This window comes from Oncorhynchus keta, chromosome 2, assembly GCF_023373465.1.
Source record: "Oncorhynchus keta strain PuntledgeMale-10-30-2019 chromosome 2, Oket_V2, whole genome shotgun sequence".
Lineage (NCBI taxonomy): Eukaryota > Metazoa > Chordata > Actinopteri > Salmoniformes > Salmonidae > Oncorhynchus > Oncorhynchus keta.
The window spans coordinates 26,772,856-26,881,945 of record NC_068422.1 but is presented as its reverse complement, the minus strand read 5'-3'; the positions used below and the strand labels follow the sequence as shown (position 1 = coordinate 26,881,945).

Sequence of the window (109,090 nt, the reverse complement as noted above, 5' to 3'; positions counted from 1 at the left end):
AATTGTGCGGTCTGTTTTGTTAATATGTTTTTATCGGAAATCACTAGGTGATTTGTTTTTTCTATTTCCGTTGTATGTAAGATGCTACTTGTTTAGATAAACGTCAACCTCAACTGACAACGTGTTTGTTTGGTTCTTTTCAAATATAACACTGCGTGCTCACAGAACAGGGCTGTCGGGCAGCTGTGCGGAAATGGAGGAAACCAACATTTCTATCTGGAGACCTTCTCCCATTCATCACTTCCCTCATCAACTCATCCTTAACTACTGGCTGACCAGTATCTTTTCTTTCTTTTCTTTCTAAAACATTTGAGCGTGCTGTCTATGAGCAACTCTCTCATTATCTCTCTCAGACCCTAACCAGTCAGGTTTCAAGCAGCTCACTCATCTGAGACCGCTCTCCTCTGTGTCAGAGGCTTTTAGCTCTGCCAAAGTTGACTCTCTCCTCTGTTCCTCCTAGAACGATCTGCTGCCTTCGACACCATGAATCATCAGCTCCTCCTCTCTACCCTCTCAGGGCTTGGTGTCTCAGGCTCTGCACACTTCTGGATTACATCCCACCTGACAGATCACTCCTGCCAGGTGGTACGGAGAGGATGTGTGTCTGCACCAGATGTTTGGAGTTAATTTCAATTTTTAAGAATTGGCCCAAAATAAAAAATGATTGTGAATCAAATATTTTAAGGAAAAGTGAAGTAATGCATGTAAAGAAAAAAATGTAATGTAAACTAAAAATATTGAATTGTATGAACAATTCAAACATAATGAAAATGATTTTCAACGTATTCAGTTGATGTTTGCATCCAATCTTAGTTCCGTTGGTCAAATAACTCATTTTCACTCTTGGTTCTTGTCCTTGACAATGTCTTTCCACCTTTTTCACGTCATCTTTTCTCTCCACCAAGTTTTGGTACTCTATTGACGTGGAGGCGGGGTTAGGGGGATAGGTGTGTCCAACAATCCACGAAGAACAGCAAAACCAACAGGTTACTTACAAGCGTCATAAAACAACTAACTGGTAATAAATGTTATGGCAATCTGCTTCCAGCAAACTACTTCCTGTTTTAACCATTTGAACCATTTAACCATTTTAGCCTGTACTAGCTTGCAATTTTTCTCTGGTCCTTCTCATATGGGTATAGTGTGTATAAACTGTATACACTGAGTGTACAAAACATGCTCTTTCCATGACATAGACTGACCAGGTGAGTCCAGGTGTAAGCTATGATCCCTTATTGATGTCACCTGTTACATCCATTTCAATCAGTGGAGATGAAGGGGAGGAGACAGGTTAAAGAAAGACTTTTAAGGCTTGAGACAATTGACACATGGATTGTGCATGTGTGCCATTCAGGGGGTGAATGGGCAAACAAAATATTTAAGTATCTTTGAACAGGGCATGGTAGTAAGTGCCAGGCATACTGGTTTGTGTCAAGAACTGCAACGCTGCTGGGTTTTTCACACTCAACAGTTTACCATGTGTATTAAGAATGGCCCACCACCCAAAGGACATTGAGCCAGCTTGACATAATTGTGGGAAGCATTGGAGTCAACATGGGCCAGCATCCCTGTGGAAAGCTTTTGACACCTTGCAGAGTCCTTGCCCAATGACAAATTGAGACTGTTCTGAGGGCAAAGGGGGGGGTTGTTGCTTTTGTTTACAGAGACAGGCGTTGCAGCCAGAGGATGAGATATTCCTTTTCCTTACATATCTACCTCTGGGGTTGAAGGACATAGGATCCTCATCACGTGGGCCAACTTCCTGTACACACTGCTCAGAGAAGGGACCATCTTGATGTTACAAGAGAAAGTAAAGGCCAACTTGCTGGAGGAATTTAAAAGCTTTCCCCCAACATGCAGGTCATTGTTGACTGCACCAAGTTTATGTGTCAGACACCATCCTCACTTCTGCTGCAGAATAAGATGTTCTCCAACTACAAATCTCACTGCACGATGAAGGAATTAGTGGGAATAGCTCCTCATGGACTGATCACCTTTGTGTTCTCGCTGTACACAGGCTCCATCAGTGATAAAGACATTTCAGTCAGGCATCCAACAGCTTCTCACAGAGGACATGGCAGTAATGCCCAACAAGGGGTTCCTCGTTGATGACCTTGTACCAAAAAAGATTTAACATCCCCCATTTCACTCAAAACAGAGCCAAATGCTAACAGAAGAAATTCATCAGACACAAGAGACCATGTGGAGGGTGTGATTCAGAGGGTGAAGGAGAACAAGTTGTTTGACACCAATATTCCCCTAGCTACTGAAGGAAGCGTCCACCAGCTCTTCACTGTGGCATGCCTGCACTTGTCAAGAAATGGGCCAAGGAGGTGTGAAGATACCGTTTTCTTCAGCGTAGAGGGAAATGGAGCGAAATCTGACTTCTCATAATTTATATTGATTCATTTATAATGAGCCAAGGAGGTGTGAAGATACCGTTTTCTTCAGCGTAGAGGGAAATGGAGCAAAATCTGACTTCTCATAATTTATATTGATTCATATATATGTGATATTAATATTTACATCCCAATTTGATACTTGAATTATTTGTGATACTGGCATTGACATGCTATTTTAAACCTTGATTATCAGTTGATTATCATTTACCAGTTGTGATCAAATATGCCGCCTTAAGTTTTTCTATTTTAAAAGTTTGCTTCCAGTCTCATTAATCATCCTAGAGCAAACCAATCCCGATTAAGAGTATCCTAGCCCAGTATTTTAGTAATTTTACATTTTGTGTTCTCTACACATTGAAGTGACATTTCTATTCTAAACACACACATGCACACACACACGCACACGCACACGCACACACACACACACACACACACACACACACACACACACACACACACACACACACACACACACACACACACACACACACACACACACACACACACACACACACACACACACACACACACACACACACACACAGTCAAAAGACTGTATGGGCTCTAGCCAGCCATTCCCATTAGGCCTCTGCACTCCATGACTGTTATACATGGTGGTAACCAGCGGTTTGTCTAGCATTTGGAAATCCCTGTAAGTCTCTTCCACCTTCAGCACAGAGAGATCCAGCAACAGTCCAACCATTCCTTTGTAGAGTGTACTTCAGAGAGAGATCCAGCAACAGTCCAACCATTCCTTTGTAGAGTGTACTTCAGAGAGAGATCCAGCAACAGTCAAACCATTCCTTTGTAGAGTGTACTTCAGAGAGAGATCCAGCAACAGTCGAACCATTCCTTTGTAGAGTGTACTTCAGAGAGAGATCCAGCAACAGTCGAACCATTCCTTTGTAGAGTGTACTTCAGAGAGATATCCAGCAACAGTCGAACCATTCCTTTGTAGAGTGTACTTCAGAGAGAGATCCAGCAACAGTCCAACCATTCCTTTGTAGAGTGTACTTCAGAGAGAGATCCAGCAACAGTCCAACCATTCCTTTGTAGAGTGTACTTCCATATAAATTATGAGATCTTAAACAATAAAATACAGTAACTTTATAGCTTACCTCACTTTTCCTTCTGCCATGTGGTTTGGTGTAGGCTTGGATATAAACATCTTGCTAATGGGCCCAGGTTTCACGCCATATAAGATAGTGGTTCCCAACTCACGGTCCTCGAGTACTCGCAACAGTACACATTTTTATTGTAGCCCCGGACAAGCACACCTGATTCAACTTGTCAACGATTCATCAGGCCCTCAATGAGTTGAATCAGGAATGGTTGTCCTGGGCTACCACAAAAATGCGTGCTTTTGGGTGTACTCGAGGACTGGAGTCGGGAACCACTGCTGTAAGACAAATACAGAACTATGTTTGCAACCTCTGAGAAAGAGAACCAATCATAGATTAGGAAAGTACTGTTTTTGTAAACACTGAATGTGGACCACTAACAGTAAACACTAATCAATGAATGTGAGTGTTAAGCTCCTGTGTGTAAATCTAGACATTGTAAATGCACCTAAAATGTATCGTTAAAACACTTAGTTGATTTGTGCCATTGTTGTTTTGCCTCTGTACAGCTATGAACAGGAGGCACAACTGGGAAACTGAGCTGGCCTTCTGGAAGAGCAGTAAAACTGCATGGTTGCAGAAAGCAGTGCCTGCAACCATGCAATTGTGATGTGTGACGATGATAGGATCAGAATCCCAAAGGACAATCTATTCTAAACAGATCCAAGAACAAAAAAGTATGGGTAGCACTTTGTAATAACTTCATGCAATAAAGCATTTATAATGGATAAGTAAATCATTTATTCACTATTTATTTATCATTACTCTAACAACTAGTAACCTAGTTTTTCACACATGTATTAACAACATGTAAAGTGTTTAGCATTCATGAGAGCACCAACTGTTCCGGACGACTGTGTGATCACGCTCTCCATAGCCGACGTGAGCAAGACCTTTAAACAGGTCATCATTCACAAGGCCGTATTACCAGGATGTGTACTCAGAGCATACGCGGACCAACTGGCAAATGTCTTCACTGACATTTTCAACCTCTCCCTGACCGAGTCTGTAATACCTACATGTTTCAATCATACCACCATAGTCCCTGTACCCAAGAAAGTGAAGGTAACCTGTCTAAAGAACTACCGCCCCGAAGCACTCATCTCGGTAGCCATGAAGTGCTTTGAAAGGCTGGTCATGGCTAACATCAACACCATCATCCGGGAAACAATAGACCCACTCCAATTAGCATACCATCCCAACAGATATATTTGTAGTGACTGGGTGTAATTAATAACTTCACCATGGTCAAAGGTATAGTCAATGTCTGCTTTTTTAAAAATGATCTACCAATCGGTGCCCTTCATTGCAATGCACTGAAAAACCTCCCTGGTCTTTGTGGTTGAATCTGCGTTTGAAATTCACTGCTCGACTGAGGGACCGTACAGATAATTGTCTGTGTGGGGTACAGAGATGAGGTAGTCATTCCAAAATCATGTTAAACACTAGTGATCCACACAAATAAGATGCCGTACTGCAAACCACTGTGGTACTGATCCGTTATTTGCCTGTTTGTAGCCCACCTGTTAGCTTGCATGATTCATCTCCTTCAACCTCTCAGCAAGTAGCTGTTTTCACTGACTGGATGTTTTTTGTTTGTCTCACCATTCTCGGTAAAATGCATATACTGTGCGTGAATGGCCCAGGAGGCTGATCATTTCCTATATACTGGCACCAGCATGCTTGTCACTGTCAGTCATACCGCGCTCAAAGTGTAAATGAACTTCTGGGCCACATCCTGACTGATGGTAGTCCATTATTGCATAATCAATGCTTGGAGTTTGTCTGAATTTGTGGGGTTTTGTTTGTCCACCCGCCTCTTGAGAATTGACCACAAGTTCTCAATGGGATGAAGGTCTGGGGAGTTTTCTGGTCATGGACACAAAATATTAATGTTTTGTTCCCCGAGCCACTTAGTTATAACGTTTGCCTTATGGCAAGGTGCTCCATCATGCTGGAAAAGGTATTGTTCGTCACCAAACTGTTCCTGGATGGTTGGGAGTTGCTCTCGGAGGATGTGTTGGTACCATTCTTTATTCATGGCCGTGTTCTTAGGCAAAATTGTGAGTGAGCCCACTCCCTTGGCTGAGAAGCAACACCACACATGAATGGTCTCGGTATGCTTTACTGTTGGCATGACACAGGACTGATGGTAGCGCTCACTGTGTCTTCTTCAAGCAAGTTTTTTTTTCGGTTGCTCCAAACAATCGGAAAGGGGATTCATCAGAGAAAATGACTTTACCCCAGTCCTCAGCAGTCCAATCGCTGTACCTTTTGCAGAATATCAGTCCGTCCCTGATGTTTTTCCTGGAGAGAAGTGGCTTCTTTGCTGCCCTTCTTGACACCAGGCCATCCTCCAAAAGTTTTCGCCTCACTGTGCATGCAGGTGCACTCACACCTGCCTGCTGCCATTCCTGAGCAAGCTCTGTACTGGTGGTGCCCCAATCTCACAGCTGAATCAACTTGCTGGACTTTCTTGGGTGCCTGAAGCCTTGAAGTTCTTAATAATCCGATAAATAGTTGGTTCAGATGCAATCTTATTGGCAGCAATATTCTTGCCTGTGAAGCCCTTTTTGAGCAAAGCAATGATGACGTCACGTGTTTCTTTGCAGGTAACCATGAATTACAGAGGAAGAACAATCATTCCAAGCACCACCCTCCCTTTGAAGCTTCCAGTCTGTTATTCAAAATCAATCAGCATGACAGAGTGATCTCCAGCCTTGTCCTCGTCAACACTCACACCTGTGTTAACGAAAGAATCACTGACATGATGTCAGCTGGTCCTTTTGTGGCAGGGCTGAAATGCAGTGGAAATTATTTTGGGGGATTCAGCTCATTTGCATGGCAAAGAGGGACTTTGCAATTCATTGTAATTCATCTGATCACTCTTCATAACATTCGGAAGTATATGCAAATTGCCATCATACAAACTGAGGCAGCAGACTTTGTGAAAATTCATATTTGTGCCAATCTGAAAACGTTTGGCCACGACTGTATTTCCTGTAACATACTTTGTTGTTTCCTTATTCTTTTACCATTGATATGTTCTAGGTCAGGGATCATCAACTAGATTCAGCCATGTGATGATTTTTTTGTGAGTGAATGGTCTTGGTTCCGGAACATAATTACAAATAATTTATAACACTGCAATTTGACTGCAAGATCTAAAACCACCGGCACTCTAGACCTTAAGGAGAATTAGGTACTGCTGAAATGTCTACCAATGGCATGTCTATCATTTTGTGAGAAATTTCGCTGGTCATTGAAAAAATGTATTAAGTATTTATAAAGTATAAATAGCTCACACTTTAGATGAGGCCGTGAAAAAAACGGAACTAATGATTAGTAAATGGTTCATAAGGACCTATATTAAACATATTATCTATGGAGTATAAATGATGAATAAACTATTTACTGATCCATTATAAATGCTTTACTACGTGGAGTTATTGTAAAGTGCTACCAAAGTATGTGATTAGAGATATTAGTAAAAACATTGATGACAGTATGAAATAACTATATCCTACTAAACCAAATGACAAATATACTTAGGCCTGTGTGTTAGTTAGTATAAGAAAATTAAGAGCACAGCATACCAAACATTTTAGGCAGTGGATACACAGATTTTGTAACCCTATGCCAAACACTTCCAGCATTTAATCTTGACACTTGAACTTAAACATCTGAACTCAAAGGAAAACTCCACAAAAAACGATATTTTGGTATTTGTTTCATTAGTCCCATTGTTAACATAGTCCCAAATTGTTTTTCTTGTCATCACTCAAGTTTTCACGATATTTATCTTTCAAAATATAGAAATGATCCCCCTATGATGCATTTTGCAGCATCATACAGGGATGATTTCTGTATTTTGAAGTTACATATCTTCTCCTATTTGTATCTTGCATACAGTATGCAGTATATACATCTCATTCCAAAATCATGGGCATTAATATGGAGTTTGCTGCTTTAACAGCCTCCACTCTGCTGGGAAGGCTTTCCACTAGATGTTGGAACATTGCTGCAGGGACTTGCTCCATTCAGCCACAAGAGCATTAGTGAAGTTGGGCACTGATGTTGGGAGATTAGGCCTGGCTCGCAGTCAGAATTCCAATTTATCCCAAAGGTGTCCGATGGGGTTGAGGTCAGGGCTCTGTGCAGGCTAGTCTTTTTCTTCCACAACAAAATCGACAAATCATTTGTGTATGGATCTCTTTTTGTCCACGGGGATCATGCTGAAACAGGAAAGGGTCTTCCCCAAACGGTGGCCAAGAAGTTGGAAGCACAAAATTGTCCAGAATGTCATTGTATGATGTAGTATTAAGATTTCCCTTCATTGGAGCTAAGGGGCCTAACCTGAACAAAGAAAAACAGCCCCAGAACATAATTCCTCCTCCACCAAACGTTACAGTTTGCACAATGCATTTGGGCAGGTAGTGTTCTCCTGGCATTCGTCAAACCCAGAATAATCCGTCAGACTACCAGTGAAGCGTGATTCATCACTTTGTCTCATAGCAAAGGACCTGAACGCTTATGTAAATAAGGTATTTTATGTTAATAATAATAATATAATAATATATGCCATTTAGCAGACGCTTTTATCCAAAGCGACTTACAGTCATGTGTGCATACATTCTACGTATGGGTGGTCCCGGGGATCGAACCCACTACCCTGGCGTTACAAGCGCCATGCTCTACCAACTGAGCTACAGAAGGACCACATTTGTAATACATTTGCAGAAATTTCAAAAAACATGTTTTCGAATGGTTATTATGGGATATTCTGTGTAGATTGGGGAGGATTTTATATTTATTTAATCCATTTTAGAATAAGGCTGTAACGTAACTAAATGTGAAAAAAGTTAAGGCGTCTAAATACTTTCCGAATGCACTGTATGTTTGCTGCTTTTCATTAACTATGCACTATGCAGAAATCACTCCGCCATTTCCTGCTTCCTAAAATTGGTTCGGGTCACCCAAAAAGTTACATATTACAGATTTAAATCATGTATGGCTATTTTTGGGCCAAAATTACATTTGCTCATATGGGCAGTATATTGTATGTGTAGCCTACAGAAGTTGTATCAGTTATACAGTTCATACGAACATATTTGGATCTGGTAAAAGGCTGACATCGGTAAAAAGAATAGGCTATTTTTATAGAAATGGAAAGGGCATCTGCTAAATGACGAATGTAAATGTAAATGTGATCGTGATCTTAGAGACACCAAGTAACAATAGCCTATAATTAAAGGGATTGCATGTCAATCTATTACTGGGCTCTCACCATCAAGTCACATGCACAATTATGAGCTTTCTTATCGTTTTGATTACCATTTATTAATTGACATCATAGTGCTGTGCGACATAACTCCTTTCGAGTTGTTCAGGCTGTTGATTGTGGTCTGTGGAATGTTGTCCCACTTCTCTTCAATGGCTGTGAGAGGTTGCTGGATATTGGTGTGAACTGGAACACGGGTTTCCTACACGTCGATCCAGAGCATCCCAAACAAGCTCAATGGGTGACATATCTGGTGAGCATGTACGCCATGGAAGAACTTGGACATTTTCAGCTTCCAGGTAGACATCTGTGGCATTGTGTTGTGTGACAAAAATGCACATTTTAGAGTGCCGTTTTATTGTCCCCGGCACAACTTGCACCTGTGTAATGATCATGCTGTTTAATCAGTTTCTTTTTATTCCACACCTGTCAGTTGGATGGATTATCTTGGCAATGGAGAAATGCTCGCTAACAGGGATGTAAACAAACTTGTGCCAAAAATTGGAGAAATAAGCATTTTGTGCGTATGGACAATGTTTGGGATTTTTTATTTTAACTCATGAAACATGGGACCAACACTTTAAATGTTGCATTTATATTTTTGTTCCGTATAATATGAACCCACTGTGGAAAGGGGAGACTCTCATGAAGACAAAGGTATTATCCATTTTTCCCCTACAAGTGTCACGGGACTCGTCTAAAGGTAGCCCGTACAAATAACGGAAGTATGGAGATAGTTTTGTGCCAACAAAAAGTTGTTAAAGAGTTAAATGTGTATGTCCCCCCAACAACAACAAAAAAATCCTGAACTTTCTTATATCTCCTATATGTAGGATAGACACTTCATAACCTGATTCCTTATGATTTATTTTTTTACCATTTTTTTTACCAACTATGAGTGTGTTTTCAATTTGTATTTGTATTAATTAAGGAAACCCATTAATTGCTGCCAATGCAGCAGCTACTCTTCCTGGGGTCCAGCAAAATTAAGGCAATTTAAAATATTATATGACATTACATTTCATAACACTTTTCACAACACAATTGTTGTATGCTTCTACTCTACTACCACATATCTACAATTCAAAATCCATGTGTACGTGTGTGTAGAGTGCGAGTCTATCATTTGTATTTGTTAGTGTGTGTCTGTGCCTGTATGTGTGTCTCTTCACAGTCCCCGCTGTTATAAGGTGTATTTCTATCTGGTTTTTAAATCTGATTTTACTGCTTGCATCAGTTACCTGGTGTGGAATAGAGTGCCATGTTGCCATGGCTCTGTGTAGTACTGTGCTCCTCCCAGTCTGTTCTGGACTTCGAGATTCTATGGGCTGCAGTAGTAGCAAAATGATCCATGGTGTGACCACCTTAAAACAATTCCATATGTTTCCCAGTTCCATTGAATGTTTAAAATCATAGTGTAAGAACACTTTTAAAGCCTCAAATGATAAGATGATCCAACTTTCAAAACAAGTCATTTTTAGCTAGCCAAGGCAGTCAACTAGCTGTTTAGCTTTCTAGCACATTCACTAATTTGTTTGTAAATAACTAACAAACAAGTTAATTAGCTACTACATATTCTGTCAACAGAGTAGTTAGCAAGCAACAAGACATGTATTTATTTGATTTAACTAGGCAAGTCTGTTAAGAACACATTCCTACTTACAATGATGGCCTGATCCCAGCTCAGGGATTTGATCTAGCAACCTTTCAGTTACATGCCCAACACTATAGGCTACCTGCCGCCAACTTGGAAACTAAGATATAACTAACATATGGAATTGTTTTAAGGTGGTGGATCATTTAGCTATTTGATAAGGAATTTAATGACATCTTTAGGTGTAAAAAAAAATATTTAAAAAATATTTGATAAAATATGGAATTTCGCCTTTACTACTATTGTCACGTTCTGACCCTAGTTATTGTGTTAATTGTTTGTTTTAGTTGGTCAGGACGTGAGTTGGGTGGGCATTCTATGTTTTGTGTGTCTAGGTTGTTTTTCTGTGTTCGGTCTAGTATGGTTCTCAATCAGAGGCAGGTGTCGTTAGTTGTCTCTGATTGAGAATCATACTTAGGTAGCCTGGGTTTCACTGTTTGTTTGTGGGTGATTGTTTCCGTGTTTTACACCACACGGTACTGTTTTCGGTTTCGGTTATTCAGGTTAAGTTTATTGTTTTTTTTATGGAGTGTTCAGTTTATGTGTTTAAATAAATACCATGGACACTTACCACACCGCATATTGGTCCTCCGATCGTTTTCGCCCCTCCTCTTCAGACGAAGAGGAGGAAAACCATTACAACTGTAGCCCATAGAAACGCATTGATAGTGAGGTCTCAGAACAGACTCGATATGCCAAATAACAGTCTAAAAACCACTTGAGGGCAAACAAATAAGATTTAAAGATTCAGACACATGGCCAGGAATCCAATTTGTATCTGACTACAAACCATTTAAAGTGGTTTGAAATGTGGCTTTAAAAATCTGATTCCATGTACTTCTTGACTGTTCAGACTGCAGGAAAAATATGAGATTCGAATTGTATATGCAAAAAAAATGGATTTGACTCACTTCAAACTGCCAATGTGTACACGGCTCAATTGATCCAGTGATGGCCCATCAGGTGTTGATTAGGACTCTTAAATTATTCAGATGATTGATTAGAAATCAATCTTTCAGAACATTCACACCAAGCCTGCCAGTCAATCAGCACACAGTTATCTGGACACTTTCCTACCTGTGCAGGTCAGTTACATTCTGTCTTTTTTTAATATCGAAAAAATTCCCATGGTAGCCTATCTACAGTCAGACTGCACATATTGGTGCCAATCACATGTGGGTGGTTTTATTTCCCCATTTTTCTGATCCAAAATCTGTTAACACTTATTTTTTTAATGTTTTTATGTTCATTGTTGGACATCAAAGACTGTAAAAACACCATTTATTTTAATTTTGGAAATCTATTCCCAAGTATTCCCAGGCATAATAGAGAGAAATGCGCTTCTACACCTGCACTGCTTGCTACTTGGGTTTTAGGCTGGGTTTCTGTACAGCACTTTGATATATCAGCTAATGTAAGAAGGGCTATGTAAATAAATTGGATTTGATTTGATTGTACACAAATGTAAGCAAGGTTTGAAATGATCATGTTTTTGTCAAATATTATATTATAGTAAAAATCGGCCCGTGGCTGAATCTAGTTGATGATTGCTGCTCTAGTGGAGCGGCTAGAACAAGCCGCTGTGCAGAATCTCTAATAAAGGCAGTTCCTATCCAACATGTTTGATTTCCTTTTCAATGAAATATTGTATGCCGAGTTGTCCCCCACGATGAAATTGGGGCGGGGACTGCAGGGGAGGGGACTGCAGGATCTGTCTCCATCCGTCCGTCCATTCGTATGTTAGTCACATGTGATATCTCAGAAAGCACTGGCCCAATTTTGACGGAACTTGGGGGAATGATTCATCTTGCCGTAAAGATCCTGCATTTATAAAATTACACTGATAGGCCCAAGGTGGGAGCTATAGTTATTAACTGAAATGTGTGAGTCACACCAGAGATGAAGACGTAAAGCAAGAGGGATAACCCCCGGGCCTAAAATCTGTCTTCTCCAGCAGGTGGTGTATTTCTTTGGCACATGACATGGAGTAGGCCTACAGGGGGTGGATTATCTATAAAGACTGGTACTCAGGCTAACTGCCTACCATTTTTAAGACATTTATTTTCATTGTTCGAGTGGCCACTTGAGTATGTCAACAATATAATGGATAATCTGTGGTCAAACACGATAACTGAAATTTGTATGTCATACGATATCTCAATTGGCCCAAGGGGGCGCAACATAATTTGTGGGGGACGACATGTTTACCGTTGCCTTGTTTTATTATTAATAAATTGAAAGAAAATTAATTATAACCAGGTTAAAATCACTTTTATTTCCGTTTCTTTGTTTTTTCTAAGCTATTGAATAGGCCTATGTGTTTTGACAATATATTAATACATGAATTTGTAGGGTTGCGGATTAGGCTAGTACATTTTTAAGTAGGAGGCACAAAAGGAGAGCATGCTTCATGTGACTTGTTCAATCGCATGCATCTCAGATGATTTGTTTTATAGACAAAGATATATTATAGTCTGTTTTCAGACAGGTTTAAACAGCCAGCTGTGTGTGCGGGCGGACGTAAGAGTCGCCTATGAAGGAGTTCACGTTTTCTGCAGCATTCGCTGTAAAATATAATGCTCTGCTGCGGTGCTTCGATCATGTGCATATTTATATTACGGTATATAAGGAATGGTACATTGCAGTCATTCAGCAGACAGTCTCATGAAAAGCCTTTTACAGTCAACAAATGTGGCCTTGGCTGAACCAGCATTACAGTAAATCACCTGAAATGACGAGTCCAGATTCAAACCCATTACCTCTGTATTTCTGTACCCTTGCCTGGCAGACAGTATAGAAATCCCCACAGTATCTGAGCAGTGTTAGCTTATTGTATCTCAGCCCTAGCATGGCAGGTGTATGTAGTATAGAAAAACCCACAGTATCTGAGCAGTGTTAGCCTAGTGTATCTCAGCCCTAGCATGGCAGGTGTATGTAGTATAGATAAGCCCACAGTAACTGAGTGTTACTAGACCGTTGTATCTCTCAGACCTAGCCGACCCCCGGCTGATGATATTGACAGCTAATGTTAACGCTCCTCGCCTGATAGAGTGGCGGAGACTAGCGTGAGATTGCCAAGATCCGTCAACGTCTGCGAAACACACACCTCCCTGCATCCCCACCTCAACCCCCCCAGCCCATCCCCCCTCAGCATCCCCCTCAGCCTCCGGCCTCCATCCTCGCCATCTTCCTGCCGTAGTCTTAACATCCGGATTGTGTCACCGTTTGATCTGACCCCCGTCCACCACACCTCCCTTCACCGGAGATGGACACATCCCTCCATTTTCTTCTCGTTTCCCATTCTCTCGTATTCAGGATCGATCGACTGTTAATGTGGTAGCGCCACAGAGGGAGAGTGGGAGGGTGGAGGATGGAGGGTGGCAGGGGGAGAGGTAGCTACAGCAGCGACAGTAGGGTGACAGCCTGCTCTGTCTTAGGGAAATGGGGATGGGAAGTTCTGTTTATTTTAGCCAGGGGCGTGAGCATTCTTTGAGAGACATGACGAGTAATTGTCCTGATTTATTGTGTGTTCCCCTCCCTACTTTTAGGTGTGTTTGTGTGTGTGGTGTGTGGTGTGTGTGTATGTGTGTGCATTTGTGTGCATGTGTGTATGTGTGTGCATCTGCTTGTGAGTGTCTGTGTAAGTGTGTAGATATGTGTGTGTAGAATGAAGTCGCCCCTAGACTGATCTAAGGTCAGTTATGCACTTTCCCCCAAATGATTACAAATTGAATAGGGAGAATAAACTGATCCTACAGCTGTACCTAAGGCCACTTCTAAGTGCTGTGTGGAAAGGAGCAGTGAAATATGAAATGTTGGCCTTGTGCCTTACACACAAGGGCAATTTTAAATCATTGTTACATAAGCTAATGAAATTAATATTCCCTCTTTTATCTATTGCGGATAATTTCAGGTCAACGCATTAACTAAAGACTATCACTTGTAGTTCTCAGGGTTTCCTTATTTCATTTATTTAACATGACACACCACAGTACGTCTCAAAGAAAGCTCTCTTAACTTTTCTCTTCTCTAACTAACTGACTGTCTTGACAGTTCATTTGTCACAATTCTTCTGAAAAGCACAGACACTGAGAAATAACAATGGGTAGATTTTCTCATTGATTTGACAAATTCACCGGGAATAGAAATAACTCAGAGAATAAGAATCTGAGCGATCAGAATTGTACTTGATTTAGGCCTTGGGTTGGAGACTGTGTGTGTGCGTGTGTGCGTGTGTGTGTGCGTGCGTGTGTGTGTGTGTGTGTGTGTGTGTGTGTGTGTGTGTGTGTGTGTGTGTGTGTGTGTGTGTGTGTGTGTGTGTGTGTGTGTGTGTGTGTGTGTGTGTGTGTGTGTGTGTGTGTGTGTGTGTGTGTGTGTTGTGTTTGTGTGTGTGTGTGTGTGTGTGCATGCCTATGGGTGCACATTAGACACGTTGTGTCCTTAAGCATACAATAATACACTGGGCTGTCAATCAAATGTTAAAATGAAATGTTCTTCAAACGCAAAACTATATAGGAGCAGATCAGGCCAAAAATGTAGGTCAGTCCAGTCCTCATAGCACTGGCAGAAAATTCTACATACCATCTCCGGCTATTGTGCCCTTGAGCAAGACACTTAACATACACAAACTGCTCTATGGGTGCTGAGCCATGGCTCACCCTGGCTTCACACCCATGGAGCTGTTGCTCATGTCTTGTCCTATAGCAGTGTGCATCAGCAAAGCACTCAATCACTGAACAGACTACATCCTCCATACAAGACTCTCTCCCTCTCCCACTCCCTGCCTTGTTCCAGATCCCCCCCTCTCTGTCTCCCTCCCTCCCTCCATACTACTGATCATCATTGTGAGTGAGCTCAATCTGAACTATTTATTTGCTTTATTTGCCGGGATCAGCGATAAACAACAAACACTATTAAGACGGTCAATCAATACAGGAACATCAGCGCTCTCCACACAATAGATTTATACTATCTGCCCCAGCTACATAAATCACATATTCATACATTAAATTAAAAACCTGATTGATAGAGGTGCAAGAGAGATTGTGTACAAAACCGCATGATGTAAAAAATATTAAATATTATTTTGAGGGGACATTTTGTTCAGAGAGACAGAATGCCAAACAAATATTTTTCTTCAATAAGATATATGTCCTGGTTCTTGTACTTTTCCTTGTTGGTCAGATGTTTAGAAGTTGTTGTCTATATACACTGAGCGTACAAAACGTTAGGAACACCTGCTCTTTCCATGACATAGACTGACCAGGTGAATAGAAATGAAAGCTATGATCCCTTATTGATGTCACTTGTTAAATCCACATCCCTCAGTGTAGATGGAGGAAACAGATTAAAGAATGATTTTTAAGGCGTAAGACAATGGAGACATGGATTGTGTATGTGTGCCATTCAATGGGGAAGACAACATTTTTAAGTGCTGTTGAATGCGGCATGGTATAATGCAGGCCTGGGCAATTATTTTCCATGGAGAGCCACATTAGAATATTTTTTTGCCATAGCAGGCCAGAATCATATTACAGGATTATACATCATGTGTATGACTGTGTTGACAGATATATCTACTGCAAATCACGTCCAGATATGCTACTTATTTTACATGCACATAAATAAACCACATCCATGTTCTTCTTTTGGTAGGTATTTTCATTATTAAACATGCAATGAACTACACAGAGGGAAAAGTACACTGTGATTTCAGCACCACGGACAGAACTCTTGTTAATGGGTATGCACAAAGACACAAGAGAGTGAGCACAACATTACATGTAAACTACTCAATTATACATTCTTTAATGAATTCATCCTCAACGAATGGCTTGCTATGTTAAGCAATTTTGTGGGACAGTACACAGCTAGGTCTCGCAATTCCGTTGTTTGATGAATGCAGTTTTGTGAAAAGTCCTTGCTGCTTTTGCAACTGAGAAAGCAACTCTTTCGATGAACTTGCCCTCTGCTCACAAGACATATTCCTATATTTCTCTGCATGCTTTGTCTGGAAGAGTCGGGACAAGTTGCAGTCTTTCAAGACAGCGATGCTCTCTTTGCACACTAAGCACACAGCTTTCCCTGATACCTCAAAAAAGAAATATTTTGATTTCCACTCTTGCTGGAACACCCGACATTCATTGTCTACTTTCATTTTCTTTGAAAATCTTTGAAAAACATTTTTTTGCGCAATTTCTAGCTAACTATTATTTGTAACTGTGACGTGTGTGTCAGTTTGTCAGTCAATGTCTGTCCTCGTGCAGTTGTTATTTATACGAGCCTTCAAAATAAATGTCCCACAAGCAGTGGGAGTTAAATCATTACACAAAGGCGAGAATTCATTGGGCTTTAAAATTTGAATAACAAATACGTTTTTCAGAACTTTACTGTCACAAATTCTTTATGTGATTTGAGCTTAATTCTGCAGGCAGTATTGAATCAGGTCGCGGGCCGCATTGCCCAGGCCTGGGATAATGTGACATTGCACCGGTTTGAGTGTGCCAAGAACGTTTCAAATCAAATCAAATTGTATTTGTCACCTGCGCCGAATAAAACAGGTGTAGACCTTACAGTGAAATGCTTACTTACAAGTCCTTAACCAACAATGCAGGTTGAAGAAAATACAGAAAAAAGCATGAGATAAGAATAACAAATCATTAAAGAGCAGCAGTAAATAACAATAGCGGGGCTATATACAGGGGGTACCGGTACAACTCCAGCTCTGTTGTGTTTTTCATGCTCAACTGTCACAACCTGACCAACCAAACATAGAGAATAAAAAGATCTCTACGGTCAGGGTGGGAATCGGGTGGGAAACTCTATGTTCTGTGTTTCTATGTTTTGGCCGGGTATGGTTCTCAATCAGGGATAGCTGTCTATCGTTGTCTCTGATTGGGAATCATACTTAGGCAGCCTTTGCTTCCTTTTGTATTTTGTGGGTAGTTGTCTTTGTTAGTGGCCTGTATAGCCCTAGTAAGCTTCACGTTCATTTTTGTTGTTTCTTGTTTTGTTGGCAACATTTATAATAAAGAAAGATGTACGCTCACCACGCTGCACCTTGGTCCGGTCATTTCCACGACGACGGCGATCATGACATCAACAGCTTCCCTTGTGTATCACGAATGGTCCACCAACCAAAGGACATCCAGCCAACATGGCACAACTGTGGGAAGCACTGACGTCAACATGGGCCAGCATCCCTGAGGAATGCTTTCGACACCTTGTAGATGCCCCTACAAATTGAGGCTGCTCTGAGGGCAAAGGGGGTGCAACTCAATGTTAGGAAGGTGCATCTACACCTACAGTATTCCAAATTGTTGTGTTACTTTCCTGATAAGAATATAGGCATTGCACAGAAGGAATTTCAAGGATAAAGAGCGAGAGAGAGAGAGAGAGAGAGAGAGAGAGAGAGAGAGAGAGAGAGAGAGAGAGAGATAAAGGGGTGAAGAGAGAGGGCAAAAAAAGTGGGAGAGAGAAAGAGAGAAATATGGCAGCATCCAGGCTGGGCCGGATGGAGGGAAGAAAGGATGGAGGGAGGGAAGAGGTGAATGGAGGGAGAGAGGATGAGGGGGGGGTCTGCCAAGGACATTTAAGAGAGCTGTCAGAGAAAGGTGATCTACTGAGCTCCCTGTCGGTGGCTAAACCTACACACCAAGCAAGCAGCATGTCTCTGTTCCAAACGGCAGCCAAATACCCTACAGTACGTAGCCTCATGGGTCTTGCACAAAATTAATAAACTATAAAGGGAATATGCATGGTGCTATTTGGGAGGCAGCCCATGTGTATGAAGCGTGATCTCAGCACTCAGCCCAGGGCTCTGGAACCCTGGTTCACAAATGTGCGAGCATGTAAACACACACACACACACGCACATGCACACATGCATTCCATACAAACACACACACTCACACACTCACGTACAGTACCAGTCAAAAGTTTGGACACACCTACTCATTCAACTCATTTAATCTATTTTTACTATTTTCTACATTGTAGAATAATAGTGAATACATCAATACTATGAAATTACACATATGGAACCATGTAGTAACCAAAAAAGTGTTAAACAAATCAAAATATATTTGAGATTTGAGATTCTTCAAAGTAGCCACCATTTGCCTTGATGACAGCTTTACAAGGTCTTGGCATTTTCTCAACCAGCTTCACCTGGATTGCTTTTCCAACAGTCCCACATAAGGACTTTCCACATATGCTGAGCACTTGTTGGCTGCTTTTCCTTCACCCCGTGGTCCAACTCATCCCAATCTATATCAATTGGGTTGAGGTCGGGTGATTGTGGAGGCCAGGTCATCTGATGCAGCACTGCATCACTCTCCTTCTAGGTCAAATAGCCCTGATACAGCCTGGAGGTATGTTGGGTCATTTTCCTGTTGAATACCAAATGATAGTCCCAATAAGCGCAAACCAGATGGGTTGGCGTATCGCTGCAGAATGCTGTGGTAGCCATGACGGTTAAGTGTGCCTTGAATTCTAAATAAATCACTGACAGTGTCACCAGCAAAGCACCTCCACACCATAACACCTCTTCCTCCATGCTTCATGGTGGGAACAACTCATGCGGAGATCATCCGTTCACCTCCTCTGTGTCTCACAAAGACACTGCAGTTGGAACCAGAAATCTCAAATTTGAACAGATTTACACTGGTCTAATGTCCATTGCTCTGGTTTCTTGGCCCAAACAAGTCTCTTATTATTATTGGCATCCTTTAGTAGTGGTTTCTTTGCAGCAATTCGACCATGAAGGCCTGATTCATTCAGTTTCGTCTGAACTGTTGATGTTGAGATGTGTCTGTCACTTGAACTCTGTAAAACATATATTTGGGTTGCAATTTCTGAGAATGGTAACTCTAATGAACTTATCCTCTGCAGCAGAGGTAACTCTGGGTCTTCCAGTGGCGGTCCTCACGAGAGCCAGTTTCATCATAGCGCTTGATGGTTTTTGTGACTGCACTTGAAGAAACTATCAACGTTCTTGAAATTTTCAGAACTGACTGACCTTCATGTCGTAAAGTAATGATGGACTGTCGTTTCTCTTTGCTTATTTGAGCTGTTCTTGCCATAACATGGACTTGGTCTCTTACCAAATAGGGCTATCTTCTGTATACCACCCCGACCTTGTCACAACACAACTGCGATGAGAAGGAAATAAATTCCACAAATTAACTTTTAACAAGGCACACCTGTCAATTGAAATGCATTCCAGGTGACTACCTCATGAAGCTTGTTGAGAGAATGCCAAGAGTGTGCAAAGCTGTCATCTAAGTAAATGGTGGCTACATAAAAATATAAAATACAGTATATTTAGATTTGTTTAACAGTTTTTTGCCTTCTAGTAGATACCATATGTGTTATTTCAATGTAGAAAATAGCAAAAATAATGAAAAACCCTTGAATGAGTAGGTGTTTCCAAACTTTTGACCAGTACTGTATGCACATACTGATCTAAAAATACATACACACGGGGTGACAATTTAGTTGTCTTGTGGTGCAACAGCGTGGGACTATATATTAATGTATGCACTCATCCAGAGCAGTTTGCAGGGCAAGAACGTATTAGAATTCAGCCTGGTGAACTGCACTGTGCTTCCAGTAAATAGGGTGTGCAGTTAATAGTGAATTGTATGGCCATTTATGTCCCTTCCGACCTGGCCATCTAGTGCCTGCACTCTCCATCCCTCCCCAGTCCATAGCAGGCTAGTTAGCCAGCAGAGTGAGAATCACCGTGCCAGAGGGTTCACTGCATGGGGACCATTACTAAAGCTTAATGATATGAGAAGTGTTCTCCCTTTCACCACCCTGCACAGAGGAGATTCATCACAGCATGAGCACAGTGTGTGTGTCTAGATGGGGGTTGTGTGTGTGTGTGTGTGTGTGTGTGTGTGTGTGTGTGTGTGTGTGTGTGTGTGTGTGTGTGTGTGTGTGTGTGTGTGTGTGTGTGTGTGTGTGTGTGTGTGTGTGTGTGTGTGTGTGTGTGTGTGTGTGTGTGTTTGCAGTCATACAGTCGTTGATAACGGAGCTCAGAAGAGATTCATCAAAATGTTGTAGCACTAGACAGCCTACCACTATGAGAGGGACATTTCTTCTAACTGTAGTAAAACTCCTGAAAAGGGACTTCCGCTATTTTAAGATCAGGATCATTTCCACAGGGGAAGGGGCATGCAAGGTCTTAGAACGGTGTCTATGAGTGTGGGTGATAGATTCAGGGGTTTATTAGCTGAGTAAGGGGATGATTGGGAATTGATGGAGGGGAAGTGGAATTTCCGACACACACACACACACACACACGTTTCCCATGACTCAACTCACGCAGGACCCTGATTCCGCGACCGAGTCAGGAAGTCCTACTATCATTGAGCGATAGATTTAGAATGGTGTGTGTGTGCGTTATACATTGTTTCCAGGGTTTTTCCCAGTCTGACGTTTGTCACTATGTCTCCCTGAGGAAAAGTCACTCTCTAACTGAAAGATGCCTCAATCACTCAACCATAGATATACAGTACCTACAGAAAGTATTCATACCCCTTGACTTATTCCACCTTTGTTAAAATAATAATAATAACAACAACAATTATCACACATATACACACACACAATACCCCATAATGACAAAGTGAAAACATGTTTTTAGAATTTCAAATATATTTAAAATTAAATACATAAATATATATTTACATAAGTATTCACACCCCTTTGCTACGACACTCCAAATTGAGCTCAGGTGTATCTAATTTCCTTTGATCATCCTTGAGATGTCACGACAACATGAATGGAGTCCACCTGTGGACATGAATGGAGTCCACCTGTAAATAGTTTTTTCATCATTTAGAAAGAACCCCACCTGTCTATATAAGTCCCACAGTTGACAGTGCATGTCCGAGCAGAAACTATACCATGAAGTCCAAGGAACTGTCCATAGATCGCTGAGATAGAATTGTGTCATATCTGGGGTAGGGTAAAAACTTTTTCTAGAGTGTTGAACGTTTCCAAGAGCACAGTGGTCTCCATCATTAGGAAATGGGAAAAATATGGAACTTCCCAGACTCTGCCTAGAGATGGCCGCCCGACCAAACTGACCAACCGGGCAAGAAGGACCTTGGTCAGGGAGGTGACCATGAACCCAATGACCACTCTGACAGAACTACAGAGTTCCTTGGCTGAGATGGGAGAACCTGACAGAATGACAACAGTCTCTACAGCACTTCACCAATCTGGGCTTTATGGTGAGTGGCCAGAGAGAAGCCACTCCAGAGAAAAAGGCCATTGACACTCCTGGTGTTTGCAAAAAGGCATGTGAAAGACTTTGAGATCATACGGCAAAAGATTTTGTGGTTTGATGAGACAAATTTAACTCTTTGGCTTGAATGCAAAGTGCTATGTCTGGAGAAAACCAGGCAGAGCTCATCACCAATCTAATACCATCCCTATTGTGAAGCATGGTGGTGGCAGCATCATGCTTTGGGGATGCTTTTCAGCAGCAGGGACTGGGTGACTGGTAAGGATAGAAGGAACAATGAATGGAGTCAAATGCAGGCAAATCCTTGAAGAGAACCTGCTTCAAAGTACAAACAATCCTAGACTGGGGGGTGAAGATTTACATTCCAACAGTACAATGACCCCAAGCATACACCTAAAGCAACACCGGAATGGCTTCAGAACAAGAATGTGAAATCCTTGAATGGCCCAGCCAAAGCCCAGACTTGAATCCCATTGAAAATCTGTGGAAACACTTGAAGATTGTTGGTCACTGCCGTCCCCCATTTATCGAAATGTGGAATAAGTCAACGTGTATGAGCACTTTCTGAAAGCACTGTATCCCAGTGTCCCACATAAATAATATTGTAACCAGCCACATGGGAAAAGCACACAGAGTAAACCTGAACTGCAGGTAAGTTCCAACACATTTTGCTTACATTCTTTAATGTTGGCTTGTATATCGACCCTACAAGGTATTTTGAACTTTGCTGCGCAGATAAAAACAATATGAATGAACTTCCATCTGGAGATTTTATATTTTTTGCTGACATAATTTTACAGAAATGTCCTGTTTTCAAATGATAAATTAAACTACTTTTACAAGTCTGTAAGAATAGTGTGGAACGATCAAAATGCTCTATATATTATTTATGTTCCAAATCATTTTCTTTATTTGATAGTAAATTGACAAGACATAAGGATTTACACGGTATGTAAAAGACAATAACAGTACACACACACACACACGTACACAGACACACACACACAGTGTATAACAATACATTACAGAGGTACACTACATGACCAGAAGTATGTGGACACCTGTTCATCGAACATCTCATTCCAAAATCATGGGAATTAATATGGAGTTGGTCCCCCATTTGCTGCTATAACATCCTCCACTCTTCTGGGAAAGATTTCCACTAGATGTTGGAACATTGCTGGAGGGACTTGCTTCCATTCAGCCAATAGAGCGTCAGTGAGGTGGGGTACTGATGTTGGGCGATTAAGCCTGGCTCACAGTCAGCATTCCAATTCATCCCCAAGGTGTTCAATGGAGTTGGGGTCAGGGCTCTGTGCAGGCCAGTCAAGTTCTTCCACACCAATCTCGACAAACCATTTCTGTATGGACCTCGCTTTGGGCACAGGGGCATTGTCATACTGAAACAGGAAAGGGCCTTCGCCAAACTGTTGCCACAAAGTTGGAAGCACATAATTGTCTAGAATGTAATTGTATGCTGAAGTGTTAAGATTTCCCTTCACTGGAACTAAAGGGCCCGAACCATGAAAAACAGCCCCATACCATTATTCCTCCTCCACCAAACTTTACAGTTGTCACTATGCATTGGGGCAGGTAGCGTTCTCCTGGCATCCGCCAAACCCAGATTCTTCCGTTGGACTGCCAGATGGTGAAGCGTGGTTCATCACTCCGGAGAACATGTTTCGACTACTCCAGAGTCCAATGGCAGCGAGCTTTACACCACTCCAGCCGACGGTTGGCATTACATGTGGTGATCTTACACTTGTGTGCGGCTGCTCAACCATGGAAACCAATTTCATGAAGCTCCCAACGAACAGTTCTTGTGCTGACGTTGCTTCCAGAGGCAGTTTGGATCTAGGTAGTGAGTGTTGCAACTGAGGACAGACGATATTTACGCTTCAGCACTCGGTGGTCCCGTTCTGTGAGATTGTGTGGCCTACCGCTTCACGGCTGAACCGTTGATGCTCCTAGACGTTTCGTCTTCAAAATAACAGCACTTACAGTTGACCGGGGCAGCATTAGGTGGGTAGACATTTGACAAACTGACTTGTTGGAAAGGTCCCATCCTATGAAAGTGTCACGTTGAAAGTCACTGCGCTCTTCAGTAAGGCCATTCTACTGCCAATGTTTGTCTATGGAGAATGCATGGCTGGGTGCCCGATTTTATACACCAGTTAGCAATGGGTTTGGCTGAAATAGCCAAATCCACTAATTTGAATGGGTGTCCACATACCTTTGGATACAGTATACAGTGTATATAGGTTTACTAAGTTTATGACCTCGGTAGTTTGTGTGTTTTAAGCGTCCCAACCTCACAGGCTTTAAATTATGGTGGGAGACGTCCTTGAAGAAGTGAACGTCTCATTTCAGTGGGGAGTGCATACAAACACAAGCGTGCGAACACACACACACACACACACACACACACACACACACACACACACACACACACACACACACACACACACACACACACACACACACACACACACACACACACACACACACACACACACACACACACACACACACACACACACACACAAATGCATGATGCATGAGCGAATACAGACACACACACACATAGAGAGAGAGAGACACAGACACCACACATCTCATTTCGCTAGGGGGTCTCAGGGAGGCTAGGTCATCGGAGCATGACCAGGGAATTATACAACTGCAGACCAGCAGCAATAAACCTGCAAAGGCACACACACATGTGCGTGTGTGTGTATGCGTGTTAGTCTGATCAGTGTCTGAGCAGCACCGACTCAATTCCAATCTCCTCACTTAGCTCTCTGTAGATAAATTGTGACTGCAGAGAGAGCAGGATCACTCAGTGTTATAACACTGTTTGATGTAACATTGCTTAGTTCACTGGAGGGTACTGCCATTCTGAAGTACAAGCCTATGCCTTGTGCAAATGTTGTGTTTCTATTATTCTACCCACAGTCTGTGATATGTTCCTTGCAAATTGAGAGCAGAGAGATTCTCTTATCTATAAAAATTACCCTGAGGTGGGATTGCTACTGCAGGTAACATTTCATAAAATGCTACCCTAATTGAAATAGTGGCAAACTAGACAGACCAATAGCACCTGAGCTGCAAAAAGTTTTGAAGCCTATATTCGAGTGGAATTCATTTTCATATGGATGTGTTTTTTTCTGCGTTTGGATTATTGCCATTACATATGAGGGGCAGACAAAATGCTTTGATTGGTGAATACGGTTAACCTATAGCCTATATTTGGGCATATAAGATGTAAAGAGTAGAAAAGTTTCACAGATTCTGTACGCACGTATGAATCATGATGAGGATGAAATGTAAAGCCATTGAAGCATCCTCTTAGCATTCCCGAATAACCATCGCATCTCCCAGTCCCCGGTCCCCGCTGCAACTCATTTAATATTTTAATGAGCACCTGAGAAAATCTACACTCCACGCCCACGTCTCCCTTTCCGCAGTATCCATTGGCTGCCTCCGAAAACTTCACGCACATGTCTGCCGATTGGTTTAAATCTGACACAAGTGATTTCATAAAGCTTTTCTTTTCTAACTAGTGTAAATGGATGAAGAAGTCTGGTACCCAAGAGACACTTGAAGTGGCTTGTCTCTACAGAATTCGCTGACTCGTCCCCTCTTACTCTTTCTGGCGCTGGAGGAATAGTTGCGTCGGTGTGTCCATGTGATTGCGAGTGAGTACTCTGGGTCTTTTGACAGTTCTGCGGCGGTAGGCTACTGTACTTAACTGGACGGCGCGCAGATAGGATGCTCTGAGCGCGTCTGTGGAAGTTTAGCTCGTCATCATTCAACACAGTGATATTATGTTATATTCTATCATACGAGCGCATGGCCAATGATGTGTTGATATGGGTTCTATTCTAAGCTTGTACAATATGTTCGTGGTAGGTAGTTAGTTAGTTAGGTAGGCTACTAGACTACAGTATAAAGTTGATACCCAAGTCAAAGGTTTGCGGGATTGGGTAGCCTATATGCAATATGCTGTAATGTTCAGTGATGCTGAAAAGTCGCTGCAAAACTTTTAATTTGTGTGTTATAAGAATAACAGTTGTTCCAAAGCTATTTGCAAGATAATATATTATGGATTTGAAAGTAATGTCTGTGCAGACTATATCATTTGTATCTAGGCTAGAATGGATTTATTTACTGTAATGATTACATTCATTCATTAATGAATTAATGGTTGATGGTTGATGAAAAATAACATCTTATAACCCCTATCCTAACCCTCAAGTTAACCCTTACCCTTATCCTAGCCCTAACCTTAACCTTTACCATAACCCTCATTTTAAACCTAACCCTAACATTAGCATATCAACAGATGGTAAGTAGAGCATCTACAATGGACTATCCAAATAAAGTGTGACTCATTATTATTATTTTTATTTTTTTATCGAGATACTCAGTTATTAATTATTTTTCAGAGCTAATCAGATGTGATTGAATTGCAGTGAAATATTTAAATACATTCGTAGTTTGTGCTGAGTGTCAAGTTGGACCTATTTGAGAGCAGTAAGTGTTGTAATTGGCCATTAGTATGATTGTATAAGTGCCTTGGCTCTGATTTGAAGATGGTGTGTGTTTGTGTGTGTGATGAGGGCTCTTGCTGCTTTTCACTTTTTCAGAAAATCTCCTGATGAAGTAGCATTCCTCTAAACTGTTGATTGGTCAGAATGATTATGACTAAGCTCAACTCAGTGTGTCTGGAACAGTTTTAATTCACTGATGGCGGCACTCTCGCTCTCCCTCTCTTGTGTGTGTGTGTGTGTGTGTGTGTGTGTGTGTGTGTGTGTGTGTGTGTGTGTGTGTGTGTGTGTGTGTGTGTGTGTGTGTGTGTGTGTGTGTGTGTGTGTGTGTGTGGTGCAGTAATGGTGTCCTTCACAGAGAGGAGCCTCCATACAGCGTTTTGTGTAAGTGAAGATGCTGGTGCTGCATGGGGCTCTTTGTCGCAGTCTTATCAAGATTTGAGCATGGCGTGAACACTTGCTGATGTTTGCATACTGTACTGTAATGGCCTCTTTATGGCTCCATAAATAAAGTCCAAAACATCTCACCATTTCAAACGACAGTGTTCCAATCTGTCAAATCATCTTATTTCGTTATTGAGAGTGATATTCTATTGCATTGAAGGAGAGAATTTGGTTATTTTCCATAAAGAAAGCAGGTTTTGGACTACATTTCTGTATTGTTCACTGATGTCCGAGTTGTTGGTTGTGTGAGAGTGGGTTTTGATTTAGTCAGCATATCAGCAACTGAGGTTACTCACAGCTCAAATACAACCATGATATATCATATATGACAAACATATTTCATATGAGTCATAGCTAAGTACTTTAGAACTTCCTAAACTCTTGTAGGGAGGGGTGTGGAGAGCAATGTGATAAGGGACGTCCCAGAGAGTGTAATGTGTTTTACTGCAGTGCGAGGTAGTTGAGAAACAGGCAGGAGCCGCTCAGATCTGTCCTTGAGGTACAGTAGTACCATAGAAGCCTAATGTACTAGCAGGGTCCCGTTCTGTCCTCTCTGCTCCTCTCCTGTTGTGAAAGAGCTCGACTGGTGAAAGCAAAAATACTTGGTAGACGTTTTGTTGTTCGTGCAGGGGAAGGAGAAATGAGAAGAAAGATACTTTTTAGACTGTTGAGATTAACACAGTTCCAACTCTTGGATAAGTGCAAATTAAGAAAGGAGGGGAAGAGAGGATGCCACGTTAGACCATTGAGATGCAGCTGCTGTCTCATTGCAGCAGTAGAGCTTGTGTAAGACCTCTGTCTTGGTTTGGCACCAAGCTAGCTTAACAAAGGATTTAATAATAAATCAAATCAAATTTTATTGTCACATATATATGGTTAGCGGATGTTATTGCGAGTGTAGCAAAATGCTTGTGCTTCTAGTTCTGACAGTGCAGCAATATCTAACAAGTAATATCTAACAGTTCCACAACAAATACCTAATACACACAAATCTAAGCAAAGGAATGGAATAAGAATATATAAATATATGGATGAGCAATGACAGAGCGGCATAAACTAAGCTGCAATAGATAGTATAAAATACAGTATATACATATGAGATGAGTAATGCAAGATATGTAAACATTATTAAAGTGGCATTATTAAAGTGACTGCTGTTACATTTATTAAAGTGGCCAATGATTTCAAGTCTGTATGTAGGCAGCAGCCTCTCTGTGCTAGTGATGGCTGTTTAACAGTCTGATGTCCTTGAGATAGAAGCTGTTTTTCAGTCTCTTGGTCCCAGCTTTGATGCACCTGTACTGACCTCGCCTTCTGGATGGTAGCGGGGTGAATAGGTAGTGGCTCGGGTTGTTTTGTCCTTGATTATCTTTTTGGTCTTCCTGTGACATTGTGTGCTGTAGGTGTCCTGGAGGGCAGGTAGTTTGCCCCCGGTGATGCGTTGTGCAGACCGCACCACCATCTGGAGAGCCTTGTGATTGTGTGAGGTTCAGTTGCCATACCAGGCGGTGATACAGCTCACAGGATGCTCCTAATTGTACATCTGTAAACGTTTGTGAGTGTTTTAGGTGACAAGCCAAATTTCTTCAGCCTCCTGAGGTTGAAGAGGTGCTGTTGCACCTTCTTCACCACACTGTCTGTGTGAGTGGACCATTTCAGTTTGTCCCTCACCTCCTCCCTGTAGGCTGTCTCGTCATTGTTGGTAATCAAGCCTGCTACTGCTGTGTCGTCTGCAATCTTGATGATTGAATTGGAGGCGTGCATGGCCACGCAGTCATGGGTGAACAGGTATCCGCATGATCAAAACAATCTTGAAGCATGGATTCTGATTTGTCAGACCAGCATTGAATAGTCCTTTGCACGGGTACTTCCTGTTTGAGTTTCTGCCTATAGGAAGGGAGGAGCAAAATGGAGTCATGGTCAGATTTGCCCGAAAGGAGGGCGCGGGAAGGAATTGTATGAGTCATGGAAGTTACAATAACAGTGGTCCTGTGTTTTTCCAGCGTGATTGTTGCAATCAATATATTGATAGAATTTAGGTAGCCTTGTTCTCAAATATGCTTTGTTAAAATCCCCAGCTACAATAAATGCAGCCTCAGTATATATAGTTTCCAGTTTGCATAAAGTCCAGTGAGGTTCCTTGAGGGCCGTCGTGGTATCGTCTTGAGGGGGGATATACATGGCTGTGACAATAATCGATGAGAATTCTCTTGGAGATAATATGGTCACATTTGATTGTGAGGAATTCTAGGTCAGGTGAAAAAGAAATAAAAAGGACTTGAGTTCTTGTATGTTGTTACAATTACACCATGAGTCATTAATCATGAAACATACACCCCACGCCTTCTTCTTCCTGGATATGTTTATTCCTGTCGGCGCAACGCACTGAGAATCCAGGTGGCTGTACTGACTCAGACAGCATATCCCGAGAGAGCCATGTTTCTGTGAAACAGAGTATGGTACAATCCCTGATGTCTCTCTAGAAAGCAACCCTTGCCCTGATTTCATTGACCCTGTTATCTAGGGACTGGACATTAGCGAGTAATATACTTGGAAGCGGTGGGTGGTGTGCGCGCCTCTGCCTCTCCCTCTCCCTCTTCTCCGGCGGCGTTGTTTTGGGAAGGCCTCTGGAATCAGTTAAAATTCCCTGGGTGGGAAAGTCGTATTCCTAGTCATTGTGCTGGTAAGTAGACGTCACTCTGATATCCAGTAATTCTTCCCGGCTGTATATAATAACACTTTTTCTGGGCAAGATTTTCTGGGCTAACAATGTAAAAAAAAATACTGCAAAGTTTCTTAAGGACTAGAAGCGAGACAGCCCTCTCTGTTGGTGCCATCTTGCCACGGATCCCCCCGGTACTGCTGCTCATTCCGTTCACCAGCTCCGGAGGTCTACGTCACTGGTCTTCTACGCGTCACTGAATTGGATTCATTACCACCAACCCCGGACTGTCTTGTCTCATTACGCACACCTGGTTCCCTGCCTCCTATCATTATACAACGTGACACATCTTTAATCTTTGTAGTAGGGTAGGAGTGTGCAGCATCGGGTAATTATTAATTGATCAATACATGTACTTTGTTAGTTTGTTTCTATTTAAGTGGTATACCCTTAAACTTTCTCACCAACCACTGGCCAACATTGCACCTATAAAACATAACACATTTTCCTTCATATTTTATGTAGTTATAGTTTTTCGGTCAAAGTTCCATTACTCATCTATCCCTTCCTGTCCTCCCCTTTTATAATATATGTTCTGCCCTCTTATCTATTACAGAGCATTAGCAGGCCTGTAAAATGGCCTGTATTTCTCAGACTCATCAGTCATTATGCTCGCTTCTAATGGGTAGAAACGGCCACATCTCTTCCCTTCTCTACCATTCATTAACCCAGAGGTGATGAACGCAAGACTGTCTTTGCTGAACGCTACCCTCTTATCACTGTGCTGCCCACACACACGGCCAAGGAGGCTGGTGGGAGGAGCTATAGGAGGACGGGCACATTGTAATGGCTGGAATGGAATGAATGGAACTGTATCAAACATATGGAAACCTCATGTTTGACTCCATCCCATGTATTTAATTCCAGCCATTACAATAAGCCCATCCACTTATAGCCCCTCCCACCAGCCCCCTCTGACACGCGGATGTACACATGAATGTGCACACACACACACACACACACACACACACACACACACACACACACACACACACACACACACACACACACACACACACACACACACACACACACACACACACACACACATAGATGCAAGCCCAAACTTACACATGCATGCTGCATGCACACACAAACACACACACAAACACAGCTTGCTATTACCCTACCCCGATTACTGGGACAATGATGCCGTTTTATCTCAAATTGAATTGTTGAGGAGGATATTAAAGAGTCATATATCACCCAGACAGAGGCAAAGCAGAACGGTGTGTGTAAGCACTAAGCAGTGAGTGAATCCACAGCACCAGGCAGCTGAGATGAGAATGGTTCTGTTGTATTACATTAGAACTGAGGGACTGTGATGATGGCTTTTGGTGTTTATACAGTCAGTTGGTAAATCAAGTTGTCAGCTTTTATAAGGCCATCAGGTTCAGTGTGTGTATGTGTGTGTGTGTGTGTGCTTGACATTTACAATGGGAATGACCTTCCCCAGCGGTCAAAACTGGTTGCCATTGCCTCGTTATGGTTGTAGAAGACTGTTTTGTTATTGTCTTTTTAATGGTCAGAATTATTTTTTATGAAGACAAGACGAGAGCTTTGCAACCAACGGGCATAATGTAGTGCTGTGCTACGCATTACAACCCACAAAAATAAACTAGCCGATCTGTGTCAAGTGATTATGATACCAGACAGCTGCTTCTAGGTTCTCTACTCCCACCCGCAATGAAATATCGAGCATCAGGAGCATCAAAAACCATATGCCATTTGAAATAACTTTATTAGCCTAAATTATATTTTGATAAAAAATGTAAAAAATGAATCACAAAATTTAGTTCCACATTTCAAATATGGACAGTCCAGGAATATTTTATTCCAGATCTTGATAAGAAATGGCCATACCAGACAATTGTTTTAAAGACAGTGGTATTTAATGGACTGCATAGATTGGAAACTGATCAAATAGAATAGGGTACACCAACATAAGTTTTCCATGCATACAAAAATTGCCACAGTAGAGATTATTTCAGTTGTACGTAATGATTGTTAAATTGTCTGGTCAAAATGTAGGACTAAGTTTTTCCAATGATAATACCCACCAGAGGGCGAAAATACAGTACCAGTCATAAGTTTGGACACACCTACTCATTCAAGGGTTTTTCTTTATTTTTACTATTTTCTACATTGTAGAATAATAGTGAAGACATCAAAACTATGAAATAACACCTAAACAAATTAAAATATATTTTAGATTTTAGATTCTAGCCACCCTTTGCCTTGATGACAGCTTTGCACACTTTTGGCATTCCATCATGAGGTAGTTACCTGGAATGCATTTCAATTAATAGGTGTGCCATGTAAAACATACATTTTTTAAATTGATTTCCTTCTTAATGCGTTTGAGCCAATCAGTTGTGTTGTGGCAAGGTAGGGTAGGTAGGGTAGGTATACATAAGTCCTATTTGGTAAAAGACCAAGTCCATATTATGGCAAGAACAGCTCAAATAAGTAAAGATAAATGACAGTCAAGCATTACTTTAAGGCATGAAGGTCAAGAATTTTGAAAATTCCTTCAAGTGCAGTTACATAAACCATAAAGTGCTATGATGAAACTGGCTCTCATGAGGAACGCCACAGGAAAAAGATGCAGAGTTACCTCTGTTGCAGAGGATAAGTTCATTAGAGTTACCAGCCTCAGAAATTGCAGCCCAAATAAATGCTTCACAGAGTTCAAGAAACAGACACATCTCAACATCCACTGTTCAGAGGAGACTGCGTGAATCAGGCCTTCATGGTCGAATTGCTGCAAAGAAACCACTACTAAAAGTCACCAATAATAATAAGAGACTTGCTTGGGCCAAAAAACACGAGCAATGGACATTAGACTAGTGGAAATCTGTCCTTTGGTCTGATGAGTCCAAATGTGAGTTTTTTAGTGAGACGTGAAGTAGGTGAACGGAGGATCTCCACGTGTGTGGTTCCCACCGTGAAGCATGGAGGAGGAGGTGTGATGGTGTGGGGGTGCTTTGCTGGTGACACTGTCTGTGATTTATTTAGAATTCAATGCACACTTAATCAGCATATTTACCACAGCATTCTGCAGCGATACGCCATCCCGTCTTTCAACAGGACAATGACCCAAAACACACCTCCAGGCTGTGTAAGGGCTATTTGACCAAGAAGGAGAGTGATGTTGTGTTGCATCAGATGACCTGGCCTCCACAGTCACCCGATCTCAACCCAATTGAGATAGTTTGGGATGAGTTGGACCACAGAGTGAAGGAAATGCAGCCAGCAAGTGCTCAGACTGTTGGAAAAGGCCCACCTGTTAATTGAAATGCATTTCCTCATGAAGCTGGTTGTGTTATTTCAGATTTTTGATGCCTTACCTATTATTCTACAAACATAGAAAATAGTAAAAACAAAGAAAAACCCTTGAATGAGTAGGTGTGTCCAAACTTTTAACTGGTATTGTATATTCAAAGACCTTGGTAGCAAGCAGGACAGAAGGTGTTATCGACATCAGCTTTTAGGGTGCAGTTATGAGGTGACCAATAATGGTTGCAAATGAGATCAGCTGTGTTGGTGAATTTAGCACTTATTGATGGTTTAATGCGAGATCAACTGGTGATAATCTGGTGGCCATCGATGGTTACAATATGCCTGACACCTTTTCCATTACATTTTGTTATAAAAAAAACAAGTATTTACCTGGTTGTAATAGTGACTATTTGGTTTGGTTCTGGTTATAATCTTCTCAACCAGAAAGACAGTTTTCATCCAGAATGTGATGTCAATGTGATGTCATATTTTCACCTCCAATGCCCAGCTGTTCTGGGGGTGTGGAGGGTTGCAAAATTATGCTAACTTGACCAAAATATAAAGGTTATCCAGAAGTCCTGCTTAGAAGATTTCCGGAATCGGAAGGGAATATGCAGAAAATGTAGAATTTTCAAACCAGGATTTCCAGAAAAGGAACGATGCTACAATTTTGCATCCCTAAGGTTGTGATTCTGTCTGCAGGTGATGATGTCCCTGTGGGTGTGTATATTCCTCCCTGTCCTCTCTGCGGCCCAACGGTCAGAGCCCATGTTCTCAGCGGTCACAGAGACCATGCTTCCTCCGGACTATGACAACAATCCCACCCAGCTCAACTACGGAGTGGCTGTCACCGACGTAGACAACGATGGAGACCTTGAGATGTTTGTAGCCGGGTGAGTGAGTGACATGGTCAATAGAACTAATCAGAACTAGTCAGAATTGGTCAGAACCAGTCAGAATGTGTCAGATCCAGAATATGTTAGACATAGGAAGCAGTGGATAATCTTGAGATGTTCATAGCCAGGTGAGTAAGTTAGAAGGTCTCAGAACCAATCAAAAGAACTTAGAAGAACTTATTTACCTTCAGAGGTGAATGTAGCAAGCCAGTTGCCGTGATAAAAGTTTTTTTGTTGTTGTACACTCTCCTCAAACAATAGCATGGCATTTTTCACTGTAATAGCTACTGTACATTTACATTTACATTTAAGTCATTTAGCAGACGCTCTTATCCAGAGCGACTTACAAATTGGTGCATTCACCTTATATGCATTCACCTTATGTAGATTGTAAATTGGACAGTGCAGTTAGATTAACATAAATGTAAGATTTCTGCCCATATAAGACATGTCTATGTCCAGGAAAGTTTGCTGTTACTTACAACGTCATGCTAATCACATTAGGGCACTTTAGCTCAACAGTCCTGGTATAGGGACACCGATCCCGTAGAGGTTTGTGTTTCCAAGTCTATACTGTTGTTGTGTAAACAAATTGCATATATGCTTTCACTGGACATCGTCATTGGTTTTGAAAACTATTATAAATAAACAGCACAATGCAGAAGCGTCAATTATTGAGAAAGTGGCACACATTTTTACCCATTTATAAAAATAAAAAACGGAAATATCACATTTACGTAAGGATTCAGACCCTTTACTCAGTACTTCGTTAAAGCACCTTTGGCAGCGATTACAGCCTCGAGGCTTCTTGGGTATGACACTACAAGCTTGGCACACCTGTATTTGGGGAGTTTCTCCCATTCTTTTCTGCAGATCCTCTCAAGCTCTGTCAGGTTGGAAAGGGACCGTTGCTGCACAGCTATATTCAGGTCTCCCCAGAGATGTTTGATCCGGTTCAAGTCAGAGCCTTGTCCCGAAGTCCCCCTTGCATTGTCTTGGCTGTGTGCTTAGGGTTGTTGTCCTGTTGGAAGGTGAACCTTCAACCCAGTCTGAGGTCCTGAGCACTCTGGAGCAGGATGTCAAGGATGTCTCTGTACTTTGCTTCGTTCATCTTTGCCTTGGTCCTGGCTAGTCTCCCAGTCTCTGCCATTGAAAAACATCCCCACAACATTATGCGGCCACCACCATGCTTCACCGTAGGGATGGTACCAGGTTTCCTCCAGACGTCATGAGAGTGCCCTTAGTTCAATCTTGGTTTCCTCATACCAGAAAATCGTGTTTCTTGAGGTCTGAGAGTCTTTAGGTGCCTTTTGACAAACTCCAAGCAGGCTGTCATATGTCTTTTACTGAGGAGTGGCTTCCTTTTGGCCACTCTAACATAAAGGCCTGATGGGTAAAGTGCTGCAGAGATGGTTGTCCTTCTGGAAGGTTCTCCCATCTCCACAGATGAACTCTAGAGCTCTGTCAGAGTGACCATTGGCTTCTTGGTCACCTCCCTGACCAAGGCCCTTCTCCTCCGATTGCTCAGTTAGGCCGGGCGGCCAGCTCTAGGAAGAGTCTTGGTGGTTTCAAACTCCTTCCATTTAAGAATGCCACTGTACTCGTGGAGATCTTCAATGATGCAGAAATGTTTTGGTACCCTTCCCTTGATCTGTGCTTCGACACAATCCTATCTCGGAGCTCTACGGACAATTCCTTTGACCTCATGGCTTGGTTTGTGCTCTAACATGCACTGTCAACTGTGGGTTCTTATATAGACAGGTGTGTGCCTTTCCAAGTCATGTCCAATCAATTGAATTTACCACAGGTCGACTCCAATCAAGTTGTAAGAACATCTCAAGGATGATCAATGGAAACAGGTGCACCTGAGCTCAATTTTGAGTCTCATAGCAAAGATTCTGAATACGTAGTAAATAAGGCATTTTTTTTAAAATCAATTTGCAACATTTTCTAAAAACCTGTATTTGCTTTGTCTTTATGGGGTATTGTGTGTAGATTGCTAAGAATGAGTTTTTATTTAATCCGTTTTAGAATGAGGCTGTAACAAAATGTGGAAAAAGTCAAGGGGTCTGAATACTTTCTGAAGGCACTGTATATGACTCTGGTCAAAACTGTTATAAAACAGCCTATTTAATATACTCTCAATTATGTTTGACCTTGTTACATTTATTCCTGCTTCAAGAAAATCCACAAGGGCATGTTTTATAGAAAATTCACAGGGTGGCCAAAATGACATCAACCTTTATGTAACATTACAGAAACAAACCTAAAACAACCTCTATTCTGTTTAAATTCACTCCTGCCTCAAGAAAATCCACCATGACATGCTTCAACACTAAGTGAAATACAAGGTAGTACTATCACAAATTATGTCTATTACAGATAATTACATAACAAAATGTCTTCTCTGTTATAAAATGTGAAATCCCATTCTGTTTCAAGAGGAAAATTGATTCGTTCTCACAGTAACAGGAGAATCAGGGAGTTTATAGCAGTAAAACGCTTTCTTCCATTTATGGACCTAAGAGACAATTACAGCGATTCCAAGACAAGATAGTGATCTCTCCAATAACCCCAACAAGGTGGGAAAAATGGAAAGTGATCTATCGTTTGCTTAACTAAAGTTTAAATAGGTCCGTAGCTCTTGCTCTTATGTTAAGGTATCTTTACTTCACTGAACTAAACATAGGGGGAAAGGGATCTATCATTTCTGACCAAAGGTAGGAAGTGTTCTGTCACTCACTTAGCTAAATGTACAAGAAAAGGGGGGAAGAGATCTGTCATTTTCTGAGCTAATGGAAGAGAGAGAAGGGCTGAACAAGGATGAAAAATAAAGTGTTTTACAGGACGAAAGTGTATAAGGGTGACCTGAGTCTTCGACAAGTGGTACTCATGAGAATGGATAATGCTGGATGGCGCTACACTGATAGAGGTTTGGCGAGACTGCAGTATACAGGAGAGTGGAGGGAGGGGCAGAGACAGGGATGGTGAAATTAAGCACTGTCATCCCATGACTATGATATAGTTTAGTGAAGTGTGGCATCTAGTTGAAGTTAAGTGATTGGAAGTTCAATAAGAAGTGGTCCTTTATTCTTAAAAACAAGATGTTTTGGCATCAAACCTTTCATCAGAGCAGGCTGGTAACCTTCACATTGTCTGAAGATCCCCTTCTCTTCTCCTTTATTCATTATTCATGACAAATGGCCAGATTTGAACCAGGTGCATATATTTTCTAAAGGGAACATTGAGGACACAGATTAAATAATGGTGAGATATATAAAAAAGTCAATTGTAAATTAACATAGTTTAATGTTTTAGATTTAATTTTTTGGTGTTTTAACCTCGCTGAAAAAGCCTGGCACTTTGGAAGTAAACCTGTCCCTCAGACATAAAATACTGGGACATAGCCTACTGTATACATGTATATCTTTGAGCAGCATTATTATTCCATAGACACATATTTTGACATAGTTCAGTCTCAACCTCTCTCCCCAGAACCAGATCTCACGCGATATTTGGTTCTGGGTTTCCGAGATGAGACACAGTTTAATGTATGTCTATGCTCCATAGAACACATCTATAGTCAAAGTATGAGACGGGTTGTCAGTGAATTACTGAGGTCAGATAAGGGTATGTGCTATCCGGGAACCCGGGACGTCCCTACCCAATTGAGGTTGACATTTTAAAATGGTTAAAGTAAGAGTCATGGTTATGGTTAAGGGTAAGGGGAGGGGTTAAATTTAAGGTTTAAGTTTTAGGGTTGGGACGTCCCAAGGATGATGGATAGCACTGATCGTCAGATAAGTGTCCATAAGTGAGAGGTTTACTCTGTTTGACCTCCCATCATCTCTCTGCTCCATCTATGGCCTATAGCATCCAGCCTTTAACATCGACAGCCTATAACATCCAGCCTTTAACATCGACAGCCTATAACAAACAGCCTATAACAAACAGCCTATAACATCTACTGCCTATAACATCCAGCCTTTAACATCGACAGCCTATAACAAACAGCCTATAACAAACAGCCTATAACAAACAGCCTATAACATCCAGCCTTTAACATCGACAGCCTATAACAAACAGCCTATAACAAACAGCCTATAACATCCAGCCTTTAACATCGACAGCCTATAACAAACAGCCTATAACAAACAGCCTATAACATCTACTGCCTATAACATCCAGCCTTTAACATCGACAGCCTATAACAAACAGCCTATAACAAACAGCCTATAACATCCAGCCTTTAACATCGACAGCCTATAACAAACAGCCTATAACATCTACTGCCTAAAACATCCAGCCTATGTGTACCGGTGTGTGTATAGCACTTTGTGACATCTGATGTAAAAAGGGCTTTATAAATACATTTGATTGAATCTAAGTAACATAAAGAATCCATCGGTTTAAGCTTGAGGTCTGTGTTTTTGCATGGGCTGTGTCTCAATTCTCCGCATCTGCCGATGTTTCACTGCTGCATCTGCCATGGAAAGTGTCAGAGCTACAGCACTGTTTCAGACCAACAGACATCCGGAAATCCGTCTTCTCACAAAAACAACTGTAGCATTTGAACGGTTTAGCCTACAAAACTAATACCATTCTATAGAAAGGGGAGACTCTCACAAATATGATGGTGTTTTCTGTTTTGCTCTACGACCCCCACAAGCCTCACGGGACTTGTCTGAAATCAGTAACGCTAATTTGCCAACTTTTGTCTGTAGTGTCCGAACCGTTTGGGCTACAAACAAATATGACCCCAGGGTAGACTTTCACGAACATGATGGTGTCATGGGCCTATAAAAATAAGGGGTTAAATGTGTCAAAAAACTACAAATATTTCCAAAGCTTTCTTCTATTTCCTAGATATAAGAAAGACACGTCAATAACGTAATATTATAAATAATTGTTTTAATATTTCTGGGGGATACCTAAAGGGGTCCTAAAATTGAAAATCAAATAGTTAAATGATCCATGGTGTGACCTTCCTAAAACAATTCCATATGTCAGCTTAGAACCCCCCAAATCTGCATAGACTTTTAAGAAATAATATCGACAACCTATAACATCCAGCCTATAACTACTGTAGTAACTACACACAGTTTTAGAAACTGATTTTTCTAAGGGTACTCTTATGAACCTTAGATGGGCCTTGAACATTTTTACATTATTCTAAATACCTGAAGGTACAAGACATAAACTGGTGTTTACTAATGACTCAACTTTAGCTCAGAGGGTTAACACGATCTTGAGGCCAGTAAATACAAGAAGGCAATTACTCCCTGTTGTTCCACCATTATTGATTGATGATTGTAGGTGCAGCCCTATGGGCGACAATGAACTCTTCTTAAAACAGGTACTATTTGCCCTAACATTGCCTCACAAATCTTCAAGTATGATCTCTCAAAACTTCCGTTAGAATTATGTCCATGAAAAGGTAACGATTATTTATGCAAATATTAAAGTTAACACTGGAACTCTGTGCCCTGTAACTCTGATGTTGCTATTGCCTAGGTCAAAGGGTTTAGATGATGTGCAGCCTTTAACTCTGTTGTTGGTCTCTTACAGGTACAATGGTCCCAATCTGGTTCTGAAGTACGACAAGCAGAGGAAGAGACTGGTCAACATTGCTGTTGACAACCGTAGCTCCCCTTTCTATGCTCTGAGAGATCGCCAAGGCAATGCCATCGGAGTGACAGCCTGCGACATTGATGGAGACGGAAGAGAGGAGATCTATGTGCTCAATACCAACAACGCCTTCTCAGGTAGACATGCATACACACACACAGAGAGATGCATGCATACGTTTAAGAATATATACTATACATACACCCGCACATGCACTAATACACACACACGAGTACACACACACATCCACACGGATCATGTCCTCTCATCTCTCTTCAGACACAAACACGGAAGGGAGGATCAATATAGCAGAGATAAACATTTCTAATCACAGACTTCATCAGGTAACAGATAAGGACTTTGTGTCGCTATTAATCTTCAGAGAGTTTATAGGACTGACTGCCAAAACTACAATATCACAGCTTTATCATTTTCTCTTTACTTTATTTACCCCCAAAATGGTTGTATAGGATTCTAGATGTTTTATCTTCATTTAAATCTAAAATATTCTCTGTTCTTTTCTTTTCTCTTTTCTTCTCCCCTCCCCTCTTCTTTCCTCTCCTCCTCCTCCTCCACCTCCTCTCCTCTTCTATCCTCCTCCTCTCCTGAAGGTCGTGCCACCTACTCTGATAAGCTCTTTAAGTTCCGTAATGGCCGGTTTGAAGATCTGTTAAACGATGATATTAACGAACACCGCGATGTAGCCAACCGCTTGGCTGGACGATCTGTAGCCTGCGTAGACCGAAAGGTACAAGAGCCACACACACACACACACACACACACACACACACACACACACACACACACACACACACACACACACACACACACACACACACACACACACACACACACACACACACACACACACACACACACACACACACACACACACACACACACACACACACACACACGTGCTCAGACTGAGAAACACACTCACACTGCAGAACTCACTATACACAGCTCTCTCTAAACAGATCTGTCTTTCTATGTCAGTTTCTGTCCTTTACACCCCATTACTAACCTCTTATCTCATTTGAGCATATCAACAATAACTCAGGCTTTCTGTTTAGTGTCTCTTCTCCCAGCCCATATTATGATGTGGGTTTTATATTTGTGTGTGTGTCTGTGTGTGTGTTTGTGTGACTGTAGGTGCGTAGTCATAATTCATGCTTGCTGTGTGTCCCGCCCTCCTCAGTGTGTGTTATGACAGTTCATTAGAAGAGAGATGTGGTGTTCTGTCTCCTCTTTTGCTCAGTGCACCGCTGTAATTACAAAACAATGGGCTCGTTCATTCTACAGACTGACATACAAGGGGAGAAATTATGTCTACACACAGACACGCATACACACAAAATACAATGACACAGACAAACACATACATTTAAACAAACACTTGCATGCACACACACACACATGCACACACACACACACACACACACACACACACACACACACACACACACACACACACACACACACACACACACACACACACACACACACACACACACACACACACACACACACACACACACACACACACACACACACACACACACACAGTAAAATAATGTGGCAATGGATGGCCAGTGTATGGGCCAAATGGAGATAGGCAGAACAGCATATTTCTGTAATCATGACTACAGTCCTCTCTACCCCACCCCAGGTTGAGGGATAAAGCTGTTACCCAGTGAGGTACAGTACGGACGGTATTAGAATCGATTTTCTGACTGCAGTCTCATCTGACTGGGCATGGGAGAGAAGCCAAGCCCATAGGAAGAGATCTCCTTTTAATATGACAATACCTTTACAACGGTCCAAACTCTTAGTCTCCTTGAGTGTGTGTATTGTGTGTGTGTATTGTGTGTGTGTTTGCGCACGGGCATGTGGGTGCGTGTGTGTGTGTGTGTTAATGTCATGAGATGGATGAGAGAATAAAGCATTTTCCTTCAGCTGTAAAAATCTACCTCTCCTATACTTTCTGAGAGGACCTTCTTTTTCTCCCATCCACAGTTGGAGTTAAGTTTACATCAGTCATTGATGAGCAGGATGTGAGCCCGCCTCATGTAATGGAGATTTCTCATCATTGTACTTTAATATGATATATAATATATACATTATAGCCCCATTGGAGCAGCACCACAAGGTTATAAAAGCCAGTGGTTTGAGCAGTATCTCACCGCAGGAAAATATTCCTTCATTATAATTATAATTATATTCCTCTTGTGACGGCCGGCCGCCCAACAACCTGCCCGCTTGACCCTATCCCCTCCTCTCTTCTCCAGACCATTTCCGGAGACCTTCTCCCTTACCTCACCTCGCTCATCAACTCATCCCTGACCGCTGGCCACGTCCCTTCCGTCTTCAAGAGAGCGAGAGTTGCACCCCTTCTGAAAAAACCTACACTCGATCCCTCCGATGTCAACAACTACAGACCAGTATCCCTTCTTTCTTTTCTCTCCAAAACTCTTGAACGTGCCGTCCTTGGCCAGCTCTCCCGCTATCTCTCTCAGAATGACCTTCTTGATCCTAATCAGTCAGGTTTCAAGACTAGTCATTCAACTGAGACTGCTCTTCTCTGTATCACGGAGGCTGCTAAAGCTAACTCTCTCTCCTCTGCTCTCATCCTTCTAGACCTATCGGCTGCCTTCGATACTGTGAACCATCAGATCCTCCTCTCCACCCTCTCCGAGTTGGGCATCTCCGGCGCGGCCCACGCTTGGATTGCGTCCTACCTGACAGGTCGCTCCTACCAGGTGGCGTGGCGAGAATCTGTCTCCTCACCACGCGCTCTCACCACTGGTGTCCCCCAGGGCTCTGTTCTAGGCCCTCTCCTATTCTCGCTATACACCAAGTCACTTGGCTCTGTCATAACCTCACATGGTCTCTCCTATCATTGCTATGCAGACGACACACAATTAATCTTCTCCTTTCCCCCTTCTGATGACCAGGTGGCGAATCGCATCTCTGCATGTCTGGCAGACATATCAGTGTGGATGACGGATCACCACCTCAAGCTGAACGTCGGCAAGACGGAGCTGCTCTTCCTCCCGGGGAAGGACTGCCCGTTCCATGATCTCGCTATCACGGTTGACAACTCCATTGTGTCCTCCTCCCAGAGCGCTAAGAACCTTGGCGTGATCCTGGACAACACCCTGTCGTTCTCAACTAACACCAAGGCGGGGGCCCGTTCCTGTAGGTTCATGCTCTACAACATCCGCAGAGTACGACCCTGCCTCACACAGGAAGCGGCGCAGGTCCTAATCCAGGCACTTGTCATCTCCCGTCTGGATTACTGCAACTCGCTGTTGGCTGGGCTCCCTGCCTGTGCCATTAAACCCCTACAACTCATCCAGAACGCCGCAGCCCGTCTGGTGTTCAACCTTCCCAAGTTCTCTCACGTCACCCCGCTCCTCCGCTCTCTCCACTGGCTTCCAGTTGAAGCTCGCATCCGCTACAAGACCATGGTGCTTGCCTACGGAGCTGTGAGGGGAACGGCACCTCAGTACCTCCAGGCTCTGATCAGGCCCTACACCCAAACAAGGCCACTGCGTTCATCCACCTCTGGCCTGCTCGCCTCCCTACCACTGAGGAAGTACAGTTCCCGCTCAGCCCAGTCAAAACTGTTCGCTGCTCTGGCCCCCCAATGGTGGAACAAACTCCCTCACGACGCCAGGACAGCGGAGTCAATCACCACCTTCCGGAGACACCTGAAACCCCACCTCTTTAAGGAATACCTAGGATAGGATAAGTAATCCTTCTCACCCCCTCCCCCCTAAAAGATTTAGATGCACTATTGTAAAGTGGCTGTTCCACTGGATGTCATAAGGTGAATGCACCAATTTGTAAGTCGCTCTGGATAAGAGCGTCTGCTAAATGACTTAAATGTAAATGTAATGTTAATTGACATTTTTGTAAGGGTTGATACATCTTTTGTTAATCAAGTCTGACATTTTCTTAGGTGTAAATTACAAACTTCAGAAGCCTTTTAAACCTTGTATACACTGTTTGCATTTCCTGCTGCACAGGAAAATTCAATTTGACAACACAGATCAAATTAAGATATAGCACATTTGTATGTGGTAGGAAATTCAACTGATCAATCAACTTCCATTTTGTATCACTCACGTCCATAACACACTTTATAGTGAAAGATAGTGTGAAAAAAGGGGGAAAAGACAGATAAAAATGTTGTAATAAGGCCTAAGATGTGAACCACTCTGTCTTGTTCCCCCTTTCAGGGGACCACCAAATCACTGTCAAAAGCTCTTGAAGACCACAATTCCCAGAGATTTTTTTTAACATAACATATGTTGCAGTATGTTTTTTTGTATTTATACAGTACCAGTCAAAAGTTTTGAAACACCTAGTCATTCAAGGGTTTGTCTTTATTTTACTATTTTCTACAAGGCATGAAACTATGAAATAGCACATATGGAATCATGTAGTAACCAAAAAAGTGTTAAATAAATCAACATATATTTTAGATTCTTCAAGGTAGCCACTCTTTGCCTTGACAGCTTTGCACACTCTTGGCATTCTCTCAACCAGCTTCACCTGCAATTCTTTTCCAACAGTCTTGAAGGAGTTCCCACATATGCTGAGCACTTGTTGGCTGCTTTTCCTACACTCTGCGGTCCAACTCATCCCAAACCATCTCAATTGGATTGAGGTCGGGTGATTGTGGAGGCCAGGTCATTTGATGCAATACCCCATCACTATTCTTAGCAAATAGCCCTTACACAGCCTGGAGGTGTGTTTTGGGTCATTGTCCTGTTGAAAAACAAATGATAGTCACACTAAGCTCAAACCAGATGGGATGGCAAATCCCATGCTGGTTAATTGTGCCTTGAATTCTAAATAAATCCCAGACAGTGACACCAGCAAAGCACCCCCACACCATTACAACTCCTCCTCCATGCTTCATGGTGGGAACCGCACATGTGGAGATCATCCGTTTACCTACTCCGCGTCTCACAAGGACACGGAGGCTGGAACCAAAAATCTCAAATTTGGACTCATCACAAAAAGGCCACAAAGTGTGGGGGAAAAGAGAAAAAAAAGGTAGAAAGATGAATGTGTTTGGTGTTATTTACTTCTAAATAGACTTCTATCACTCACTCAGAGATATAATTACTCATCTAGACCACTGCATCTTTCTTAGTCTCCTTCAGTGTGTGTGTGTATTCCGCATACGTGCGTGCCTCTGTATATGTGTGTGTGTGCATGCCTCTGTATGTGTGTTTTTTAGTCTCCTTGGGAGGGAGGTGCCATCATTTGTCTTTTCCAAACTGATGAAGGGAAGCTATTGATTTAAGACATGTGAAAGTGATAGATGACACTGAAACAGGACCACTTTCAGACAAAGACTAGTGACCGAAAATGAGCTTTGGTATAAAGAGCTATCTGGAAACTATTTACACTTTTAGCTCCAAATGTGAATATTTGGTCCTACCCAAATGTCAAAGTTGATTTGTTGACTGTAATAGCCTCCCTAAGTCAAACAACGTCACAATGCGAAAGGCCTTCAAAACACGCACACACACATGCCCACACAGCCATTCATGCATGCATGTACACACACACACACACACACACACACACACACACACACACACACACACACACACACACACACACACACACACACACACACACACACACACACACACACACACACACACACACACACACACACACACACACACACACACACACACACACACACACACACACACACACACAGTGAGTGAAGCATCATTACTGAAAACCACTGACTTTTAACACCAGTAACTAATTTTCAATGGCCTTGGAGCCTGCAGCACTAAATCATACTTGTGTGTGTGTGTGTGTTTGTTTCTATTACCTGAGATGGATGTGCTGAGAGAGTGAGCTGTGACGATCTGATGCTGGTGGTGACATTTACATTCCTTAACAGTCATATTCATTTTAGTCCCGCAGTGGAAATTAGATTAGATTGTATTTAGTCACATGCACAGGGTCACAGATGTAGTTGCAGTGTATAGTGAAATTGTTAAGCTCCGAGCTGATTGTCTGGGGGTAGAAGCTATTGCCCAGTCTCTTAGTTTTAGCCATGATGCTCCTGTACTGCGTGTGTCAAAGTGATGGATGCGAGGAGAACAGGCCGTGGCTCAGGTGGCTGATGTCCCGGATGATCTTCTTGGCCTTCCTGTGACATCTGGTGTTGTAGGTGTCTTGGAGGGAAGGCAGTGTGCACCCAATGCTGCATTTGGCTGAGCGTACCACCCTCTGTAGTTACTAACGGTTCGCGGTGGTGGAGATTCCATATCAGGCTGTGATGCAGTCCCACAGTATTCTCTCGATGGTGCTTCTGTAGAAGCAGGCAAATTTCAGCTGAATTTCTTCAGCCTCCTGAGGTGGAAGAGTTGCTGTCGTGTATTTTAAGATAGACTGGATCTTTATATTTGCCATCTGGGTCTTGTTTTAATAATAGTGAAATAAGACCTTCCTGCTTAGTACCTGACAGACCATTTCTGTAGGATTAATTAAAACAATCTTACAATGGCGCTTTTAGTATATCAAAAAAAGGCTTGATAGACCTCTTACCAGTATGCAATCAAGCCCTAGTGTTTTTCCAGACTGAAAGGATTTAATAGCCTCAACGTTATTCCTCTGTAATTTGGCCTTCACACTGATCTTTCTGTACATTTGTTAATTTTTCCATTTTTTGTTTTATTTGGAAAGACTTCCTTTCAGTAATCTTCATTCAGTGGGAGAGGATGAGACGGAAAAGAGAACATCTGCTTAAAATATTCATCTTCCTCTTTTAAAATATAATTCGGAGAATCATAAATGACTTCAGTAACGAGTTTCTGCAAATTATTTTTGTTAGCGTTCCTGTGTTGGAGATTCAGGAAGAATTTTGTGCATTTTTCTCCATATTCCATCCAGTTTGCTTTATTTTTTAAATATATTTCATTAGATCGTTCTTGAATAGGTTCCTCGAGTTCTTTTTGTTTTTCCTCTAACTTATTTTGTCTCTGTAACATCGTTTTTATTGCTATCTATCTGTACTATTAGTTCATGTATTTCCCTTGTTAGTCTTGTCTCTTTAGCCAGAAACTGCTTTTTTATTATTGATAGAACATTGAATTGAATGACCTCTGAAGGTACATTTAAAGGTATCCCAAACAATAAGTGAATTTCTTGTTCCTATATTATACTGTAAATATTCAGTTATAAATGATTTTGTCTTAGTTAAAAATGAGTTGTCATCCAGTAACTTTGATTACATTTCCAATATCCCTGTCCATGTGGAAATTCTATAAGGGTTATGTGAAGGCCAATTAGATGATGATCCGATCGCGTTCTGTCTCCCATTATTTTTTTTTCACCTTTGATGCAAGAGAGAAAGAGAGAAAGAGACAAGAAAGTAGTCAAGACGGCTAGCTTGATTAAGTCTCCTCCATGTATATCTCTCTAGGTCGGGGTTTTTTAGTCTACAAATATCCACTATTTCTAATGTGTCCATAATATTTGTGATTTCCTTAACTGCACGGTGAAAGTAGTTTGTAGAGTGATTTCCTTTACAGTCCATTGAGGTATTTAACACTGTGTTATAGTCTCCTACCAGAATGATTTGATCATTTGTTGGCTGTAAGTTCAATAAATTGGTATAAATATTTTCAAAGAAGTATGGATCATCCTGATTTGGACCATTATAGATGAACCTTTCTAGCTTTCCACTAGCGGAACCCCTCGACAACATTCCGCTGAAAAGGCAGCACGCGAAATTCAAAAATATTGTAGCTTTCACACATTAACAAGTCCAATCGATAAAATGAAAGATGAACTTCTTGTCTGATTTCAAAAAGGCTTTACAGCGAAAGCACAACATATGATTATGTTAGGTCAGAGCCAAGTCACAAAAACACACAGCCATTTTTCCAGCCAAAGATACGAGTCACAAAAAGCAGAAATATAGATAAAATGAATCACTAACCTTTGATGATCTTCATCAGATAACACTCATATGACATCATGTTACACAATACATGTATGTTTTGTTCGATAATGTGCATATTTATATCCAAAAATCTCAGTTTACATTGGCGCGTTACATGCAGTAATGTTTTGATTCCAAAACATCCGGTGATTTTGCAGATAGCCACATCAAATCCCAGAAATACTCATAATAAACATTGATAAAAGATACAAGTGTTATTCACAGAATTAAAGATAGACTTCTCCTTAACTTCTTATGGTATAGAGGACGCTGGCAAAAGCCAGGAAAAATGCAGTGCGGCAAATAAAATAAAAATCATATAAAAATCAAACTTTCATTAAAACCAGTTATGCATTAGGGGGCGCTATTAACATTTTTCGATGAAAAACGTTCCCGTTTCAAACAAGATATTTTGTCACGAAACGATGTTCGACTATGCATATAATTGACAGCTTTGGATAGAAAACACTCTGACGTTTCCAAAACTGCAAAGATGTTGTCTGTGAGTGCCACAGAACTGATGTTACAGGCGAAATCCAGATAAAAATCCAACCAGGAAGTGCCGCATTTTTTGAAACCGCCTCATGCCAATGATTCCTTATATGGCTGTGAATGAGCTACGAATGAGCTTACGTTTTCCACGTATTCCCCAAGGTGTCTACAGCATTGTGACGTATTTTTACGCATTTCCATTGAAGAATAGCCGTAAGGAACCATATATAGCAAGTGGTCACATGGTGTCTCCCGCAGAAAATCTTGCGTAAAATACTGAGGTAGCCATTTTTCCAATCGCTTCTTATGAGAAACCAATTTCCTCGACGGATATATTATCGAATTTATATGTTAAAAACACCTTGAGGATGGATCCTAAACAACGTTTGCCGTGTTTCTGTCGATATTATATTATGATTATATTATGGAGTTAATTTTGAAAAAAGTTTGGCGTTGTATAGGTAGCATTTTCCGGTCGATTTCTCAGCCAAGCATGATGAACAAACGGGAGCTATTTCGCCTACAAAAATAATATTTTTGGAAAAAAGGAACATTTGCGATCTAACTGGGAGTCTCCTGAGTGAAAGCATCTGAAGTTCTTCAAAGGTAAATTATTTAATTTGGTTGCTTTTCTTATTTTCGTGAAAATGTTGCCTGCTGCCAGCAGAGCCTAGCATAGCATTATGCCATGATAAACTTACACAAATGCTTGTCTAGCGTTGGCTGTAACACATATTTTGAAAATCTGAGACGACAGTGTTGTTAACAAAAGGCTAAGCTTGTGTTTGAATATATTTATTTCATTTCATTTGCGATTTTCATGAATAGGAAAAGTTTCTAGGGGTATTTATGTCCGCTGCGTTATGCTAATTCGTTTGAGGCTATGATTACGATCCCGGATCCGGGATTGCTCGTCACAAGAGGTTAAATCACACATGTAAAATACTAAATTAAAGCTACACTCGTTGTGAATCCAGCCAACATGTCAGATTTTAAAAATGCTTTTCGGTGAAAGCATAAGAAGCTATTATCTGATGATAGCACAACAGTAAACAAAGATGGTAGCATATTTCAACCCTGCAGGCGCTACACAAAACTCAGAAATAAAATATAAAACAAGCCTTACCTTTGACGAGCTTCTTTAGTTGGCACTCCAATATGTCCCATAAACATAACAATTGGTCCTTTTGTTCGATTAATTCCGTCCATATATATCCAAAATGTCAATTTATTTGGCCCATTTGATCCAGAAAAAACAGCTTCCAAAATGCGCAACGTCACTACAAAATATTTCAAACTACTTTTGTAATACAACTTTAGGTATTTTTAAACGTTAATAATCGATCAAATTGAAGATGGGTCTATCTGTGTTCAATACAGGAACACAACAAACCAAGCTACTTTTCAATTCTTGCACAACTCTCAACAGTGTTACGTAGTTCCTAGATGGCCAGACTTCTTCATTGCACAAAGGAATAACCTCAACCAAATTCCAAAGACTGGTGACATCCAGTGGAAGCGGTAGGAACTGAAAATAAGTTCCTAATAACTATTGTTTGCCAATGAGGACTCAATGAACAGACAGAGACCTAAAAAAATAATAATTCTGAACGGTTAGTCCTTGGGGCTTTGCCTGCTACATAAGTTCTGTTATACTCACAGACATGATTCAAACAGCTTTAGAAACTTCAGAGTGTTTTCTATCCAAATCCACTAATAATATGCATATCTTATATTCTTGGCATGAGTAGCAGGAAGTTGAATTTGGGCACGCTATTTATTCAAAAGTGAAAATGCTGCCCCCTATACCTTAAGAAGTTAATGTAACCGCTGTGTCAGATTTCAAAAAAACTTTACGGAAAAAGCATAATCTGAGTACGGCGCTCAGAGCCCAATCCAGCCAAAGAAATATCTGCCATGTTTGAGTCAACAGAGGTTAGAAATAACATTATAAATATTCACTTTCCTTTGATGATCGTCATCAGAATGCACTCCCATGAATCCTAGTTCGACAATAAATAACTGATTTGTTCCATAAAGTCCATCATTTATGTCCAAATAGCCACTTGTTGTTCATCTCCATGAGGTGGGAGCACTACGTCCAGACAAACACTCGAAAAGTTCCGTTACAGGTCGTAGAAAGATGCCAAACGATGTATGGAATCAATCTTTACGTTGTTTTCAACAGAAAAATTCAATAATGTTCCAACCGGAGAATTCCATTGTCTGTAGAAAAGCACTGGAACGAGAGCTAACTCCGTCGGGACCACGCGTCAAAAGCCCGAGACACTCTGACAGACCACTGACTCATTCAGCTCCCATTCCCCCCTCCTTTATAGCAGAAGCCTGAAATAAGTTTCTAAAGACGGTTGACATCTAGTGGAAGCCTTAGGAAGTGCAACTTGACCCCATAGACACTGTGAATTTGGTAGGCCAAGCTTTGAAAAACTACAAACCTAAATCAAAACAAATCAAATCAAATGTATTTATATAGCCCTTTGTACATCATATCTCAAAGTGCTGTACAGAAACCCACCCTAAAACCCCAAACCGCAAGCAATGCAGGTGTAGAAGCACGGTGGCTAGGAAAAACTCCCTAGAAAGGCCAAAACCTAGGAAGAAACCAAGAGAGGAACCAGGCTATGTGGGGTGGCCAGTCCTCTTCTGGCTGTGCCGGGTGGAGATTTTAACAGAACATGGCCAAGATGTTCAAATGTTCATAAATGACCAGCATGGTCAAATAATAATAATCACAGGCAGAACAGTTGAAACTGTAGCAGCAGCATGGCCAGGTGGACTGGGGACAGCAAGGAGTCATCGTGTCAGGTAGTCCTGAGGCATGGTCCTAGGGCTCAGGTCCTCCGAGAGAGAGAAAGAAAGAGAGAAAGAGAGAATTAGAGAGAGAGCATACTTAAATTCACAAAGGACACCGGATAGGACAGGAGAAGTACTCCAGATATAACAAACTAACCCTAGCCCCCGACACATAAACTACTGCAGCATAAATACTGGAGGCTGAGACAGGAGGGGTCAGGAGACACTGTGGCCCCATCCGATGACACGCCCGGACAGGGCCAAACAGGAAGGATATAACCCCACCCACTTTGCCAAAGCACATCCCCCACAGCACTAGAGGGATATCTTCAACCACCAACTTACCATCCTGAGACAAGGCCGAGTATAGCCCACAAAGATCTCCGCCAATCCAACCAGATTTCCCACTTCTTGGTTGAAATTTTCTCAGGTTGAATTTTTCTCAGGTTTTCACCTGCCATATGAGTTCTGTTATACTCACAGACATCATTCAAACAGTTTTAGAAACTCCAGAGTGTTTTCTATCCAATACTAATAATAATATGCATGTATTAGCATCTGGGACTGAGTAGGAGGCAGTTCACTCTGGGCACGCTATTCATCCAAAAGTGAAAATGCTGCCCCCTATCCCAAACAAGTTAATGAGCCAAATGTCTTTTTCATCCACTTTCATATTAATAAAGATCCATCTTCCTTGCACATCATTCCTAACTAGTTGCACATTCAGATCGACATTTTTGTAAATTAATATTATCACTCCTTTTGAGTTACCGTGTCCATGACAGAAAATGATTTCACCGCTCCATTCCTTTTTTCCACGCAACTTCATCTAAGGATGTAGAGTGAGTTTCCTGTAAACAAAATATATTCTTTGGGAACAATCCTCAGGTTATTTTTAAAATATATAATCGATAATATTTCAACCGGACTGTACCTTCTTCAATAGGAGAGAGAAAGAAAAAGTCTGCTCTAAGCTGTTGCGCATGCAAAACTCTGCTGGCTCCCATCCATACAATGACGCGATGTGATCTTTCTCGCTCATTTTTTCAGAATAAAAGCCTCAAACTACTTCTAAAGACTGTTCACAACTTGTGAAAGCCATAGGAAAATGAATCTGGTTGATATCCCTTTAATTGGAGCGAAGGCAGGCAATGGAACAGAGAGCTTTCAGGAAAAACAGCACCTCCGGGTTGGATTTTCCTCAGGTTTTCGCCTGCAATATCAGTTCTGTTATACTCACAGACAATATTTTGACAGTTTTGGAAACTTTAGAGTTTTATATCCTAATCTGATAATTATTATATTAATCCTAATTATATGCATATTCAATATTCAAGATTCTGGGCCTGAGAAATAGGCAGTTTCATTTGTTTACGTTTTTCATCCAAACATCAAAATAATGCCCCCTACACTCAACCACTCCACAAATTTCTTGTTAACAAACTATGGTTTTGGCAAGTCGGATAGAATATCTACTTTGTGCATGACAGAAGTTATTTTTCTAACAATTATTTACAGACAGATTATTTCTGTTATAATTCACTGTATCACAATTCCGGTGGGTCAGAAATTTACATACACTAAGTTGACTGTGCCTTTAAACAGCTTGGAAAATGATGTCATGGCTTTAGAAGCTTCTGAGATTCTGATAGGCTAATTGACATAATTTGAGTCAATTGGAGGTGTACCTGTGAATATATTTCAAGGCCTACCTTCAAACTCAGTGCTTCTTTGCTTGACATCATGGGAAAATCAAAAGAAATCAGTCAGGACCTCAGACAAAAATAGAGCTCTCCACAAGTCTGGTTCATCCTTGGGAGCAATTACATACACTAAGTTGACTGAGAGAAGAAGGGAGCCCTGAAGGTATCACATTCATCTGTACAAACAATAGTATGCAAGTATAAACACCAATGGGACCACACAGCCGTCATATCGCTCAAGAAGGAGACGTGTTCTGTCTCCTGGAGAGGAACGTACTTTGGTGCAAAAAGTGCAAATCAATCCCAGAACAAGGACCTTGTTAAGATGCTGAAGGAAACCGGTACCAAAGTATCTATATCCACAGTAAAAACGAGTCCTACATCGACATCACCTGAAAGGCCGCTCAGCAACTGCAACTGCACATGGCGACAAAGATCGTACTTTTTGGAGAAATGTCCTCTGGTCTGATGAAACAAAAATAGAACTGTTTGGCCATTATGACCATCGTTTTGTTTGGAGGAAAAAGGGGGAGGCTTGCAAGCCGAAGAACAGCGTCCCAACCGTGAAGCACGGGGGTGTCATGTTCTGACCCTAGTTCTTGTGTTATTTGTTTGTTTTAGTTGGTCAGGACGTGAGTTAGGTGGGCATTCTATGTTTTGTGTTTCTAGGTTGGTTTTCTGTGTTCGGCCTAGTATGGTTCTTAATCAGAGGCAAGTTTTGTTAGTTGTCTCTGATTGAGAATCCTACGTAGGTAGCCTGGGTTTCACTGTTGTTTTGTGGGTGATTGTTTCCGTGTCTGTGTTTGTCGCCACACGGTACTGTTTCGGTTTGTTCACGTTTACTGTTTCTGTTCATTGTTCAGTTTATGTTTTTTAAATAAACAACCATGGACACTTACCACGCTGCGCATTGGTCCTCCGATCCTTCTTGCTTCTTCTCCTCAGACGAAGAGGAGGAGGAAAACCATTACAGTGGTTGTGTGGGTGCTTTGCTGCAGGTGTGACTTGTGCACTTCACAAAATACACTAAATTTATGTGGATATATTCAAGCAGCATTTCAAGACATCCGTCAGGAAGTTAAAGCTTGGTTGCAAATGGGTCTTCCAAATGGACAATGACCCCAAGCATACTTCCAAATTTGTGGCAAAATGGCTTAAACAAAGTCAATGTATTGGAGTGGCCATCACAAAGCCCTGACCTCAATCCTATAGAAAATTGGGGGCAGAACTGAAAAAGCGTGTGCGAACAAGGAGGCCTACGAACCTGACTCAGTTACACCCGCTGTCAGGAGGAATGGGCCAAAATTCACCCAACTTATTGTGGGAAGCTTGTGGAAGGCTACCTGAAATGTTTGACCCAAGGTAAACAATTTAAAAGCAATGCTACCGAATACCAATTGAGTGTATGTAAACATCTGGCCCACTGGGAAATAAATCATTCTCTCTACTATTATTCTGACATTTTACATTCTTAAAATAAAGTGGTGATCCTAACTGACCTAAGACAGGGCATTTTTACTAGAATTAAATGTCTGGAATTGCAAAAAACTGAGTTTTTAAATGCATTTGGCTAAAGTATATGTGAACTTCCGACTTCAACTGTATATATTCTTAATTTCTTTAATTTTTACTTTTGAATTATGTGCATTTTGTTTTCTAGGTATTATTACTGCACTGTTAGATATAGAAACACAAATATTACGCTGCACCTGCCGTAACATCTGCAAATCTGTGTACGCGACCAATAAACTTTGATTTGATGTGTGTGTGTAAGGGCCAGTGGGTAACTTAGCGCATTGTAATGGTAGTGTGTAATCTATTAGGGTGGTTCCGTCTGAGCCTTTATGTCTGCAGGGACCCTCACTGATAATGGAGTGTGAAATTAACCTCCAAAGGGATGAAGAGAAAGATGGAAGGAGGAGAGTGAGAGAAGGAGGGAGGAGAGAGGAGGGAATGAGATGGAGGGCTGGAGAGAAAAGAGAGGGAAGGAAAGAAAGATGGAGTAAGAAGACAAAAAGAGGGAGAGAGAAAGATTGTAGGATGAAAGAAAGAGAGAGAAGGGAGATGGGTAGAGAGTGGAAGAGAAAATTGTATGTGTGTGGGGAACTGAGTAGGGAATTAGGGAACAAGGATAAGGGTTGAGTTAGATTAGTGAAAGATAGGGGTCTAGAGTTCCAACCTTTTTGTGCAGTCAATGGTTCCAACTTTTCATGTCTCTCCTTCCTTATGGAACTGGGTGTGATGCCATGGACAATGTTTGTTCACGTTGCTTACTAAAGTCTCTTATCCAAATAATTCCTTCTCCTTTCATATGGTACATATTGTTATGCCATCTTCTAAATACTGTTACAAACTTCACCTATGTTCATGGTTGTTTTAATAACCAAATTTACCAGCGGTAACTTAAATCTAACTCAAAGTCCATGTCTTCTTGTCTCTAGGGTACAGGTCGTTATGCCATCTACATAGCTAACTATGCTAGTGGTAACGTGGCTCCCCATGCCCTGATAGAAATGGATGAAGCTGCCAGTGACCTCTCCCGAGGCATCATCGCCCTGTCCAACGTCGCAGAGCAGGCTGGAGTCAACAAGTTCACAGGTAGATCTGTGTGTGTGTGCTTGTGTACCTATGCAGAGTTGGAGAGAGTAAAAGTGAGAGTACTAGAATGAGAGAGAGAAAGACCATTTGGGAAAAACGGAGGAGTGATAGAAAGGGAGGAAGAGACCATAATCCATTGCGTGCCTACTTGTCCGGTCTGTGTTTATTTTATTTTTTATTTAACCTTTATTTTACTAGGCAAAGATAGGCCTTATTTACTTTGAAGAACTATTAAAATAGTGATTTTGTTAGACAGCATAGGCAGCAGCTCTGTAGAGATGAGAATTAAGTAATAAAGTAATCAAATAAGACAAATGTAATGCAACAACTGAAATAGAAGTAAAGTATTGTGAATAAATGATGGTTAATAAGTGATAAGCAGTAATGGGCATCACTACCATCATGGGACTTGTAATTGTTTTATTCGGTTTTGTTACATTATTCAACCCACATAATGCATACTGCATTTTCATGTTTAAAAAAATAATAGAAAACAGTGATTTAAAAAAATTATCAAACCGAAACCGAACCGACCTCAAAAATAACTAATTGCTTAACACTAGTTTGGGATAGTTAAAACATTTGCTAATAACAACGTATGCCTATTTCTGCACACTAAGAGTTCTTTGGGAAGGGTGATGGTTTTATGGGGAACCATAGTGAATCAAAGAACCCTTCAGTGGTTCAATCGAATATTTAGGGACGTGGTTTGCTCACAGCTCTTATTGTGCAACTGTGAGTGACAGTCATTCCAGTTGATCTAATCTGTTGTGTTATGCCATTACTGTTACGGTTTTCTTCCGTCGAAGGAGAGCCGGTCCAAAATGCAGCGTGGTAATTTCCATACATGTTTATTGAACGACAAAAACACGAACAATACAAAACAACAAACGGAACGTGAAAACCTATACAGCCTATCTGGTGACTACAAACACAGAGACAGGAACAATCACCCACGAAACACTCAAAGAATATGGCTGCCTAAATATGGTTCCCAATCAGAGACAACAAAAATCACATGCCTCTGATTAAGAACCGCCTCAGGCAACCATAGACTTTCCTAGACAACCCTACTCATCCACAATCCCAATACCTACCAAAACCCCAATACAAAAACACACCACAAAATAAACCCATGTCACACCCTGGCCTGACCAAATAAATAAAGAAAACACAAAATACTAAGACAAAGGCATGACAGAACCCCCCCCAAGGTGCGGAATCCCGGCCGCTCACCTAAACCCATAGGGGAGGGTCCGAGTGGGCGTCTGTCCACGGTGGCGGCTCCGGCTCGGGACGTGGACCCCACTCCAACCAAGTCTTAGTCCCCCTGTAACGCGTCCTTTGATTGGCGACCCTCGCCGCCGACCTTGGCCTAATAACCCTCACCAAGGACCCCACTGGACTGAGGGGCAGCTCGGGACTGAGGTGGAAGCTCGGGACTGAGGGGAAGCTCGGGACTGAGGGGAAGCTCGGGACTGAGGGGAAGCTCGGGACTGAGGGGAAGCTCGGGACTGAGGGGAAGCTCGGGACTGAGGGGTAGCTCGGGACTGAGGGGTAGCTCAGCACTGAGAGGAAGCCCAGTACTGAGAGGAAGCCCAGTACTGAGAGGAAGCTCAGGCAGGTAGTAGGCTCTGGCAGATCCTGGCTAGCTGGTGGTTCTGGCAGATCCTGGCTGGCTGGCGGATCTGGAAGAGTCTGGTTGACCGGCGGATCTGGAAGTGTCTGGTTGACTGGCAGATCTGGAAGAGTCTGGTTGACTGGCAGATCTGGAAGAGTCTGGTTGACTGGCAGATCTGGAAGAGTCTGGTTGACTGGCAGATCTGGAAGAGTCTGGCTGACTGGCAGATCTGGAAGATCATGGCTGACTGGCGGATCCTGGCTGACTGGCGGATCCTGGCTGACTGGCGGATCTAGCTGCTCCATGCAGACTGGCAGCTCTGGCTGCTCTATGCAGACTGGCAGCTCTGGCTGCTCCATGCAGACTGGCAGCTCCATGCAGACTGGCAGCTCTGGCTGCTCTATGCAGTCTGGCAGCTCTGGCTGCTCCATGCAAATTGGCAGCTCTGGCTGCTCCATGCAGAATGACAGCTCTGGCTGCTCCATGCAGACTGACAGCTCTGGCTGCTCCATGCAGACTGACAGCTCAGGCTGCTCCATGCAGACTGACAGCTCAGGCTGCTTCATGCAGGCTGGCAGCTCTGGCTGCGCTGAACAGGCAGGAGGGCTCTGGCAGCGCTGAACAGGTGGGAGACTCCGGCAGCACAGGAGAGGAGGAAGGCTCTTGCTGCGCTAAACAGGCGGGAGACTCCAGCAGCCATGCCTGCTTCGCCAACTCCATTCTCCGATAACCTGCTTCGCACTGCTCCAGCGAATCCCAGGCGGGCTCCGGCACTCTCTCTGGGTCGACCGCCCACCTGTCTATTTCCTCCCAAGTAGTGTAGTCCCGATATTGTTGCTCCTGCTGCCGCTGTTGCTTCTCCTCATACCAGCGCCTCTCAGCTCTCGCTGCCTCCAGTTCTTCTTTGGGGCGGCGATATTCTCCAGGCTGATCCCAGGGTCCTTCTCCGAACAATTCATCCTCCCATGTCCATTCCTCTTTTCGCTGCTTCTGCTGTCGCTGCCTGTCACCACGCTGCTTGGTCCTGGTGTGGTGGGTGATTCTGTTACGGTTTTCTTCCGTTGAAGGAGAGTCAGACCAAAATGCAGCGTGATAATTTCCATACATGTTTATTGAACGACAAAAACACAAACAATACAAAACAACAAACGGAACGTGAAAACCTATACAGCCTATCTGGTGACTACAAACACAGAGACAGGAACAATCACCCACGAAACACTCAAAGAATATGGCTGCCTAAATATGGTTCCCAATCAGAGACAACAAAAATCACCTGCCTCTGATTAAGAACCGCCTCAGGCAACCATAGACTTTCCAAGACAACCCTACTCAGCCACAATCCCAATACCTACTAAAACCCCAATACAAAAACACACCACAAAATAAACCCATGTCACACCCTGGCCTGACCAAATAAATAAAGAAAACACAAAATACTAAGACCAAGGCGTGACAATTACATGCTACATATGACTATGGCCAGTGACTGTGTCTTGTGAAAGAGTCACGTATGATCTTGTGTCAATTGAGAACGGTTGACTAAGTCAGTGGTTAACAATTGTCTCCTCAGGGACCCCCAGCTGTTCCAAAGCTAGCACACCTGATTCAACTTGTCAATTAACACAATAATAACGCCTATGGAATTTTAACGGTATAGAATACAGAACCCTCTGGCGCAGTGGTTAAGGGTGCTGTACTGCAGCGCCAGCTGTGCCACCAGAGACTCTGGGTTCGCGCCCAGGCTCTGTCGTAACCGGCTGCGACTGGGAGGTCCGTGGGGCGACGCACCATTGGCTTAGCGTCGTCCGGGTTAGGGAGGGTTTGGCCGGTAGGGATTTCCTTGTTTCATCGCGCACCAGCGACTCCTGTGGCGGGCTGGGCGCAGTGTGCGCTAACCAAGGTTGCCAGGTGCACAGTGTTTCCTCTGACACATTGGTGCGGCTGGCTTCCGGGTTGGATAGTGCTGTGTTAAGAAGCAGTGTGGCTTGGTTGGGTTGTGTATCGGAGGACGCATGACTTTCAACCTTCGTCTCTCCCGAGCCCGTACAGGAGTTGTAGCGATGAGACAAGATAGTAGCTACTAAAAACAATTGGATACCACGAAGTTGGGGAGAAAAAGGGCTAAAATTCAACAACAAAAATAATTTAAAAAAATAATAAAGAACCCTGTATTGTTCTTCAAAAGGATCTACAAACAATCTTTGAGATTGAGAAAGTTTCTACATAGCCCCCAAAAGGGTTGTAACCATAGTGGAACCCTTTTCTGGTACAATTATAGAACCTTTTTTTAATGGTCCTTAAGATACTTTAGGAAAGGGTTCTTTATAGCACCATACAGGTTCCACTTATATAACCTTAAAAAAAAGGTTATATGTAGCACCAACAAGGGAGCTGCTATTGTTGCAACCCAGCCAGGTGAGGACTGGCCACCCGTCAGAGCCTGGTTCCTCTCTAGGTTTCTTCCTAGGTTCTTGCCTTTCTATTGAGTTTTTCTTAGACACCATGCTTCTACATCTGCATTGCTTGCTGTTTGGGGTTCACGTTGCCCCTAGTGGATGGTATTGAAGCATCCCTGGTGTGTGTGTGACTAGCCATGTTCTTTGTCCCGAGCCTGATTTACAGAGCGACCAAGTCCCACTGAAATATAGACCTTTTTACTACACACACAGAGACAGAGAGACAGAGAGACAGAGAGACAGAGAGACAGCGAGAGTGAGAGCGAGAGCGAGAGAGCGAGAGCAAAAGAGAGAGAGAGCGAGAGAGAGAGTGAGAGCAAAAGTGAGAGAGAGCGAGAGAGAGAATCAGAGAGAGCGAGAGAGAGAAAGAGTGCAAAAGTGTGTGAGAGAGCAAAAGTGAGAGAGAGAGCAAAAGTGAGAGAGAGAGCAAAAGTGAGAGAGAGAGAGAGAGAGAGAGCAAAAGTGAGAGAGAGAGAGAGAGCAAAAGTGTGAGAGAGAGAGAGAGAGAGAGAGAGAGAGAGAGAGAGAGAGCAAAATTGAGAGAGAGAAAGAGCAAAAGTGAGAGAGATACAATTTGAGAAAAACGGAGGAGTGTTAGAAGAAAAGGGAGGAAGAGAAAGAAACGAGACATAAAGGTGTTATAAGAGAGGAGAGATAGAGAGAGACTGCCTTGTCAGCTGTTTACTCCAGTCAAAGTCATGAAGTGAGGGAGAGGAGAAGAGAAGGGCGACACGCACATACATCACTCTGGACTGGCTCAATGACATTACTCACTGCTTAGTAGAGCTGTGTTCGTGCGTTTGTGTGACAGGGAGTAGAACGGACAAACCCTGAATCCCAAATGTACTCCTTGCCCCCCTTAGGTCTAGATCTAAGAAGTTTGGATAAGTGTAAGCAATATTATTGTTAGCTCCATATATTCCTCTGATAGGCAAGATATACCTATCCAATCCTCTTAGATCTACACAATTAGATTAGTGGTTGATTTGGTCTAGGTAAGCAGCTAAATTGCTAAACCAGGGTTTGTGGTCCTGGGATTGCACACAGGTATGGTGACCACTGCTGTAGGAAGGCATCCAAACCACTAGAGGGCAGAGTGTTCAGAGTGGGTAGATTAACAGTATACCATCACGGTTTCATAGTGATCTAGATGCCTTCATTTTACGCTCATTAATCACACTGGAGGAGGAACAGACAGTGAGGTTGTATTTTTAATCGTAACATCGTCCTGGAGGGGGGAGTTCATATTTTATGACCTAAAGGAGCAGTTGTGTTGTCTGAACTGATAGAGAGAGATAGTCAATTAACAGATATAAATCTGATACCAGGGTGACTCTGCAGATTTTAAGACTAAGTCCTGACTCCCCCCTACTCCCCCTGGTCCCTCGCTCTTCTTCCTTCAATCTGTGTTGTCCTGATATAGGGGGGACAGATATTATACAGGGAGTATTTTGGGTGGCTAGTTCGACCCATTTCATTCAAGCCAGCATCGGTGCAAGATTAAAAGCAAAGTGATTTGAGCAATTAATACAAAAGGGCTTTTGGCTTCAATAAATTACTTGTATGGTACAGGGTGTGTGCGTGTTTGTATCTGTGTTAACAAGATCTCACAGTTTTACCAATTTGACTTCAGATTCTAACGTTTATCCACGTTTTTACTAATGTCAAATTTAGAAGTTTCCCCAAATGTCAAATTCGACCCATTTCAGGAAACTAGGCTTATGTCGCGGGTCTCTACTTCACAGCAGAGCCGTTTGACCGTTTATTTTTGGCAAAAATGCCTTCTCGAACATATAAACGTTTATGTGCCTTAATAACACACTTGTATACCATCTGAAAATACAATTGTTAAATTACGAGATAATTGATAATGAGTGGGCTGGACAGGCAGAGAGATGAGTTTGGATTGGTCTGCCATATAGCACGTTTCTGTATATTTGAGCTGGTCAGTGTTGCTAAGTAATCCTGTCTAAGGCGGCTTTACATTTTTTTTATTTTGGGGTAAAACTGCATAAGTTTTGGTCTCCACTTTCTGGAGGACCGAGTTTTGAAATCAGTGGAATTTGAGTATGATAGCTCAGGAGATGGAGAAAACACCTGTCTCCAGATTACATCTTCAAACTAAGGGCAACCATGGCATCCGACAGGAGACGCGTCCATCCATTATGTATACGTGTAGATAGTCTAGCTAGCTACATTTTCAGATATTGCACGTTTCTAATTTTGACAGAAAGTGGTTTCATTTCAAGTTAAAGTGTACTGTTAGCTAGCTAGCTAATGTTAGCTGGCTGGCTCGCTAGCTAATGTTACGTGTATGCTTGGCTAGTTATAGCCTAATGTTAGCTAGCTAACATTGAACCTGGTTGCAGATTCATGCAGGGTAGTAACGTCATGAGTTGGGATTATGGTTCATTGTTTAGCTAGCTAGCTAGCTAGCTACATGTTTTAACAAAAGACTCCACTATGCAAGTTGCCATTTCGGATGTGTTCGTAAATTCAATATGGCCATCTACTCCGATTTCAGAGCACTCTCGTCTGAGTGTGCCAGAGCGCAGAATATCTGATGAATTTACGAATGCTCAACACCCTTTGAATATGGCCGGTGTCAGTAAACATCGACAAAAAAGCATAATTCAATTGTTGCCACCAGGACAGTTACAGTCACCAACGCTCTGGATAACATGAAAACAGCCTAACCAGCTCTGCTAGGGCGAGTAAAATGGGTGGGGGCTAAAGCTTAAGAGGGTGTAAACGATGCTGAATGGGTGTAGACAAAAAGATCTCTTCAGAAAGTACCAAAACATTCAAAGGCCTCTCCAGTAGGTTCCAAAACATGTCCCATTGTTCCTCAAATGCAGTGCATGATATACCATTTTGTTGCTCTGTGTCTCTGCTTTTATCCAGTGTAAATAGAAATGTACTTGTTTTTTACACCATGGGTTTTACCTCCTACTCCGCATCATTCTGTTTCTCCAAACGTTACATTTCGAATTTAAGGATTAAGGTTTTGAAAAGGGTTAAAACATTAAGTTTAGGAATTCATTCAGAATGGTTAAGGGTTACATTTTGAGATAAGGTTAAACAAAACTACAAAAAACGAGTGTCTACCATTGGGATTGAATTTTCTACCTTCGGATCAGGAGATTGTGCCTATCTGCCACTGTTGTCCACAACACCTGAGCAAAACCCAAGCCTACTTGATGGTAATAGTGCTCACTGTTGCCCCTAGTGGCTGGTTTTGAAGTCATTTCCCAACGTCCTCTGGACATGGACAGGCGTTACATTTCTAAGTCAATCTTGAGCAATCTGGCTGATCTGTGCGTACTGTATGTGTGAGCGTGCGTTTTTGCATTCATGTATCTTTCTGTGTGTGTGTGCGTGCGTGCATGCGCATGTTCATGTGGTCATGCTCCCTGTGATGTGTTGGCAGTTGGTGTTCTTTCTCTCTGTGAGGTCTGTGTCAGCAGAATGCCCTATGTCCCGTTCAGGGGAAATGGCCTGGAAAGACTGTAATGATCTCTCTGATCGCTTTTCTGATGGAGCCTGCTCTCGCCTTCTTTCCTCTCTCACTCACTCTCACTCTCTAGCTCTCTCTCTCTCTCTAGCTCACTGTCTCTCCTTTCTGTTCTCTTTTGATGTCTCCCTGTCCCGCGCTATCCCCCCAGGGGTTGGAACCAAAATTACAGTGCCTTCAGAAAGTATTTACACCCCTTGACTTTTTCCACATTTAGTTGTGTTACAAAGTTGGATTAACATTGATTTAATTGTCATTTTTTTTTGTCAACAATCTGCACAAAATATTCTGTAATGTCAAAGTGGAAGAAAAATTCTAACATTTCAAAAAAATATATGAAAATTAAACACTTGATATTGTATTAAGTACTAAACCTCCTGAGTCAATACATCTTAGAATCACCTTTGGCAGCAAGTACAGCTGTGAATTGTTATGGGTAAATCTCTAAGAGGTTTCCACACCTGGATTGTGCAACATTTGCCCATTATTCTATTCAAAATTCTTCGAGCGCTGTCAAATTTGTTGTTGATCATTGCTGGACAACCATTTTCAGGTCTTGCCATAGATTTTCAAGCAGATTTAAAAACTGTAACTTGGCCACTCAGGAACATTCACTGTCTTCTTGGTGATTTAGGTTATTGTCCTGCTGAAAGGTGAATTAATTAATTCCCCAGTGTCCTCTAGGATTTTGCCTGTGCTTAGCTCCATTCCATTCATTTTTTTACCTTGGAAAAACTCTCCAGTCCTTAATGATTACAAAAATACCCATAACATGATGTAGCCACCACTATGCTTGGAAATATGGAAAATGTTCCTCAGTAATGTGTTGTATTGGATTTGCCCCAAACATAACACTTTGTATTCAGGACTAAAAGTTAATTGCTTAGCCATATTTTTTGCACTATTACTTTAGTCAAAACATTTTTATGGTAAATGACTTCACCAATCAGTGCAGCTAGAGCAGCTTGCTATGGAGCGAGTAAGCGCTTTAATCTGTATAGTAAAGTTGTTATAAGCAAATTGTATTTTGCCGTAACAGCATGCACTGTTAAAAAAGTGTTTTGTAACACTAAAACTAGTGGCAACTGAGCTGCCACCATTGTTAGGGAGACAAAACCTTAACTTTGCTGGAGTTTACACCAATCAGGCGCCTGAGGACTCTAATTGCCCAGGCCTCAGGGGTTATGTATGGGGTTAAGAGGCAGATTTTAGGTGTACTGAAACCAGTGGCGATTTTACTATGTAAGTCTTGGTTGGGAAAACTCAAATTCTTTGGTGGGGGATACATGCCAACACTAAACAATACACGAATTGCACTATAACGGTGAAAAATGGTGCCCGTAAACTGTTTTTTAAAATTTATTTTACCTTTATTTAACTAGGCAAGTCAGTTAAGAACAAAACAAATTATTTTCAATGACAGCCTAGGAACAGTGGGTTAACTGCCTGTTCAGGGGCAGAACGACAGATTTGTACCTTGTCAGCTCGGGGGTTTGAACTTGCAACCTTCCGGTTACTAGTCCAACGCTCTAACCACTAGGCTACCCTGCCGCCCCTGTTAGAGCCTACATAAAGCTGACCAAACAGCAGAGCTGTCTTTTCAGCAACCATTGAGTGAATCCTTACCTCCACTACACCTGGCTATCAGTGGAGCCTTGTCTGGCAGCGACACAGTTAATTCAGCCTAATTTACTACAGTTTTAAAAAACATATCTGATATGGCTGACTCGCTTAAACAAATGTGGTTTCTACAGACAATTGAGATGTACAAATTATGGCATAAGGGCACGATGAGCGGATAAGATGTCATCCATAATTTTGATTAAGACATTAATAAATCCTCTTTGGGATAGGGGACAGCATTTTCACTTTTGGATAAATAGCGTGCCCAATTTCAACTTCCTGCTACTCATGCCAAGAATATAAGATAAGCATATGATTAGTAGATTTGGATAGAAAACACTCTGAAGTTTCTAAAACTGTTTGAATCATGTCTGTGAGTATAACAGAATTTACGTAGCAGGCAAAACCCCGAGGACTAACCGTTCAGAATTATTTATTTTTTAGGTCTCTGTCTGTTCATTGAGTCCTCATTGGCAAACAATAGTTCTTAGAGGAACTTATTTTCAGTTCCTACCGCTTCCACTGGATATCACCAGTCTTTGGAAATTGGTTGAGGTTATTCCTTTGTGTAATGAAGAAGTATGTCCATCTTGAATCAGTGTAACGTTATGTGTCCTGTTTGAGAGTTGCGCATGACTAGAAAGCATGCTTGAGTTTGTTGTCCTCCTGTATTGAAAACAGAGAGACCCGTCTTCAATTTGATCGATGATTAACATTTAAACATACCTAAAGTTGTATTACAAAAGTAGTTTGAAATGTTTTGGCAAAGTTTACAGGTACATTTTTAGATATTTTGTAGTGACATTGCGCAAATTGGAAGCTGTTTTTTCCTGGATCAAACGCGCCAAATAAATTGACATTTTGTATATAGATGGATGGAATTAATTGAACAAAAGGACTATTTGCGATGTTTATGGGACATATTGGAGTGCCAACAAAAGAAGCTCGTCAAATGTAAGGCATTATTTATATTTAATTTCTGGGTTTTGTGCTGCGCCTGCATTGTTGAAATATGCACCTCTCTCTTTGTTTACTGTTGTGCTATCATCAGATAATAGCATCTTCTGCTTTCGCCAAAAAGCCTTTTTGAAATCTGACATGTTGGCTGGATTCACAATGAGTGTAGCTTTAATTTGGTATCTTACATGTGTGATTGAATGAAAGTTTGAATTTTATAGTATTTAATTTGAATTTGGCGCTCTGCATTTCCCTGGCAATTAACCAAGTGGGACGTGACTGTCCTGCTTATCCCAGAGAGGTTTGAGCGAGCTAAGACAAACGTAGTCAATAAGACGGATGTAGTCAAAACTATTTGTTCAGCACTTCTAAAATGTACAACGACAGAATTCAGAACATGGGCCATTCTTACAGTAATCTCCTATTACACCAAGTCAGAGCCGTCGGATAAATAAAGGGAGAATATTAGCAGACAATGAAAGCTTTAACAATATTCGTTGATGACATTTCTCTAAAACAGGTTATAGGCTACATGTGCACCTCCAAGTCAGAACTGTAGGCTAAGTTCTCTTAAAGGAGAAGTTACAGGTATGTGGGGGCCAGAAATCTGGCTTGTATGTAGGTGACCAAATACTTATTTTCTGGATTTTTTTTCTCATTTTGTCTGTCATAGTTGAAGTGTACCTATGATGAAAATTACAGGCCTCTCTCATCTTTTTAAGTGGGAGAACTTGCACAATTGGTGGCTGACTAAATACTTTTTTGCCCCACTGTACATATCTCCCTGGCATTTGAAATAATTTATTAAGCAGCATACAAGTCATTTTTGGAGTCCCCATTGTGCTGTGCTCACTTGAACAGGAAGGTGGCTCACGGTCCTTCTTGTGGGCAAAGTTTGTCATGAAACTTTCATCAAAGTCTTGTCATTCTCTGGATTTAAGGTGCTTTCAAGACAACTGAGAACTCAAAAAAATACAAGGTTGAATCATGACATCAGTGATCTTCAGGTCGGAGCTCGGAGCTCTTCCTCAGAGTTCCCAGTTGTCTTGAACTCACTGAAGTCTGAGATTTTCCAGTTCCTATGAATGACAGCATGACCAATTTATTAAACTTTTTCTGGCCCATTGTTTTGCGTGTGAATTTTTATCCTTTTAAGCTTGGAAAAGAGGCCCTAAAAACCAGACTTGGACCACACACCCTCCCCACTGAATAGCAGGGTAAGCAAAACAGTGATTCCTTTGCAACACTTGCAGTTAGCCACGGATTCATTCCAAAATAGTAATTGCTGAATTTGCGATTTACAACTTGTTGTGTAATGTTTATGCCAAATGGCCAATGAGCACCGATACATTTGAGCTATAATTTCTCTTTATATAACAAGGATTGAAAAGGATTTGCCAGTAGATTGTCTGCTTGTCTAGCTTGCTAGCTAAGATTTTGAAAGTATGATGTTGAAATGATCAGTCCAATCAAAGCTACGGTAGCTATAGTTGAAGTCGGAAAGCTACAAAGTGTCACGCCCTGGCCTTAGCATTTTGTGTTTTCTTTATTATTTTTGTCAGGCCAGGGTGTGACATGGGTGATTAGGTGTTTGTCTTGTCTAGGGGTTTTGTAGATTGATGGGGTTGTGTGTAGTATAGTATTCTAGGTAAGTCTATGGTTGCCTGGAGTGGTTCTCAATCAGAGGCAGGTGTTTATCGTTGTCTCTGATTGGGAACCATATTTAGGCAGCCATATTCTTTGAGTATTTTGTGGGTGATTGTTCCTGTCTCTGTGTTTGCACCAGATAGGCTCAGTCACTTTGGTTTTTCTTTTTTCCTTGTTTTGGAAGAGAAGAGAACGAGCGTCATTCTCCTTGCGGAGATGGTGCTAAATACATCAACACGGTCGGTCCCTGGGATTGGGCTGGCCAACACAGTTCGGTTTGCTTGGAAGGAAAAGGAGTTGGAGCCTTTAAGACGGGAAACTTTTGGAAGGATAATATTGATGGGGATTCTAAAGCTGACGGTGAAGGACGTGTTTTGTTTCCAAGGCAACTCGTTGGAGGGAGCATACGACGTGGCACTATATACAGAGGAGAAACACGATGATATCCTGAGAAGGGCAAGAGCAGTGGGAGGTGAGAGGCCGATGAGCCACTATGAAATAACAAGCCTGGTGAAGAACAACTTTAGGGTTGTAACTGTCAACATATACAACCCATACGTTAAGGATGAAGAGGTGAGGGCCTTTCTGGGGAGATACATGGATAACGTCTTCTCAGCAAGGCACCTCAAAGACTCCCTTGGGTTTTGGAATGGGAGGAGAGTCTTCCAGGCCCTTCTCAGGGAGGACCCAAAGGGACATGGTGGCTACCTCCATCCACCTGCTATGTTCTCCCTAGGGGCTGACAAGGGGACGTTGTTTTATGCACGTCAGCCCCCATTTTGCAAGCGCTGTATGGCCTACGGCCGCATATTCGCTTCATGCAGCACAAGAAAATGCAGGTTTTGTGGATCTGAGGAACAGGCGAGGGATTGTGACAAGCCTAAGGCGTGCCACGGGTGTGGCTCGTCAGCACACCTGTGGCGGGGATGCCCGGCTCGTCAGAGGTCATATGTGTCTGCAGCTGGGGGAGCAGGAGCGGGGGATGGGGGAAGAAGAGGAGGGGAAGGAAGCACGCCTCATGACCAGAGTACAGGTCCAGAGGGGAAGGCCGCAAGGAAGGAGGAGGAGCAAGAAGCAGCGGATGGAAGAGAGCAGGAAACGGAAGGCACAGGAGTAGGAGAACCAGGAAAAGCGGCGGAAGAAGGCAACCGGGTGGAGGAGCATGAGAGAGAAGAAAGCGAGGGAGGAGTGTTGGAGAAGGAGACGGTGGAAGAGCAAGTGGACTGGGGGGAAAGTGCCCTGGTGGAAGAGATGAGGGGTATGGTGGAGGAGCTGGCGGGGGGGGTGGGGTATCTCTCCACTGCCGCCATCACCAAAGAAGAGAATGAAGAGGAGGGGCGATTGGCCGACAGTGAGAGGGAGGGGATGGCCAAGAGAGTGATGGGGGTGGGAGAAACCTCTGGTTTGCTGCTGGTTTCCCCAGGCCCTCAACTTCTGTTGGGTGGGGACACACCTAACAAGACTCAGGACTGGGTACAGGAGGAGGTGGGGAGTTTTTTTGGGGGGGACTCAGCCTCCCCGATTTTTTTTTTTTCCAATCCAGCTGCAGCACTGGGGAGGTGGAGGATTGTGGGGGTAGACCCAGGGTGCAGGGCATCCCGGAGCCAAACACTATTCCTGCATCCTGGGTTGGTGAGATGGAGGAAGAGGGGGGGATGTCGGGAGTACGGATGGTGTTCTCACCGGTAGATATGGAGCAGGGGAGCATCGGTGAGTCTCCTGTTTTTTTTTTCTTTTTCTGTCTGAGTTTAGAATTTGAGTGTATTACATGTTTTTATTTTATTCTTTCATGGGGTCTAACTTTACTTTTGTTAGTTTAAATGTAAGGGGTTTAAGGGATTTTGTTAAGAGGAGGGCGGTTTTTAGTTATTTGGAGGGTGTGGGGTTTGATTTTTGTTTTTTACAGGAGGTTCACCTGAGGGATGGAGGGGATGTTAGTAGGTTTAAGAGGGAATGGGACAAGAGGGAGTCGGTTTGGGGTATTGGGGGTGTGCACTCATCGGGGGTAGGGATTTTGTGTGGGCACAGGAAGGTAAAAGTGGAGGATTCTTTTGTGGTAATGCAGGGGAGGGTTATAGGGGTGGATGTCACGATAAGGGATTGTAAATTTAGATTAGTGGTGGTGTATGGGCCACAGGTGGTGGCAGACAGGAGGGAGATGGTGGACTGTCTGACGCCCCTGTGTGTCACAAATAGGAAATTAGTGATAGGGGGGGATAGCAGTGCAGGCGCCATTGCCGGGCTAATGGTTTGCCATGGTCTGGTAGATGGTGGTCTGCACACTACTCCGAAAATGGCCGGTCCTACATGGCGCAACTCCAGGGGGGTTGAGCGGAGGCTCGACTATATTTTTTGGGGTAAATTGTCTGGGCGGCTGTTGCCTGTTTTCTTTTCAGATCACGACGGGGTGCTCCTGCAGGTGGGGTCGCCAGTCTGCCTCTTTGGTAGGGGGTACTGGTTAGAAGTTAGATCGGGATGTTAGATCGGGATGTGCTGGAGGAGCAGGCTTTTGTTGACGGGTTTTATGGTTACTTTTGGAGGCTTGAAGGCCTCCGGTCCATGTGCGAGGGGGTGTTAGAGTGGTGGGAATTAGTTAAGGTGAGGATTAGGGCTTTTATAATAGGGTATTGCAAGAGGAAAAAAGGGAGGAGAGGAGGGAGGTGGATCGTATCCAAAGGTTAATTGAACTCGAATACGAGGCAGGCAACCCTAAAGGCGCAGCTCAGGGAGTTGCAGGAGCGGAAGGCTCGAGGTTTCCTGGAGCGTGCGCATAGTGGCTTTCTAGAACATAATGAGACTTGTTCTGCTATGTTCTTTAAGTCGGTTAGGGCCAGACAGAGTAGGAAGGTAATGCATGGTGTTAGGGAAGAAAATGGTAGTATAGTTAGAGAACCAGAGGATATGGTCAGGGTGACAACTGATCATTTCCAAGGTTTATTTAAGGAAAGGGAAATAGATGTAGAGCAGGGAAATGTGTTTTTAGAACACTTGTCCAGGCGGTTGCCGGAGGACATTAGAGAAGTGATGGAGGCCCAGATCTCACTAGAAGAGGTTGAGAGCGCTCTTAGGATGATGGGAAAAGGGAAGGTGCCTGGGATGGATGGGCTGCCGGGTGAGTTTTATCTCAAGTTTTGGGGTATACTTGGACCAGTGTTCCTCGAAGTCTTGAAGGCCATCCTTGAGACGGGGGTCCCGGGGGGATCAATGGCTGTTGGTGTGCTGTCACTTTTATATAAGAAGGGGGAAGTAACAGACCTTGGCAACTGGCGGCCGTTGACCATGCTGTGTGTAGATTACAAGCTACTTGCAAAGGTTTTAGCAGACCGGTTGTGCACAGCCCTTCCCTACGTCGTCCATGAGGATCAGACGTGCGGGGTAGAGGGCCGCTCTATTAGATGGAACCTACAGTTAATCAGGGACTCCATCGCTTGGGTTGAAGATAGAGGACTGCCTTTAATGGTAGCAGCGCTAGATCAGGCGAAAGCCTTTGATCGCGTGAATAGATCAATTTTATTCAGAGTGTTAGGTCGATTAGGATTTGGGGAGAAGTTCATAGGATGGATTCGTACATTATATGTCGGAGTGGGGTGCCGAGTTAGTGTAAATAGTCACTTGGGTGGCGTTTTTGACCTCTCTGGGGTCAGGCAGGGGTGCCCACTCTCGGCTCTCCTCTTCTTGGTTCTGTACATGGAGCCTCTGGGGGCTGCCATTAGGGCAGACACAGGGGTGGAAGGCTTGTTGATCCCTGGAAGTGGTGGGCTGCGTGTTAAGATGATGCAGTACGCCGACGACACTTCCTTGCTGCTGTGCAAGGACTCGTGCCTGACAAGGTCCCTTGCCATCTTTGGGGATTTCACCCGAGCGTCGGGAGCAGTTCTGAACCATGCAAAGTCTTCCCTCAAGTTTTTCGGAAGATGGCGCGGTAGAACGGATGTGCCTGGGGGGTTATCTCTCTGTGAGGGGGCCCTGAGGATTCTCGGGGTCCATTTTGAGACCTCCGGCCCAGCGACGCTAAACTGGAACATGCGTATCGCAGAGGAAGCTACCACATTTCCCCCTCAAGCTGGACACAATTTTTGTTTCTTTCTTGTTAACGGAGCTTGCTCATCCAGTGATACACCCGTCCGGGGACCTCCTGCGGGTGTTCTTCTCGTATCAGGCGAGAAGCGTAATGGTGTGGTCTAACACGGGTCCTCGGGCGGAACAGCTGCCGTGGCACTTTGGTCATGCGGCCAAGTGGCTGCGTGCGCACCCTGAGGTTGAAGTTGCCCGAGTAGGTTTAGATCACAGGCACCTGTACGAGGAGGTCAGAAAGGCAGGGAGTCCGGCGCCTGTAGTGGGCATCTCGGAAGTGGTCTGGGAGGGAGTGCAGGCGCGGGGTCTGGACAACAGGCTCAAGGACCTGAATTGGTTGAGCCTCCATAAGTGCTTGCCGGTACATTCCATCATGTACCGGTATAGTTTGGTGCAATCCCCCACCTGTCCAAGATCCTCTTGTGGCAGGGAGGAGACTGTGCGCCATGTCTTTTGGGACTGTGCCTTTGCCGGAGTAGTATGGGCTAGGGCACGGGTGTTGTTAGGTTTGGTAAGGGGGGATTTTGTATTGACGTGGGCCAGGTTAGAGAGAGGTGTAGGGAGAGCGAGAGGGACGGGTAGGGGCAGGTTTCTGCTCTGGCTTCTTGTGAGTCTCTTTAAACGGGGGCTGTGGGAAGCCAGGCAGAACATGGTGAAGACAGGGAGAGATTGGGGGGTGGAAGGGATAGTGAGGAGGGTGGAAGGAGATTTGAGGGGGAGGATGAAGAGGGAGGAGAGGAAGTGGGGGCAGCATGCTGCTCGGGAGAGGTGGAATGGGGGTTTAGGGCTGGGTGTCATTTAGATTCGTAAGGGGATAGATTAGGGACGGGGAGATAGGGAAAGGTATTTTGTAGGGTGACGGGGAGGGAAGATGCTCCCCTGAGGTTTTGTTTGGGGTTTATGTTTAGTTAAATTACTTAAATTAAAATACCATTATTTGAGTATGTATGAAAATTATGAGTTGTAAAGAATGAATGGTATTGAAGATAATAAATTATTTTTTATTTAAAAAAAATAGGGCTGTTTTGGTTTTTCATGTTTCTTTTTTTTGTTGTATATTGTTCATTTTTCATTAAAGATGTATAAAGATAACCACGCTGCATTTTGGTCCTCCTCTCTTTCGCCAGAAGAAAACCGTAACGCAAAGCTACAAAGCTACAGTTGAAGCCGGAAGTTTGCATACACATAGGTTGGAGTCATTAAAACTCATTTTTTCCACCACTCCACAAATTTCTTGTTAAACAAACTATAGTTTTGGCAAGTCTGTTAGGACATCTACTTTGTACATGTCATGAGTAATTTTTCCAACAATTGTTTACAGACAGATAATTTCACTTATAATTCACTTGTATCACAATTCCAGTGGGTCAGAAATGTACATACACTACGTTGACTGTGCCTTTAAACAGCTTGAAAAATTCCATAAAATGATGTCATGCTTTAGAAGCTTCTGATAGGCTAATTGACATCATTTGAGTCAATTGTAGGTGTACCTGTGGATGTATTTCAAGGCCTACCTTCAAACTCTGCCTCTTTGCTTGATATCATGGGATCTGTAAGTTGTTTATCATATTCATATTCTTCAAAATCAAGGGAAATATGGTATTATATTTGACATGAACAGAAATAAAAAAAACAGTCAATGACTGCTAATGTTAGAAGTAGCACTAATACAAAACTTGTACAAAACTTCAGCTCAGTGCTCAATGCGATCCACCAGTCATCCCTTATGTTAATGTCTCTGACCTGAGTCTTTATATTCAGATGATGGTACATGGAAGGTTGTTCAGATGGCTTTAGTCACAGTACAATTACGTTAGATGATATGATTAACAGTTGACAGGTCAGTTGACATTAGTCTGTGATCCTTGTCTAAATTGGCTTTGGTTAGGATTGGATAACAAGCAATAATGATAGAACATGAATGCGTATTTCAGTTATTAACTACATTAATATTTCTTAAATTGCAACATGAATATACAATTATTAAACATCAATAGCAATATGCAAAATGCATATATACATGAATGAAGCTATGCAAATATAGAAACAAGATAACAATATGAATGTCAAAAGTTGGATGCAATAACATGCTTTCTCCGTTGAGATACATTCAGGCTCTTGCGAATTGAAGGAAAATTATGAAACACAGAGATGAAAGACAAATCATTGTTTCCCTTTTCTTGGTACATTTTTTGGGGAAGGCGGGCTTCCCTTGGCATCCATGAGTTCATGCCACTAATAATTACTGCCATTGTCTACCATAGGAAAAGTGTTAAATTCCCAGTGTTATCTTTAAAATGTTGATTAAAATATTGTCTGAAAAATATCAATCAATATTTACACTATAAACATTGGCTTTTCAAAACCATTTGATTGTATGTTATGCACGTGAGTGAGGACCCAAAAGCGGTTTAACAAATACAGAGTCCTTTAATGTCAAAACACAGGGAAGACATAGATCCTCTTCAGATGAATATAATGGCAAAATAGACAACCCGCAGAGAGGGCGACAAATGAATCATAAAGTCCTTCTGATAATTACAGAAGAGTCCCCTTCTTAGCAGCAGAGGAGAATAGCTTGGTGAGCGGCGACAGACTGCTGGTCTCTCTGGGTAGGCGCGGGTCGTAGAGGACAGAGGTACCTGATCACACGTAGCATCAGATGAACAGGTAGATTCCGACAGGACGGGACAAGGGTGAAGCAAACAAGACGATAGTTTGGTTCTGGCATGAGAAACTCAAACGAGAATCTGACAAAGACAGAAGCAGGAACAGAGAGAGAAATAGAGACCTAATCAGAGGGAAAAAGGGAACAGGTGGGAAAAGGGTGAACGAGGTAGTTAGAGAAGATGAGGAACAGCTGGGGGAAGGAGAGGAAGAGAAGGTAACCTAATACGACCAGCAGAGGGAGACAGAGTGAAGAGAAAGAACAGGAACAAGACATAATATGACAATACATGACATTGTATGAAAGACACTCTGTCAAAATATTATTTTTCTGTTTGGATGCAGCCTTTTACATGGACTGAAACACCAACAATGGGTTTCACGAGGTTCTCATAAAAACACCAATATTCAGATTGAAGAACCACTTTTGGTGTTTCAGAGTACTTCCATTCCGTTTTTAGTACCCGCAAAACAGCAGTCTCAACATCAACAGTGAAGAGGCAACTCCGGGATGCTGGCTTTCTAGGCAGAGTTGCAAAGAAAAAGCCATATCTCAGACTGACCAATAAAAGATTAAGATTGGCAAAAGAACACAGACACTGGACAGAGGGACTCTGCTTAGAAGGCCAGCATCCCGGAGTCGCCTCTTCACTGTTGACTTTGAAACTGGTGTTTTGCAGGTACTATTTAATGAAGCTGCCAGTTGAGGACTTGTGAGGCATCTATTTCTCAAACTAGACACTAATGTACTTGTCCTTTTGCTCAGTTGTGCACCAGGACCTCCCACTCATCTTTCTATTATGGTTAGAGCCAGAACGAACAATACATCTGATCTTGAGAAGCCCCTCTCTGTATCAGAGATTGACCAGTCGATAAAATTAATGAAAAGCGGCGAGCCCCCGGGTCCCGATGGTTACCCAATTGAGTTTTACAAAATATTATCTTCTAAGCTGACACCCTTATTATGCTAAGTTTATACAGAGGCACACATGCAGGGGTCACTCCCCCCTACCATGTCACAGGCTGTAATATCAGTCCTCCTGAAAAAGGGGAATGACCCGCTGAAATTTGAGTCCTACCGACCCATTAGCCTGCTTTGCTGTGACTATAAGATACTTACTAGAGCTCTGGATATCCGATTTAGAAGTGGTTATGCCTACAATAATACACCCCGATCAGATAGGCTGTATCAAGGGCAGACGGTAACCTACGGCGCATATTCAATGTTCTTTACTCACCAAATTCTTCCCCCACTCCAGAAGCCCTGATCTCTCTGGATGCGCAGAAAGCCTTTGACTGTATTGAATTTGAATACCTTTTTACTGCACATGAAATATTTGGATTTGGCCCTACTTTTGTCTTGTGGATAACGGGACTATATTCAGCTCCTCAAGCATCTGTTCGTACCAACAGCACTCTCACAATATTTCTCCCTGCATAGAGGAAATTGTCAAGGCTGTCCGCTGAGTCCTCTCCTGCTTGATATAGCCATTGAACCCCTAGACATCTCCCTGAGAGGTGGCGCAGGGATGACAGTTGAGGAGGGCAGGTCCACAAACTGTCTCTGTATGCTGACGACCTCTTACTGTATATCTCAGACCCCATCACATCTATCCCAATCACTATTGATATCGTCTCCAGATTTGGCAATGTTTCAGGTTACAAAATCAATTTCACAAAAAGCTTACTCTTTCCGCTCAATAAGCAAGCAATAGATCTATCTTTGGATTAATTTCCTTTCACGGTAGTGCTCAATACTTTCACATATTTAGGGTTCTGTGTGACTCTGAACTTGAAAGACCTGTTAAATTTTAATTTCAAGCCAGCCTTGGAGAAGGCTCAGCAAGACCTCAATCACTCCCCATATCATTCGCTGAGTCAACTCGGTCAAGATGGTCATAATGCCAAGATTCCTGTATCCATTTCAGACTATTCCCATCTTTATTGCAATATATATCTATTTTTAAACTGGGACATGTCTACTTTCATTTGGAAAAAAAGATCCCGTGGTTGCGTAAAGTGTTTTTGGAGAGACAGAAAGGAGAGGAGGGTCTTGCCCAACCCAATTTCCACCAGTAATATTGGGCTGCTAATATTCCCAAGATAACCTTTTGGGCCTCTACATTTTTAGAGGGGGAAGGACTGGTGTGGTCCCTTATGGAAGAGCTCTCGTGTCAAACATCATCCCCAGTCTCCTAAGTCTGTGCACTCCTACCATTGAGCATTCAATACCACTCAAACAACCCTACTGTGAAAAGTTCACTCAGGATATGGTCTCAGTTTAGTATCCACTTTGGACATAGACAAGCTATCTCATCCATGCCTTTTATTTCCAACTCACTCTTCACACCTTCCCTCATAGATACAGCCTTCCAGCTATGGTTTTAGAAAGGATTGAAGAGTGAAAAATACATTTTCCATGAGCGTATATTTACCTCCTTTGAACATCTAGTTAGAGAGCACAGTATACCCCAGACATACTTCTTCAGGTACCTGCAGATTCGTAACTTTACAAGAAAGATTTCCCCTCATTCCCATCTCTCCCACCCACAAGCTGGCTCGATGAATGTCTGAAACTGGATCCCTATGCAAAGGTAAACATTTCGAAGTGTCACACGTGCTCCCTCTCCGGTCTCTAGGTCACCAGCCTGCTCGTTATGGCGCACACCTGTCACCATCGTTACACACACCTGCTCATCATCTGACTCTCCTGGACTCCATCACTTCCCTGATTACCTTCCCTATACTGTATATGGCACACCCTTTGGTTCCTTCCCCAGGCATTATTGTTATTGTTTCTGTTCCTGGGTCATGGCTGTGCGTTGTTTGTGTTATGTGTTTGTTTCATTTGTTTATTAAAACACTCACTCTCTGAACTTGCTTCCCAACTCTCAGCGCACATCGTTACACTAAGCTATATGACAATATTCTGAATATTGCATGCCCCACTCTTGACCATGTAAAGTGTTCATGGGAGGAAGAGTTTGATTTCCGATATGACCTGGCATTCTGCAATTGACAGGATACACTCATCCTCTATCTGCATTAGACATGGGTTATTACAGTTTCAAGGATTTCATCGCCTACACATTTGCAGGAGTAGACTTGTCAGATTGTTTCCAGAAATAGACCCAACCTGCACTAGATGCCATCAGGCACCCTCCACGCTGTATCACACATACTGGTCATGCCCGGCACTAGTTCCATTCTGGTCCTCTATATTTGAGACTTTCTTATATATATGCAATAAGGAAATTGCCCCAGATCCCTCTGTTGCTATTTTCGGGGTAGCCCCCGAAGGGCTTACTCTTTGTAACACCCACGCAGACGCCATAGCCTTCTGGCCAACTCTTTCTTTTGAAGTGGAAGTCATATATTGTTTAACAGCTATTGCATAGGATAGTATCAATGTAACTTGTAGCTGTATTTATGTTGTTACTGTCCATTATGTTCTATCTACTTTTAAAAATCAATAAAACCAATGTCTCATCTCTTTCTCTCTCCCGAGGTGTGAGAGTCAGATTGTGAGATGTGTTCTTTCTCTCTCTTTCTCTCTCTCTCTCTCTCTCTCTCTCTCTCTCTCTCTCTCTCTCTCTCTCTCTCTCTCTCTCTCGCTCTCTCTCTTGGGGTGTGACATCAGTCAGATTGTGAGACGTGTTCTGTCTCTCTCTCCAGGTGGCCGTGGTGTGGTTGTAGGTCCCATTGTTAGCCAGTACTTGTCTGATGTGTTTTGTGATAACGAGTACGGACCTAACTTCCTGTTTGTAAACAATGGAGATGGAACCTTCACTGACGTGGCTCAGCAGGCAGGTGAGAGAAAGATGGAGAGACACCTAATTGAACAGGTTTATCTATGTATTTTGATTGCCACACCATATATTACTGTGGTGTGTTTCATTTTAAAAGTTCAAATGGGAGTTCCCTCCTCTGTGTACCAGGTGTGGAAGACCCTATGCAGCACGGTAGGGGGGTGACTTTGGCTGACTTCAACAGAGACGGAAAGATGGACATTGTCTACGGAAACTGGAACGGGCCACATCGACTCTACCTACAGCTGGGCAACAACCGCAAGCACAGGTTCAAGGTATGGAACACAGGTTTAAACACAGATTCCACGTACGGTACTGTGGTTCAAGCACAGATTCAAGGTTCGGTAGACAGATACAAACACAACTTCAGCACAGGTTCAAGTTACAGAAAGTAGGCTCACACACAGCTTCAAGGAACGATAACAAAGGTTCAAGCACAGTAATCAACTAGCATCCCACCGTTTCTTCTATTGAGCAGTACATTGATCTTAGCTAACCTTCAGCTACTGTGCTTAATGATTCTAGAGGGAACAGCAGATCCTTCCTCTGACACACACGCACGCTGCTGCTGCGGCTGCTGCTGCTCTGTCTCCTCTGAAAATAATCAATGGCTACTTTCCTGCCAGAACAAAGCCCAGCTATTTAGATCCTGAATCCCATTATTATCAGTGTATTTTTATGGTCTTAAATACTTTCGGCTGATGATTTACCAATTATTTCTAACTGTAGTTAAAAGTAAAATAGCTAATTCAATTTGTTTCCAGTGTATGCGTGCTTGTGTTTTGTGTGTGTGTTGTCAGGGATTACGCTGTTCCAGTGAGGCCTTACACCACAAAACCCATAAACCTTGGCTGGGCTGATGTTTCTGTTAATTCAATGAGTCCCACCATCGCACCGGTGTCATTTATACTGAACAAAAATCTATGTATTTCACATGACTGGGCAGGTGAGCAGCCATTGGTGGACCTGGGAGGGCATAGGCCCACCCACTTGGGAGCCAGGGCCACCCACAAGGGAGCCAGGCCCAGCCAATCAGTTTTTCCCCACAAAAGGGCTTTATTACATTTCTCTCCGGGTGGCTGGTCTCAGGTGATCCCACAGGTGAATAAGCTGGATGTGTAGAGCCTGGGCTGGCATGGTTACACGTGGTCTGCGTTTGTGAGGCCGGTTGGACGTACTGCCAAATTCTCTAAAATGATGTTGGATGCGGCTTATGTAGAGAAATTAACATTAAATTATCTGGCAACAGCTCTGGTGGACATTCCTGAAGTCAGCATGCCAATTGCACGCTCCTTCAAAACTTGAGACATCTGTGGCATTGTGTTGTGACAAAACTGCACATTTTAGAGTGGCTGTGTATTGTCCCAGCACAAGGTGCACCTTTGTAATGATCATGCTGTTTAATCAGCTTCTTGATATGTCACGTATACTCCCCCTCCAGCCTCTAGGTCATCAGACTGCTGCTTACCCCGCACACCTGACACCATCGTCTTGCGCACCTGCGCCTCATGACACTCACCTGGACTCCATCACCTCCTTGATTATCTTCCCTATACCTGTCACTCCTCTTGGTTCTTTCCACAGGTGTCATTGACTCTGTTTTCATGTCGGTGCTTTGTTTGTGTTTCGTGTTCATTGTTTCTTTTATTCATTAAAACACTCACTCATTGAACTTGCTGACTCTCAGCGCACTCGTTACAGAATAACACCTCACCTAAGGGAAGTATCAGGGAGTGTTATTTTATTTCTTAAGTCAGAGTAATGACGCCGGGTCCGGGAACTGCTACAGGCTCATGCCTCGACCAGATAGCTAGGCTTCCCTGCCTCAGCTGTCTCGTCGGGCTTTCATGCCTTAGCCGGATCGCCAGACTCCCCTGCCTCAGCCGGCTCGTTGGGCTTTCTGCCTCCACCGAATCGCCAGGCTCCCCTGCTTCCACCGGCTCATCGGGTTCTCATGCCTCTGCCGGATCGCCAGGCTCCCCTACCTCAACTGATCTGTCAGGTTCTCGTACCCCAGCTGATTCGACAGGTTCTCGCTCCTGATCCCCGGGTTCGTCCCCTTTGATGGCGTCCTGCGGCTGGAACTGCGCGTCGGGGAGGGGGTATTGTCACGTATACTCCCTCTCCAGCCTCTAGGTCATCATGCTGCTGATTATCCCGCACACCTGTCACCATCGTCTCGCGCACCTGCACCTCATGACACTCACCTGGACTCCATCACCTCCTTGATTATCTCCCCTATATCTGCCACTCCCCTTGGTTCTTTCCTCAGGTGTCATTGACTCTGTTTTCATGTCGGTGCGTTGTTTGTTTCGTGATCATTGTTTCTTTTATTTCTTAAAACACTCACTCCCTGAATTTGCTTTCCGACTCTCTCCGTTACAATATGCCACACCTGTCAGGTGGGTGGACTATCTTGGCCAGAGAGAAACGTTCCTTAACCAGGATTTAAAGAAATTTGTGCACAATTTTTTTGTATTTTAGCTCATGAAACATGGGACACTTTACATGTTGCTTTCATATTTTTGTGCATTAGGACTTTTAACCCCTTTTTAAACATTGTGTGTTTGACCTACAGACCTCTGGGTTGTACCATTTGATTTGTCTATTTCATCCGTAGATACCAACCATGAGTCTGTGTGGGTAACAGGGGCTGAACTAGAGCGGCGTTTGTGAGACAAGGGTGGATCCCAGGTATTTCTTTACAATAACGTCTGTAGAGTCCGAATAGTTTGAGCTACAAAATATAAAAATATATATATGAAAAGCTGATGCTTCCACAAACGAAGACCATAGGAAATCTCAGGACATAATAACTATAATACCAGAATTAGCTCACATAGTTGCTGTCACAACCTCAACTCTCTCACACACACAGTATCTGGGTTGACCTTTAGCATTGGTAATTAAGGTGTTGTCAAAGGTGTGTACGAGAGGTGAAGTCAGGTGCAGGAGAGCAGAGTGTAGTGAACAGGCGCACTTTAATTCCGTTCCAAAATACACAGCACATAAAAACAATAACGTGCCAAAAACACGGAACATGACAAAAGTAAAGCCCCCGACAATAATCCACAATACCAAACAAACAATTACACAGAAAGACATGATGGGAAACAGAGGGCTAAATACATGTAGAATGATTAGGGAATGAAAACCAGGTTTGTATGGGACAAGACAAAACAAATGGATATATTAAAAATGGAGCGGCGATGGCTAGAAAGCTCGAACAAGGAGAGGAGCCGACTTCGGCGGAAGTCGTGACAGGTGTTTTGTCACTCCAGTAATCTACTGAATAAAAAGAGCTGAAGCAGCAGCTTGGCTGGACAGTGGATGGACAGGGGGAAGAGGGGAAAGTGCCGATTAGGACTGTTTTAACTCTATGGATGCAGCGACCCCACACACACACACTTGCACACTCACACATGCACGCAAAAACACAGGCACACACACTCATCTTACCAGTAATGTCTCCCAGCCCCACCAACCGTAACTAAGAATAAATCTCAGAAGACATGATGTGAGCTAATGGGGCATCTTGATATGAAATGTCAGCAGGGATTCAGTGAAAATCATTATCATGTTGATTTGAATTGAACAAATCTGAGATTTGACAAAGTAGTTGGTCCTCTTCCCTAATCTGGCTAACAACTAACTCTCCAAGTTCTGCTGGCATCATTCTGGCATGGCTCATTGATGTTGTAGCCACAATGCGTCGATAATGAAGGGGCCTGTATTTTTTACTGGTTGGCTCTCCTCTTTCTATTTCGCTCAAATACCCACATACTATGCACAGCCCTGAGCGCCGCCCCTTCCATTACAACGGTTGGAGTTTCAAATCCAAACAAGTTGAGGTCTCAAAACATTTGAGAGAACCAATCAAGGCCTCCTTTCTAGATCAGTGTGTCACAACTCTCCCTGCACTGTGAGTCATGTGGGCCGCATCAGCCAGGCTACTTTTTCCCAGTATAGAGCACCTCACTCCATCTCCTTTGCCCCTCTCTTTATCTCCCCTTCCCTCTCTTCTCTCGTCAACTTCTCTCTCTCCCCTCTCCCTTTTTTCTTTGGCCATTCCATCCTCTCATTCACCAAAACAACAGAAGATCACTTTCTGCCCCTTTCTTCTCTCTCCTCGCTCCTCCTCCCCTCACCTCCCTCCTTCCTGCCCTCACTTGGCCATCCCCTCTCCTTCACCTAAACAGTAGAAGGTCACTCCCCTCCCTCCCCGCTTTCCTCATCCCCTCTCCTCTACGCCCTCCCCTTAGGCTTTATGATCCATATAATTAACACAGGGAGTAAACACTGTAAGGAGAGCGGGATGAGATAGAGGTGAGAGAGAGGAGGAAGAGGAGAGGAACATATACACTACAAGACCAAATGTATGTGGACACGTGCCCGTCGATCATTACATTCCAAAATCATGGGCATTAATATGGAGTTGGTCCCCCCTTTGCTGCACTAACAGCCTCCACTCCACGAGCCCAGGACTAAATCACCTGACCAACAAATCAAGACTCCCTTCCCCCCAGTGTTGTAGAACAGTACAATAGTTTGGGCTTGAGGCTCCCAAATACTTTGACAGTTGACACTATGCCTGGTCCTGGATAGGATGTGCAGGTTTTTGTTACAGCCCAGCTTTACACCAGCAGACCAACTACAAATTACTCACTTTGCTTATCCATACTCACAGTGAGTCCAGCAGTCACATTTCATTGCATTTCATTTTTTTATTTGACCTTTATTTAACTAAGCAAGTCAGTTAAGAACAAATTCTTATTTTCAATGACGGCCTAGGAACAGTGGGTTAACTGCCTGTTCAGGGGCAGAACGGCAGATTTGTACCTTGTCAGCTCGGTTACTAGTCCAACGCTCTAACCACCAGGCTACCCTGCCGTCCACAATTGCACATGTATTACCCTTTTATGAAAACTAATGAAAAATGCTTCCAGACAGGACGGAGTGACCCACTATTTGGGTTTGGTTGAGAGTTTTTCCACTCAACAGATGGTACATTTACAGAAATACAATTTTATGAACAGGAATATCCCCCAGTGTGTATGTAATATCAACACGAAACATTGCCTAAACCCCATGAGGTCGCCATAGTGGGATGTTAGCTACCTGGAATGAGTGTACATAGTGAGTATCCCCATAATGTTACATTGGTCTCCTGCTGTTCCTGTTGTGTGTGTGTGCTTGCATGCAAACTCGTGTCGTGCATGCATATGTGCGTTCGTGCCTGTGTTCCTGTGTGTGTGTGTGTGTCTCTCTGTGTCTGTGTGTTAACATATTGTCTCCCTCCCCCAGGACATAGCGTCTCAGAAGTTCTCCATGCCGTCTCCGGTGCGTACGGTCATCGCTGCAGACTTCGACAACGACAACGAACTAGAGGTGTTCTTTAATAACATTGCTTACAGAGGGTCGTCATCCAACAGACTGTTCAGGTACACGCGCACACACACACATACACAGAGACCCACACACATACACACACACTCACACACATGCAATATATCAGTTGAATCATCAGTTCCAAAAAGCAATTAAACTAATTTAATTTCCATGTAAATTTGAGCCTCAAATCTTAGCTAACATTTGTTAATGTCAGATCTCTAATTCCTCTGTTATTTTAGACTTAAAGCATTTCTGTAGTCAGGAAGTAGTCATAATGACTGAATATTCCCAGACGTGTGACTATTGGTGGAATGTGTGTGTGTGTGTGTGTGTGTGTTTGTGTGCTCATGTGTTTGTCCCCTTTGTAGTTATGCAGGATATCTGTGGTTTGAAATGGTGATCAATCCAACATCCAAAAGCCCGAGGCTCCACTTGTACCATATTAAAACCTGAGTTGAAGTTTCAATCATGAAACACAATCCACCAAAATTAACGGTTATGCATTGTCTGGCAATGAAATACCCAGCTTGAACTATTGTCCTCATTGTCCTCATTGAAGCTAATTAATTGAATCAATCAAAGTTGTGCTAGGTTTGAGTGTGCTGAAAACCTCTGTCTTATGTTCTAAGTTGACAATGTTCTGAAGTTTAATAAAGCTGATAGTAAAACATATTTGTCACCCAATCTCAATCTGGAAAATTTTGTTAGGTGAGGCGCTGTTCAAACTATGAGATGTTACGAGGAAATGATAGTGATTAGTACCGGATGTGTAAATGATTGAACTTGTCCATGCCAGGATAATCAGGACAAAATAGCTGCTGTGCTTCATAACATCCAACATTACAAATGTGTAGTGGATATGAAACTCGTCCAAAGTGTGTTGGCTGGAGTAAATCAGGGACATTACTGAGATCTAAAAGGCAACTGTCATTCACAGAGAGTGACAGGCTAGTCCAGGGTTCTCCAACTGGCGGCCCGCGTGCCGAATTTGGCCTGCGTGTGGATTTATTTGCCCCCCACAGTTTTCTGAGCAAAGAGTCAATATATTTTGAAACTGTATGTCATTGTTGGACATTAAAGACTGTAAAAACACTAGGAAATCAGCTCCAAGTCATTTACATTTTGGAAATCTGTTCTTAAGTATTCCCACCGTAATAGAGAGACACATGATCGTATACAAATGCAAGCAAGGTTTGAAATTATTGTTTTAGTCAAATATTTTATCTGTTTGGGCTTCTTGCGGATAATTTGCAGTCTACAAATTAGTAGAATTTTTGTATTATATATATATTTTTTATTGTTGGACATAAAAGTATGTAAAAATACCAGGAAATCAGCTCCAAGTGATTTTCATTTTGGAAATATGTTCCCAAGTATTCCAACGCTTAACAGACAAGTGATCGTATACAAATGTAAGCTAGGTTTAAAATATTATATCTGTTTGGGCTTCTTGTGGTCAATTTGCAATCAACAAATTATTTGACATTCTGTTCCGGACCCCCAACTATGCACTCAATAACAAATTGGCCCAAGGCTGAATCAAGTTGATGATCCCTGGACTTGTGTCTTGCTTTTTTGACTAAGGCGGTTGGCTTTGAGGGGCATTTGTTGCTGTGCAGAATGTTGTGAGTTTGAGTCCCACTTGGGGAACAACAGAATGCACCCTGAGTGATGGTAGTTGGGCCTGGGTTATTATGGGGAGTTTAACAGATATCTGGTTGCTATGGCAGGGTAACTAGGAGAGAACATGGGGACCCCCAGATTGAGGAGCTGAATGTGGGGGAGGCAGCCGAGCCAGAAGGACGAGGAACAGGTGAGGGTTGGGGGTCAGGGGAGTGTACAGGTGTATGTGTATGGGGGGTATAAATACCTGTTAGGCTTACACTGTGATGAACTGTTTATCATTAACCTATTCTACACTGTAAATGTGTAACACACATTGATTAAATAGTGTAATTCCTACTTCCTCCAAGGGATGGTGCTAGATGTCTGTGGTTTGAGATTGTAAACTTGACTAATCAGCTTTGGCAGCTCTGATTCTAGCTCCTTATCAGCCTCTTTTCTCAATGTGTGTTCTCTTATTATTCTTATTGTGTTGTATGTTCGTGTCCTCTCAGTGACCTGTGTCCGTTGTTAGTTCGATGTGTGTGTTCTAAGTGTTTGCATGTGTGTATGTGTTGTCGTCTATCAGGGGCGGCAGTGACAGACTTTGATGGAGACGGTCGTCTGGACCTGCTGATATCTCATGGAGAGAGTGCTGCACAGCCTCTCTCTATCTACAGAGTCAACCAGGTACCACTGTGTGTGTGCTCTGACCACGTGCTCTCGTTATGTGTTCTCTCACCATATTTTCTCATTCGAGATGTTGTTTCCCACACACATCTCCTTTAATCTGTCCCCCCCCCCTCTCTCTTTCTCTCAGGGCTCCACTAACTCGTGGCTGCGTGTTATCCCTCGTACCCAGTACGGGGCGTATGCCCGGGGGGCTAAGGTAGTGGTCTACACTAAGAGAAGTGGTCCACACACACGCATCATCGACGGGGGCTCCGGATACCTCTGTGAGATGGAGCCTGTAGCACACTTTGGGCTCGGTAGGTCTGACACATACAGATGTACGCTCATGCACACACACATGCAGGTACATATAGATGTACACTCATACACACACACATGCACGTAGGAAACAAACACACGCAGCGTGCACACAAACTGAGTGTGTGTGTGGAAAGCACTGCCAAATCCATGTGGAAAGCATTGCCTTAATATCCCTTCTGATTGGAGACCCGGGGGAGAGATGGAGAGAAAGGGGAGTAGGTGAGGAGGTGGAAGGGACAGGCAGGTGCAGGTGCAGCAGCTGGAAGGCCTGGATAGAAACCCCTCTCCAGCCCCTCATCCCCATAGTCCAGCCAAGACAGTTAACTTCTGCCGGTTCAGACTAGCAGTAGTGTAGTGTAGTGTGTGTGTGTGTGTGTGTGTGTGTGTGTGTGTGTGTGTGTGTGTGTGTGTGTGTGTGTGTGTGTGTGTGTGTGTGTGTGTGTGTGTGTGTGTGCGTGTGCGTGCGCACTGACATGATATAGAAACATTAAAGGAACATTATGTGGATTTTACGGGAACATTATGTAAACATTCTGACAATGTTATGGAACATTATGAGGATGTTTTGGTGATGTTACCTGTCTCTCCAGGTAAAGACATAGCCACTAATGTTGAGGTATACTGGCCAGATGGGAAGTCAATAGCCAGGCCTCTGGAACCAAGTGAGGTCAACTCTGTCCTGGAGATCCGGTATCCCAGAGAGGAGGAGGAGGGCACACCTGAAATAGAGATAGAGGTAAGGACCGTCTTTTTTATCTCACTCTTTCCTTCTCTCTCTCTCTCTCTCTCTTTCACTGTTTCTTTCTCCCTCTCACTGCCCCCCTCTCTCAATTCAATTTAATTTAAGGGGCTTTATTGGCATGGGAAACATATGCTAACATTGCCAAAGCAAGTAAAGTAGATAATATACAAAAGTGAAATAAACAATACAAATAACCATAAACATTACACTCACAGAAGCTCCAAAAGAATAGAGACATTACAAATGTCATATCATGTGTATATATACAATGTTGTAACGATATGCAAATGGTTAAAGTTCAAAAGTGAAAATATATAAACATAAATATGGGTTGTATATACAATGGTGTTTGTTCTTCACTGGTTCACTGGTTCTTCACTTGTGGCACCAGGTCACAAATCCTGCTGCTGTGATGGCACACTGTGGGGTTTCACCCAGTAGATATGGGAGTTAATCAAAATTGGATTTGTTTTCAACATCTTTGTGGATCTGTGTAATCTGAGGGAAATATGTATCTATAATATGGTCATACATTTGACAGGAGGTTAGGATGTACAGCTCGGTTTCCACCTCATATAGTACACGCAAAACAGCAGTCTAAAAGAGTGAAGAGGCGACTCCAGGATGCTGGCCTTCTAGGCAGTGTAGATGGGCAAAAGAACACAGACACTGGACAGAGGAACTCTGTCTAGAAGGTCCGCATTGCGGAGTCACCTCTTCACTGTTGATGTTGAGGCTGGTGTTTTTCGGATACTATTTAATGAAGCTGCCAGCTGAGGACTTGTGAGGTGTCTGTTTCTTAAACTAGACACTCTAATGTATTGGCCTCATGCTCAGTTGTGCACCGGGGCCTCCCACTCTTTCTATTCTGAATAGAGTCAGTTTGCGCTATTCTGTGAAGGGAGTAGCACACAGTGTTGTACGAGATCATCAGTTTCTTGGCAATTTCTCGCATGGAATATAATTAATTTCTCAGAACAAGAATAGACTGACGGGTTTCAGAAGAAAGGTCTTTGTTTCTGGCCATTTTGAGCCTGTAATCCGATCCTTACTCTCTTCAGACGAAGAGGAGGAAATCTGCCGTGACACATATGCTGATGCTCCAGATACTCAACTAGTTTAAAGAAGGCCAGTTTTATTGCTTCTTTAATCAGGACAACAGTTTTAAGCTGTGCTAACATAATTGCAAAAAGGTTTTCTAATGATCAATTGGCCTTTTAAAATGATAAACTTGGATTAGCTAACACAACGTGCCATGGGAACACAGGAGTGATTGTTGCTGATAATGGGCCTCTGTACGCCTATGTAGATATTCCATAAAACATCTGCTGTTTCCAACTACAAAAGTAATGTACAACATTAACAGTGTCTACACTGTATTTCTGATCAATTTTATGTTATTTTAATGGACAAAAAAAATGCTTTCTTTTGAAAACAAGAACATGTCTAAGTGACCCCAAACTATGTGACCCCAAAGCCATTTTGACATTTGCTCAGTAGATTGTTTTCGCTGAGGAAATGTACGAGTCTGCTGTTCATGATAATGCAGAGGATATTTCCAATGTTGCTGTTGTCGTATATCCCCCGGTAGTTATTGGGGTCAAATTTATGTCCACTGTTGTGTATTAGGGTGATCTCAAACCACACAATGGGACTTCAAAGCAAGTGGCTGAGTCCAATGACCCCGCACATAATTTAGTTGGTCTCTCTCTCTCTCTCTCTCTCTCTCTCTCTCTCTCTCGCTCTCGCTCTCTCTCTCTCTCTCTCTCTCTCTCTCTCTCTCTCTCTCTCTCTCTGGTTGTTAATAATTATTATCCAGTGACTATATTCTGTACTTATCATAAGATCTTGTGTTATAAGATGATACAGTTTCTCGTTTTCAACGAGACAGTATTGAAGGTGTATCCCTTTCTTACAGTGTGGCCAAGGGTTTGCTATGAATGAGAATGGCCGGTGCACAGGTAGGTTGAGCTCCACTATATGTCTTTAACAATCTCTGTCCTGTTTGCCAATGTGCTATCCTGCATCTCTTTCCCTGCAATAAACGTCTTCTCCCGCTACCTTCCTTCTCTCTCCCTCTCCTCCCACTCTCCTCCCTTTCCTCCCACTCTCCTCCCTTCCCCCTTTACCCGTCCCATTCTTTCCCTCCTCCCTCCCTCCAGATAAGGATGAGTGCACCCAGTTCCCCTCTGTGTGTCCCACTGACCGTCCTGTATGCACTAACACCTATGGCAGCCACAAGTGTCGTGCCAATAAGAGGTGCAACCAGGGCTTTGAACCCAACGATGATGGATCGGCCTGCGTGGGTGAGTGGGCTTACCCTGGTCCTAGATATGTTTGTGCTGTCTTGCCATCTCTTGTAAATGCCATGCCATGTTTGACCATAAAAAGTGTCTACACAGCACTAACAGACCTGGGACCAAGCTAGAATGTGCTACGATATACAATAGATATAGCTGCCCAAGCGAAATAGGTTTTTTGAGGCTACAGTCCTTCCAAAGAGTGATTGTAACATTTTCCAAACTACTTTTCTCCTCTCTGCCTCCCTGTACCTGCATGACTTACTGTTTGCACTGGCTTTGCACTGTGAGTTAATCTATGGCTGTTATTAATCTTTCTCTGTCTTCATTGTGCCTCTCTGCAGCTCAGGTAGCTTACTTTGGGGGGACACGCTCCTCGGGGGTCCGAAGATGGGCCGGCTTCTCTCTCTGGCTTCTTTCTCTCTCTCTGCTGACTCTCCTCTCCTCCCGTCTGCAAACCGGACTACTGTAGCTGCTACACACTTCCTCTCCACTTCACTCTGGAACCTTCCCTCCTTCGCTCTCATCCCTCTCTCTGGGGGAGTGTACAGTGACTCTCGAAAACAAACTGAACATGAAAGTCTCTTCTCTATCTTCATTCCTCTGGAAAATTAACTGCTCATGGAAGCATCCACCATCTTTTCACTCGTCCTGAAACAAACGGATCATAGAACTCACTCCTTCTCTTCACTCTCAAAACGAGCTCTCCATGAACATTTCTTATTCTCTTCACTCCTCTCATACATAACAAATCATGGACTTCTCTTCCTCCTTTCTTCACTTATTCATGGACTTTTCTTGGACTTCTGTTTGTCAACACTTAGCTCCCAGCCCCCTCTGAACTGTAGAATTACACACACACACACACACTGGGAGCATGCTGCTGTGAGTTAAGGAGTTAACAACGAGCTGTAGAGTCCTACACACCACCTCATCAGCTGGACTAGCCTTGGACTTCAGTGTGTCTGCGTCTATATATCGCACACTATTCCCTCTAGAATGCACCGGTACATATCTGGGTCATGTTCAAAAGGACACACCATAGAATAACGTTTCCATATATTAATACCTCTACATTTCACTCTGTTCCAAAACATTTATTTCGTGCCTATTGAACATAATATATGCCATTTAGCAGACGCTTTTATTCAAAGCGACTTAGTCATGCATGCATACATTTTACATATGGTGGTCCCAGGAATCAAACCCACTACCCTGGCGTTACAAGCGCCATGCTTTACCGACTGAGCTACAGAGGACCCTGCTTTGGGTTTCCCATGATGGAAGAACGGTCATGTCTGCTTTATTTGATACACAAAGGACATGATCTTCATCATGTTTTTGACATTAGCATTGGATGATTCTTGATAAATGCTTTTCATGAAAACATATTGCATAACAAATACATATCTAAACACATATCACACAGTCATACCCAAGCCTTCAATGCCAAACAGTGTTCTTCAATCCTGCTTCTAGGGTTCCGCAAGACTTTTCTTCCATCCCAGCACATACATACTGTACCTGATTCAAACTCAGTTGATCAGATGAATCTGGAATGTTAACGTTGTGCTGGAACAAAATCCTGCACAACATTTAGATCCCCAGGACAAGCACTGAAGAACACTGATGTAAAATGATGCTTTCCACCAAATGTTGCATTGCCTCCTTACTGTAAATAAATGATGATGATGATGATGATGATGATGTATAAATTATGATGTTCAACCTGTTTTCAAGTTAATTGCATTCCTTATCGTGTCTCCAATGTCAAATAAAAGTGTCATTATTATATAAAAGAGCCATGTGCAATGTGATTTAAAAAGTCAAATCCATCTCATTATAGGATGAATCCGAACCTGAGATTCCTGCACGCACTGTAACTCACACTTGCAATATGAATCACAGATGTCAATCCGAGATATGTATATTTAGTACTGATGAAACTCAAGTTAGGTTCTGACACTCTGTTCCCAATGTTAGCATTTTAATGTTTAGCCATGAGAGACAATACACAAGCTGTACAAAAAGGAAACAGTCACATTGTGTGACTAAGGTCGGGATTCAGTCTGATTGCGGGTTCAAATCAAGACAAATTGTATTTGTCACATGCGCCGAATACAACAGGTATAGATAGACCTGATTACTTACCAGCAATGCCGTTCAAGAAATAGAGTAAATATTTGCTAAATAAACTAAAGTAAAATAAAAAAGTAACACAATAAGATTACATAACAATAACCGGTACTGAGTCAATGTGCGGGGATACAGGTTAGTCGAGGTAATTGGTACATGTAGGTAGGGGTAAAGTGACTATGCGTAGAAAATAAACAGTATTTGGTTTTAAATATACTTAAGCATCAAAAGTACATCTAATTTAAAAAATATACTTAAGTATCAAATGTAAAAGTATGATTTGTTTCAAATTCCTTAAATTAAGCAAACCAGGTGGCACAATTTCATATTTTTAAAATGTATGGATAGCCAGTGGCACACTACAACAATAAGACATAATTTACAAATGAAGCATTTGTGTTTAGTGAGTACGCCAGATCAGAGGCAGTAGAGATAACCAGGGATGTTCTCTTGGTAAGTGTGTTGATAAAACACACCAATAATAGCCTAAAAATGTATTGTATATGTCTTCTTCGTGAGACAAGGTAATGGGATAAGACAGAGGTCTGGAATTTCAATAAACAAAGGGAATCAGTGAGGGGTATTAAAACATGTTCAAGACCGGAATCTCACTGGATATCTGCTGGAGCCATAATGATACTGTCACAATTCCCATGTTCTGTGTTCTATGGAATGTTGGTATGAACAGATCATAATCTATGGAATGAGAGGAATGTTTGCTTTCAGGATCATCTCAGGTGAAGTTCTTTTATCTTTTACTGAAGAAACTTAGCCAAAGTAGCAGCATACACAATTAGACAATGACCAGCATAAAACATTCAATCACCTTTTCGGCTAGATCAGGGATGGGCACTTATCTGGAAAACCAGGTATATGGCCTCCCTGACCAATCAGTGACATTAATGTACCAATGAAGTGCCAGGGAGAGGAACAAAACAGGAAGCCACGGGACCTGAGCGTCCCATTCCTGGTCTATGATGCAAGAAGGTACTATCTGACTCAACCAACTGCAAACTGTAAACAGGATCTTTGGTTAGTGCATGAACCAATAAACAGTTCAGTGGAAAAAATAGGGTGATTCACACATACCTGCTCAAGAAACCGAGATGATGTGATAGAATGGAAACTTGCCATTGTCAACACAGTTTAGGGGTTACAAATTCCCTTAATAAGGTTCATTCTAGGTGAAGTCATCTGTCCTCGTGGCTGCTAGGGGGGACTTCCTAGACTAGAAGCAGTGGCCCTTTGGACACTATCTCTACCATTTGTACTTCTGTTTTGCCTTTACCTTTTGGTCAAGCTTCATTCAGCCTCAGTATGGGGGGGATCTGGAGAGAAAGATGGCATATGCTAACCTGCAGACAGCGCTAGGGAGAGTAAGTGTCACATCACAATCTACATTCCTTTGGAGTACTTTCACCTTTACCTTTGGCTTCTGGTCAACCTTGGTTCAACCTCACAGTAACATGAAGAGATGGATGGGAAATGCTGACCTATAAAGGGGAACAGTACCTCTATCTCACTGTGTCCTGTAGACTGAGCGTTTGGTGATGTCATGTCCATGTCCCTCTGTTCAACTGAACCAACAGCTGCGTTTCTACTGACTGTGTGTGTGTGTGTGTGTGTGTGTGTGTGTGTGTGTGTGTGTGTGTGTGTGTGTGTGTGTGTGTGTGTGTGTGTGTGTGTGTGTGTGTGTGTGTGTGTGTGTGTGTGTGTGTGTGTGTTATCTTGTTTTTTTAACTTACGGATAGCAATGGTCATTCTCCAACACCCAGACATCATTTACAAACAAAGCATTTGTGTTTCGTGAGTCCGCCAGATCAGAGGCATTAGGGATGACCAGGGATGTTCTCTTGATAAGTGTGTTGATGGACCATTTTCTGTCCTGCTAAGAATTTAAAATATAACAAGTACTTTAGGGTGTAATGGAATGTGTATGAAGTAAAAAGTACATTATTTTCCTTAGGAATGTAATGAAGTAAAAGTTGTCAAAAATATAAATAGTAAAGTAAAGTACATAAACCCCCCAAAAAACGACATGTAGTACATTGAAATATTTTTTTTCTTAAATAGACCACTGTGTGTGTGTGTGTGTGTGTGTTTGCATTTGTCAGTGTGTTTGCAGTCACTTGTGCATGTGCGCATGAGCGTTACGGATGGGGTTAAAACATAACGTTTAGGCACTCATTCCGAATGGTTAAGATAAGTGTTAAGGTTTGGGATAGCATTAAAACAAAAATTAAATAAACTGGGATCAAGCACACAACCTGATCCAGGGTCATTGGATTACGCCCATCCACGTCCCCCGTCCACGATACTTGAGCAAACTTGATGGTAATACTGCTCCCTGTTGCCCCAATGGCTGGTTTTGAAGGAATTTCCCGACGTCCTCAAGACATTGAAAGACGTCCAATTTTGAAGTCACTCTTGAGCGATCTGCCTGGATGGTGTGCCTCGTGTGTGTTTGTTATGTTTGAATGCAACATTAGATTCCTAAGGCTGCGCTAGACTTTTGAAGAGCTTTGGGGAAGAGAAGGGGAGGAATGAAAGAGGAGAGAGACGGGTAAGAGAGCAAGCTGGTTTACCCTCCTCTCCGCTTGGGCCAAATGAACTGGAACACAGGGCTCACGCTATTGACTCCCATGTTTATCCAGGTGCCACTCTATCTCTCCCTCCTCCTCCTCTCTCCCTCTCCCTCTCTCTCTCAATTCAATTCAAAGGGCTTTACTGGCATGGGAAACACATGTTAACATTGCCAAAGCAAGTGAAGTAAATAATAAACAAAAGTGAAATTAACAATAAAAATTAACAGTAAACCTTACACTCACAGAAGTTCCAAAAGAATAAAGACATTTCAAAGACATTTCAAATGTCATAAAGTGGGTGGGGTTATATCCTTCCTGTTTGGCCCTGTCTGGGGGTGTCCTCGGATGGGGCCACAGTGTCTCCTGACCCCTCCTGTCTCAGCATCCAGTATTTATGCTGCAATGGTTTATGTGTCGGGGGGCTAGGGTCAGTTTGTTATATCTGGAGTACTTCTCCTGTCCTATTCGGTGTCCTGTTTGAATCTAAGTGTGCATTCTCTAATTCTCTCCTTCTCTCCTTCTTTCTCTCTCTCGGAGGACCATGCCCCAGGACTACCTGACATGATGACTCCTTGCTGTCCCCAGTCCACCTGACCGTGCTGCTGCTCCAGTTTCAACTGTTCTGCCTTATTATTATTCGACCATGCTGGTCATTTATGAACATTTGAACATCTTGGCCATGTTCTGTTATAATCTCCACCCGGCACAGCCAGAAGAGGACTGGCCACCCCACATAGCCTGGTTCCTCTCTAGGTTTCTTCCTAGGTTTTGGCCTTTCTAGGGAGTTTTTCCTAGCCACCGTGCTTCTACACCTGCATTGCTTGCTGTTTGGGGTTTTAGGCTGGGTTTCTGTACAGCACTTTGAGATATCAGTTGATGTACGAAGGGCTATATAAAAAAAATATATATATTTTTTTCATTTGATTGTGTCTATATACAGTGTTGTAACGATGTGCAAATAGTTAAAGTACAAAATGGAAAATAAATAAACATAAATATGTGTTGTATTTACAATGGTGTTTGTTCTTCACTGGTTGCCCTTTTCTTGTGGCAACAGGTCACACGTCTTGCTGCTGTGATGGAACACTGTCGTATTTCACCCAGTAGATATGGGAGTTTATCAAAATTGAGTTTGTTTTCAAAATTTTTGTGGATCTGTGTAATCTGAGTGAAATATGTGTTTCTAATATGGTCATACATTTGGTAGGTTAGGAAGTGCAGCTCAGTTTCCACCTCATTTTGTGGGCAGTGTGCACATAGCCTATCTCCTCTTGAGAGCCAGGTCTGCCTACGGTGTCATGACGTTGGTATCATTAATGTGACGACTGCTATTCATCGAATAATTAACTATGTTCATAATTACGTGATTAAATTAATCAGGAAACCATTAACTCAGTAACCTGGGGCACCATGGGAAAAGTTTGTTTCATGAGTTACCGTTTCCCAAATTAACTCAAAGAATATCAGAATATTGATTTCATAGCAGTCACTAATTAATACATTTCCTGATCAGTCTCATTTTGAACATTGCATAATTCGTAAATTTGCCAAACCCAAGTCTCACTAAATAATTCCGACCACACCAATTGTTGATTGAGTTGATTATTTATTTACTATCAAGATAAATGATAATATAAGATACACATACACAAACAGTCTAGGTTATTGGTTAGAACTTATAAAATGGTAACAGGTCCCTAGCGGACCAACACGTGTTACACAAGATGGAGATTTAACCTTTTCACACGTACCAACACATGGGTGTGATCATTCTACAGTGGTCCCTGTAGCATACGATCAAACCGGTGTGATTAGAAGCTTATTGAGAACGGACAGTTTCGATTGATGCAACAAAATGCATTTGAGCTGGCCACACTGTTTTTTCAGAAACATTTAGCGTAAACACAGACCATACAAAGTTATGTCCAGAATGTGAGCAGTTTATTTTTGGATGCACTGTTCAGACATTCACAGAAGTATCGACAGCATAACACTCATCCAAACCGGAAAAATGTTGGGTTAATTTGTCCTAGCGCTAATTGAGGAAAAGGTTGACAGAAACTACCATATGAATTAGCTAATAGCAATTACTATTTATAATTAATCACATTACGGGTGAGCTCATAATTGATAGAGATAATTGAGTAAAACACTCTCTAGTATTCGAATGTAATCCTACGATGAGTAGTTTCCGCGCGCTGCCATGCTTTTTTTCTCTCACAGAAACCAAAGATAATGAGAGAAGACAAGATGAGTTTGGTCTGTTTATAGTATGCATGTTGAAGTATGCATCTACCATCATTCACATCCCACCATTCACTTCCGTAAGTTCTCAAAAAATGAGTGAACCCTTAGTCACACACATAATATGTGCCATTACAATCTATGCATTAATTGGAATGCATGATTTGTGACTGGCACTTGAAAACATGTGAATAAAACAGTAAATATATAAATAATTACCACACAAAACATTTTCTGATAGTGATTTATTGATACAAGTGGCGCGTGCCGGCAGTCAATCACATAACCTTTCACTGTTGTTTATGTATGTAGCTAGTAAGCTAAGCTGTAACATTAGCAATGTCTTTCAAAAGGAGACAACTCACAAATTCTGGAGATTTTTTTAAAATTCTGACAATAAGTTTGAGTATGAAAGTCAGGAAGCAGATTCTGACAGTGACAGTGACAAGATGCTCCCCCAACCTTGTAGCCATTGAGAACCCTGAATCTGAGGACCCCTTGTCCACTGATGAAGTCCCAGTTCCCTTTGAAGATGCTGGTGGTGATGGAGGCAGACAGACAGTGGATGAAGTACAGGAGTTCTGTGGTAGCTGGAAGTCTGATAGCCATTTCACCCCTCCTGGCCCTGCTGTTTGCTTTAATGAGTCCCAGTCTGGAGTGCAATGCCCCTTGCCATTTCCATCTGAGGCAAAGTGCTTCAAGTTGTTTCTGACAGAGGAGCTGGTGGGAGACATAGTAGAGACCAATTAGTGAAATGTATACCTTCCTGGTGACAGTCGTTCTCATGGAGATAGTAAAGCATAACTCCCTAAGAGAATACTGGAGCACAGATCCTATTTTTGATCCTATCTCCCTTCTTTGCCTCTTTTCCCAAGACCGCTTCCTAGTTCTGCTGCGATGTCACACACTTTGTATGTGGACAATTGGTACAGCAGCCCCACACTCTTCCAGCATCTGCTCTCCAACAGCACAGTGGCCTGTTGCACAGTCAGGTCGAACAGGAAGGGGATGCCGGCATTCGGATGCAGGAAGATGCAGAGCGGGGAGGTGGAGTTCAAGGAGAACGGTCAACAGCTGGCAGTAAAGTGGCATGACAAACGAGACGTCCATGTCCTCTCCACTGTCCATACAGCAACCATGTCGGCCACAGGGAAGGTGGACCGGACCACCTGACGGGAGAGAGAAAAATGTCATGTAATTATGTAATGTATTGATTGTTGCGGCCTTCTTTGCCAGGTCTCCCTTGAGAAAGAGTCTCTGGGTCTCAATGGAATTTTCCTGTTTAAATAAAGGTTTTAATTTCTTTATTTTTTATAAAACCAGTCTGTGTGGTTGACACCCTCATAATGGGGGCAGTGGATAAGGCGGGCATGATAAACAGCTTTGTGGAATGCACTCTGAAAATATTCTTCCATCTGATCGACACTGCTGCCTTCAATGGCCACGTAGGTCACTGCCAACTAACAGGTGAGATGATTACTGAACAAGGGATTTTTTTGTAATTGGACATACAGTTCACATACAAATCACATACAGTTCCATTATGAAATTATAGTGACAATATCTCACCCACCTACCCACTGCCTCATCATCCTCTCCCTTCCTTCATATGTAAAGTAATGACCTACCAAAAGTACAGAGAGAACCTCATGAGAGAGCTGCTGGAGGAGCACCACACCCCTCGGCGCCCATCCACTGGGGGTTGTCCTGCTGCAGACAATCCCCTACGCTTCACTGCATAGCATTTTCCCTTCAAAGTCCCCCAAACTGCTGCTCAAGGTAGTCACACACGGAGGCACTGCAAAGTCTGCCTGTCTGGCACCAGAAGTAAGCAGAGGAAGTTGACAAAATACATGTGTTTAGCTTGTGATACACCTCTATGTATTTCACCATGCTTTGAGGAGTATCACATGCTCAAGCACTATTGAGCACATCTGAGGCAATCAATGACTGACTGACCTGACAGGTAACTTGACAGGTGACCAGCCATGATACTATGCCTTTAGAGGTGGGGGTGGAAATGCAGTTGTAGTTCAGTCTTTCCTTGAACATAAAATATATATATTTTTCCTCAAGTAAAACATGTTGTTGTTGTTGAACCAACCTCCACCAATCCTGCAATAAAATAGATGGCTATTACATATTGGCCTGTGTGTTTTATTGCTATGTTTCCATCCAGGTAGACTGTTAAGGAGTGTACACTAGCAGACAAAGCTGTCCTCAACCCTAGAATACAATACTACAAAGAAGTAACATAATAAACACTGCTACAAAAAGTAGTATATTGCATTGACAAAATCACAAGTTTGAGTTATAACAGTAAGAAACAGTATTTTTTGAGCTCCACAAGGGGGCAAGGCAGGGCAGAACAGAGCTATGCTAAAAAGGCCAAATGAAAACAAACCACGGTCATATATATTTTTATTTATTTAACCATTATTAAACTAGGCAAGTCATTTAACAACAAATTATTATTTACAATGACTGCCTACACCAGCCAAACTCAGAAGACGCTAGGCCAATTGTGCGCCGCCCCATGGGACTCCCAATCACAGCCGGTTGTGATACAGCCTGGATTCGAACCAGGGTTTCTGTAGTGACTCCTCTAGCACTGAGATGCAGTGCCGTAGACCGCTGCACCACCTGGGAGTCGTAAGGCCAGGGTAGCTTCAAAATACAACACAAGCTAATACTTCTCTGATGCAATTAGCATTGTTTTACAGAGCTAATAGAAGAACGTAGCTAGCTACATAAGCACGTTTGAATATAACACCATAAGGGTTATGAAATGAGTAACATTACCTCGCGTATCCATGGTTATAAGGAAAATACACAAATATATTATGCTCCATACATGCAGTAAGCTACAGTTGAAACAACATACATAAACTATTATAACGTAATAAGGCACTTACTTTGATAGAAAGGCACACTTTTCCAAAGTTATTATTAGTGATGAAAACAACAACGACTGCGATGTGGGCAACAGATGGAAAATGTAAACACGTGTGTGCAGATCCTGTTCTGACTGGAGATGCACAAATGTCTGCAGACTTGAACTGCACAAACAATTGGGAAGCTCTTGGGGAATTTTGTCCGGGTCAAAAACATGTATTGTCCGCAAAAGTAAAAATTACTATTTTTGATGTAAATGAATGAGGAGGCGGAACACACTTCAATTCAAACTGTTCTTAGAAAATCAAAACTTGTTATGAAGTCATTTGAAATTGAATAGTTGAAACAGCCTATAAATATAAACAGGCTGTCTGCCTTGGTTTGAGGGCAGCGCAGATTAAATATTTTGAAGTCACGCATGAAAAGATCAAAGAAAGAGAGAGAAAGTGCACGAGAGAAAAGCATACTTGGATACATTTGTAAACTATGCTTAGCTTAGCCAAAACACCTTGCCCTGAACTGCCGCTCTTATTGGTCAGAACTATAAAAGAATGTACTTACTTGTTGATTTGAAGAGTATATATAACTGGTTGGTTCTTCTTGAATTCACCTTCTTAGATACAGTAATCAATAGTAGCCTTGATTGTTAAGAGGTTCATTTGTCCTCTTCCTTGTGTTGCGCTTTGGGGTCATGACTAGTCGTACCAGGTTCTCGTTTATACAACTAAAATCACAGTTCATCTTTACAAAAACATTCTCTTTGATCTGCATACTTTCTACACAACGCACAGTATATATATATATATATATAAAATATTTTTTTCTCCCTTTTTTTCTTTTTTATTATGAACACATAAATACAAAAAAAACTTAAATATACAAACAAGAGTACGTAAACCTAACAGACAGGTGTATTACATATCAATATTAATTTTCAATTTGTTAAATACTGTTATGGTGCGTATTGCTTTTTTGTTTTTATATTTACTGATCATTTCAAAATAATATTTCAATTCTATCTTAAATAATGTGAAAATGGGTTTGTTCTCTGCCCACTTCATTTTATGGACAAAGAATCTTCCATGAAAGATAAACAAATGAACAATGAAAGTTAAATCAGGGTCCATATCATTTGGTTCAAAATAAAACATCATATCAGAGTCTTTCAAATTAACATTAATAGTTGTTTCTTTTCAAATAAAATCTTCTAACTCACACCAAAATCTTCTGACATAAGATCAGTCCCAAAATAAATGGTCAAGAGTCTCTGGGTCACAATCACAAAATACACCTTTGTTATCAATAGCTATTTTAAATGTGTATAATACATGTCTTTACAGGGTCGATTCTATGAATGAGTTTGTAGGATACTTCTTTCACCTTATTACATATATACAATTATTTACCAGACAACAACTAAACTTTGTTCCAGTTCACTTGTCCTAGAGCTGCAGTCCAGTACATTTTAGCAGAGGGAATAGTAACATATTGACATAGTTTCCTTATATACATGTTATTACATTTATAGTTTAAAATGTCAATTCCTTCTAGTTGTATTGAGGCTACAAAATCCTCAACAGTTGCACTTGGAGTACTGTTATATTCTCCTAAAACAAGAATAGCACCTTTAGGGACAGCTCTAACAACAATTTGATACTCCTCGGGAGTGAATGTAACATTGTGTGTTCTAATAAATTCTGGATAATCATATAGTTGTCCATCATTATTCAATAATTGTTTAACCCAAATAATGTTCTTGTCAAACCAGTTCTGGAAAAACAAAGAGTTGTTTTTGTATTTTCCGTCTTTATTATTCCAGATTGTATACCTATGAGGGGAAACTTGTGTTTGTACATGAGGTTCCAAGTTAGAAGTACTTGTTTATGAAAGTTTGCAGCTTAAATGGATTTTACCCATATCAAAGTTGCATTTGAGTAAGAATTCTAGACCACCAATCTGTTGGAATATTAAATTAGGGATGATATTCCAGATGCAATCATTGTTTCTTAAATAGTTTTGTATCCATTTAATCTTAAATATTATTTTAGAGGTTTTACAATCCAGAGCATTCAACCCTCCCTCACCTTGGGTGCTACATATTACCGCTTTTCTTAAATAATGAGGTTTATTCCTCCATATGAAGTTAAATAATTTAGTATCAACCATTTTAGTTACTGACAGAGGAACATCCAAGGCAAGAGAGGTATAAACTAATCTGGACAGACCTTCAGATTGTGATAAAAGTACACGTCCAGATAAAGAAAGATCTCTTAATAACCAGGAGTTAAATATCTTTCCAATTTTCTCTACAATAGGAGAGACATTTAAGTTGGCCCTTTCTTTCTGATCTTTGCTAACTTTAATACCAAGATATGTGATCACATCTTTTACAGGGATATTACATATTGAGTTTAAGTCACATCTTTTACAGGGATATTACATACTGAGTTTAGGTCACATCTTTTCAACGCAAATAATTCACATTTTCTAATATTCAGAGATAAACCTGATACATGTGTGAAGGCATTAATACACTCAATAGGTTTCTTGACTTCATTATGATCTTTCAAAAAAAATGGTGGTGTTGTCAGCCAATTGTGAACATTTGATCTCTTTGTCTTGTATCTGAATACCCCTAAAACTATCCTTATTTATATGAAGTGCCATAACTTGTGTGACCAATAAAAATAAGAAAGGAGAAATTGGGCATCCTTGTTTAATTCCATGTCTAATGCGGAATCTTTGTGAAGTTCCATGGGATAATTTAACAGAGTTGTTACTATTATTGTAAAGTGTTGTGGACTGACCCAACGTTCTGCGTCAAAGCTGATGTCAAGGCTGATGTCCAGTGGGTCTGTTCGGGGGTCAACCCTGTGGTTCGGTAGCGGGACGATCTGGACGGTTATGGTGAAATGCCTGAATGCTCTCTGGGTCGAGGATGGCTTGGTCGGGGTCCCAGGACCGGTCGTCAAGCCCATAACCTTCCCAGTCCACTAGGTAGTGAATGCGACCTCTCAGTCGTTTGGAATCAAGGATGGCCCGTATGGCGTAAACAGGTTCCCCTCCAACGTCTAACGGCGTCTGTCGGCAAAGCGTTTCTGGGTATTAGAGGCTTCGTGCAGATGCCGGTGAGTGGTCTCCCATACCCAATCACTACGCCAAAACCAGTCGTAGACAGCTGACCAAGTACCAGGCTCCGTCTCCCAGGGAAACATGGGGGGTTGGTAAGGTGGAGGAATGAGTGCATGAGTGAGTTCTGAGCATATTCGGCCCAGGCCATATATCGACTCCAGTCGTGTGGAGACGCAGAACATTGTTGGTGGTGGTACTTCCCGATTTCTTGGTTCAAGCGTTCCGTCTGCCCATTGTTCTGGGGGTGGTACCCGAAGTGGTACCCGAAGCAGAGGCTGAGCATGTATTTTGAAGCTACCCTGGCCTTATGACTCCCAAGTGGCGCAGCTGTCTAAGGCACAGCGTCTCAGTGCTACAGACACCCAGGCTCAAATCTAGATTGAGTTTCTTTCAAAGTAAGTGCCTTATTATGTTATAATAGTTTCTGTATGTTGTGTTATACAGTTTCTACTGTAGCTCACTCTGTATGGAGCATAATATATTTGTGTATATTCCTTATAACCGCGGACACGCGAGGTAACGTTACTCATTTCATAACATTTATGGTGTTATATTCAATCGTGCTTATGTAGCTAGCTCCATTCTTCTATTAGCTCTGTAAAACAATGCTAATCAGAAGTATTGGCTTGTTGTAATTTGAAGCTACCCTGGGAAAATATCTTCTTGTACCACTTGGTCGTTTTCTGCGTGCATTCCACAAAGCTGTTCATCATGTCTGCCTTATCCACTGCCCCCATGTTGAGGTTTTAGTCAAGCACGCAGTCTGGTTCTCTCTCCCGTCAGGTGGGCCACCTTCCCTGTGGCCGACATGGTTGCTGTATGGACAGTGGAGAGGACATGGACGTCTCGTTTGTCATGCCACTTTACTGCCTGTTGACATTTATTATTTTTGTATAACTCCTCTGTCACTGTCAGAATCTGATTCCTGACTTTCATACTCAGACTCACTGTCAGAATTGTAAAAAATATCCAGAATTTCCACGTTTGTGAGGTGTCTCCTTTTTGAAAGACATTGCTAATGCTACAGCTTAGCTCACTAGCTACATACATAAACAACAACACTGATTGTCTCAGAGTGGGAGTGAGAGGTTATATGATTGATTGCCGGCACGCGTCATTTGTATCAATAAATCACTATCAGAAAATGTTTTGTGTGGTAATTATTTATATATTTACTGTTTCATTCAAGTTTTCAAGTAACAGTGATAAATCATGCATTCCGATTCTTGCATAGATTATAATGGGCACATATTATGTGTGTAAAATACTTTTGAAGGTTGTTCTGATTATGATGAGCGAAGCTAATTCCAGCTGTGTGTGGAGCCATGTTTGTTGATATACAATGCATTCTGTGTTTCACGTAATCGTCTGTCTGACCAAAGATGTTATAACAAAATGAGGTGAGAAAGGGTTCACTCCTTTTTTGAGAACTTCAGGAAGTGAATGGCGGGATGTGAACGATGGTAGACAGCCACCCCTTCAAAATGCATACTATAAAACAGACCAAGCTCATCTTGTCTTCTTTTATTATCTTTGCATGGCAGCACGCTGAAACTAATCGTCGGATTACTTTCGATTTCTAGAAAGTATTTTACTCAATTATTTCAATCAATGGTGAGCTCACCCGTGATGTGGTTAATTATAAATGTGATTAATTATAAATATTAATTGCTATTAGCGCATTCATATTGTAGTTTGTCAGCTGAGAGTTACACAAAAATAACCGCTTGTGTTGCGTCAATCTTTCCTCAGTTGGCTTGGACAAATGTAGCTTACATTTGTCCGGTTTGGATGATTGTCTTATACTATAGATACTTCTGTGAATGTCGGAACATTGCAACCAAAAACAAACTGCTTAAATTCTGGACATAACTTTGTAAGGACTGTGTTTGTGTAAATAGTTTATGAAAAAAGTGTGGCTAGCTCAAATGCTGATTGTTGCATCTTTCGAAACTGGCCGTTCTAAATAAGCGTTCTAATCACACGGGTGTGATCATACGCTTCAGGGTCCACTTTAGAACGATCACACCTGTGTGATGGTACGTGTGAAAGGTTTAATACCTTCACCATGCTCAAAGGGATATTCAATGTCTGCTTTGTTTTACCCATCTACCAATAGGTGCCATTCTTCTCTCTGGTCTTTGTAGAGGAATCTGTGTTTGAAATCCACTGCTCAACTGAGGGACCTTACAGATAATTGTATGTGTGGGGAACAGAGATGAGGTATAAAAATAAAATAAAAATCATGGTAAACGCTATTAATGCACACAGAGTCCATGCAACTTATTATGTGACTTGTTAAGCAAATGTATACTCCTGAACTTATTTTATGCTTGCCATTAGAAAGGGGTTGAATACTTATTGACTTTTCAGCTTTTCATTTTTTATTCATTTGTAAACATTTCTAGAAACATCATTCCACTTTAATATTATGGGGTATTGTGTGCAGGCCAGAGACACAACATCTCAGTTTAATCCATTTTAAATTCAGGCTGTAACCCAAGAAAATGTGGAAAACGTTAAGGTATGTGAATACTTTCTGAAGGCACTGTATGTCAGATTTCAGAATGTGTGTATGCATGCCCATGTTTTTCACTTGTGTGTGTGTGTATTTCTTTTCATGTGTGTGTGACCAGGAAAAGGTTATATTATGGTTACTGCAGATGTTACTCTATGATCTGAGCCAATGACTGTGAAGACATTACTTAACTTTGCCGACCCTCCACTCTCTCACAAATATGAATGAATAAGGTGCATTCAACTTGCAGGATGTCTGGGCAACTCTGACAACACACATTTTCTTGGGTTACAGCCTGAATTTAAAATGGATTAAGGTGGAAACTTATGGTATGAGTCCCAAATATTCATATAATGCTGTACTTTTAACCTGAGCCCTATAGGCCGGAGCCTATGGTCAAAAGTAGCGCGCTGGAGAGGGAAGGGTACCCTTTGGGACACAGACATGAACTTGATGCAGAATGACAGTCTCTGCCACTCAACCACACAGCTCAATATGTCATCATCAACAGTAGGTGTTGTAATGGAAATAACAAGTTAAATCTTCTTGTTATGTATTTAGTTATTTGTTGCCCAAATACAAGGGGGTTTAGGCAGTGTGGTTGTTGGGGTCATAGTTGAGACTATTAAGGAATCCTAGATTAGCACTCCTACTCTGAGACGCTTTATGAATATTGGCCCTGATATACATTTCAGTGTTAACAAATCAATGTCTAACTGTATCCTAAGAGTAGAAATTTGATTGTTCTTAGTTTTTTGGTACTGAAAGCTTTAGTGATATATATTTTGAGTGGTATACCTTTCAAACTTTTTAGATGGTCTCTCAACTAGAACTAGGGCAACTTTCCCAAAATTCCTATTTCCAGAAGTCAGAACACCTCTCCCCTATGTGAACTAAATAACTTCTATTAACAGTATACTGTATTTAAACTGATGCACAGTGGGGTCTGAAATTATTGGCACACTTGATAAAGAATAGCAGAAACGACTGTATTGAATAAATAATTCAAATACTGAGCTAAATGTTTGCTCATCTTTATCAAGGGTGACAATAATTTCAGACCCCACTGTATATCCAAGATATCCTTGACTGAGCTGGGAATATGGGTTGATGTGGAGGAGAGCTTTGAAGACTTGTCTCTATTCTACATCCAATAACAAACACACAGGGCCACACACTGAGAGAGGGAGACACAGAGGGAGAGAGAGGCAGCGAGAGAGAGTGAGAGTAAGCTAGTGAGAGAGAGAAACACACTCACACACACAGAGTTGGCCTTCCCGTAAGCCCATTGCCAGACATTCTGTCTGTCTGCAGCAGTGTGTGTCCCAGCTTTCATTAACAAACCAGCTCCTCTTATGTTCACTAGACCCACTGACAGGTCTGATCACTATCTGATTTGGCACAGTGGGTTACTTACCACAACTTGTACATTTGAAAGACGAACCAGGGGTTGGAACCAATATTATTTGTCAATTGTTTCGTTCTGAACAGAACCATAACTTTTTTCGTTCCATTCCAATGTTCTGGCCAGGAAAATAAAGTTCTGAACCGGTTTGAACCCCTAAAAAGTTACAATTTAGATCTTTCTTTTCTGTTCCCTTTTTAACCTCTGAAATGTAAATTTAGCTCGACATCAAATTACTTCAACAATGGATGAGCGGTCAAGTTATATACATGCATTGGACAGAAAAGTGTAGTGTAGGATGCGACATGCGACTGAAATCTTGTGGCTGAGGAGAGAGCTGGGCATGAAGCGCTGGGAATGTTGTTGTTATGACATGCATTATCTGAATTAGGCCCACAGAATTATACTTATGGAGGAGTGGCTTCTATGGAGGATCTTTGAAAGTCTTTGAACTTCAGAGAGTTGGCTTAACTAACGTTGGACCAGAGCTATCCCTTGATCACGACTCTCAGTTGCATTACATTCACACAATGCCATCTAGTTTTCAAGAGCTAGACCAGAGCTTGCTATCAAGCGAGCTAGCTAACAACCTTGTGTGTGCAGAGCGGCACCAGAATAAAATAAAAAATGTTAAACCTTTTTGTACTTATTAAATACAATGTGAAACGTGATAACTATGGTATCCTTGACTAGCATTGAAAAAGTTGATCCATTGTTCTCTAATAAAAAAATCTCTCCCTAATTTCTGGATCATGCCTGCAGCGTCTGTAGCTACAGTAGACTATGCATGCTTTGGGGGAGGGGGATGGGCAGGTAGCCTACACGCACGGGCAAAGATTTTGAGCTGGCAGGCATGCAGACACTGAAAGAAGTTTCTGAGTGACAGTGAGGGCTTTGCATAGGCACTTTGTTGCATTTTTTTGTGGGACTGGAAAAAAAATTGCAGAATGTAAAATAACATTATTAACCGGTACACAAGGTTTTAAAATAATGGTTGTGTTCCGGAACACTATAGATCACTTTCGTTCTCACTTCTGGTCCTGTTCCTCAATTCTTCTTTGTTATTTTCCGGTTTTCGGTTCTAATCCCTGAACCAGTTCCAACACCTGAGACAAACTGACTTATTTTGATGTCAACTGTTGTTTATATGACTTAATATGCTCATTCATCACAGGATCCATAAAGTGTGTCTCAAATAGCACCTAACTCCCTACAGTGCATATATTTATATGCCATTTGAGATGCACAGTATATCTCTGTCATATTCTTATTCCAAGTGTTTAAACTAGCTCTACTTGGTTAGAGTTAGTGAATCTGCTAATGCTCCGATGCCAATACATGTTGTTGTTATTGGACATTCCTGAATCCGCTGGGTTAGCGTTAGCTATTCCCCAGACACAACAACAATACTGTCAATCTCAGTAAGGTTAGACGAACCATAGCCAAAGACAACAGACATTGGGCAGCACAGAAGGCTGTGGAAGGGGAATAGGGATTTAGGAAAAACGTTCCAAGACCAGGCTCAAGGACAATAAATAAAATGTGGTCAAAACATTCACTGACTGAGAAAGCTGAGAGTTTCCATCGTTCTCTCCCGTTTCTCTCACAAATAACACCTTTTTCACTCAACCTCTCTCTCCTCCCTTCCTCTCGCTCTCCCTTCTTCAAAGTCACTCTCAGCAATGTGGTTGCCTGGAATGTCATGAGTGATAAATATTCCAAACAAATGTTGAGAATCAGAAAGAATATTCCTAATGTTCTGACCTTCCAACAGATCATACCTGTTCTGTGAGGTTTGCATGGGGGCCAAACTCTCTCTACGTGTGTTGTGTGAGACGTGTGTGCGTGAGTGAGTGTGTCATGACGGTTCAGTGGTTGTTACTGTAGGGTATTGTCCTGTCAAAAGCAGCTTCTCTGGGTTTGTAAAGAGCAGATGCCAGCTGGCATGATAGAACACTACTGTACTGTGACTTGGTTAGGATTGGAGTCTGTGTGTGTGTGTGTGTATGTGTGTGTGTGTGTGTGTTTGTGACTTAGTTACTTTCTCTTGATCTGAGGAAGAACGGTAGCCTTGTGCAGCCTCTGAGCTGAACATACAGCATCTCAGCTGCTAGCTATACTTTTTGCAGTTACTTATGTTCTATATTCTTATAACTGTGACATCTTGTGAGTTATCACATGTCTAAGGGTGCCTTAAAACACCGCTGTCTGTTCGAAGACTCTTAGCCTACACATTTTGTCTTGTCAACTCTTATAATATGGTATTTTTTGGGGCTTTTGAGGTGAGAAGACCACACAAACAGGTCTGGGACCAGTGGGATCAGGCTATACTATAGATAGTACTACATGATGGCAGATAGGAGACTGATGCACTGATACTGAGCTCAGGAATCAAGCTGCTCACAGGGAGGAGATCTCCCTCCTTAGCTGGAATAACAACACACAGGTTTATGAGTCAGTAAAGCAGAAAACAGCATGTCAGAGCGCACAAACACACACACACACACACACACACACACACACACACACACACACACACACACACACACACACACACACACACACACACACACACACACACACACTGAAGTGATGTGGTGTGTGTCTCAGTATTACTTTAGACAGACGTTTAGATGAGCTCAGCCAAATACTAATAAAGTACACTTTGTTCAGGGATAGAAATATAACTTTTTAATAGAAACAGAGCTTTTTGAAAACATTTGTTATGGTCAGTTATTTAAAGAACTGGGTGACTAGAGTCAAGCAGTTCATTCGAAAAATAGGAAGACATAGAGCGCGAGGGAGGTAGAGTAAGAGAGGCAGAAAGGGAGAGCAGGACAGAAAGAAAGAGGCTGAGCAGAGGGAGAAAGAGGAAGAAAGGTAGACGGAGAGACCTTTTAGTCAGGGAACAAACCCCCTCTGTGAAGGAGCAAGCGCTTAGAAAACTGTAAGCACAACAGCAAAACTGACCTTTTAAAGAGGGATGGGGAGAACAGGAAGAGAGAGGGAGAAATAGAATGGTTTGAGAGGTGGCCAAGAAAGATGGAAGGAGAAAGAAAGAGAGTGGCCTGTGAACATAAAAGCTGACCTTTTCTCCACAGGTGTAGTGCTGTAAGTTTACTCTTCTATCTTATTTGAACTCATCCTCTGTTTCTTTGAACTAATTCACCGTTTCTTTGAACTCATCCAATGTTTCTTTAAGCCGGTGGATTCAAAAAAGCTACTGTATCTTTCATATCTTTATCTCTCAATATTAGCTGGCCTTGACAGATCTGTGCTGCACATACACACTGACACCCCTCTGAAGGCTTAGACTATCACCTGAGTGATGCTGTTATTACACAATAAGATGAAAGTGAGACATAATTCAGTTTGAGAGAGAGAGAGAGAGAGAGAGAGAGAGAGAGAGAGAGAGAGAGAGAGAGAGAGAGAGAGAGAGAGAGACTTTTTGACTTTTGGTCTTGCTTTATTGAAACATTCTTAATTCATTTAAAACTCACCCCCACTCCTAAAATAAATAAAAAAATAAAAAATAAATAAAAATACACAAAAACCATCTCCTACAACCGTATATCCAAAGCATCTTCCCCAGCAATACAGAGAGCCCCCCAACACACCATATCTCCTCAAACATCTCCACACATTTGATCATTTTATAGAACTCAAACTCAACCCTAAGGCGCGCAGAGACCATCCCATGAAACAGTAGTAAAGAGTCTGTTATCCCCCCACCTTTGACCCTGTTCCTCCTTGTTAGCCAAATAGCTAACTTTGCCTGAGCAAACAGAAAATTCAACAAAACACATTTTTCTTTCTCCTTACTCGAATACCTGTATCCCATTATAAACATCCCAACAGCAAAAACCACCCCCAACCTGTCACACAGACATTCCAACAGAGACATTAATGGCATTAACCTGGTGCACACAGAAAATACAT

At 42.2% G+C, this 109,090-nt stretch overlaps 1 protein-coding gene across 1 annotated transcript; it reads left to right on the top strand.

Annotated features, from left to right (window-relative positions):
• Positions 1-25,240: 25,240 nt before the first annotated feature.
• On the top strand, positions 25,241-90,015 carry crtac1b (cartilage acidic protein 1b). The gene is made up of 15 exons (XM_035741650.2): positions 25,241-25,410; positions 33,413-33,603; positions 39,175-39,371; positions 39,846-39,982; positions 54,678-54,834; positions 77,075-77,209; positions 77,338-77,483; positions 82,513-82,649; positions 84,330-84,412; positions 84,791-84,891; positions 85,022-85,190; positions 85,785-85,930; positions 87,855-87,897; positions 88,099-88,242; positions 88,581-90,015. The coding sequence occupies exons 2-15, from the start codon at positions 33,416-33,418 to the stop codon at positions 88,706-88,708; spliced, it is 1,911 nt and encodes a 636-aa protein (XP_035597543.1). The 5' UTR covers positions 25,241-25,410; positions 33,413-33,415; the 3' UTR covers positions 88,709-90,015.
• The last annotated feature ends 19,075 nt before the right edge of the window (positions 90,016-109,090 follow it).

Excerpts from the sequence above, each read along its gene's own strand:
- crtac1b (XM_035741650.2), top strand. The coding sequence starts at position 33,416 with ATGATGTCCCTGTGGGTGTGTATATTCCTCCCTGTCCTCTCTGCGGCC. Across the intron at positions 84,892-85,021 it reads CTATCTACAGAGTCAACCAG|GGCTCCACTAACTCGTGGCT; the intron begins GTACCACTGTGT and ends TCTTTCTCTCAG. Across the intron at positions 85,191-85,784 it reads TGTAGCACACTTTGGGCTCG|GTAAAGACATAGCCACTAAT; the intron begins GTAGGTCTGACA and ends CTGTCTCTCCAG.